Source organism: Molossus molossus, unplaced genomic scaffold, assembly GCF_014108415.1.
Source record: "Molossus molossus isolate mMolMol1 unplaced genomic scaffold, mMolMol1.p scaffold_m16_p_3, whole genome shotgun sequence".
Classification (NCBI taxonomy): Eukaryota; Metazoa; Chordata; class Mammalia; order Chiroptera; family Molossidae; genus Molossus; species Molossus molossus.
The window spans coordinates 38,404,117-38,548,295 of NW_023425366.1; the positions used below are offsets into that span (position 1 = coordinate 38,404,117).

The window sequence follows — 144,179 nt, forward strand, 5'->3', positions numbered from 1 at the left end:
AGCAGCCAGGGGCTCTTGCCACCTCCTGAGATGCCCAGCTGGAGGTGACTTTAAGGACAGATATCCTTGTCCCGTACAGGCAGGCTGGGCCACGGGGACCCCAATCCAGGGCCTCCCTGCTGTGGCCTCCTCCTGCCTGTTGTTGGTTTCCATAACCCAATGGGATGCTCTGGGGTCCCCCTGGAACTTTGCCATAAACTATCTCTGGGTGGGGGTTGGGGGTCACCTTCACTTTCTGATTTATGCTTTGTATCTAAATTTCCTACAACCAGAACATATTACCTTTTCAATTAAAAAAAATTACCTCCCTGGCTTTTCTTCCTGGGATGGTGATTGGAGTCCTCATTTGAAGAACTGCAGACAGTCAGCAAGACAGCAGAACAATGCAACCTGCTGTTTCTTTCCTCCACGTTTTCAACTTCTCTCTACCTGCAAACCCAGCCTCTGTGAACTCTGGGTCACATGCTGCACCGAGACAGATGAGTATAAGCCATCTCCAGAGGCCTATTCAAAACCCCAGAGAAACATCCGTGGATCTCCACTCTGGTTTGACCTCAAACTCTGCTGCAGGGTGCAGAGCACATGCTGCAGGACCCGGTGCTTCCAGTGCCTTCTGCTAGATTCCTTCCATGATGGAGCTCGGTCACCTGCAGCTCAGTGAGTTACAGCCCTAGGCTACTGTGTGGCAGTGGAACCCAGGGCTACGCTGCTCTCCGCATTGGACCTAGGGGCTGGGAGGCAGGTGTGGGCCCACAGGAAACTTCACCTCAACAGCTTTCATGCACTGTAGACATGATGGCTCGTTGGCCCAGAGCTCACTGCCACCTCTCGAGCCTGGAGGACACCCCACCAGGCCCACATGCCTCACTGTGGCCACTTCCTGAAAAGTTTTAATTCCTCAGAGAGAAATACTGTCATATTGAACAGACTTAAGACCACTTTGCATTTAAGAACTTCAGTGATAGTTCACAAACAAAGAAGACACTCTTGCATCTGCCACCATGTGTAACAGGACTGAAACCTGGGCAGCTCTGCAGAGGGCACTGAAGAAAGGCTCTGACCTGCACCTGCCATCCCAGCTGACAGGTAAGTGAGAGGGTGGACAGATGCCACTTTGAACAAACGCCCAGATTTATGGCAGAAAAGAGCACTCGGAGGCTTTGGGCGGCACCAGTGTCGCCAAGGCACTTTTGGGGAGCATCCTGGGTACCCCACCCTGGCTGTGAGTGGCCCATGGGGGTGAGTCCAAGGGCTCAAGCTTGATCATGGGTGTGGTCCCAGGAGCTCTGCAGTCACAGCCCAAAGTAGGGGGCCGGTGGCCCCGCATACAGATGCAGGGGGGAGGCTCCGGCTCAGGAGGGCCATGCCCACGCTCCAGGCAGACGAAGTGTGTAGGGTGGAACGGGGTCAGCTCTCTGCCAGGCCTGGGGGGAGCCCCCAGCATGCCATGCCCCAGGTGTTGGGGGTACAGGTGGTGCTTGGAGTCTGGCTCTGTTTTCAGGTGCATCCTGGTAGGGAAAGTGACCAGTTGTCTCTTAGCCATGTCACTGGCTCCCAGCCACACCTGGCTTGGGGACACAGAGTAGCCATCTGCTGTGTCCTCGGATCCAGAGTCACTTTCCATCTTGATGGGCACATTAAGTGACAACATGGGGTTGCATGGGGCATCTGGGGGCATGGGCACACCTGGAAACTTGATGTCCTCAGTGGAATACCCCCCCAATGTGAGACACTGCACTCCAGGCTGAGGGAGCTGGCTCTCCAGGCTGCCTTGGGGGAAGGGGCCACCGGTGGGAGGGTGTACCTGGCCCTGATCACCATCCTGCAAGGCTCTGTTCGGCCGGCTGGCATAGGCACTGGGGGACTGGAGAGAGCCAGGTGAATTCCTGAAGGTAGGGACGGTGCCCGGAGCGCCAGGGTAGGGCATACAGGAGCTACGGGTCATGGCATGCACCGAGAACGGATCAGTCCTGCTAGGCTCCAGCTTCAGCTTGGTGCCATCCTGACCGTGTTTCCCTGTCGTCCAGTTTGGCTGCCTCGCGGGTCTCAGTGTCTCAAAGCGGCAGTCATAAGCATGTATGTCCCTTCTCCTCCTCATCCCCGAGGAGCTGCTTGGCACCTTCCCGTGCTCCTCTCCTCCCCAGTCCCTGTGGAGAGATGGCCCATCAGACAGAGCAGGGTGGTGACAAGGGAGGGCTCTCAATCAGGGCGACACTGACTGAATCTGTGTGCCCACACTATCCTGCCACTCTCAACACCAGTGGCCTGCCTGCAGCCCTCCGACACCAGTGCCACCATCCTTTCTTCCTGGGCTTGACCCTCCCGCCACCTCCTGGGAGCAGGTGGACTCTGAGGGCTAGGTTGGGGTGGGGGTTCAGGGAGCAGCATCTCCACGAGGCACATGCCATGTGTGACAGGTCGCCACACCAGTGGCTACTAACACTGGGGGAGGGGGTTCTGGGTGGTTTCTGAATGCCAGGTCCCATCACAGACCGTGCTGCTGCCACCCATGATGTGGTATGGCATCGCCTGTGGAGACGGGAGGCGGTGACTGGGAGGGCACAGCGGAGCTGCAACCACACAGCCAGGCCAGTCCCCGGGGGCCCCCGCTGGTCAGGGGAGGGTGGGGGCGGGGGAGTGCTGAGGGCTTTCAAGCAAAGGGGAGAGGGCGGGGGCAGTCACCCAGGGTGCAGACTACAGGCAGAGAGGGAGCTGTTGCGGTCAAGGCCACCAGTCGCTCTTTTCTTTCTCAATACCGGCTGGGACTTAGCTAGGAGCCTCACTGGGCAAAGGAACCACTTACCCTGCAGCCCCCTCAGGGCAAAGGACGAGGTCAGGGCCACCCCTGAGGCACAGGCATGTGGCCCTGGCTGGAACCCGGGCCCAGCGGCAGGCATCCATTTGTGCCCTGAACACTGAAATGCCATTTTCTCCATTGTTTCTTCCTGTCAGGTCAGAGAAGGGAAAAGCCGTCACTGCGTGAACTGAACAACCCTGGCCTGAGGAGCGGCTCTGCTCTCCATGGACGTGACTCATGGAGTTCCTCAGAAAGGCCAAGACCAGCGTCCACAGGAACTGGCCGGCATCCCAGCCCCGCTCACCCGCTCCAAATGGCATTTCCAAGGACTAGGCCGAGGTTTCCAGGAGCAGGGAGAGCCCTCGAGGGACACACGCACATTTACCCATTTCAAAGGGATGACATAGTGAACTTTTAAAGGTACCTGCTAAGTAATTGGGTTTCCCGTGCAGTTCTGACACACACAGACTCCTGGTGGCTTTTGCTCTGCAAAGAACAGATAATAGCAAAATAACATGCAGATGACATGTGTTGATGGTGGAAGTTTACAATAGGACAGGCTAGAGATTTGCTGAAAATTCCAATTCACGTCACTTTTTGGGCCAATAAAGGGCTAATGAATTTGCTTCAGAAAGTAGATGTGTACACAGAATGATTTCTCAACGCTTTTTTTTTTTTTTTGTACAGATAGAATGGGAGGGAGAGAGAGGAAGGGAGAGAGAGTGAGAAACATCGACGTGAAGGGACACATCAAGTGGCTGCCACCCGCACGACCAACCAGGGCCGGGGACAAACTGCAACCAAAGTAGGTGCCCTTAGCGGGAACCGAACCCGGGTCTCTCTGGACCGCAGGCCGACGCTCTAACCGCTGAGCCAAACTGGCCAGGGCTCTCAATGCTTTTGTTTTATTCTGGTTGGCCAGAATGAAAATACAGTCAATTATTATTTACACTGATTATACTCTACACAGTCACTGTGGACACAAAATTAGTGAATGCTAAGCCATTGCCCCTGTTGCTGTGCGTGTGCTCAGACACACACACACACACACACACACACACACACACACACACCCTCACAGAGTTTAGGTGGAATCTTAAGCCCAAGGCAACTGCTTTTGCTAGATTCTATTTTAAAATTATTTTTCAAGAGAAAATACAGGCTCGGACGTGTTAAGTGACTTGCCTGGGGCCACCCCTCCAGCAGGGGCAGAAGTGGGATTCAAATCCAGTCCACCCGGCTGGCCCCAGAGCCAGAGCTTCCCGCCCTGCTGTACCCTGCCCCACCTCTCCATCCTCTGGTCATCTCTGTAGGAGAACAGAGACAGGAGAGCAGAGCTGAGAGGCAGAGAGTGAGAACAAAGACAGGAGACGGAGACGAGAGAAGAGAGAGCAGAGAAAGAGGGTGAAGTGTCTCCCTCAGTTGGAATGTATTCATCGGGGGACTCAACTATCCATTATTCTGTGACCACGAATGACTGCGAAAGCCCCGTAGGCATTGATTTTGGAGCACAAATAAGTGTTAGCAAGTAGCTGGATTCACACATACAGAATCCAGGGACAACTGGGCGTGAAGGTGTGTCACAAACACGTCAGGAAAGCTGTGAAGGACCTGAACAGCCTTCTATAGGGACAACGATACATATCCAAAGCAGTCGCCAAGGCCTCGATTCTCTCGGTGTTCCCTTCCGTGACCTCTGAGCTCAGAGCAAAGCACACATGACATGTGAACCAAAGCTTGGTTTAGGAATTCCATTCAGAGCAGCTGGAAATTCCAAAACCAGGAAAGCCAAGGAAGTTGTTCTCTCTTTTCTTACAATGTTGAGCAAAATCAACTTTCTCTTAAGGCCTTTGTCTTTCCCTATTATGAGTTCTAATGATATTCTGTGCACTGGGATGTCTAGTATTGACTCGACTGTCATTATATGTGCCACCTCCACGTCCCTTACTGCCACACCACACCTCCCACCCATGCAAATGCAGCTCCTGTGCAGCCAGCCTGCACTCCCCCGCGGGGGCACCAGGGGGCAGCAGAAGCCCGCCTTGCACTCAGAGCTCTAGGAGGTGATGGGAAGGGTAGAATTTTCCTCTCTGGTCTGTAGGGTTGGAAAAACATATACAGAAAAGAGAAAAGTCATTGGGTGAGTTTCAATTATAATCATCAAGCTACAACAGCTTAAAAACAGAAAACGTGAAGACAGTAAATGAAGATGGAGAATAATTCACAGTGTGAGTGTGTTAGCCCAGGCGGTAAGAAAGCAGGCGTGAATGGACTCATCGCCCGCCAGGCACAGAAGACCTTGGCAGTGGGCTCTGCACAAGTGGGTTGGTCTCTGGGCAACAGCCTTTGTGCTTTGGCACACCTCCCTGATCTAGCTTGTTTGTCACTTACATTTATAGTAGTTTTCATTGGCTATCATGTTTTTCCTCTTTCCTATTTCATGACATATTATATCTTTAAAAGTAAAAAAGCATATATATTTCAGTTAAAACTGTTCCACAAAACTGCTGTCATAGCATGCTGGCATGTGTCCAGGACCCGGAGGACGGCCCCAGGCTCACGGTCAGCTGTGTCCCTGGAGGCCACCTTCCGTGCAGACATGTGAGCCCAGCAGCAAGGAGGGGGATTGTGCCATGAAGGCGGTGGCTCCAACTGCAGACCTGAGGCAGACCACATCACAAAGAGTGGAAACGAGAAAGATGATCGCAAGAAACCAGACACACGGGAGCGTTCCAGTCACCACGGCTGCTGTCAGATGCTCTAATCGTCTAAATGGTTGTTGAGGACAACAGAGGTGAATCGTGGGTGCTGATGAGGCGTGGACACTCACACCCACCGAAGGGGGGAGTTCTGAAGGCGGCCTTTGGGGCTCGACTGCAGTTGGAGGATTTAGGGACAAAGCGCTACAGGCAAGTGTTTGCTGCCACCGTTCACAGAAGCATTTCTTTTTTCCGATAGTTGCTTCCATAATGTGCTAGCTTAAAATAATCCACCAAATTTCTCATTTTATTGCTTCCTGGAAATGAAGAAAACGTAGACAGGAAGTGCTACGAGTCAGGCGCTGTGCTTTAAGCACCAGTGACAGTGAGCGTGGCTGCAGAGGCTCGTACTCACTTCGTGTCCGTGGGGGTCGGGATGTCTGCCCTGTGCTTCGCCCTCAAAAACGCACCCTTCACCTTCATCTCTGACACAGAAGGCAGGAGGACGGGCACCACGATGCAGAACAGCGAGAGCCGAGGGGACAAGACGGTTCCTGATGGCGCCTTCCTCTTCTGTCCCAACAGGAATTTTAGTTTCCCTTGAAACTGCATTGTCTGATGTTTTAAAAGCCAGAAACACATTCACAGCAGTTAGCAACATGGTCAAAGGACATGAAAACGACATTCTCAGGGACAGAAACACAGACAAGAATCTTATCCTTAGTCCCCGAGGAGATACGAACCAACATTTCTCCATGCTTGGCCTTCTTGGGACAGGGACTATCCCAAGGCCTTTGGAGTGACTCATAGTTTCTCTGGAGTCTCTATAATATCCTTTAACTGGCCAGCGTGTTCTCATGGGTGCACTCACGGGTGTGTGGGTGTGCAAGCTGGCCTCTTGCGTGAGCATGGCTGTGCACCAACTTGGGCTGTGGCTGTCCCAGGGCAGTCACCAGCCAGCCACCGGTAGGGTTTGCTAGAGTGAACAATCTCTGAGGGCTGTTCCAGCTTTAACCTCCCATTTCCAAATTATCATTCCTTCACACATGCTGGTAAGATTTAGGGACAGCTTGATTTTGTTTATCTACAGTACATAGTGTAAGTTTAAAAGCCAGCAATTAACTTCATACTTTGTGATAAAGAACAGATCTCTCTATAATGAACATGCTGATCTATAATTAATTACCAAGTCCCTTCAGGGTGCTTGTGTCCTGCTTTTGATGGAAGAATACCCCAAGAGCATAGCCCTACTCTCTCCCTATCCATCCATCCATCCCTCCATCCCTCCATCCCTCCATCCATCCAATCAACCTTCCTTCCTTCCTTCCTCCCTTCCATCTGCCCATTCATTTATCCACTCACACATCCATCTCTCCATCTCTCCATTTGTCTATGGATTGTTTGAATTAACAAATCCTTGCAAAGCACCTGCTATCTGCCAGTCACTTGGTGTGGAGGCTTCAAGGAAATACTGGGACATGTTTTTTTTTTTAATCCTTACCTGAGGGTATTTTTATCTTCAGATAGAGTGGGGGGCGGGGAGTGAGAGAGAGAGAGAGAGAGAAAAACATTGACTTGAGAGAGACACATCGATTGGCTGCCTCCTGCACGACCCCGACCGGGGCTGGGGACTGAACTGCAAATGAGGTACGTACCCTTGACAGAAACCCAACCCAAGACTCTTCGGTCCATGGGCTGATGCTCCAACTGCTGAGCCAAACCGGCCAGGGCAGGGACATGTTTAACATCAAGCTCTCCAGAGAAAAAGAAACTGATTTGTATTGTTTGCCAATTTTTTGGGCGTAAATATTTCCACCACAGTTGATTACAAGCTGCTAACCTAATGTCAGCTGGATCTCTAAATTCCTGAAACTGTAACAAGCCAGCTCTGTGCACCACCACCTTGCCGGCCTGTAGAAATGAGGCGGCTCACAGTCACAGGAGAGCTGGGAGGAGCCGTGGGGCCTCACACACTGTTGCCCATGCTTCTCAGCGCATTCCTCGTGGGTGCCTGGCCACTTCCCATCGTGCCGTCATGAACACAAGGGTGAAACATAACCAGGCGCTTCTCAAACTAACTTATTTTGCTTGTTTTCTCTACTCGGTGCTTTTACAGTTTTGTGTTTAACCTATATTTCAATCTCTGCTTGAGTGCATAGTAAAATGTATCTATATCTAGCTATAGAAAAATGATCTTTGTTTCCCCCCAAAATTTAAAACAAATATCAAAATAAAAACTTTATGAGCAACCAATCGCCTGACATGTATGTCAGGATCATGGTGCAAATGAACGGTTGCTTCTCTTATGAAGGGTCCTGGTGGGGTTTGGGGAGACCTGGAGAAGCAAGCAGGGCATCCACGTGGGGGAGACGAACCCCTTAGGGGCACACAGTCCAGGTGGGGCTGGAAGGGGTGCGCAGCGGTCAGGGGCTAGAGGTAGCAGTGCACACACCCAGACAGGGCTGGAGGCTGAACCCAAGGGGCCTGTCCTGCAGCACTGATGGCGAAAGGCCCTGGGGTCAGAGGGTCTCCGGACTGAATTGCTGCCCAAAGAGCGGAGCACTGGGGCTCTTGGGAGGCTGTGAACCAGAGGAGAATGTGAGGACCGGCTGGGGAGTAGGTAGCGTCAGAGGCTCTGGAACGCCACACAGTCTGGGAGGCGGACAGAGGTCTGGCATGGGCTGGGGGCTCTGCTCTGTTGTGCCCCCAGGAGGACATGTCCTCCCTTCCTCTCATCCCTGCAGTGAGGAGCTGGAAGAGGAGATGGTCACATATGAGAAGTGGAAGTACCTATTTGCAAGAGAAGAGGTTAAACCAAACAGCCTGGAAGGAAGGTGGTCTCGGTGCTTGTGGGGTATTCTGGGAACATATTTTTTCTTTATTGATTCTAGAGAGAGAGAAAGGGAGAGGGAGAGAGAGATAGAAACATCGACGAGAGAGAACATCGATTGGCTGCCTCCTGCATGCCCCCGATTGGGGATCGGGCCCACAACCTGGGCATGTGTCCTGACCGGGAATCGAACCAGCGACCTCTTGGTGCATGGGTTGACGCTCAACCACTGAGCCACACCAGCTGGGCCATACTGGAAACATTTTGAAAATGAATTTGAAATAAAGGGACAACTAAAATATTAACACCCAGTACAGTGTAAGACCTACTGCAGATTCTTAACATTTCAGCTGCGTCTTGTCATCTCTTTGTAGCAGGCGTCACACTTCCACTCTTGTTCACCTACCTGTTGTCACAGGATCCTGCTGAGAACAGCCCCTCACTCCCCCTCCCCCTGCTCCTTCCCTCCTGCAAGCAGAGGCAATGACGCAATGACGCAATGACGCAATGACGCAATGACGCAATCACTGGGGCCTCCTCCGCTCACTCACCAGGAAGCCTGAGGTGCTGTCCAGCAGGCAGCGCACGCGGCAGACGAAGCAGCGTGTCAGGAAGGCCGAGTACTCGGTGGGGCCCGTGCCCCCTTCCTGGGCCCGGAGCAGCCTCCCCAGCATGGCATCCTCTCCTGCCCAGGTGGGCGCAGGCGGTGGTGAGAGCCAGGAAGGCAGTGCCCGAGAGAAACCGAGAGAACATGCTGATGAGCACGGTTGTACACGTGACATCAGCTGTCACCACATCACGCACCGCCCGGTGGGGCACAGTTCGAATGTCCGCCTGTGCTCCCGTCCATCCCATCCTCAGGACCCCACAGAGAGAGAGCTGCTCCGACAAATGTGCTCACAGTCCTTCGCCCTTAAAAAGCCACTTCAGCCCTGGGTGGCTTAGTGGGTTGGAGCACCATCCCGTACACCAAAAGGCAGTGGGTCCAATTCCCGGTCAGGGAACATACCTAGGTTGCGGGTTCAATCCCTGGTCAGAGCACCTATAGGAGGCTACCGAATAGATATTCTTCTCTCACATGAATGTGTGTGTGTGTCTCTCCTCCTTCCCCTCTCTCTAAAATCAGTAAAAACATATTCTCAGGTGAAGATTTAAATAAAAACAAAAACCCCACGTCACTGCAGTCTGACTGCAAGTGTGCTGCCACGGGTTGTCCTGTCTGTCCATTTTAAGCTTTATAAAATGGGTTTGCTCTCTTCACTCAGCTTCATGAGGAAGTCATGCTGTTGCGTGAGGTTGTATTGGAAACTTTTCTTGAATTATTTACAGCTTCTGGGGAGACATGCGAAAGAACTGGACTCTGTCCCCTGCTGGACCAGGTGGACGGCGCCCTGTCTCCTAGCGCCGGGTGCATGGCCCTGAGCGCGTCTGCTCTGCAGGAGCTGGACGCCTGCCAAGCGCATCCCAAGTGGGCAGGGGCCTCGGTGGGGCTTTGCATGGGGTCCGGCCCACAAGGGGCAACATCTGTGAGCAGACAACAATCTTTGGGGGCCTTTTAAAAAGGTAAATCTAATGTGGGCCAAAGGAATTTCCTGGAAGACCGCACCTCGAGGGGAGACAAGAACTGCAGCTTCTTGGCGAGGCTTCCTGGGCCCTGGCAGAGCACAGAGAAGGGGCCGGGCACGCCATGGAGCTTAGGAGCCCAGGAGCCCATGGGAGGAAGGCTCTGAAAGAGGGGGCGCTGTTCGGTGTGAAGGAAAGGAGGTGGAAGCGGGGTGGGCCGTTTCGGGGCAGTCCCTGTGTTTACATGAAGGCCTCCCAGCCTTGGAGAGACCCACCTGTCTCTGAGCGCAGGGGCTGCCCACACACCACCTGGGGCGGGTCCATGGCCCAGTGGAGCTGCCGGCAGAAGTCCTGGCGGTCATCCACGTGGATGTAGTCATAAATGTTCTGGTGCATCACGTCCGTCTGAAACATTGAAAGAGTTATTTCAGCCTTAGCAGAGGGAGTTTTCACACGGTACCCAGTGGTACTACCTGAACAAATGCCTCATCCACCTGTCAGGAGCAAGTCACGCCACGAAGAAAACGTCCGCGAGGAAGACCAGAGCTTGGCCTTGAGGCCATCCCCTCCCTGGGAGGGTAGGCCATGCAGCCTAGAACACAGAGCCCACCGGCCCACCCACCTGCCAGGCGGTGACTTCAGGGGCAGAGCGGCTCGAAGACCAAATGTCCTCTGGGCCAAGATACGCACTTTTCTAAATAGATTCTGACCCTCAGTGACCCAGGGAGCTCATTGAGCTGTATAATTTGGGCACTTGCAACCTGTATGTTATACTCGAACCACAAGTTTATTAGGAAATCACCCCTGGGAGGTGAGGTAGGAGCCACCAGTGCCTCCTGGCCAGTGACTTACTTCCTCCCAGCACCTCCAGGCCACACCCACCCTTCCCAGGATGCCACATGGACCCACCAGTCCACAGCCCTCTCTCTGGTTTTCTGTCCTCCCATTTGCACAGATGTCGACCCTCATGTGTCCACTGGGAAGCCACCATCTGGGGCACAGAGGCCACAACCACAGGCCACAAAGACTGTTGCTATTGTTGGTAAAGCTGTTCTCAGAGTGTGTTGATTCATGACGAGGGCCTGTACACATCTCCCACTACCTTCTCTCAGCTGGAACTCCGTGGCAAGGTTGGCTGGGATGCCCTGAATGTCAAACAAGACATAGAACAGGAATGTGATCATAACTCGAAGGTTGGATTCCAATCACCTGTGCACCCCACAGTCCAAAGAGACTATGTTTTCACAGAAGGGAGTGGACACAGAGGTCAGAAGTGATGCTGTCCTTGGTCCGTGTTGCCCAGGATCGGGGGCTCTGGACATGAACGTAGGACCAACAGGCAGAGACCAACTCATGGTGGAAAGGGATGCACCAGGCTTTCCCTAGCTCTAGACCTGTTGCTCTCACCTCACCTGAAGGTTCTGGTCTCACCGTGTGGCTTCCAGTTAACCCGATGGCTTGATGATCGCAAGTTCGTTTCCCACAGGGATATTTTCCTAAAAACTTTTGTGAAAGTTTATTACCTAAGGCTCTATGACCGCAAGTTCACTTTCCACAGGGACATTTTCTCAATAAACTTTTGTGATTCAAACATAACATATAGGCTGAAAAGTGGCCACATCATAAATCTACAGCTTGATAAACTTTTGTGATTCAAACATAACATATAGGCTGAAAAGTGGCCACATCATAAATCTACAGCTTGATGAACTCCCGGGTAACCACCACCCAATCAGGAAACAGGACACCAGAAGCACCTTCGAGGGCTCTTCTCTCCATCCTCCCCAGAGGCGGCCACAGCGCTGACTCCGCTGGTTCTGTACATAAATGGAGGGCTGTGTGCCCTGGGGTGCCTGTCCATTTACCCACGTGTGTGTGTGGCAGTTCTCACCCCCATCGTTGTATGAGTTCTGCTGTATGGATACCCCACCTCTGGCTACTTCCTCTCCGGCTGACGGACACTTGGGTTATTTGCTGTCTGGGCCCGTTGTGCGTGACACTGCCGCGTCTCTGAGTGCACGCCCAGGAGTGGAATTACTCGGTCATGGTAGCCAAAGTTCAGCTTCAGTAGATAATGCCAAACAGCTTTCCAAAGCGAGTGTACAAATCACACTCTCGTTGTGACAAGTACGGAAAGTCCAGTTGCTTTACATTCTGGCCAATATTCGGCACATCAGCCTTTTTAGTTTGAGCCACGGTGGCAAATGTGTCATGGTTTCTCAGTGTGGTTTTAATTTGCATGGCACGAAATCGAAGGAAACTGAACATCTCACATATTTATTGGTCTTTAGATGTGCGTGTGTGTACATGTCGTGTGTGTGTGCGCGTGTTGCCCATTTACGTCGTTTTCTCCGTTTTCCATGAGCCTTCGTGCTGACTTGTCAGTGTTCTTTGTCTGTTCTGGACGGGAGGACTCTGTTGGGCATGTTCCACTGCAAACATCCCCGCTCCCTGGCCTGCCTTCCTGCTCTCTTAATGGATCTAACACAATTTAATCCATCATCTTTCCTCAAGGAGGGGTTTTGTCCCAAGGAATCTTTCCTCGTACATCTCCTAACTCTGCCCTGTTATCTGCTAGAAACGTCTACAAGGCACCTAATATTGATTGTGTACAGTGTGAGCCAAGAATCAAAGTTCCTTTTTCTGCCAGTCGATCTGGTTCGCCCAGATTCATTTACTGACCATTTCCCCACCATCGGCAGTGCCGTCTTCGTCATAAATCCCATCGGAGCACAGGTCTGCTCTGACTTCCAGTTCTCCTGTGGTCTGTCTGTCTGTCCCTGCACTAAGCTCACACGTCTTATCTGCTGAGTTCTGCAGGAAGTCTTGTGTCCGGGATCATAATCTCCCCCGCTCCCTTAACCTGCTCCGACCCCCTTAGCTTTAAAAACTCCCAATTAGTTTGTCAATTTCCAGAAAAGCTGCTCAGGTTTTGTGATAACGTCATTAATTCCACAATCTGATCTGACATCTTTATAATAATATTGGGTCCTCCAATTCATGAATATGGCATATCCCTTAATTTATCTGGAACTTCTTTCATTTCTTTAAAGAATGTTTTATATTTTCTGTGTGGTTGAGTCATTACTGAGAATTTGGTGTTTTCCATCCTGTTGGAGATAGATGGTATTTTTCCCTCTATGGTTTTGATTAAGGAAAAGAGTATGCTGACCTCTGAGCACTGGGTAGTCATGTTCTCACTGGAGTTCATATTATTCTCTCATGAGTTTTAGTCAGTGACCCCGAGCCTTACAGAACCCAGAGGATGGTGAGCTGCCCACAGGTCTCCCTGGTGCCCCACTCACACCTCAGTTATTAACGAAAGGGATGTGTGGAATTAACATGCAAAGTGTGAGTCTGTGGCTCAAGCAAAACGGGACAGATTAACTCGGAGGAGGGTATAATAAAACTAGAAAAGGCATTTCTGACTAAAGAACATTTGAAGACATTAAATGTGAATTTTTTCAGTTTGAGGAAACAAGATCTGCATTGTGATCATTAGGGTGACATCTCTGACCACCCTTCATCTTTCCTAAGCTCCTAGAGTTTGAGTCCCAGAAAGTGAGGTCAAGAGAGAGAAATGGTGGGGAAAATGCGAGGAGGGGAGAGAATAATATAACAATTATTCAAATGGACAAAACCACGGCTTTGATCAAGTAAAAGCAGTCATTACTTTTGCTCTAAACCATCATTATGGAGTTAAGAATAAAAGCATGACTTGAACAAAGTCCAGCAGTTATCATCTTTACTTTTTGGGCAAAGCGTGTGCATCTCTGTGATCCACACCTGTGCTCTGACCAACAAGCTCCAGCAGGCACCCTGGCTGACGCGGGGACAAGTCCCCAGCTGCTGACCTTTGAGAGAGCAGACAACTTCTTCCATCAATAAATGTCAACGACAACTGAAATATACATCTACACCTACGTGCGTCTTCATCACAAGAAGTGCTGGACTTGAAGACAGACAAAGGGTGCAAGGCTGTGATAGGAAGGACCTGGCTCCTGACTTTGTAAAGCATTTTGCCCAAGGAGCTCACAATAGCACGAAGCTGTTCTAATCTTTTTATGAAATGTTTTGCATAAATTAGAGTCAATGCCCGATTTAATGGCATTTGGAAACAATTTCCTTATAACAAAAGGCAAAACTTTTTTTTTTTTTACTTCTAACCCTTGGAGGGACATAACCAAGCTCCAAGAAAATGAAGGTCCAATGACAAGTTCAGACCTGGGGTCAAGGGTCCTCTACGGGACTCCTGCCTTAGTCACTGATCCAAAGGGTGTGCTAAAACCTTCAAATTACGGTTAAAGAATTCTCGGGGCAACTCCGGTGACAGCACAAAAAGGCAAACCAAACAACGTCTCTCTAGTGTCAGGCCCTGTGCCAGCGATCGCGGGAAGCCAGTTGAAAGCTTTGCCACCTGGGGCTGGAATCGCGTCGTGTCCACATCCTGTGCTGTCCACCAGCAGTCCTGTGAGCTCTGCACTGTGAGTGGACCCCCGCACAGGAGCCGTTAGCACCAGCCACGCCCACCAATCTGCTGGTCACTTAGGGGTGAAGAGCACCGTGTAAACGAGGCACCCCAGAGGGACTGTGACATACAGGGGGGCGGTACAGTGGACAGAGAGGACATCAGGGCTAAGCTGGCCATGTCTGGTGCTTGCATTGTCCTAGGAACGAGAGACTCATTACCTATTACTTTCATCTCTTTCAGACGGGTCTTCAGGAGATGGACCTGGTGACGGAGCTCTTGTCACACACTGTTGGGTGCAGCCAAGGGGAGAAACACCTCCCTGTAGTGGGGCTGGTGTGCGGACGCCTCTCACGAGTGTCATAGGCGCCAGTGCCCTGCATGTTCAGGGAGCCCTGGGGTCCCAGCAGCTGCCTCAGTGGTGGACACTGCTCTGCCTCGCCACGTGGAGGCGCAAAACGAGGCTCCGAGCCGTCACCTAACCACCCACAGGCAGAGCCCTGTGGTCTGACCCGCGGCCCGGGAACGCACTTGAGGTCTTTCCACAGCACTTCACTCACTCACTGACCATCCCATGGGGTCCCTCAGGGGCCACACCTCCACGTGCTGTAGGGTCTCACCTGGGCCACACGATGGGCTGCACTAGAAGCCGGGGCTGGGGGAGGAGGAGGGGGAAGAGGACCGTGTCCTACCGTGGATGGTCAAAGGACTGCCCTGGGGCCTGTGACAAGAAGGAAGCCTGGCCAGGGCAGGGAGTGGTGGTCATGCGGTCCTTGGGTCCAGGTGGTGGGAAAGCAACTTAGAGGCAGGTGTAAGAGGAACTGCTCCTAGGAGCCATGGTGGAGTGACAGCTACTTTAGTTTTGCAAATATTCAAAATGATGGTTTCCATGGAAATCAGATTCAATGCTTCCTCAGCCTGAAGGGCCTCAGGCATACTTGAACTTGTAAGGTGTGTCAGAAACCCATTCTCAGATCTGGGCTCCCATGATCCCTTGCTTCCAGGCATCCCCCCATGGTGTTTTGTCCGTCTAGTGAGATGTTTGTTACTAACTTCACAGCCTGCCTCCTGGCTCCAAAGCCCCCTTTCATAGCTCGGCTCTGATCCTGGATCTCACAACTGTTTCCCCTTGGCCAGCAAAGGTACTCTGGGCTCTGCACGAGGAGGCCCATCCCCTCAGGTGTCAGACACTCCCATCAACCTCCTGAGGAACGCCCCACCATGGGCAGTCTTACTGAGAGTACCACTAGCATCCCAGTGGGCAGTTCTTGCTGGCAGCCCTGGCCTGGGGCACCCCAGGGACGTCTCTACCCAGGCACCAAGGCCTCACCTCGCCAGTGAGGAGAGTCTCCAGAATGCGCTCCCCCGGGGCCTGGCCTCAGCACTGTGCGTGCCTATGTCTGTTCTCCCTTATTGCTAATCTGTGTTGCTAGTTGATAAATCTTTATATAAACTTACAGTAATTCTTTACATGAAACTGTTCTAATTATTACATGGTTTGTGCCTCCGGACAGAACCCTGACTGGATGACACACTGTCTTCTTCGTTTTTCAAAGTTCTATTTTGTTCTTTCTCAAATCCACCTGTTTGTCATCATGAGTCCTCGGGGACTGTGCCAGCCCCTTGCAGGCCGCGGCTTCCCGTGTGTTTGTAATTTCGTACTGGGGACTCCTCTTCCCAGACTCAGGAGGCTGCACTCTGTGGAGTGGGAACTGCATTTGGGTTTGGGATTTCTCACGAGATTCTTTCCTTTCCCAGAGCCACGCAGAGAAGTTTCCCTTCCCCTCCCTGGGCTTTGGACGGGACTTCTCATGGTAACTTTTCTTGGAGGAGCTGTCCTTCTGGGTCCCGAATGTCAGGACCCACCCCTAACTGGATTACCTGCGTGTCCATGGGGGCGTTTCCGAACTCACTTTGTCCTGGGTTTAAAGCATCGATGCTGCTGGCAAGGACCCGCCAGGGTGTGGCAGTCATGGGGCCTGTGCCACAGTCAGCATTTCAACTGCTCTTTAGACTTGGGACTCCCTGGACACTGCCACGTCTCTTGCATGACTGAGCCCCAGACAAAGGTGGAGTGTGAAATCTTTATCTGATAAAGCCTCTGCAAGAAGGAAAGCTTGACTTTGGAGATGTTTAAACCTTGAAGACAGCGAGCATCCCCAGGTAACAGAACCTATCCTGTAGCAGGGGGTGGGTTGCTTACCTGGTGGAAGCCCAGGTAGTCGGCGATCGTTGCTGATGCATAAAATATCACCCCTTCCGCGCTCACAACCAGAGCAAAGCCGTCCAGAGACTGGAAGAAACAAACATCAAATTGGCTTCGAGACCCATTCATGCAATCACTCAAAATGAACAAGTATCATTTTGCTTGAGATGTCAACCTTTTCTCCTCTGTGTAGTGTGTATCCATAATCCCCATAAATACCCACTTTTCGTTGATAATCCTCACCAGAGGATATTTTTTCCATTGCTTTTTAGAGACAGTGGGAGGGAGAGAAGGGAGAGAGAGAGAGAGAGAGAGAGAGAAATATTGATGTGAGGAGACACATTTATTGGTTGCCTCCTCCACATGCCCCAACCAGGACCAGAATTATACCTGCAACCCAGATACGTGTCCTTGACTGGGAACTGAACCCATGACACTTTGTGTCGGGGCTGATGCTCTGACCACTGAGCAACACCAGCCAGGGTGAGAAATACCTAATTTTAATTTATGTATGACTATTTTGCAACAGATCCCAAGTTAGCAGAGGACGTGGGAACTTGGCCATGGTTTATAAGGCTCAAGACTTGGGTTCTTGTTTCTGGGATGAATACAAATTTGTTTTATAAAATGTAAACATCGTCATGACAAGAGGACACACCATCAGTACCTGAAACAGAACAGAAGACTTTCATTTCACCTGTGAGACTTCCTCAACATTCACCTTCTTTACTGTGTTTCAGATTTTCTAAGAGTTTTTATATTGAAAAAGTGTTGAACTTTATCAAGTGCTGTTTCTATATCTACTGAAATAACCACATAGCTTTTTTTTGGTTTATTAGTGTGGTGCATTACAGGGATAGACTTCCTGAGGAAGAAGCATTCTGGCACACAGTGGGTAAATTTATCTGATCATAACTTTAAATGCTACAAATTGATTCGTTTCACTTGGGAGTTATTCATAAATATATTCTATATTTAAGGAAAAGCCAGACTGCAAGCTTCTCCCACTCTGGTGTCAAGTATACATAATCATCAGATATGAGTCTGGCCCCTTCCCCCTTGTTTTGTTTTTCTGGACCCACTTATTTAAGACAAAGTTCACGTGTTTCTTGAGAGTTTGATTCACCTCACCTCTTACATCATCCAGTTTGGGGCATATTCTGGGGAGATGGCAAGTGAAAATAGGTAGATTTTAGTACTATATCATTTATATAATGGTTGTTAACATATTTAGGTTAAATTTTTTTAAAATATGTTTTTATTGATTTTATAGAGAGAGGAAGGGAGAGAGAGAGAGAGAAACATCAATGAGAGAGAATCACCGATTGGCCACCTGCTGCTTGTCCCCTACTGGGGATCAAGCCCACAACCTGGGCATGTGCCCTGACCAGGAATCGAAATGGTGACCTCTTGGTGCATGGGACAACACTCAACCAACTAAATCAAACCGGCCTGGCAGGTTTAAATGTTTTAATATAAATTCTGGCATCCTAAAGTATCTTGTAACAATGCATTCATTTCATTTGATTTTAAATTTGTTAGTGTATGTTATTTACAATGTTTTTATGATTATTAAATCTGTTATATTTATAATTATTTGGACTTCGTGTGTGTAGAGAAAAGTACAGCATGTGGTTCTTGTGCTTGACTGAAAGTCTCCCCTCATTTGTTTGTTTGTTTGTTTGTTTGTTTCTCCCTTCATTTGTAAAGCAAGCCCTCTGGACCATCCTGCGTTGGCTTCCCAGATTCATCACTAGTGAAGAAGATGCACAAGAGACCACAGCACCTAACTGCATGACCAGTGAGCATGATATGAATCATCTATCTATCTATATCTATCTATCTATCTATCTATCTATCTATCTATCTATCTATCTATCTATCATCTATCTATTAATCATCTAGCTACCATCTATCGCCTATCTATCAGCTATCTATCTACCATCTATCATCTATCTATCTGCCATCTATTATCTATCCACCATCTATCTGTCACCTTCCCCTTCATCTTCGACATCACCATGATAAAGTAAGGACAGCACACATGGATGCCTCATGCGTGTCAGGCAACCTATGTGCAATATCTCATTCGATTTCACATCACCCCCATGAGGCAGGGACAATTGTGACTCCACTCTGCCAGCATAGAAGCTGGACATGAGGGAGGCTGAGACATCCAGACAGTAGAGTTTATAAATATTTCCATTTGTATATTTAAAATGCAGAAATTTAGAGACTTTAAATTTTATAAAGTCTGTGGACATCTGCAGTATATCATAATACTCAACGTCTCTTAATTCTTGACCATCTGGGTACTTTCTTTTTTACACTTTTGCCAATTTGATAAGCGATAAATTATTTTACCATTATTAGGACTTCCATCATCAATGAGATTGAAAACATTTCATACAGACACCTGTAAGTTGGATTTCTTCTTTGGTAAACTGTCCATGCAGGTTGCATGCTAATTTTTTCCATTAGGGTTTATAAACACCAGCTTCTAAAAGCTTTTACATGATTGCAAATGAAGATTTCTACACACCTAGGATAATGGCAGCCACCTAGATCCAGGCCCCACATGTCTAAAAAATGATGGCAAGCAATGAGAACAAGCAAAACTACGCAACCCATTCCCTCAGCTTGATGAGGACACAGGAAACTGGTAAACTTCAGGTTGCTTATAAGTAGGAAATGAGTCCCAGTGAGCCTCAAATGACTGTTTAAAGGGAAAAGTGTAGAATTCCCCCCTCAAGGAACTAGGGAAAGAAGCCAATGAAATCCATAGTAAATAGAGGAAAAGTAAGAAAAAGAGTAAAAATTAAGGAAAATTGTGTAAAGCAGTCAAATAATAAAGGCAATCAATAAAGTCAAAATTTGGTTCTTTGAAAAGATTAATAAAATTAATAAACCCCTAGCAAGATTGATAAAGAAAAATACCAGTTCCTGACACCAGAAATTTTAAAGACTACATCATTACAGATCCTACAGACATGAAAAGGATAGTAAGAGCCTGGCCAGTATGGCTCAGTAGTTGAGCATTGACCCATGCACCAAAAGGTTGCTGGTTCGATTCCCAGTCAGGGCACATGCCCAGGTTGTGGGCCTGATCCCCAGTGTGGGGCATGCAGGAGGCGGCCAGTCAATGTTCTCTCGCTCTAATATCAATAAAGAAAAAAAAGGATAGTAAAGAAATAGTAAGACTGCTATTCAATAAAGTAAACAATTTAAATGAAACAGACACATTCCTTGAAAAACATTAAGAAAATTTATATAAAAAGAACTAGAAAATCTAAAAAGTCCAATTGAAGTTGTAATAAAAACTATCCTACAAAGAAAACTCCAGGCCCAGATGAAAACAAGATTTAAAAAATACTAGGACTAAATCTAATAAAACATGTGGAAAACCTATATGCTGGAAACAATGATAGTGCGAAGACCTACATACAGAGAGATACCCAAGTTCCTGACTGACTCAGTGGAGTCAGAAAGTCCAGTCCGCTAAATGAATCTATAGCTATAAAGCAATCCCAATCCTATTACAGTAAGAGTATTTCTTTTTGTATAAGTTGACAACCTAATTCTAAAATCCATGTGGAAATGCAAAGGGCCCAGACTTGCCAAAGCCATCTTGCTAAAGAACAAAATCGTAGACCATACGCACACTGCCTTCACGACGGGTCTAAGGCCGCGGAGAGTAAGGCCACGTGGTGTAGGGACAAGCAGCAGGCTTCAGGAGAGGGGCTGGCTCAACCCAACGGAGAAAGGAGAGTCCTTTACACAAATGTATCTGGGACGGTTGGTTATCTGGAGAGAGTGAAACCTGACTGCTATCTCACTCCAACACGTTCAGCCATTAAGGTGTAATTCAGAAAGGAAAAGCCACGGTGCTCATGAAAATATAAAATGAGCTCATATCAAAGTTCTACTCGAGGGGGAAGCAGTGATATGTTAAAACCAGGCTGAAAACTACTGGGGAGTGAGGTGACTCTAGGCAGTCAGGACCCAGTCGCTGTTAGATGCATAAGTCAGGAAACTTTTTTTTTTTTTAGTGGAAAAGGATATGCCACCCAAGTTGAGGCCATCTTTCTCCCCCCATCCCCAAATCCTCACCTGAAGACATTCTTAGAGAGAGAGGAAGGGGTGGGGGGAGAGCAAGACACTGATGCAAACCCACAACCCAGGTATGTGCCCTGACTGGGAGACGAACCAGCAATGGTTCGGTGCATGGGCTGAAGCTCAACCAACTGGGCCACTCGGGCCAGGCTTGTTGCCTTGTGTCAACGTTTCAGATAACGTTCCTGACAGAGAGGTACAAACACCAGGGCAGGGACTTCACAATGCGATTTAGACTTTGTGCTGAGTTTTCTGAACAAGAAATCCCAGCTCACATGGCAGTGCAGCTGTGGTAGCTGCTTTAAATGGTCCACCAGGGATGATGACCACAAATCATCACAAAGCCATTATCAACAACCCCTGCATGGACTCCGATGTACTTCTAAGGCATGGGAACCTGACCCGCGCAGCATCTGCGTCCGCCACAGCATCTCCGGGAACTAAAGAGACGGTGTCATTTGTCATTTCAATTTCTGTATGGCTCCTCGGAGAAGAGCCTGGTCCCACTGTCCTAACATCTCTGAGTAAAGTGGGACGTGCAGCGTCTGCCTGGGCCTCCCCCCACTGGGTTATTCTGGAGTTTGGGAATGTGCCCCAGTCTCCCCAGTGCCTCTGTTCTCAGACACACAGTATTTCTTGGGGAAAAACTTGTGAATCATTTGAGATTTACTTGTTTACATCATTTAATAAAAGATCCAATTTACATACAGTTGGTGTGACTCAGTGGTTGAGCGTCGATCCATGCACCAAAAGGTCACCGGTTTGATTCCCAGTCAGGGCACATGCCCAGGTTGTGGGTGCCATCCCCAGTGGGGGGCATGCAGGAGGCGGCCAATCGATGTTCTCTCTCATCGATGTTTCTCTCTCTCTCTCCCTCTTCCTTCCTCTCTCTCTCAAATCAATAAAGAAAAAAAATTTTTTAAAGACCCAATTTGCTTGGTCTGATGAGTGCAGACAGGACACAGTTCTTGCCCTAGCACTTGGATAAGACCCTAGGACATGAAACAGGAGAGTAGAGGGTGTGCAAGCTGCATCACACGGGTGTTTCCCAAGCAGGGGAGTCCTGTGCTCGAGGGCTCGTCTCCCCTGCGAGGCAGTCGGCAAGTGTAGATATCACCCCCGCCCTACCATGTCCTGTGCCACTTTAGAGACATTTTACTTAAAAATCCAAGACCATCTTATCCACTTCCACCAGCTCGGAGGTTTTCTCAAAGCACCTTTACTGTCAGCACCTGTGACCAGGCTGGGACCCACTGTGGCCAGATTTCGGTGTCCCTCAGACCACTGACCCAGCCAAGGTGGTGCATTTTTTATGACAGTTTTTTTTGTGGTACATGCTCCTAGCAGGAACCGAACCCAGGACTCTCTGGTCCGCAGGCCAACGTTCAACCGCTAAGCCAAACTGGCCAGGGCTTATGACAGTTTTTAAGTAAAAATTTTAAGTTGTTATACATATACATAACATAAAACTCACCGTGTTAAACATGTTTAAGTGTACAGTTTGTTGGCATTAAGCACATTCACATTGTTGTGTATCCATACCCACCATCATCTCCAGAACTTTTCTATCTTCCCAACCGAAATTTCTGTCCCCATTAAACACTAACTCCCCATCCCCCTTTCCCAGCCCTGGCACCTTCCCTCCTGTTTTCTGTCTCTGTGAATTTGACAACCCTAGGGACCTCACATTAGTGGAATCATACAGAATGTGTCCTTTTCAGACCAGCTTGTCTCACTCAGCATAACGTCTTCAAGGTTCATCCACGTGGTAGTCGGAATTTCTTTGCTTTTTTTAGGGCTCAGTGGTATTCTAGTATATGGATGGACCACATTGTGCGTATCCATTCATCCACTGATGGACACTTGGGTTGCTTCCACTTCTGGCTACTAGGAAAGATGCTGCTGTGACCTTGGGGGTACCAGTAAGACAGTGAGAGCATTTTCAAGAAGGAAGGCATCTGAGATAAGAAAGAAACTCATCTCAGCAACATTCTGCTCTTTCCTGCCACCCTGCCTGGGATAAAAGGTTCCTAAGAAGGTTTAAACGCTGCCACCCTGCAGAGCTGAACATCTTTTTAAAAGGACAGATGGTGCCCTGGCACCCAGCCTGCGTCTCTCACCCGTTCTGTGACGGCGTCAACGTGCTTCGTCTCAGAAGCCCTGGAGCTCCTGCTCCCCTGGACCTGATCAGAATGCACAGATTGTCCCTACTCTGTGCTCAGCAGGACCTGGGCACAGCTGAGGCCTTGGAGCTGGTGCTGATGCAGGATGTGGGTTTCAGGGCCTCAGCAAGCAGAACAGGGATGGTTCCATCCACTTCCCAGGTGGTGAGAGGGGCACACTCAGACAAACCAGGACAGCTCAATGCCTGGCTCCCACAGGTGCTCAATGGATGGAGTGCTGTCACCACAACAGCTCATGCCTTGTTAGGCGCCAGCAACAGCATCCCAGGATGGGGGACCCTGCAGGATGCCCACCTACCACCCAGTTCATCAAGCCCCTGCAGCCCTATCCCCAGCACCTGGGCAGAGTAGGGAGGGGCGATGCTGGGGTCCACCGAGGGATTGTTAGAAGATAAGACATCAATTTTAATAGACTATTAGACTATCAGAGCAATTATTTGCTATCACAGCAAATCACTAAAAAGTGAAAACCTGATATAACAAGCGGGCCATATGCTAAAAGGGCAGTGGTCAGAGTCCAATCACCCACGAGTGCTGGCCGTAATGACCTCACGGGTCCTCAAGTCCATCACCTGTAAGCTGAATGGGTGCAGCCACCTGCAGGCTCGAGGCAGCCCCATCCTCCATGCCCAGCAACTCTGCGAGCAGCCCGGGCGGAGGAGGTGGGCACCCAGGCTGGGCACCCGCTCCCCCACAGCTTCTCCCAATGCCGAGGTTGTTGCGTACTGATGTCCTACTAATAATAGTTCAAAGACCAAAGAAATGCTCAAGGCTTGAGCATATAAAATGCCTTCTTAAAAAAGATTTTATGAGATTAGTCACAACCAAAACAACCTTAATTTTAACTCACAAAGCAGAAATTTAAAAAAAGAAGAAAGACCATAAAATGTTGTTTGCCGAGTCATATGGATTCAATATCAGACTGACTTTCTGGTCCAGAGTCATCGCGCCAAATACTTTTACACATGTGGGACCATCCTTCAAATATGCATTGCAAGGATTTGTTTGTTTTCTCTCCCTCTCTCTTTTTAATCCTACAAGAGTTTTGTGTTGTTTTTTTTTTAAACATGGTACATGGAAAATGAGATCACTTTTCCAAGTGGAAAAAAGGATTTGGCCCCAAGCTTAAGGCTGCACTTTCTTAAAAGGGGAAAATAATCACATCTACATTCAATTACCGAAAGTCACGAAACGTGCACCTGCCACTTCAGGGGGAGAGTCCGAGGTGCCAGTGCCTCCGGCCAGCTTGGCCACAGACACTGTTGCCACCCGCAAACCTTTTTTGGGAAAAGGGATGTCTGAGAAAGCCAGGACTTCCTTTGGCCAATCGCTTGACTATCCTGATGTCTTCCAGTCCTATGGCAAAAAAAAGCCAGCGAGTACTTCAGAGATGCTTTTGTCAAGGTCATGGCAGAGGAAAAAGGGGGGAAAGGAACAATTCTCACAGCCCCTTGTTGCTCCTCCCAGAATAAAGGGCAGCGGGGAGCAGAGAACTCCCCTGAGAGCTGTTGCCAAGGTCACCAAGCAACAACACAAGGCAAGCCCCGCTAGTCACGCGAGCTGAGCTAGCAAGCAAGCAAGCGGGCACCAACCCGCGGGTGTCAGGCAGCTGGCTCGGCCTCCTGGAGCCAGATCACTCGCTGGGCCTCTCCTCGGCCAGCCAGTGTGCGTGCGAGCGGCGTTCCTGCTTGGGGAGCGGAATAACTGGCTGTTTATAGATCCCACAAACAGTACACTCAGGCTTGACTCTCTGCCATGAAGCAGCTAGAGCACTTGAGAGCAGTTCTTGAACGATGCAATTGTCTGAGGGCGGGAGGGTTGCAAAGATGGGCAGGTGGGCCCCTGGGCTCCTCCCACTATCCTAGGACTGTCTGGGTTGGGGTGAGGAGGAGACCGGAGGTTGTAGCCTGCAGAGGTTTGAGAGAAGCAAAGAACAGGTGGAAGAAACCGTTTTTGTTATGTTGTGGCCCCTCCCAGTTGTCTGGGGACAGTCTCTGCCTTGTGGGACAACAGGGGCAGGACTGGAGGTACAGGACCAGCTGGAGTGAGAACCTGACTAGCTGAGCTGCCCTCCAGGTACTCACCTCTCCTCTTCTTGTGCAAACCCCAGGCCAGGGGCTCCTCCCGCTGTGCCCCTTTCTAAAGGGGAGGCAAACCCCCACCCAGCTCCTTCCCTCCCCTCCTCTCTGACCCTCTGACTCTCGACCCTTGGCTGGCACAGAGTAATCAGAGGAGCTGGTGGGACAGAGCACACAAGAGCCTGGGAGATGCCCAGCACATGGGCAGCACAGAGCAGACGTCAAAGAGCTAAGACTAGCATGATTTTAATTACGTATATTTAAGGAGATATGAAAAGCTATTAGCCAAATGAAACAAGAACAAAAAATGGTACAAACAAATCAACTGGAAATACTAGGAATGAAAATGGCACAAAAGGAAGAAAACTTGAGGGGTTTGGGGTGATGGGTCCACCGCCTGCTGAGGCACCTGGGAGGAAACCAGACAGAATACCAGAGAAGCCAGTCTGGGGGATGATGCAGAAGGGCCAGACCTGGACAACTGCAGCTTCAGTAGATGAAATAATGACTCAGAGGGGACAGTGTTGAATGAATGATGGAAGCAAGATGTCCAGACTGAAGACGGAAGAGCTCCGATGGACAGAGCGCAGAGCACCATGCAGGTGGCACTGGCAAATAACACCACAAAATTTAAGAACTTCAAAGCCAAAGAAAGAATCCCAAAGTTACAAGAGATGGCGAGAAACAATGGGAATCAAACCCCTCAGACTTGTCCAGCAGCCACAAGGATGCTGCAAGCAATGTGACACTATTTTTGAAGGTTGAAGGATAAAAACTTTGAACCTAAACTTGTCTATTGAGCCCAATTACTATCCAGATGTGGAGGCATAACAACACCCCATCATGCGGGGACCAAGACTTCACACCCAGACCCACAAGGAAAACACTCAGGGGGAAGCACTCTAAGAGAAACACATCTGGGCTGCAAGATGACAGGGATGATGACCAAATCCCAGTGAACTTTACAGAGGAGTCTTTTTAAAAGTTAGTTAGGAACAAAGACAAGAATTTGTGCCGTCCAGGATTCAATGTCTAGACCAAATCAATGCACTAGTGTGTGTTGGGGGGGGGGGGGGGCGGCGGGACCAGAAGATCCAAGCATATGCTGCGTGCAAGTCTTATTGGGGAAATGCCAACACTGATAAGTCTAATAAATCAGATCAAACCAACATGAAAAGGGCTTATGCTAAAGGCAGCCCCACAAGAACAAAAGCTCCATCTATAAATGGAGAACCAGAGAGGAAAAAGGAAACCAATGAAAGTATAGTAAGTAGAAAACAGAAAATATGATGACAGAAATTCGCTCCCAAATAAGAGTGATTACAAGAAGTACAAATAGGTTAAAATAATGACCCGAAGAACGCTGGGAGGAAGGATTCCCTCACGTACATTTGCAAGAGGCAGACTTAACAGGAGAAGAAAAGCTGAAAATAAAAGAATGCAGAAGATGTATCAAGCGGCAAAGAACTCAGAGAAAGCTGGAAACAATTTTATATCTGATAAAATGTGATTTACTGTGACAAAAGGGTTAACGTCAAATGTGCACGACTTAGGGGAATGGGACACCCGAAGGCTATTAAGTGGGCTGTCCGTGCCTGACCCGCCACGCCGCTTCCGCTCCTAGAGCCCTGGCTTCCAGCCCTTGCTGTGCCCGCGGGAAGGGTGGGACTGACCTCAGCTGCCGAGTTGCTGGCTCACATGACACCTTGCTCTCTCTTTCCCGGGTTCAAATGTCACTGCTGGTTTGCTGCCAAGAGTACCTACCCACCACACACGCTCACATGCTCACTTCTGCTCCAACATCCCGATTTAGCTGTGTCATAATTTTGCATAAATCAATGCACAGTGTTTGTGTTATTACAGACTCCTCTCAGCTGAGCCAGGTGGGTGCACTTTGAAGACTTCCCTGTCCTTCAACAATAGGTGGGCCTGGAGTTAACAAATGCCTGTTTGTTGTCTTACTTACACTGTCCCTGACTTATCCCCAAATCTCCTGAGTGGAGTAAAGCCTTCTCTCTGTAGGCATCCTGTCCACCCATCTCCTGGAAGCTTGCCTCCTTCCCCTCTGCATCACCCTGGTTCTGGTGGAGAGATCCTCCTCCTGAGAAACCACGGGGAGGAAGTGAAGCCTTTGAGATCCAGAACGTCTGAAGCTGTCCTTCTGTACCTCCTCTCCAGTGATGGAGCAGGTGCGTGTGAGCAGGTGGGAAATCACCTTCCTTCAGCGCTTTGCAGGCATTTCCTCCCGGTGGTCCAGCCTCCGCATCCCACGGACACGCCATGAAACCTGCTCCTTCTCTCTGGGAGCACAGAGGATTTTCTCATTGTCCCTGAGTGTAGAATTTCACAAAGGTGAACACCCTAGTCCTTTTATGCATTGTGCTAGTCACCCAGGGGGACCTTCTGGGCCGGAAACTCAGTCCTCAGTTCTGGGAAACCTCCTGGGTTGCTTCCTTGCCCGTTTCCTTCCCTCTGATCTTTCTGAAACCCTGATTACTCAGGTCTTTGGAGTCTGGCAGTCTGCCTGACTACCCTCTCCTTTCCTCCCCTAGTTTTCGTTTACTCTTAGAAAGATCCTTTCAACTTTAATTTCTGAACTTCTTATGGATTTCTAAGTTTTTCTCTCATGCTTTTAATTGTTGATCTTTTAAAAAAAATAAAAACTAAATACGTTTATATTGATTTTAGAGAGAGAAGAGGAAGAGAGAGGGAGAGAGAAACATCAATGAGAGAGAAACATCGATCAGCTGCCTCCTGCATGCCCCCTCCGGGGATCAAGCCTACAACCCATGTGCCCTGACCGGGAACCGAACTGCCGACCGCTTGGTGCATGGCACAGTGCTCAACCACTGAGCCACGCGGTCTGGGCTGTTGATCTTTTCTTTTAAATCTCTGATTATTCCCTTTTACAGCAACTCATTTTCATTTTGTTGACCTTCGGTTCTCTCCGCGGAGCCTGCTGACATCGTGGTTTGTTTTCTCTTCATTTCTTCCCTCTGCACATGTGCTTCGTCCATTTTGCCCTGACCTCTGGCCCTGTGTTTTGCACCTGCCTCTCACAGCAGCCTCTTTCCTGAAGGGTCCGGCAATCCTGGTGTGCACAGGTTAGGAACAGGCAAGGACACGACAGGAAGCCCTGCATGTCGGAGCCTGTGCGCCCGCTGGCTCTGGGCAGCGTGCTCTGAAGGGAAGACCTGGGGTTGGCATCCTTGGGTCCTTTCTCTGAGCTGTCAGGCTCCTTGGAGGTGCCTTGCCCTTCCTTGCACCCCAAGGTGGAAGTGGGCAGTGCTCTGGGGGCTTTGTTAGGGTTTGGGCTAAGCACAGGTGTGCAACACCCACCATCCCACTGGGTCAGGGCCCAGAGACCCCAACCCTCTTCCGCAGGAACTGAGGGCCTCCTGGTGGCTAACTGCTTCCTAGTTATGTTTTTCTTTTTTCTTTTATTCTTCATCAAAGGATATTTTTCTATTTATTTTCAGATAGAGTGGGAGGGAGGAACAGACAGAGAGAAACATCGATGTAATAGAGACACATCGATTGGTTGCTTCCCACATGACCCGACCAGAACAGGGGATGAACCGCAACCGAGGTACATGCCCTTGACTGAAATCAGACCCACAACTCATTGGTCCGTGGGCTGACCCTCTACCACTGAGCCAAACCAGCCAGGGCCCTAGTTATGTTTTTAAAAGTTATTCTGACCAGAGGCCTTAGTGTCCACACGCTGAGATGGTCTCTAAGTCCCCCTGTGTTGGTTGTATTTTGACTATAATATCGTCAATTCTCTTTGAAAACATGAGTCCAGGATCTAGGGTCCAGCACCTCGTCACCACTGCTCCCAGTGACCTCCATGGCTATTTCTCTTTGGTTTTCAAGGACTTTATGTAGAATTATGAACCTATTATAAACACTGTATAAATTCACAGCTGTTGCCCTTTAAAATCCGTCCCTTCAGCCTGATCTGCTAACAAGTCCCACTCATATCCAAGCACCGACTCACCCCCTCATCCCCACATTTCACCTCTCACCGCCCCGATATGGGCTCCCCAGGACCCTCATCAGCATTATCACCAACTTACGTGATGGCTGGTTTCCCCGCGGAGCCAGCACTGCAGCACCCAGACCCAGCCACTGCCTGAACCTTGATTCCTGGGGAGCACTGGCCCAGTGGTGCTCCCTGGAGGACCCTGGCCCAGGAGTGGCCCAGCCAGTCTTCCGTTTTGAGGGTCATCACACTGGCTCTTCACCCCAGGGTTTCCAGCTGGGTTCTGTTTGATCCTGTGTGTGAAATGCTTGGAGAAAATCCTCTACAATATGGGTTTAGTCCTGAAAACTGGCACCCAGGCACCCAGGCACCCAGCCCTGGCTGTCACAGCACCTTTCTGCCATCTTCCTGTTTCAGTCTGGCAGGAACGGAAGGCCTCAGGGACTGTATCACAAGCCCGACAGAAGCTCCCCAGTCCAGGCTTCCCAGGCACTTTGAGGTTTGAAGCAAGCTCTGAGAGCACTCTGCAGGGCTGGGAGGGGTCACTCCCTTGAGATCCTTGTCTCTGCTAACAGAGGATGACCCCTGGTCCTGACACCAGCCCCTCACGCTGCCAGACCCCAGTGGGCCACCTGGGGCAGGGCATACTCAGCCCAGGGTCCTGCAGAGTCCCACAGAGAGGGGCTCAATAGCAGAATAGAGGTGACAGAGGAAAGAGTCAGTAAAGTTAAAGATAAACCAGTAAAAATTATCCAACCTCAGAGAGAAAATATTGGGAAAAATGAACACAGCCTCAAGGACCTATAGGACAATATAAAAAGATCTAACATTTGTGTCAATGGAGTTTCTGAAATAGAAGGGAAAGCGATTGGTGTGATAAAAAGTATTTGAAAATTACAGCAATATCCCTGATGAACATAGATGACAAAATCCTCAACAAAATCTTAGCAAATCAAATTCAGTAATATATTTTAAAAGTTATACGCCATGATCAAAAGAGATTTATCCCAGGGATGCAAGGCTGATACAATATTCTTAAGTCAATAAATGAACAAAATGAAAGATAAAAATCATGTGATCATATCAATAGATGCTGAAAAAGCATTTGACAAAATCCAGCATCCATTTTTTTTTATAAAAACTCTCAGCAAAGTGGGAATAGAAAGATCATATCTCAACATAATAAAGGCCATTTATGACAAACCTACAGCCAACATCATACTCAATGGGCAAAAACTAAAAGCATTTCCCTTAAGAACAGGGACAAGACAGGGATGTCCACTTTTGCCACTCTTATTTAACATAGTACTGGAAGTCTTAGCCACAGCATTCAGACAAAAAAATAAATAAATAAAAGGGATCCAAATTGGAAAGTAAGAAGTGAAATTGTCATTATCCACAGATGACATGATACTGTACATACAAAACCCTAAAGACTCCATCAAAAATCAACTAGATTTAATAAATGAATTTGGCAAAGTAGCAGGATACAAAATCAACATCCAGAAATCACTGGCATTTTTATACACCAATAATGAACACACAGAAAGAGAAACTAAAAAAAAAAATCCCATTTACCATTGCAACAACAAAAAAGTTAAGATACCTAGGAATAAACTTAACCAAAGAAATAAAGGACCTATTTGCAGAAAACTACAAGACATTGAAAAAAGAAATAGAGGGAGATATAAAAAAGTAGAAGTATATACTTTGTTCATGAATTGGAAAAATTAACATAATCAAAATGTTCATACTACTCAAAGCAATCTCTAGAGCCAATGTAATCCCCATTAAAATACCAATGACATATTTCACGGAACTAGAATAAATACTTCAAAAGTTCATATGGAACCAAAAAAGACCCCGAATAGCCACAGCAATCTTGAAAAAGAAGAATAAATTAGAAGGAATCACAATATCAGATATCAGGTTATACTACAAAGCCACTGTAATCAAAACAGCCTGGTACTGGCACAAGAACAGGCATATAGATCAAGGGAACAAAACAGAGAACCCAGAAATTGACCCAAGACATTATGCTCAATTAATATTTGACAAAGGAAGCAAGAGCATACAGTGGAGTCAAGACATCCTCTTTAATAAATGATGCTGGAAAAACTAGACAGGTATATGCAAAAAACTGAAACTAGACCACCAACTTACACCATATGCAAGAATAAACTCAAAATGGATAAAAGACTTAAATGTGACTTGTGAATCCATAAAAATCCTAGAAGAAAATGTAGGCAACAAAATTTCAGACATCACACGCAGATTTTTCACTGATACAACACCTAAGGCAAGAGAAACAAAGGAAAAATTAATACATGGGACTACATAAAACTAAAAAGTTTCTGCACAGCAAAAGAAACAACCACCAAAATGGAAAGGGAACCCACTCTATGGGAGAACATAATTGCCAATGATACATCAGATAAGGGGTTAATTTCCAAAATATATAGAGTACTCATACAACTGAACAAAAGGAAGACAAAGAACCCAATTAAAAAATGGGCAGAGGAACTAAATAGACACCTCTCCAAACAGGACATAAAAATGGCCAAGAGACATGTGAAAAAATGCTCAACATCACTAATCATCAGAGAGATGCAAATTAAAAAGACTATGAGGTATCACCTCACACCTGCCAGAATGGCTGCAATCAACAAATCATCAAACAACAAGTGTTGGCGAGGGTGTGGAGAAAAGGGGACTCCAGTACACTGATGGTGGGAATGCAGACTGGTACAGCCACTATGGAAAACAATATGGTGTTTCCTCAAAAAACTAAAAATTGAATTGCTATTTGACCCAGTGATCCCACTTCTAGGAATATATCCTAAGAAGCCTGAAACACCAATCAGAAAGAATATAGTATGCCCATTTTCATAGCAGCACTATTTACAATTGCTAAGATCTGGAAACAGCCCAAGTGTCCATCCATAGATGAGTGAATAAAAAAGCTGTAGTACATGTACACAGTGGAGTACTATGCAGCTGTAAGAAAGAAAGATCTCTTATCCTTTGAGATGACATGGAGGGACCTGAAGAGTATTATGCTAAGTGAAATAAGCCAGTCAGAGAAAGAGAAGTATCACATGATCTCACTTATTTGTGGAATATAATGAACAAAATAAGCTGATAAACAAAATAGAACCAGAGACTTAAGTAGGGTTCAAACTGACAAACTTCAGAGGAGGGGGAGGGGGTAGGGAAGAGATAAACCAAAGAACTTATGTATATAAGCATAAGCAATGGACACAGACATCAATGCTGGGGGTGTGGGGTTGGGAATGGGAGGAGGGTGTCAATGTGCAAAAAAAAAAGAAACATCTGTAACAAAAATAAATTAAATTTTTTTAAAAAGTATTTGAAGACTATGGCTGAAAACTTCCCAAATTTGGTAAAAGACATAAATATTCAGGCTCAAGAAGCTCAGTGAACACTAAGCAGGATGAGCTAATTAAACCAAGTTTAGACACATCATAATTAAGCATAAAAATAAAAACCAATGATAAGGAAATAATCCTGAATATAGTCAAAGAAAAATGACACTATATATATAGTGGGACAATAATTCCAATGACTAGATTTCTTATCAGAAAATATGGAGGCCAGGAGAGAGAAGAGAACATCTTTCAAGTGCTACAAGAAAAGAACTGTCTGCCCAGAATTCTATTTTTAGCAAAAATATCAATTAAAAATGGAAGCAAATAAAGAAATGTTCTGGTAAGAAGATAACTAAAATAATACATCACCAGTAGACCCACACTATAAGAAAAGCTGAAGGGAGTTCTTTAGGATGAAGAGAAATGGCACGAGACGGAAACTCAGAACCTCAGGAACCAACAGGCAGCATTAGAAATGGTAAATATCTGGCAAAATGTAATAGACTGTTTTCACCTCTTGGGCTCTTTAAAATATGTATGACTACTAAAAGCAAAAATTATATTGTTTAGAGGGTTTAATGACATAATACATATTATAAATACAAGAGAAGCAGGTAAAAGGATTTAATGGTTTAAGGCTTCTGTGTTTTACTTGAAGTAATAAAATTTTAATTCTGACTGTTGAAAGTAGGGTTTGAATTGTATTCTTTAGAGCAACTACTAAAGAAAAATAATAAAAAGAAATATATACCTAAAATCCAATAGCTATACTAAAATGGAATACTAATAAATATCCTTATAATTAAAAATAAGCAGAAAAGATGAAAGGAACAAAAATAGAAAAATTGTTAAATGCTAGACTTAAATCCAATACTATCAATGATTACCTCAATATAAATGACCTGAACACACTAATTAACAGAAAGATGCTGTCAAATTGGATTTTAAAAGAAAACAAAAACAAGACCCAACTATACACTGCCAACAAGAAATACACTTTAGAGACTGCTGTCCCCAACCACTATCTGCAGGGCTGCCGCTGCCCCACCACAACCACCATGGCTCCTGCTCTGTCACCTCCGCGGCTGCTGCCCTCGGTGTCGCAACCACCTCTGGACCGGCTGTATGATAAGGCCACAGTCTTCAATGAGTAAACATATTCCTCAGTTCTGTGCTGTTCTTGGTCACACACTTACAGAATTTTTGAAGGGCAGTGGAGATTCCTGCCGGGCACAGCACAACCTCTATGCAAACAAGCAAACTGCAGAAATTCATTACTATTCCACTAAGAAGCCCCCACACGAGTGGTTAACCTGGACACAGTGTTGAATTGAACTCTGCAGAGCATTTTACAAGAGTTCTGACCTGGCTGGGGTACACCTCAGGGCACATCCTTTCTATTGCCTCCCATTGCTGGACTGAAGAATTGCTGCTTCTTGTTCGGAGGTTCATTTCATTTCCCATTACTCCCAACTTCACTCAAAGCACTGAGAATTTCAAGAGGAGTATGTTGAAGTAGACTCCATTTCTTTGCATCATTTCTGTATTCAACTTTTAAATTGTTTCATAACCCTATTGAGCGTTTTAAACTAAATTAACATAGCTTGAATGAACTGCCCAGCTCCTGTGGAAGTCACAGTCAAGATCGTGAAATTTCTCACCTGGCTAGTTAAGCTCAGCAGTTAGAGCATCGGCCTGCAGACCAATGAGTCACGAGTTTGATTCTAGTCGAGGGCGTGTACCTCTGTTGCATTTCGTCCCGGCCCTGGTCAGGGTTGTGCAAGAGGCAACCAGTCAGTGTGTCTCTCTCACATTAATGTTTCTCTCTCTCTCTCCCCCCCCTCCCCCTCTATCTGATGATAAATAAAAAAATATCCTTGGGAGAGGATTAAAAAAGAATGTGAAAGTTTTCATTACATACAATCCAACCAATGTAACCCTAAACAAATTTATAAGAGTTCACAATAGTAAGAGTATGTGAAGCAACTTATGACACTACTCTTGTGGAGAAAGAAGGCATCCGTGTTCTTGATTGGCCTTTTGGTGATGATACATGACCATTCAACCAGATTGTTGATGATTGGTAAGTCTGGTAAACATTAGTTTCATGAAGAACCTGGTTGTTATAATGCTGTTCATTGTCTTGCAGTCCTTGAGCTCCGGTGCTTGTGGCTCTGGCATCAATCGAAGTTGGAATAAAATATGAAGATGCAGTACAATTCATGGGACAAAAGCAGCATGGAGCTTTTAACAGCAAGTAACATTTGTATTTGGAGAAGTTGGTCCTAAAATGTGGCTGTGCTTCAAAGACTCCAGTGGTCACAGAAACAACTGCTGCATTCAATAAAATGGGTGCCTGATGCCATTGCCTTGGAAGTGGAACTTGAGACAGGCCCTAATTTGCCATACATAATAGCCAACATGTTGGCTTGGTGAGCAAGTCTAATGAAGCTTCCACAGGAGTATTGAAAATCAGTTTTACCAGGCCACAAGCTTGACCGAATTGCAACCTCTATATCTGAAATGTGATCAACCTATTTTGACACTTAGCAAAACATTCTTACTGTTCAGCATTTAAAATGTGTTTGTCAGAATCATAAAAGCAGCAAGAGAAAAACAGTTTGTAACCTACAAAGGAGCTCCCATAAGACTGTCAGCTGATTTCTCAAAAGAAACTTTGCAGGCCAGAAAGGAGTGGCAAGAAATATTCAGAGTGATGAAAAGCAATGACCTACAACCAGGATTACTCTATCCTGCAAAACTATCATTTAGAATTGATAGACATATTAGGAGTTTCCCAGACAAGAAAAAGCTAAAGGAGTTCACCACCACCAAACCAGTATTATATGACATACTGAAGGGTATGTTTGTTCTTGAAGGAGAAGAACAAAAATATGAACAATAAAATGGCAATTAATACATATCTATCAACAATTGATTCTACACACAAAATGAGCAAGCAGAACAGAAACAGACTCATAGATACAGAGAACTTTTTGTTGCTTGCCAGATGGGTGGGGGCTGGGGGATTGGTGAAAAAGATAAAGGAATTAAGAAGTACAAATTGGTTGTTAGACTGATGAACCTTAAAGGGAACGGGAAAGGGAGGGTGAGATGAGATAAACCAAAGAACTTCTATGCATATATGCACAACCAATGGACACCGACAATAGTGTGGGGAAGGCAGAGGGAAGTGGAATTGGGGAGGAGGGGGTCAATGGGGGAAAGGGGGGGCATCTGTAATGCATTCAACAATAGAGGTGAGTTTAAAAAAAAAAACCTGAAAAAAATAATAAAATAAATGTGTTTGTCACTTGTATCAATTAACTTTTCCTGAAATCATGCAGTATTGAGTTATGTCTTTACATTTATTCCTATGCCAGAACTTTATCAATATATCAGAGCTTTAGAAAGATTAAGTACCTAAAAACACAGCACAATACTTGTATATTTTTAGTATCATGCAGAACTTAAATCCCAGGAACTCTGAACACTCTGGATCTTATATGGTTTATCCTTTCAGTCATCTGAAGCACATGAAGTGGGGCCTGTATTTGTCTGGTCACTTTATGTTCACACCTCCCACATTCATACAAGTATACATCAGGGCCCTGGCCGGTGGGGGCTCAGTTGGTTGGAGTGTTGGCTCATGCACTGAAGGGTCATGGACTCAATTTCAGGTAGGGTACATACCCAGGTTGCAGGTTTGATCCCTGACTGGGGAGGCAGCTGATTGATTTTTCTCTCCCTCTCTCTCCATCTCCCTTCCTTTCTCTCTAAAAATCAATAAAAACCTATCCTTGGGGGAAGATTTTTCTTTTTTTTTTTTTTTTTATCCTCACCCGAGGACATTTTTCGATATTTTGTTCAGATAGAGTGAGTGGGAGAGAGAGAGAGAGAAACATCGACGTGAAAGCGACACATCAAGTGGTTGCCACCCACACGACCCAACCAGGGTTGGGGACAAACTGCAACCAAGGTACGTGCCCTTAGCGGGAACCGAACCCGGGTCTCTCCGGACCACAGGCCGACGCTCTAACCGCTGAGCCAAACCGGCCAGGGCGGAAGATTTTTCTTTAAAGTATACATCAGGTTTGCTCAACTTAAAAAAAAAAAAAATTTATATCAAGTCTTAGTGATTATTTAATGTCTTTCTACAAATCTCATTTTGTGCCATGATAGACAGCCTTCATTTTGAAAAGAAGCAGATGTCTTTAATGCCTCTAGATAAAAAGCTTTACAGTTAATGTTGATGTTTGCATTTGGGGCGCAACTTATAGGGAGGGCCTGAGAAAAGAATGGGAGGGAGCTGGTAAGTATTTTTAGTAAAATGTTACCTTTGTCTTGTGTGGAACATGTAGAATATGCTCTTTAATTTAATAAATTTGTTTTAAAGGTAGAGATGCTTTGTTACTGTAGCTAAAACTATTCTTAATCACAAATTCTTGTATTTTTTCATTGTTCCTGAAGTTGTTTACCAACCTATTTTTGTTTGAAGTATGATTTTTTTTTCCTTCCCATTCTCTCTTGCAATAAAAAAGAAGTGGGTTTCTGCTAATGAATTGAGCAGACATCTAATATTTTATATGCCTTTTGAGCTGTGTAACTTAATATTTGGATACTTGATCATTTGTTTTATTATGTAATTGATAAAATGGTGATGTGTATTAATGTTAGTTCAACCATATATTTATACTGTCTAGGAATGTGTGGTTACAGTTCTGTGGGAGAAATAATTTGTCAGTGTTTACCAATTTGTAAAAATCTACTGTGAGAGCTTACACGTATGAATAAATAATGAGATGCATTTCTTTATAAAAGAAAAAGAAATATACTTTATATCACAAATGGATTAAAAGTAAAAAGATGGAGTAAAATATGCCAAGCAAACATTAGTAAAAAGAAAGCCAGAGTAGCTATATTAGTATCAGGCAAAGTAGACTTCAGAACAAGGAAAATTACCAAGAATAAAGAAACATTTTACATAATGATAATAACAGAAGAGTCAATTCATGAAGAAAACATAATCCTAAATAAGTATGCACCCTCCAACATAACTTCAAACTATATAAACTAAAAACTTATAAAACTGAAAGAAGAAATTTAAAAATCCACAGTTACACTGAAAAATGTCAACATTTGTCTTTAAAGTTGACACTAGAAAGAAAATCAACAAGGATATAAAAGACTTGAACATTGTCAACCCACTAGATATAATCAATGTTTATAGTATACCTCCCCCACTGACAGTGTCTAGTGAGGGCCCACTTCCTGGTTCATCAATGACTGTCTCTTTTTGTAACATCACATGGCAGAAGGGCAAGGGGTGTCTCTGGGGCCTCTTTTATAAAGGTACTAATCCCATTGATGAGAGCACCACCCTCATTACCCAATCACCTTCTAAAGGCCTCATGTCCAAACACCATCACATTGGGGATTAGCCCTCCAACTCTGAATTTGGGGGGAGGGCATGGATACAAATATTCAGTCCATAGCAACCATCAATGAAACCAGTAACTTTGTCTTTGAAAAAAATCAATAAAACTGGTAAACCTCTAATCTAACTGACTAAGAAAAAATTAAAGAAGACACAAATTACCAATGGAATAAAAGAGGAGGCATCACCATAGAAACCATAGTCATTACAAGGATAACATGGGAAAACCATGAACAACTCTGTATCTACAAATTCAATAAAGTAGGTGAAATGGACCAATTCTCTGAAAAGACCCAAACTACTAAAATTCACACTGGAATAGATAACCAAAACAGTTCTATATCTATTTTAAAAAATGAATTCATAGTTACAAATCTTTTAACAAATAAAACTCCCAGGCCAGTTGTTTTCACTGATGAATTCTACCAAACATTTCAGAAGGCAATAATACCAATTCTATACAGTCTCTTCTAGAAAATAGAAGAGAAGGGAATACTCTCAACTAATTTTATGAAACCTACATTAACATATCAAAACCAGACAAAGACATTGCAAGAAAGAAAAGTACAAAAATATTTCTCATGAACAAACATAAGTATCCCCACAAAATATCAGCAAATTTAGCCCAGCTGGTGTGGCCCAGGGGTTGAGCATTGATCCATGCACCAAGAGGTCACAAGTCCAATTCCCAGTCAGGGCATATGCCTGGGTTGCAGACTCAATCCCCAGTAAGGGGCGTGCAGAAGGCAGCTGACTGATGTTTCTCTTTCATTGACATTTCTCTCTCTCTCTCCCTCTCTCTCCAAAAATCAATAAAAACATATTTTTAAATATATATGTATATATGTATATGTGTGTGTGTGTGTGTGTGTGTGTGTGTGTGTGTGTGTGTATATATATATATATATATATATATATATATATATATATAGTGATACCTCGGTTCTCGAACGCCTCAGATTTCGACCAAATCGGTATTCGACCAGGAGATTCGAGAAACTTTTGTCTTGGAATCCGAACAAATATTTGGAACTCGAACTTCCGAGATGCGCCGAGTTGAGCCGAATGGCGTTCATTCGGCCCAGCGCGCCTTGCTTGCGTCATCAGTGTGAGTGCAGAGAGAGAGTCACGCTTTGTGGAGAGAGTCACGCTTTACACTGAATTTAACCCTTAGACATACTGTACACTTTTATTTCTTGTTGAGACTTATGTTTTTCTACATATTATATACAAATTAGGCCAGTAAATAGGCATTTTCTGGGGCTTGGAACGAATTAATCCAGTTTCCATTATTTCCTATTGGGGGTTTCATTGCTTCGGTTCTCGAACAATTTGGTTCTCGACCGTCCTCCTGGAACGAATTATGTTCGAGAACCGAGGTATCACTGTATATGCAAATGTAATCCAGCAATATATAACTAAGATTTATCCTGAGCACTCAAGGTGAGCTCAACATGTGAAAATCAGTCAATGGAATTTACAATATTAACAGAAGAAATACCATGATCATCTCAATAGATACTGAAAACACATTTGACAGAAGTTAACATCCAGTCATAATAAGGACTCTCAGAAAACAAGAAATAGAGGGAACTTTCTTAATCTGATATAAGGTATCTACAAAAAACAAAACAACACAAAGAACAAACCTAAGCTAATATACTCAAGGTTGAAAGACTAAAAATTCTTCCCTAAGACCTGGAACAAGGCAAAGGTGTCCTCTCTCCTACTCTACATTGTACTGAAGGTCCTAGAGGTGCAACAACGCAAAAATAAATAAATAAATAAACCATGTCAATGAAAAAAGTAGATATAAAACTGTCTCTATTCTCAGACAACATGATGATCTATGTAAAAATTCCCATAGACTCTGCAAAAAACCTCCAAGAACTACTAATGAATTCAGCAAACTCACAGATACAAAGTCAACCTAGAAAAATAAATTGCCTTTTTATATACTAGTAGAGAACATTGAAATTAAATAACAGTTCTACTTATAATAGCAATCAAAATATAAAATACATAGGTATAACTCTAACACTATGCACAGTGTCCGTACACTGAAAACTACAGAACACTGATGACAGCAGAAACAGAAGACCTGAATGAGTGTAGATCACCATGTTCATGCACTGGGAGAGTCAGTACTATTAGGGCATCAATACTCCCCAAACGCACCTACAGATTCAATACAGTCCCAGTCACAATCCCAGCAAGATATTTTTGTAGATATCAACAAGCTAATTCTAAAATTTATAAGGAAAGACAGAGGAACTAGCATAGCCAAAATAACTTTGAAAAAGAACTATAAAAAAAAAAAAGGAAGATTCACACTGATTTTAGGACTTATTATAAAGCAACAGTAATTAAGATAACATGGTAATTACTCGTGAACGGCCCAACCCACAATCAATGGAACAGAATATAGAGTCCAGAAATAGACACAAAAATATGGCCAAATGATTTTTTTATTAAATGTGAAGGCAATTGCCCTGGCCAGTTTGGCTTCTCAACCTTCCTAATGCCACGACCCTTTAATACAGTTCCTCATGTTGTGGTGACCCCCCAACCATAAAATTATTTTTGTTGCTACTTCATAACTGTAATTTTGCTACTGTTATATCTTAGGTGACCCCTGGAAAAGGGTCGTTCGACCCCCAAAGGGGTCGCGACCCACAGGTTGAGAACTGCTGACAGAGTGTCAGCCTGTGGACCAAAGAGTCACAGGTTTGATTCCTGCCAAGGGCATGTACCTCAGTTGTGGTTGGTCCCTGACCCTGGTCAGGGTTGTATGGGAGGCAACCAATCGATGTGTCTCTCTCACATGGATGTTTCTCCCTCTCTCTCTTCCTCCCTCTCTCCTTCCCTCCCTCCCACTCTATCTGAAGATAAATATAAAAATATCCTCTGCTGAGGATTAAAAAACTAACTAACTAAATAAATAAAATAAAAATGCAAAGGCAATTCAACAGAGAAAGGTTAGTCTGTCAAGTAAATTATTCTGAAGTGAATGGACATTCCTACACAAAAACAGTAGATCTTGACTGCTACCTCATACTTTGTACCAAAGTTAACTAAAAATAAACCATAGACCTAAATATAAAACAAAAAACTATAAAAGTTTGGAAAAAAACATTTTTTAAAATCTTTATAATCTTAGGTTAGGAAAAGAGTTTTTAGTTGTGACACAAAAATCATCCTCTATTAAAAAATAAATTGATAAATTGGACTTCATCAAAACCAAGTAGTTTTGCTCTTTGCAAGAACTTGTCAAGAGAATGAAAATATAAGCCACAGAATGGGAGAAAATACAAACCATACATACGACAAGGATATGCGTCCAGAATATATAAAGAACTCTCTTACCTCAATAGTAAGAAAGCAAACAACCTGATATTTTAAAATGGGCAAACAGTTTACAAAGAGGACGTATGGATGGCAAATAAACACAAGAAAAGATGCCCAGTATCATTAGTCCTAAAGGAAATGCAATTTAAAACCTCAACAATACTCCAGTATACACCTATTCAGGTGGCTTTGAGAACAAACAATGCCTTGCAACAGCCCTGAGGTGGAGCAACTGGAACACCCACCACTACCAGTGGGGACTCAACATGGCACAGCCACTTTGGAAAACAGTGTAGCAGTTTCTCATAAAGTTAAAAACACACTTACTTTATGACCTGGCAATCAGACACATAGGTGTCACCCAAACAAACAAACAAACAAACCTGTGTGTGAATGTTTACTGCAGTGTTAGTTATAAACACCAAATCCTAGAAACAACCCAAATGTCCCTCCACTGTTCGATGGGCCAGCACATTGAAATAAACCTGCACCACAGATGCCAGACAGGGCCTGTGAGGCACGCAGCAACACGGCAGGTCAGAACTGAATCTTGCTGACTACAAGCAGCCTAACCCCAAGGGCTGTGTGCTATTGGAATTTATTAAGGGGCACTCTGAGAAAGGCTGTTAGAGAAGACCATAAGGATGGGGAGCACAGTACTGGTGGGGGCAGGGCAAGGGCTCTGACTGCATGAGGGAGATTGGGGGTGATAGAATTGTTGTGTATCTTGATTACGGTGGTGGTTCCACCCACTGCCAAAAAGAACAAATTTTAGTGTGCATAAATTTAAAAATTTTAGAAAATAATTATGAACAATTATATGTCGACAAACTGGACAAATTAGATGAAATGGATAAATTCTTAGAAACATACAATCTTCCAAAATTAAATAAAGAAGAATCAGAAAATCTGAACAGACTGATTACAACTAATAAAACTGAAGCAGTAATGAAAAAAAAAAACTTCCAGCAAACAAAAGTCCTGGACCAGATGGTTTCACAGGCAAATTTTACCAAACATTCAAAGAAGAACTAACACATATCCTTCTCAAACTATTCCAAAAAATTAAAGAGGAGGGAAGACTCATTTTACAAGGCCAGCATTACCCTAATTCCAAAACCAGATGACACTACAAAGAAAGAAAATTATAGGCCAATATCCCTGATGAACATAGATACTAAAATCCTCAAAAAAATATTAGCAAACTGGACATAGTTATACATTAAAAAGATCATACTGCCATTTGACCCAGTGATCCCACTTCTAGGAATATATCCTAAGAAGCCTGAAACACCAATCAGAAAGAATATATGTACCCCCATGTTCATAGCAGTGCTATTTATAATAGCTAACATCTGGAAACAGCCCAAGTGCCCATCAGTAGATGAGTGGATAAAAACACTATGGTACAGTTACACAATGGAATTCTATGCAGCTGTAAGAAAGAAAGATCTCTTACCCTTTGAGATGACATGGAGGGACCTGGAGAGTTTATGCTAAGTGCAATAAGCCAGTCAGAAAAAGACAAGTACCACACGATTTCACTTATTTATGGAATATAATGTACAAAATAAGCTGATGATCAAAATAGATCCAGAGACACAAAGTAGGGATCAGACTGACAAGGGAATAGACTGACAAACCTCAGAGGGGAGTGGGGTGGGGGGTGAGAAGAGATAAACCAAAGAACTTATATGCATAGATGCACAACCAATGGACACCGACAAATGTGTGGGGAAAGCAGGAGGGGGGTGGGAGTGGGGAGAAGGAGGTCAATAGCGGAAAGGGGGGGCATCTGTAATACTTTCAACAATAAAGATTTTTTTAAAAATAAAAAGATCAGCCCTGGCCCATTTGGCTCAGCAGTAGAGCCTTGGCCCATGGACCAATGAGTCACAGGTTCAATTCCAGCCAAAGGCATGTACCTCAGTTGCTGTTCATCCCCAGCCCTGGTCGGGGTCATGCAGGAGGCAACCAGTTGATGTGTCCCTCTCACATCGATGTTTCTCTCTCTCTCTTTCTCTCCCTCTCTCTCCCTCCCACTCTATCTGAAGATAAATAGAAAAAATATATATACCCTCGGATGAGAATTAATACAAAATAAATAAAAAGATCATACACTATGATCAAGTGGGATTTATTCCGGGGATGCAAGGTTTGTACAATACCCACAAGTCAATAAATGTGATACACCACGTAAAGAAAATGAAGGATAAAAACCACATGAACATATCAATAGATACAGAAAAAGCATTTCATAAAATCCAGCACCCATTTATGATAAAAACTCTCGGCAAAGTGAGAAGAGAGGGAACAAACCTCAATGTAATAAAGGCCATATATGACAAACCCACAGCCAACATCATACTCAATGGGGGGAAAAAAGAAAAGTATTTCCCTTAAGATCAGGAACAAGACAGGAAAATCTGCTTTGACCACTCTTGTTCAACACAGTACTAGAAATTCATAATACTAGAAAATCAGGCAAGAAAAAGAAATAAAAGTAATCTGAATTGGAAATAAATAAATACAAGTGTCATTATTTGCAGATGACATGATACTGTATATAGAAAACCCTAAAGAATCCATCAACAAAACCAAAAAAAAAACTGCTAGAACTAATAAATGAATTCCATAAGTAGTAGAATACAGAATTAATATTCAGAAATCAGTGACATTTTTAAGAAATATGTTTTGATTGATATCTGAGAGAGAGAGGAAGGGAGAGAGAGAGAGAGAAACATCGATGTGAGAGAGAAACATGGATCGGCTGCCTCCTGCATGCCCTCTACTTGGGATTGACCCCACACCCGTGCATGTGCCCTGACTAGGAATCGAACCCAGACCTCTCAGTCCATTGGATGATGCTCAGTCCACTGAGCCACACCGGCCTAGCAAAATCGGTGGCATTTTTTACACCAATAATGAACTATCAGAAAGGGAAACCAAGAAAACAATCCCATTGAAAATTGCATCAAAAAAATATAAGGTACATAAGAATGAATTTAACCAAAAAGGTAAAAGACCTGTACTTGGAAAACTATAAGATACTGAAGAAAGAAATTGAGGAAGATACAAATAAGTGGAAGCATATACTGTGTTCATGGATAGGAAGAATTAATATCATTAAAATGCCTGTACTACCCAAAGTAATCTATATATTCAACACAATTGCTACCACAATACCAATGGCATATTTCACAGAACTAGAACAAATATTCCAAAAATTTAAATGAAATCACAAAAGACCCTGAATAGCCTCAAGCAATGTTGAGTAAGAAGAACAAAGTTGGAGGAATTATGCTACCTGATCTCCAACTATACTACAAGGCCATAGCAATCAAAACAACATGGTATAGGCATAAAAACAGACACATAAATCTTTGGAATAAAATAGGGAGCACAGAAATAAGTGCACAACTTTGGTCAATTAATATTTGACCAAGGAGGCAATGGTGTTGGGAAAATTGGGCAGATACATGCAAAAAAATAGACTAGATGACCTCCTTACACCATACACAAGAATAAAGTCAAAACGGACTAAAGACTTAATGTAAAACACAAAACCATAAAAACCAAAGAAGAAAACAGGCAGTGAAATCTCAGACATTTCTCATAGCAATATTTTTTCTGCTATATCTCCTTGGGCAAGGGAAACAAAAGAAGAAAAAAAATTAACAAATGGGACTACATTAAACTAAAAAATTTTTGCACAGCAAAGAAAATAATCAACAAAATGAAAAGACAACCCACTGAGTGGGAGAACATATTGGCCAATGATACTTCTGATAAGGGGTTAACATCCAAATTTCATAAAGAATTCAAACAACTAAACATAAAAAAAAAAACCCAATCCAATTAAAAAATGAGCAAAGGACTTGAATAGACACTTCTCTAAAGAAGACATACAGATGGCCAACAGACATAAGAAAAGATGTTTAGTATCACTAATGATCAGAGAAATGCAAATTAAAACCATAATGGATATCACCTCTCACCCGTCAAAATGACTGTCATCAATAAATCCACAAATGACAAGTGTCGGTGAGGAAATGGAGAAAAGGGAACCCTCATGCACTGTTGGTGGAAATACAGATTGGTGCAGCCACTGTGGAAAACACTATGGAGTTTCTAAAAAAAATTAAAAATAGACAAGTACCCATCAGTAGATTAGTGGATAAAAAAAGCTGTGGTACTGCCCTGGCTGGTATAACTCAGTTGGTTGGGCATCCTCCCAGGCACTAAAGGTTGCTGGTTCGATTCCTGGTGAGAGTACATGTCCGGATTGCAGGCTCAATCCCAACTAGGGGGTGTGCAGGAGGCAGCTGATCAATTGTGCTCTTGCACAACCATTTCTCTCTTCTCTTTCTAAAAATCAATAAATTATTAAAAAATAAAATAAAAACACTGTGGTACATTTACACAATGGAATACTACTTGGCCATAAAAAAGGAAACCTTACCTTTTACAACAGCATGAATGGACCTAGAGGACATTATGCTAAGTGCAATATGCCAGTAAGAGAAAGACAAGTACCACATGATTCCACTTATATGTGGAACCTAGTGAACAAAATAAACAAACAAAGTAGAAGCAGCTGTCGGGGGAGGGGTGAAACAGGTAAAGAGATTAAGCAAAAAAAAAAGCAAACCCAAACAAACCCAAACTCACAGACACAGAGAACAGTGCAGTGATTACCAGAGGGAAAGGGGGGTAGAGGCAGGTAGAAGAGTGGAAAGAAGGAATAAGTAGTGAAGGAAGGAAACTAGACTTTGGATTGTGAACACACAATAAAACACACAGAGGATTTATTATAGAATTGTATACTTGAAACCTACATTATTTTATTAACCAATATAACCCCAATACATTCCATTAAAAATAAATGAATAAAAATGTTAGAAAATGTACCATGCAGCCACAATGCACTTGAACTCTAGCCAGGGTCAAGTGGTCATAACATCATCCTGTTCCCTCCTACCCCAACCTGCCTGGCCCAAGTTCACAGTTCCTGTGAATGTGTTGCCATGTCCGCACTAAACACAATGGCTTTGCAGCTCACCTTATAAGTAGAAATAAAAACCCAGGCACTCTGAACCATGCTCAAAGCTCACAACGTGGCTAGAGCTATATACCTACTGTGTGTGTGTGTGTGTGTCTCCAGGACCTCCACTACATCCCCTCTCCCACCATGTCCCCCTCTGGTTTCTTCTTCCTACCAACCTCCCCTGCCCCAGGCCTCCGATGTCACCCATACCCAGTGCCTGTGCCAAGGTGCTCCCTAGGTGGCAACTCCGTCTGTCTGACCTGGTTTCCCAGGGGAGCTGAGGGCTTGGAGCCTCTGGGCCCATGAGCCTCCAAACTCAGATAAAGAAACACAGGTCCAGCCCCAGCCCCAACCCCAACAGGGACCCTGGGCCAGCGCCTAACAGCTGCAAATCTTGGTTTCTTCATCTAAAAATAACAGACATTAGACCACAGGCACTCTACACTCTGCGCCAGCTCTAAATTTTTTATGAATTAATAATGCCCTGCCATAAACCTCTTCTTTTTTCTAGTTTATCTTCAAGAGATTGAAGTTTAGAAATAAAAGCTGGGATTTTCTTGTTGTTGTTGTTTAATCTGCTTCTTTTGCTCTGTTTAGGAATACTTTCAAACTTCATAAAGCGTCTCTAACCCCAAAGTTTGAGAATCACCAGGTGAAGGAGGACACTAACCACATAATCTCCCTGACTACAACCAAAGGAAGCTTCCAGAAACTTCCTGTGTGCCACAGAGAACAATAAACAAAAGGCAGCAGATTGAGGCTTCAAGAATTTTTAGAGACCTCATTCTCTAAACCGCAGAAGGGGGACACTATTCCAACCTGTTAGAGATCTCATTCTCTGAGATGCAGAGAGAGGACGCTCTTCCAAACTGGCTGGGGGCTGGTGGGCAGGGTGGGCACCAGGACAGCCCACAGTGCTCAGAGCAGATGGGCAAAGACCCCAACCCCTCAGCCCCAGAGAGTAGCTCCAAAAACATCCACACACACTAGGCAGCAGGACTTGGAAAATCAGGTCATGGGGCTGGGTCCGCTTTCCCCTCCTTCCCAGGCCCTGAGGGAGCCTGTAGGGACCCAAGAGTCGGTCCTGGTCATTAGTTCCTGGGCTTCAGCCTCAGCCAGGATGCCATTCACATCCTGAGGCCCCCAGGAAAAACTCAGTCCTCCCCCTCCCCCAGGAGAGCCAGGAGTGTGGTGCAGGATAGTGTGGGGGGTGCTGCTCTCTGTAAACCCAGCAGAGAAGCAGGAAGAGGGTTAGAGGTGAGGACATGTGTGAACATGTGTGAAATTGTCCCCTGAGCTCCAACTGGGAGACTGGGCGCTTTGTGTGTAAGCTCCTGTATTTATAGCTCGGAACAAGAGTTTTAAAAAGATTTTATGATTAAGATTTTATTATCTTAACTTTGAACATGAATAGTAAAAAAGTAATGCCAATTATCTTTGCCAAGAATAAAATTCAAACTGCCACATCTCCTGCTCCAATTTTACTAGCACTGACAAAAAAATTTTTTAAGGAAAAATAATATTTAAGAGTTTGCTTCCTAAAAACTTGATAAATCATAAAGTAAGAAGGTATTTCCGCCCCTGGAAGCACGACATTTCCCCCTGCACTCCCGCTGGACCCACGCTCTGCTCCAGACAGAACTGAAATGAAACTCGCTCTAAGACGGGAGTTCCCCAAACACCCACAAACCCAGCAAACTACACGGCAAGAATGTACTTCCTCATATAATTTTATTTTTTAAAAAGGAAGTGATTTATAAGCTTATTGATCCTCATGCGAGCACACCTAAACCCTTCAGCAGGGCAGAGACCTTGGGGGGCCGTGGGGTCATGTGGGACCATGGGGGTCATAGGGGTTCACAGAGGCTATGGGAGCTGGGTGAGGTCATGGGGGATACAAAGAACCACCAAGCTCCATCTGGCACCAGTACCCCCAAATCCTATGCTGCAAACTTCTTCTGCTCTCCCAGTCTCCTCAAATCACCCTAGATGTTATCTGTCTGTCTGTCAGTCTGTTCATCATCACGCTTACTGGGCCCCCTGCACTCAGCTACCCACCCAAGTTCTCAGAAATGGGGGAGCTCACAGCCGGGCAGATGGAAGGCAGAGGGTTGGACACAGTGAACACACAATGAAAAGGTGCGGCACAAAGGGGGGATAGCAGGGGACCAGAAAGTTTCGGGGTGAGGGAGGGGTCTGAGAAGATAAAGCAGAGCGAGGACCTATGGGGAGAGATGAGGAGGGCTGGGATGAGGAGGAGCAAGTTGGCCAAAGCCAGCCACCACTGAAGCCTGGTCACAGGTCCCTGGCCATCCATCGTTCTGTCTTCTTGTCATTTCTAATTAAAAAGTTGAAAGGGAATAAGGGGAGAGGGTGCCAATCTCTGTGGGGCTTGGCTGAGTAGGATAAGAAAGGGCGTCAGGCAGGTTCCCCTTCCTCACCAGAGGGCTACAGACCGAGACTGATGCCAAGGCCTGGGATGACCAGAGGTCATGCCTCCCCCACCACAGCCCACGCCAATTAAACAGCTGAACATCTAAGAACTTATGAGACTGATCAGAGAAGCGGCCAAGAGGACCCAGAAAAGCATCCAGGGAAGCTGGACTGAAGAGCTGGAGTCAGAGAAGGGCCGGGGGCTGAGTGAGACGAGGGCAGGACCTCACCTAGTGTCTCCACTTCACACATGCAGCCTCACCAGGCCCCCAGGTGGCCCAGTCCCACTCTGGTCAGTGAGGCCACTCCAGGCCAGCCAAGGTCAGCCACATGTCTCTGCGGGAGGGCTGAGCCCAGGGGACAATCTGTCCTGCAAAGGGTGGCACCCCACTGGGGAGAAGACCCTGAAGGCCTGTGAACCACATGGAGGTAATTCCAGTAGCATGAGCGTCAGGTGGGGAAGAACCGGGGTTTCCTTTCAGGCCTGCCTGCCACTCTGGTTGCTGCTGAGCAGGTTAGGGTGCATAATCACCACCTGGGGTGAAGCTGCTGGCAGTGTTCAGAGAAGTGGGGACTTGACCCAGCTTAAATGGCACCAACAGCCCACCATTTCTGCCCTTCAACCCATCAGCCTAGCAGATGAACCAAATGTGGGGAGGAGAGGAGTCGAGGAGGCTTCACCTGGGGGCATGGAACCGCCCACCAAATAGGGCTGGGGGGTAAGAACCGGTTCTGCTCTGGACATCGGGGTCCAGTGGACGCTCGGGGGAACACGTGAACCCAGCTTCTCCCGGGAAAGCACCTTGGGCTTCAGGGGCCACCTACCATGGGCTTCTCTCCCTGTGTCCCCCACACCCTCTCGTGGAGGGACAGCTGCATCCTCCCAGCTCCTTCTGAGAAAGGAGAAGCCAGAGTCTGGGCGCTCAGAGCCTCTGACCCCTGGTGAGGCACGACATGCTCACTCTGAAACAGTGACTTGATACAACCCAGAGAACTCCTCACCATTACATCTCCTTAAGAAACTGACCACAGCTCCCCATCCTGCATGTAAAGGCCCACATGACAGGGTCAGGGAATCACCCCAGAATCACGAAGAGGGTGTCCATCTCAGGTGAAAAGGCCAACCCAGCCTTGACATCCAGAGAGTAATCCCAATAAGTGGACCAGCCAGCCACGCCTGCCAGACCCAAGAAGCTTGGTGTGCAATTTTCTAGCCTTAATTTGAAAGGGAAAAAAAAAATCCTGCTTAATATTTTATTAGGTTCTCCCATGGACAAGTAAAATCAGAGAATGCAGAATGAAAATGGTTTTCATATTTAAAGCCTGGCCATGGCTGTTTCTCTCATCCAGCACCTCGCCCGGAGCACCTGAGACCACGACTTCTCGCTGCTCCCAGGAGGTCCTGGGACTCCATCCACAGATACTTCTCAGAGCCTGAACTTCTAGTTAACTGTCAACGGACACACCCTCAGGGTCCGGGCGAGATGGCCTCTGCACACTGACCATGCGAGTGACCCGAGGGCGAAGGAGCTCACCTCCAGCAGCAGCCTTCCCTCCAGCACGGCTGACCCTCCTCTCGGGCCACTGTCTCCTGGTGAGGGGGCACTGAGCACCGGCTGCCGCGGGCACTTCTCCTGCACGGCTGTCGGAGAGAAACAGCACGTTAGCACCCTTCCCGGGCTCCAGGCCTGGCTGCCAGCCGTTGTTCAGTTACATTTCTCCACCCTTCACCCCACCATTCTCCACTGCCATCCTCTTGAAGCAAAGTCGCAATCCCACGCTGACCTGCGGCCACCAGGACACGCTGGGGCAACTCGGCCTCCCCAGGAAGAGGGCAGGGCAGAAGCCAGGACATCCAACCAGGGCAGCCAGGTGGGAGCAACTTGCTAACATCTGGGAGGTCAGGACATCACGGGCCGGCCGCTGGCCCTAGCCTGAGGGCCCACCCTACTCTGCTCCCCAGAAACTGCTCTCTGCCCCCTCCTACAAACCCCTCGGAGCCCCACTGACTTCAGGGACCCATGGTGTAGAGCAGCCCACACCCCACAGGCATCCATTACTGCACTGATCCCCCAGTCCAGGAAGTCCCCCCTTGCATTGCCACCTTTCTCCATGCTGCTGGGGCACCCTTATCCCCCTCCCATCCCCACGTTCCCACCCCCTCCCCAGGCTTGCCTCATCTCCACTTTGGAACTCACACAGACCTGCAGACAGACACATCTCAGCTCCCTGGAGCTGGTTAGGCACCTTCAACTCCATGCTCAACATCCTCATTGGCACCCAGGAGTTCTGGGAGGCCGAGGGGCAAGGAGGACAGGCAGTGGGGGATCCAGTCAGCAGAGGGCGGTGGGGAGTGCCTCCAGCTTCCCTCACTTCTGGGATTTGCAAACCGAAGCTACAGGTGAGTCAGTGCAGCTGAGGGCCAGGGGCCCTTCTGGAGGTGGAGCCCAAGCACCTGCTCTGGTCTTGGGATAAAACATAAGCGTGGACACTTAAATCTCCAGCATTTTCTCTTTCAAACCCAGCAGGTTGTGCTGAACTTTCACTCCAGGATGTGCTGGTGGGTGATGCTTGTCTTACGCGGGCAGCTTCCCCCATGGATGGTGGGAGAAACCACAGGCTCTGCCTTCGCCTCCCCACTGAGCCCCACTCAGCCGCGCCTGCTCCCCACAGACACGCCCTCGCTCCTGTTAGTGAGAGGTGGGCAGCATGTGCTCTCAAGATTTCCAGGCCTCCAGACCCACAGCACAGCAAGGCCTGAATGTGAGCTCCGGCTTGAGACACCGAGTCTGACCCTCCTCCCCACAGAGGACACGCACCAGGTGACACCCAGCAGACCCCCACCCAACACACACAGAGGCCGTGCTGGGCCCCTCCTTTAAGCCCTCTGGTGCTGACCAGCAGAGTATGCTTAGGGCAGGGAGCTCAGCTCGGGAGGCGGCCCCTGGGAGAGCCCACAGACGCTGTGGTCTCCCCTGGCCTCTCCATCCGCCCCTCAGAAGCCTTTGTGCCATCACCCTCCTCTCCCAGCTAACGCACACTTAACCCCTGCTCATTGCACTGAACACTACAAGAAGGACCCTTTCCTCCCAGAAGGCAGGTGTATTCCTGAAGACACAAACAGCTGCAACAGGGGGATGGGGGATGGGGGGTGGGAGGGGCAGTCCCTAAGGGTCCCTGACAAATACCCAGAGGCTGTCTGAGCTGCCAGCCACCCTCTCTAAGTGGAAACCTCAGCAACCAAGCCCCCAACAAGTACCGGTTTTCCCGGCAGACATGCTGAGCTCTGAGACCTCATTTGTAACCCCCTTTTGTGCTGCTCTCTGCTTCCTCAACCCTGAGTTCGGAAGTCTGAGAGCTCTGAATACACTGAACTCCTACAGCTCCCCTCCCGGAAGACCGATCTGATAGCAGCCCCCTCCCTGGAAGGGACCTCCTGGTCTCAGAACTCTCTGAAAGGCTGAGGTGAGCTTCTGACAGGGGGTCTCACAGTCGCTGTGTTCTCAGACGCTGAGAAAGATGAAGGAGAAGCCGGTGTGGAAATAGGACAAGGAGGTCTACCCCGCCCCCTTCCCTTCCCACCCATGCCCCTCCCCCTCCCACCCATGCCCCTCCCCCTCCCACCCATGCCCCTCCCTCTACCTTACCCCCCTCTCCTCCAGGCAGCCCCTAAGGCCAGACCCGGCTTCCCAGCCCACCCAGGCAGTCCTACCACTTTAGCTCTTGGGGTGGGGTGGGGGAAGAGCCCATAGCGCCTGGGAGGATTTGGGGCTCAGTAAAGGCCAGAAGTGATGCTGGAGGGCAGGGGGCAGGACCCTCACCTAGTGCACCCAGGTCGCCTGCTATAGACCCAGACACCAAGACCTCCCGTTTAGCAAACTCCATTGCAGGGGTCGCCCCCACCCCCACCCCAGCTCCAGTCAGCTCCCTGCCCCCAGCCCTCCCCAACTCGACTCTTGAATTGAGGGGAAGTGGAGGTTGGTGCTGGACTGTCCCTGCCTTCCTACTCTCTTGCCCCTGCAGATGCCTTGGATGGGGGATGCTGAACCCTACAGTTGTGAGGCTAGGGGTGACCCCGTCAGTGACATCACTTCGGATGCGGATGCGGACCCCTTTACCCCTGCTGGGACCCTACTCCCACACTGCAGGGCGCACCGTTCCCTCCCAATGCACAGGGCTGCAGCCCACACAGGAGGCCAAAGAGAGGGGTGCTCCACCTCCTAACTTCTCCCCCCCACCCTCGCAACTCTCTGCACCTGGATGCGGCCCCCACAGCATCTCGTCCCTCCCTTCTCTGCAGTCGGATACCACCCCTTCAGCATTGTGTGCCCCCTCCCCCACTCCCCCCGCAGCTCCGGAGCACGCCCCCAACACACTTCCCTCCTCCACACTTCTCTGCACCCGGACATCCCCCCCAGCATCGCAGGTCCCCCTCCCCTACGCCGCGGGCACCCCCACTTCCCTCCTCCGCAGCCACATTCCGGGCCACACCCAGCAGCCTCCTCGAGTCCTGTCACGCGATGGGGCCTCAGCGCGCAGTGACAGCCGCCTGGACCCCAGCCAGGGCCTCGCGTGCGAGCAGGGCCGCCACCCCCACCCCACCTCCAGGCCTCCTGCCGCAAGACAGAAAGGAACCGAATGCGATTCCGATTGGAGGGGCGGCAGGGCAGCTTTCCCAAAATCCCTGCGCCCCTGAGCTGACAGGCCTGCCCCCCACTTCCCGGGTTTTCCAGTTCAGGGGTGCTCGGGATGTTGAAACACGGCAGCAAACTCTAATGGGGGGGTCATCACAGCGGGGCCCAAGGGCTCTGGATCAGTTCATTCCCGTGGTGGGTGACGGTAGTAACACAGCAAGGAGGTGACGGGAAGCAGCCCTCACCCCACCACCCCCTGCAGGCACCCCCACGTCCCGTCCCTGCAGCTCCTGGACTTAGCACTGCCTGGTCCCTCTGGGTCTGCTATTCCATCTCAGGTTTCTCCTGAGCCCCTCTTCTCCCTGGGACTCAGACCTGAGGGTCGACCTCGAAGGGAACCCGCCCCCTGAGAGGGGAGCTGGGTGGAGGTGGGGCTGTGGGCAGGAGTGCCAGCAGCCCACACTGGGCACACCCTGGGGGTCCCGCCCTCTCTACACCCAGTCTCCTACTGTAGGAGGAGGCAAGCCCACACCTCGGTTCCAGGTCCCCTTCCATCCGTGCCTGCCTGGCTGTGGTAATCCGTCAAGGAGAAGGGCTGGTGGGGGGCACGCGCGGGGTGTCTTTTCAGGGAGTTGGTGAAAGTGTGGAGAGCGTCGCTGTGCATCCCCCTTCCCAAGGCCCAGCTTGTGGGGGAGGTGGGAAGGAGGTTTCGTTCCAGGGACGAGAAGTGCCCAAGACCCAGGGTGCAAGGACTTCCCTGTGGGATAAACCGGTGACCCACAGGCCCATCCACATCCAAGTGTCCAGTGCTTGGCCTCTGAAGGGCAGTGGGGGTGGGGGGGTCCCACAGAAGCCCACAGAATGCCTGGGGCATTCGGCTTCCTGTCTGTCAGACAGAGCTCAGGCTGGGCAGCAGGGGCCAGGGCTGCCCACTCCCAGAAAAGAAGGGGGCGCAGTCTCACACAGCTGCCTGAACCCTGACAGTCTGGCCCTGCTGTGTCCTCCCCCACTGAGTCTCCACTCCAGCCACACTTAAGATTCTTACTGCTCCGTCCACTCTGTCCCCCAACTGGCTGCAGAATTAACTGGAACCAGCCTTTTTCTCATTTCATTGATTTCTTGCATCCCTGAAAAGTTTCATTTGGAACAGAGAGAATGTGAAGAATTATCATGGAGATAGTGGGTGTCTGTGTGTACCCATGCAGGGTGGGGTATGCTCAGACTGGGGCTGACTGCACCCTGCCTGCCAGCCCCCACCCAGTACTCCCCACCCTGCTTGCTAAGAGACCTCTAATTCCTTTGCATGGAGGAGACTCAGGGCAAGGTGTGACCCTAAGCTGAACCATGTATCATGGGTGCCCAGACCCCCACCAGTGGCTGCTTAGGGGTTATATGCCTTTGTCCAGCCAGTGGGAGGTGCCAAGTGCTCCTGACAGAAGTCAGGACACTCCAATCTCTGCCTCGGGACAGTGCTGTGATGCCCCAAAGGTGGCAGCCACTTTGCTCCCAGCTCAGGTGAAGCCGACTCTTTGGTGGACAGACAGGTGGGTCCAGGACAAGTGAGTTCACTATAGGTAAGTTCAGGACAGGTGGGTCCAGGACAGATGAGCCCAGGATGTGGGAGGCACTGAATGTGAATTCATGGGCTGTCTATGGGTTGGGGTACAGGACTCCAGTCACTCAGACTGATAGAGAGCCAGGGCTCCCAAAGGAGGCTGGACTGCAAACCTGATTCTGACCAGCTGTACTTCCTACACAGGACTGGTCAATGACCACAGACCGACCCTTGCCTTGAAAGGAACATATGTCTAGTAAAACCTGGCACTATTTTGTCATCAAGTCAAGAGCCCCAAGGGCTCTGCTCTGTGATTCGACATCCATGCTTGGGGTGGCACCCACAGCAAGTGTCATCTGGGGGTTTCTTCCTCTGCCCTGGTCCAGCAGCTTGCTGCCCCAGGCAGATGCAGCCCCAGGCCCTCACAGGTGGTGAAGGTCAGAGCCCACTTCACCACCTTGTGTCCCTCTTCAGGCAGCTGGCGGGATCACAGCCCACATTTCAGCCCATTCTCATTGGACGCTAACTTCCAGCCCAGCCCCGGGGAGTGCTCAGCACAGGGATGTGCATGGCTTAGAGCAGCTTCCCAGGACCCCCAGTAAGATGGGATCTAACGAGGCCATACACCTGACATGCCTTACGCGGCCTGGGCAGCCAGTGCTCCATCAACACCTTCCTGTTCTGCTTCCAAATCTCATTGCTGCTAACTTATCACCAGCCACAGCTATTTACTGAACGTGTGCCCCCCACCCCCGCCAATTCATGTGTTGCAACCTAACCCCCAAGTAGTATTTGGAGGTAGGGCTTTGGGAGATTATTGAGTCATGAGGGTGAGCCCCACGAATAGGGTTAGTGCCCATACAAGAGGAGACCAGAGAGCTCCCTGCCTCTCCTGCCTTGCGGGGAAAGAGCGAAGGCAGCATGTGCTACCGGAATAGGTTTTCACCAGAACCTGACTAACCGTGTGGGCACCCTGGGCTCAGACATCCAGCCTCCAGAATGTGAGACACAGTAGCTGTTGTTTAGAAGCCACCTTGTCTGTGGCAGCCCGAGTTGAGTAAAATGGGTAGTTACCGAAGTATCCAAATTGTGACCACATGGCCGCGCATCTTTTGGGACAGGGTCCCTGGCAGCCCATGCACAAGGGCCACTCAGCAGGTGCACTGCAGGTGGCCTGTCCAGCTTGACAGCTAAGAAACTGGGACCTGGGGGGGGGGGGCCGGGCCAGTACCACAGGAGTGTGCTGCCCCTTCTTGGTGACTGTGGCGATGCCTCTGCTGGGGCGTGCTTGTGAGTCCAATGCAGTGTGGTGTAACCAGACCAAAGGGAGCAAATGACCAGGGCCTGGCGGGGAGAGCAGAAGGGTGGGTGGCCCAGGGAAGGAAGAGAGGAAAGTGCAGGGAGATAGGTGAGGAGCTCCGGCGAAGGGAGAGAAGGCAGGTGCTCTGTAGGAGAGCGGAAGCGGGTGTGTGTGAAGTTGCCGGGAGGGGGGTCCACCTCTGACCTCTGCTCCTAGTCTTTACTGTGTCTACACACCCACCTTCATTGACATCCCTTTAGTGGGCTCCCCACTTGGAAGTTTTCCGACATTCAGTCTCCTTCCCCTTACTTTTCCAGAACTAAAAGATAAACTCCTTGGCCCTGGCTGGTTTGGCTCAGTGATTAGAGCATCAGCCAGTAGACCCATGAGTCACAGGTTCAATTCCAGTCAAGGGCACGTACCTCAGTTGCAGTTCGTCCCTGGCCCTGGTCGGGGTCCTGCGGGAGGCAACCAGTCAATGTGTCTCTCTCACATCCATGTTTCTCTCTCCCCTCCTCCATCCTTCCCACTCTATCTGAAGATAAATAGAAAAATATCCTCAGGTGAGGATTAAAAAAAAAGAGATAAACTCCTTGCTTTGCCTTAGAAGAGGAACATGAAGGGTGTTTGTAGAGGAAGCTCCTGGCCTCAGTTACCTTCTGCACAGACCTGCAGCTGGGGTGCAGACAGCTGACCCTTCAGTCTTTCTAAGCAGCCGGCAGGCCCGAGGCGCTTCGTGTGGAGCCCTTGCCCAGCTCTGCACGCGGAGGGTGAGCGGAAGCACTGGATACCACCCAAAGGTTCTCTGTGCAGGAGACTCGGACAAACCAACTCTCACCTAATCACCCCAAGGAGGTGGAGTCCCCACAAATAAGTCAGGAAGCCCAGATGCCTGACAGGAAACATGCAAAAGAAGCTTTAAACTCAAAGTACCTGAGAAGAGAAGGTGCCAGGCAGTCCTGGAAGGACCACGGTGGCTCTGGGTAGCCTGCTGTGTGCACACATCTGCAAGTAACCGAGGAACACACACAGCAGGCTATCCAGCACGTGGGACACTGGCCAGGGCAAGTGTCTGGGGAGGGGCCAGGATGATGAGGGTCCCAGAGAGCCACCAGCCCTCCCAAAAAACACATGGCACCAGGTGAGAGGGAGCAGAGTGCTGTCCAGGCTGCCACCTGTGGGTCTGCAGGAGCTCCTGAGCATCACGGGGGTGCATCTGTCCTTTCCTGCAGAGAGGACTTGAGGATTTGCTGGCCCTTCCTTGGGAGGATGGGCTTCTCTGGGAGGATGGGTTTCTCACTGGCTCTCCTCTACCCAAGAGCTCCCTCTGTGGATCTGTGGAGATGTCACCCGCCTTGATCAAAGGGCATTGCCCGCAGCGCACTTTGCCTGCAGGCTCTACAACCTGCCCCAGGCTTGCAGGTGAATGGGGAGTTTCCTGAGGGAAAAAACAGGGCCCCTCTCCTCCATGCCCCACTTCACCTGGCTGCAGCCTGGCCTGGAGGAGACCCCCAGGGGGCAGCGCAGGGGGACAAGGTGAGGGGCAAGCCTGCTGGCCTCCTCCTCCCTGGTCACATCCCCACTGCCCCCACTGTCCCGCACCCCCGCCCTCCCCAGGCAGTGTCCCTCCCGTAAGGACTAGCCACACCCAGCCAGCCAGGTGGCCCAACAGGTGAAAACACAGGCAATAGCTGGGGAAGGACTGCAGGAGGGGAGTAACCAGCAGGGTGTCTGTGAATGCTCTGTGTGTGTGTGAGTGTGTGCATGCTCTGTGTTTGTGTGCATGCTGTGTGTGTGTGTGTGAATGTGTGGATGCTCTGTATGTGTGTGCATGCTCTGTGTGTGTGTGCATGCTCTCTGTGTGTGCACGCTCTGTGTGTGTGAATGTGTGGATACTGTGTATGTGTGTGCATGCTCTGTGTGTGTGAGTGTGCATGCTCTGTGTGTGAGTGTGTGCATGCTCTGTGTGTGTGAATGCTGTGTGTGTGAGTGTGTAGATGCTCTGTGTGTGTGAGTGTGTGAAAGCTGTGTGTGTATGAATGCTGTTGTGTCTAAATGCTGTGTGTTTTTAGTGAACACTGTGTGTGAGTGCTGTGTGTGAGCATTGTGTGTGAGAATGCTTTGTGTGTGTGTGAACACTATATGTGTGAACACTGTGTTTGTATGAATGCTGTGTGTGTGTCTGTGTATGAACGTTGTGTGTGTGGTGTGTATATGAATGCTGTGTGTGTGTGGTGTGTGTATGAATGCTGTGTGTGTGTGGTGTGTGTATGAATGCTGTGTGTGTGTGGTGTGTGCATGAATGCTGTGTGTGGTGTGTGTATGAATGCTGTGTGTGTGTGGTGTGTGCATGAATGCTGTGTGTGTGTGGTGTGTGCATGAATGCTGTGTGTGTGGTGTGTGCATGAATGCTGTGCGTGTGTGGTGTGTGTATGAATGCTGTGTGTGTGTGGTGTGTGTATGAATGCTGTGTGTGTGTGTGGTGTGTGTATGAATGCTGTGAGTGTGTATGAATGCTGTGAATGTGTGTGGTGTGTGTATGAATGCTGTGAGTGTGTGTGGTGTGTGTATGAATGCTGTGTGTGTATGAATGCTGTGTGTGTGTGTATGAATGCTGTGAGTGTGTGTGGTGTGTGTATGAATGCTGTGAGTGTGTGTGGTGTGTGTATGAATGCTGTGAGTGTGTGTGGTGTGTGTATGAATGCTGTGTGTGTGTGTGTGTGTATGAATGCTGTGTGCGGTGTGTGTATGAATACTGTGAGTGTGTGAATGTCCTGTTTGGGGTTAAGACAATGAGTGGGAGAAAATGATTCCTTTGTGAGGAAGCTTTCCACACATGGTGTGGACATGTTTTAACTGAGCATGACACACACGTGCACACGTGGGGAGAGGGGCTGTAGCATGTGGGATTTGGCATGTGTGTATGCTTGTCCACCATCCTTGCTGGTACAGCTTGAGGGGAGAAGGGATTAAAACTGCCATTCAAAGCCCCCAGTCCCCTCAGACGAGAAAACTCCTCAGGAGTATAAATAAACATGTGCATTTCACGTATTTAGAGAATAAAGGCTCGTTCCAAGATGTCCATGCATCGAGTTGTTAATTTTATATAGAAAGAACTTCCATATTTTCTTTTTATTCCTCTTTTTTTACTTTATTTTTTATTGTTGACATTATTACGATGTCCCAATTCCCCTGCCCCCTTTGCCCACCTCCTCCCAGCCCCTGCGTTCTTCTCTCTCCATCACCACACTGTTGTCTGTGTCTATATAGAACTTGCACACTTTCTAAAATGCACCAGGCAAGCTTTAGACATTTCACACTGCGATATGGCTCAAAAAACCACCAAAATGCATTTCCTCAAAGCAAGGGATGATACAGAGGCAGTGGCCGGCCAGTCTGATTTCTCTGGTCAAGAGGACACATTTCTAATCTCTTTCTGAGGTCACCTCCCTGGAGTCCACAGGGGACTCTGTGGAAACTTGGTCACAGGTCCTACAGCACACACATCCTTCCTATAATCCCCATGCCACTGTGCAAAGTGCAACCAAGAATAGCTCTTTGGAAAGAAAAAGAAAAAGGAATATTATTTATACACATTGCAGGTCCATATTTGTTCATGGTGTAAAACACCTGGAAGAAACCAACCATTTGGGTGTTTTTGTAAAGTTTCAATGCACTGGAAGGAAAGTGCACCAGTGTCAAGCTGAGGGTTCAAGAAATGTTTTGCAAAAACATTTTGCAAAAAAAGGTGCCCTGGTGCTTTTTAAAATGCAAATGTTTATTCAATTAATAACTGTGCAATGTGCAGGTGTGAAGTCAAGGCGCATGAGCCACTACGCGGACCCAGTGCCTCACACAGCGACAGTTGGGGAACCCTGGTCAGGGTTCAGACAGAACAGAGCCCCAGAGGGACAGCCCACACAGTCCTCATTAACAGTTCCAGCCAACAACAGTCCCAGACCCGTCCACCTACGGGCTGGCGTCCGGACATCAGAGGAGTGCCCAGCTCAGCTGTCAGAGAGCATCTGATATCCGCATGTGTCATGAATTTACAGTGCATTTACAGTAAGTTTATATAGTAAAATCTGGAGGCCTGGCTGTCAGTTACCCATATTTGCAAATAACTCTGACTTGAAGTTGGCCTGTCAGTCATCATTACCTTCAATTTCCTCACAAATCAATCACATGTCACTATAGGCTCTTGGTTTCTATCAGTCACGCATAATTCGCCGTCAATAGATACAGACCGAACTGATGAAAAAACCAGGAAGGGCTGAGGGACTGGTGGGGGTGTGACTGTAAGAACAACTGGGTTGTCAGGAGAGCACCCCCATCTGTGGTGGGGGACCCATCCTCACGCTCCATGGCACCCTGTCCTGCCAGGGCTACACCCAGGCCTCATAGCCACAGCCACCCAGCCCTGCTCAGACCGCATGGGTGAAATGGCTGGTGGTAATGGTGGCTGTGAGGAAGGCACTGGCTACTCTCATATCTCTCGTTACAAAAAGATTGGGTGCCCGAAAATGCCACGTGCTCCTAAAGGTCCAAGTGGGACTTCCTCACAAACACAAGCACACCATGCTCCCCAACACAGCTGTCCCTTGTCTTGAGATAGCTCCGGTTCTGCCCCGCACATCCCCATCACCAACCTCCCCACTCCCTTCCTGGAGGGGCTCGCTCTCCCCACCACCCCTCCAGGAGCACCACCATTCACACCTCAGAGCAAATTTTCCCTCGTGCAGTTTCCTTTGTTCCTTCTTCTGCTTGTTTATGTTTTGAGACAATGTCAGATTTAGAGGCAAGTTCTAAGAATAGTACAAAGCACCCCAAATATCCTTTGCCCAGAGACTTCACTCAAGTTTTGCCTACTGTCCCACTAACATCCTTTTAGGCTGGAGTCTGGTCCGCTGTCCCGTCACTCTGTTCCCATCCATCTAGGGTACTCTTTGGTCTATCCTTGACAATCATGACCTTGACTAGCAAGTTATTTTGCAGACTGTGCCCTCAGTTTGGGTTTGTTGGGTGTCTCCTCATGATTATTCATCCTCAGCCGGAATATGACAGAAGTGACCCTGTGCTCTTCTCCTGCATGATGTCAGCTGTTCCATTACTGATGGGGTCAAATCTGATCACTTAGGACAGGGTATGCTGGGTTTCTCCACTCTAAGTTTTTCACCTTTGTAATTCATTTGAATGTTGTTGGGAGATAGTTCAAGACTACAAAAATCCCACTTCTCATCCCACTTTGACGCACTAATTTTAGCATCATTGATGTTTCTTGCCTGAATTGTTACTACAATGATTACAGCTGGTGAGTTATAATTCACCTCTTTACCAATAGTCATCTGTCTAGAACTCTGTCTCCTGAGTTAGCAGTTTACTGTAAGGAAGAACTTCTCTTATTATTCATTTATTCATACCAGAGTGGCCTTTGAATCCTATTTTAGTCACTGGCTTACAGTCCACTATTATCCTTACTCTTGTTAATGTTGAAATTGTCCCAGACATGGACAGTGCAGCCCCTTCTGATGGTTCTGTGTCCCACAATGTGCCCCATCACTGTCTGAGCACATAATTGCTTTCTGGCCCAAATGTTCTGGCTCTTGTTCTTTCCCTGCTCCAGCTCCAGAAGGAGACAAAAAAAAAAAAAAAGCCCTCATTCCTTTTAATAGTAAATGGTGTCTAGACACCAAGATCTGAATGTGAGCTGTGCTCACTGAAACTGTGGCATCACTGCTCCCAGACCCCATTAGAGCTAGAATGCACACACACACACACACACACACACATCAAAAATCCATGATTTCATACCAATACCTCTAGTTCCAGTACAGGATTCAGTATAGAGTAAAATTCTTTTCCCTTTAGTATTTGGTAGAAATTGCTTTAAAACTATTTGGGCCTAGATTTTCTCTGTGGGAAGATTTAAAACTGATTCAGCTTCTTTAAGGATCATATGACTACTCAAGTTTTCCATTTCTTCTTGAGTCAGTTTTAATAAGCTATATTTCTAGTTTACTCATTTATATTTTCAAATTTATTGGCATACATTTGTTCATAGTAGCCTCAAAGTATCTTTGAAATATCTATATCATCTATCAATGTCCCTTTAAAATTTCTGACATTGTTTATCTTTTCTCCTTCATCAGTCTCCCCAGATCTTTACAAAAGAACTCTATTATATGTTTCTTTCCTGTTTCTTGAATATCTTCCTTCATTATTTGCTTTCTCTGACTCTCTTTTTGTTTATTATATTTTTCTTGATCAAAACTACTAAACTGAAAGCTTAAGCCATAAATTTTCAGTCTTCTTTTATATAAACACTTAAGGTTATTTATTTCTAAGTATTTTGTTAGCTGTATCCCACATATTTTGATTTGTAAATATTTTCTAAATCCCATCACATTTTCTTCTTTGAACTGTGATTTATTTACAAGAGTGTTTATTTCCAAATATGAGGGTTTTACAAGTCATCTTTTCTTTACTGATTTCCAGCTTAATTGCACTGAGGCCTCACCATGCATTTGCCATGACTTTGTCTTTTAAAATTTATTGAGACTTGCTTCATTGACCAATCTGTTTTCAATGTTTATAAGTTTCATGTGGGCTTAAAAAGATGTAAATTCTGGCCTGGCCAGTGTGACTCAGGGGATTGAGCATCATCCCATGGACTAAGAGGTCCCAGTTCGATTCCTGGTCAGGGCACATGCCTGGGTTTTGGGCTTGATCCCCAGTACGGAGCATGCAGGAGGCAGCTGATTTATGTGTCTTTCTTACCTGGAGTGATGTTTCTATCTCTCTCTCCCCCTTCCTTTCTCTCTAAAAAAAAAAAAAACAATAAGACATATTTTTAAAAAAGACGTAAATTTTGTAATTTCGGATTATAGTGTTTTATGTATGTCCATTAGAGTAAGCCTTTTTTGCATCGTTCAAATAGTCTATAATTTTTACTGATTCTTATTTATTTGATCTATTAAATACTGAGAGAATTATTTAACATCTTTCTCTCTGGATGAATTAATGTATTTTTTTCCTTATAGTTTTGCCAATATTTTGTTTTTAAGGATGTTATTAGAAGCACACAAATTTATAATTATTTTATCTGCTTGATGGATGTTCTAATCATTATGTAAAGACACTGTCTTATAATTTCCAGTAATAGTTGTTACCCCAAAATTGATTTTTTGGAATTAATATGATTTCATCAGATTTCTTCCAGTTAACATCTCTCCGTCCGCTCACTCCCGTCCCGTGCCCTCTGTGAACAGATGCAGCTGTCTACTCTCATAGCCCCAGGCCACTAGTTGGCATGCTTGGTCCGGTTACATTTTTCTGTATTTAGTAACCTGTTTGGAATTCTGTGCTTTCTATTTGTTCCACCCTTGCCATGTTTCTTTTTCCTCCTTTCTTGTCTTTTTTTCTTTTGGTTGATCACATTTTTCATTCCACTTTTTTCTCTCCACTAGTTTGAAAGTTAAATCCCATTTCTCTTGTCTTGCTGATTATCATGGAAATTTTATAATAAATTAGCTAATCAACTTCCAAAGGTAATTAATACAAGAACCCTTGATCTATTTCACACAAATCTCCTGCTCCAAATTTATATGCTCTTATGGCTGAAATTTATTTCTCTTTGTTCTTGCAATGTATCAGTGCTCAGTGCTATTGCTTCATGTAATTGGGGCCTGATGCACCCACAGTCACCACCTCCTCGTCTTCCTTCCTCCTTGCATCTCAGATCCGCCACCTGGAATTCCCTTCCTCCACAATTTCCTTTAATGAAGTTCTTGGGTTCTCAGCTTCAGTTTGTTTTGGTCTCTGAGTATTCCTTAATTTTCTGCTGGCTCATCAACATATTTCAAAAGAATACAGATATATTCTTTTTTTTTTTTTTATCCTCACCCGAGGATGTTTTTGCATTATTCTTCAGATAGAGCAGGAGGGAGAGAGGGAGGAAGACAGAGACAGAGAGAAACATTGACGTGATAGAACCACATCGACTGGTTGCCACCCACACAACCCCAACCGGGGCCAGGGACAAACTGCAACCGAGGTACGTGCCCTTAGCGGGAACCGAACCTGGGTCTCTCTGGTCCGCAGGCCGATGCTCTAACTCCTGAGCCAAACCGGCCAGGGCCAGATATATTCTTGTATTTTGGGCTATTATGTGCAGGAGGACTGACTAGTTACTTCCCTGCTTGCTCCTGGAAATGGAAGCGACTGCATTTGAGCACCTCTTCCCCACTGAAGGCCAGGAGGGCGGGGATTGCGGCTCTTCCCTTTACTTGCATTATAACAGGTTGTTAACGTGGAACTCTTTCAGTGTGGAGTTTGGATGAGGCCCCAAGACAGCAGGTGCCAACTACACCCAAGCTCCACAGTGAAACTCCAGGTGACCTAGGCAGGGCTGCAAAGCGGTGTTGGGGATGAGAGACATTCAGGCTGGGAGGAGGGTTTCCTTGGAGGGCTGTGCTGTGAGTCCCATGTTCCCACCTTGTGCCCAGTGAGAGGGGCTTCATGAGGACCCCCGTGGGGGCTTGCCATCTGCCTCCTGAGCTGGTGGGGCACAGAAGGCTGGTGTATCTCTACACTCAGGAGATCCAAGGAGCAAAGGCTGCGCCTGGAGCTCCTGGCAGGCAGTAGGGCTGAGTGTGGGAAGTACCACGTGCCAACCCACAGGGCGGGTCAAAGGTGCACGTTTCCTGAAGAGCAGGTAGAGTCACATCCCCAAACTTTGGCCTGGGATGTCTCAAATCCACCCAGGAGGTGCCTGTAGGCCTGAGAAGAGGCTAGAGGCACCACTGACACCTGGGACTAAGGAAGGAAGTGCACGAGACCAGCCAGAGAGGAGGGATCATCTGCGCTGGCCAACAGCAGCAGACAGGCCCCCGGTAAGTGGTCTCTCAAGAAACCATAAAAGCCCCCAAGAGCCCTGGATCCGGGCCGAGCTGCTGTGCCCGCCACGGCAGTGCCAGCTGCATGGGCCCCCTCCCACTGCGGCTGCTCAGCCTGCTTGGTGGGCAGTGACTGGAAGACACCGAATGAACTGAAAAGGGCCAGAGAAGTCCTGGGGCTGTCCCCGTTCTTCCGGACGCGAGGGGAAGCCAGCCCACAGAGGAGATCTGTTGGGGCAGCAAGAGAAAGTCAAAGCTGTTTTCTATTGACCTGTGTTCTGGCTCCTTCCTGTGTCCTGGTGGGTGGACAAAACAACGAACGAACCGAGGGCCTGCTCCTCCTCTTGGTCAGGTTTATCTTTTGGAAGTTATTAAGAGGAAAAAGAAAACCAGCACATAAAACAATCAAAAGAGATCTTTCTACACAACTGTGTGGGGACCTCCTGAGGCCCAGCTGGCCACACAAGGGTCACCATGACTTCGGCGCAGGGCTGGCTCGCTGCCCTGAATGGTTCAAAACCAGTGTGTCCTTGCTGGAAACGCCCCAGGAGAAGCTGTCTTCTGGACGTGGCTCTGGCAGGAACGACCCACTGAATGTTCAGAAGAGAAAAGGCTGGTCCCAAACCTCCTGCCACACCACAGGGTCATCTCAGTCTGCTCAGCTGCTTTAATGATGCCACACACGGGCGGCTTAACCACAGTCTGCAGGCTGGACGTCCAAGCCCAGGTGCCACACATTGTTCCCAGGGACTGCTCCTTCCCTGGCTGGCAGACACCGCCTTCTCGCCATGTCCTTCCATGGCCTTCCCTGGGCCCCGCAGGAGCCAGAGCAGGAGGGAGCTCTGGTGTCTCTTCTTGCAAGGACACCAGTCCTATCAGATCAGGACCCCACCTTGTGATTTCAGTTAACCCTAACTACCTCCTTAGAGACCCCATCTCCAAAGATAGCCATTCTGGGGGTCAGAGCCTCAATATACTCATTTGTGGGGACTCAATCCACAAATATCCATAACAAGGTTCACAAGGGAAGATGAGGTGTTTTTTTTTTCAATTTTTATTAATTTATTTTTGTTACAGATGTTTCTCCTTTTTCCCCCTCTAGACCCCCTCACCCTCACCCTCCTAGCATTGTTGTCTATGTCCATTGGTTATGTATACATGCATATAAGTTCTTTGGTTCATCTCATCCTCCTCCACCCCCCTGCTCTGAGGTTTGTCAGTCTGAAACATATTCCTTTCTATGCTTCTGGGTCTATTTCATTCATCAGTCCACCTTGTTCATTATTCCACAAATAAGTGAGATATGTGGTATTTGTCTTTCTCTGACTGGCTTATTTCGCTTAGCATAATACTCTCAAGGTCCCTCCATGTTATCTCAAAGGATAAGAGATCTTTCTTTCTTAAGGCTGCATAGTACTCCATTGTGTATATGTACCAAAGTTTTTTATCCACTCATCTAGTGATGGACACTTGGGCTGTGTCCAGATCTTAGCTATTGTAAATAGTGCTGCTATGAACATAGAGGTGCATATATTCTTTCTAATTGGTGTTTCAGGTTTCTTAGGATATATTCCTAGAAGTGGGATCACTGGGTCAAATGGAAGTTCAATTTTTAATTTTTTGAGGTAACACCATATTGTTTTCCATAGTGGCTGCACCAGTCTGCATTCCCACCAGCAGTGTACTAGAGTCCCCTTTTCTTCACACCCTCGCCAACACTTGTTGTTTGATGATGTGTTGATGGCGGCCATTCTGACAGGTGTGAGGTGATACCTCACCATTGTTTTGGAAGATGAGTCTTTAGTGAAGGCTGCAAACTGGTACAATTTAGCTTAATAATCGTATATTCTTCACCCAGGTTATAAGATCATCAATGGTCTCAAGGAGCACTTCACTTCTGACACCTAATGAACATGGCACCTAGAAGCCCCAGGGCACATGCTCGTGGTTCGGGGGTTCTGGACCTGCTCGCCCAGAGGGGCAGTGAAGCAGGCCCGTCCAGCCCAGGTGCCTAGGGGACCAGGGCCAGCGGGCAGGGCTCCGGGATAAGCATTTGTGGAATGGGGTACCAGGCTGAGCACAAAGAATCAAAAGGACAGGAAGCCAGTTTCAACCACAGGGTGCGTGAAGAATGTCCAGGTTTTGTGATCTTTGCTCTCGCGGTTGTGTTTGCTGAGGTGCTCTCCTCTCCCTGGCACGTCTCTCCAGGGCATCAGGAGCGCACATCTGTTACCCACACCACACTTCCATTGGTGTGACTCGCTGGGATGCTGTCCGTGCGCCAGGTCTGCAGGGACATCGGGCCCTGTCGCCTGTGTGTTCGGCTTCTCCTCCCTGGGCACTTGTCCTTGGACCCAATGAGTCTCCTGAATGAGTGGGCGCTCGGAGAGGGTGACCTAATTGACCGCTCGGCCTAAGTGAGGGGCTGAGGGGTTTCTTGGACCCCACATGTAAAGGCCACACATTCTGGAAGGAACCAGCTCTGCTCCAGCCCCACCTACAGGGTCCTTCATGCTTCTCCTCTGCCCACCTTCCCCCACAACACCCCTCTTGTGAATGCTGAGATTTACGAGTGGAAAACTCTGCTCTTGGGTACAAGCAGAGGTTTATAACTTAGAAGCACCAGCCCTTTGCTCTATGCAAAAACCTAATAAATAAAATAAAACAATCCCACTCCCTTTTACAAATCCCTGAAAGTCAACACTAAAGTAAACATTACTGGAAATTTTCAGGTCATTGTTACCCTTTGAGGATGAAACTTTCCAGTTCATGTCCTTCCCAAAGATGACTTTTTATAGAAGCTGTAATGAGATTAATACATCCATTTCTGAGTCAGGGAGCACAGATTAAGATCCAATTTTTATAGCTTGACTTTTTTCTAATTACACAGTGGAAATGAATTCAGGAAAGTGTTCAGAATTTTCCCTAAAATGTACAACTTCGGAACCCTTGATAGAAAAGGCGTGATGGAGAGGTCGGGTTTGTCATTTCACTCAATGGGGACAGTCTCGACGCTCACATGGCGTCTCTGGGCTTTGTGGCCTGGCCGGCCTGCAGCAGAGCATGGAGTCAGCCTCACAGGCTCAGGCCATGGGGTCCCGCACCAGTGGGGGCCGTGGGGTCAGCAGTGAGGTGGCACTGTCACTCTGCTTCTGGGTAAAAACTAGGCAGTCAGGTGGGCACCTGGACAGTTATCTGAACTCCTGGGAGCAGCAGTCTTTCCCAGACTATCAACCCTGGCCCGGCTGGGCACAGCTGGACCGGTCCAGAGTGGAAGTGACTGGTCCCCTCCCAATCTCCCGGCCAGGAAGTCTGGTCTTCGTGGCTGTGTCAGTGGAGGAGGGTGAACCAACAGGCCCCTTCGGGCAGCCCCAAACCTGGCCTGAGCTGTCGGAACAGCCCAGTAGCTCCAGCCATAGAACAGGTGCTTTCCAGAGGCAAGTCTGGCCCCACGCAACGGTGCTCTGTCATTTTGTGACCTTCTCAACTTCATCCCATAGCAGCCCCCCTGGAAGACCACAGTCATCCCGCACAACATCATAATGCTCAGGTCACCGCAGTAAACTGACTTCAACTCCAGGCTGGGGACGGAGCCCCAGTGAGGGGGACCCAGCGCCGGGACCTGGGTATGTGGCCCCCACTGCCGCAGGCCTGGCAGAGGGCTCTGAGGGACGACTGGGTGCCCACAGCACACGCCCTGAGTCTCACGGGCTTCCTTGGTCATCCCTCCGGGAACTCTCTCAGCTTCACGACACAGCCCTCCTGGCCCAGCAACACCCTGCACAGTCGCTTCTACTTTCTCGGTCTCAGAGTCATTCTCTTTCCTGATGACAGAGAATCCTTTCTGCTCCATCAGCATTTCCACAGCCGGCTTCCTTCTCCGCCGGGGGATGCCCACCCTACACGGCTGCCCTTCGTCCAAGTGCTGGGGCGACGCCTGCTCATCCTCACCTGTGTGAATTACTGAGTTACGTGCGGTTATAGCTTTTATACACGAGGAACTAAGTGATGACTCAACAGTTATTTGACTGACTGGAGCTATCTGCCCAGCAGCCCCAGCACAGCCGGGTCCCCGGGGCAAGGGGCCTGGAGCTGACGGCAGTGCGCTAAGACTTCCCTGGCTGTTTCACACAACTGAGTTTTTCCAATTTGCGAAATTAATATATATCAGTATGAAATTGAAATCCCTGTAAAGTAAAACAAGACCCCTGGAACGTCTCCACTCGAGATACCTGCCGCTAACACATTTATGTGTTCAATTCCGGGGGCTCTGGGGCTGGCCAGGACCTGGGGAGGGCCAGCGGGGCCCCACTGCAGGGTCACAGAATGATGCTGAGTATTAATGCCATTCAGGTGCTCTCCAGCGTCCCCACAGCCAACACCCTTCACAAGGGGCATCTGAGGTGCGGGAGACCAGCAGGACCCCTGTGGGGAGCTGTCACGCATGCCCCGAACAGACCCTCTTCCCTGAAGGGACAAAGGAGGGCCCGTGAGAGGCCTGTGCAGATCCCCACTCCAAGTCAGAAAGCTGGCCACCCCTGGTCTCCTGGAAGCCCCCCCACCCTACCCGCCCCAGGACCTGGTGGCAAATGCTGAGCCCACAGAGGACCGAGAACAACACTCCCTCAACTCTCCTTGGAGGCTCCCCTGGTCGGGTGACGATTTTTCATTTTGAAAGGAGTGCGATTCAAACCCTCTGGAGGGGATTCCCTTTCAGCTTTACACACAGAACTCTGAAGCCCCTCACCGTACCTCACAACGAAGCACGGAGCAGTTTGCAAGTCTGCAAGTTTGGTGGGCTCATCAGAGACCTGCGGTCCCAGGGCAACCAATAACCTGAAATCTAAGGAAATGAAGGTGCCCCAGGGACAGTCAGGACACAAACCCGATACTGTGGACACTGGGGAGGAGAATTCAGCCACGGCTCAGGCAAACTTCTGAACGTGGGCTTCGAATCAGTGAGAGAACCCAGAACCCTGACAGTTATAAAGGTTCAAGACAGGGGCCTGCACCCATTGCAGCTGCTTCTCCATGGACCTCGGGGTGCTCACAGAAAAGGGGGCTTGGCGAGAGTTCTCGTACAGGCCAGGGGAGGGGGTGGCAGCAAGCCCGTTGCCCTAGGGCCTTGTGAAACTCCAGTGCAGCTGGAGAAGGACCAGAAGGGGCCCAGACTACAGCGGGCAGGGCGGGAGCACCGAGGAGGGCCCACCGAGATGCAGGAACACCTCAGCGCAGCCTGCAGAGGACACCTGCCTCCTCACCTCCTCCAGGGAGCCCTCCAGACCACAGGACCCTCCTGGTGACCCCCACTGAACCCCCACCCCTACCCCATGGCACCCATTGTTCTCTGCCATTTTCTAAACCTACTTTTCAGGAAGTGTTTTGTGAGCTTGCACCTCTAGCTGGGTGATGGGCACCTGTACAGTAGCCTTTTAACCCAAAGGAAAAGAATATGGTTTTCTAAGGAAAACTGACCTGGGCTGGGTGGTGGGTGAGGTTCAGGCCCAGGCTGCAATATCTCGGCCCACCATCCTGCCTGAAGTGCCCACAGGCACGAGTGTGGGGTGGACATGGGCAGGTGGCCTTAGGAGACACAGGGAACCCCAGGCATGGCCGGCATCTCAGCCACCAGCACACAGGACCAAGCCCAGCTCAGCACACCCCATGGCCACACAGCCTTGTGTGCTCGGCCTTCTCTGGGGACAGATGGCCTTTCCACGATGGGACATTTCAGTGTGGCTCAGGACCAGTCCCACACTCCCAACAAGGGGTCCACGTCCCAGAGCAGAATGGGAACAAAGGGCTTCATACAGAGGCTGGGAGGGAGCCAAGACCCCCCGTACAGAGATCTGATACACAGAACAGGGCTTCTCAGAGGCCAGCAGTGGCCAGAGGACTTGGGGCTCCTGCTCCATGAGAGAAGATGAAGGCCCAGGGGGTCCTGTGGAGGAGGGCTGGGTGTGGCGTCCAGCTGGAGAACATGGCAGGCAGAGCGGATCCTCAGGAAAGCTGCCCTCCCTCTCCCGGAGGGACAGAGAAAGCTAGCAGCGGGCAGAGGCCGAGTCTCACCCCAGACATGTCTCAGGGCAAACTGCTCCCGCTGGTGTGGGAAGCACACTGACCTGGTCACATCGTCCCACGCCTCAGCCTCACCTGCGTCCGTCCTCACGGCAGCCCAAGGCGCTGCGCTCGGCAGCAGGGGGGGGTACAAGCGCTGACCGGAGCACAGCAGGAACTCTGCCGCTGCCGCAGTCCCCGCCCCGCCCTGCTGTCCGCGCGTGCCCACTTGCGACATGTACCTTCCCTGCTCCCTAAGACATATCAGAAGTTCATAATTTTGTAAGAAGTTCACACGTAATTCACTGATAGTGGAAGTCACAGGTTTTAACGAGGTGACAACCACATTTCTTTCTCTGGACCGCAGCCAGGCCACATGAAGAACAAGCATGACCTGGAGCACAGGTGAGGGAGAGCTCCCAGACAGGCAAAGCCACCACACAAGGCCGGCCACCCAGCCTCACACCAGTCAACTGCAGCTCCTCCCGGTCCCCTGGAGCCCTGGGGTCGTGAGGAAGCCCCAGGGCCCTGCAGTGAGTGAGGCAAGAGAGGGTGAAGCGACTGTGCCCCTTCCCCCAGAGCTGCTCTGATGCATCGGCATTCAGTGACTCCTCCTCTAAATGGTTACACAGGACAGGAGGCACAAGCAGCCCATCCCAGCAAAGAGGGTGGAACCCAGGTGAGAGTCCTACCTTGGAAGAAGCTCTTCACCCTGAGGTAACTGACGCTGAGACGCAGGACCGAGAGCTTGTCCAGCTTGGACACGACGTCTGGCGGGAATGGCAGCAGGCTGGCCAGGTGGTCCAGCTCGGCGTTCAGACGGTCTCGGTGCCGCTTGGAAGGGTTCGACTTCTCGGCCCCCACGGTGGGCTTCCTGTGCAGACACGACCACAGTCAGACTCAGGTGACCCCACCAGAGGCCATCAGCCACGCAGGTGGAAATCTGTCCCTGCTTCAAACTGGAGCTGCCGCCAGGAAGAAAGTGCTGAAATGAACTAAACTCACCCATTCCTGAAAAGGTGCACGCTGAGGATCTGCAACCGCACCTCAGTGACTACATGTCATTACTGCAAAGGGATGAACAGAGAGAGGAGGAACAGGTGGCCTGAGAACGTGGCTCAGCGCAAGCTGTGTGACTCCGGCATGGCTCTTGACCTCTCTGTGCTAACTTTCCCAGAAGTGGGAGGACAGCTGGCCTTCGGCTGCACCTGCTCACCTCTCTCAGTCATGCTTCGGTGTCCAAACACATGGCCTCCTTAGGACCCGGACTCCTAACTGTGCAGTCCAGGAGCAAGTGGCCTCTCTGGGCCTCAGTTTGTCCTCTACACAGCAGGGCTGAAATGGAGTGAAGCAAGGGTAACTGAGGATCCTGGGCATCATGGGCGCTGTTCCGACTGCCCCTCCCAAGCCGGAAGTCAAGGGCTGTGCTGCTGTGTAGGTGGGCAGGGCCCTGGCTGCTTTCTCCCTTTGCCCCACAACAGACCTGCTCTGTCCACCCTCCCTGACCCCAGACCTCCACCTGCCTCGCAATGACCACCCTCATCTGCCCCTCTTGCATCCAGGATGACATTTCCCTTTATCTGACCCTATTTCCCACCTCACAGAACAGCTCCCTCCTCGTGTCCTTCCTAGATCTCATCACAGGAAGCCTGGCCCTAAACGGCAGCCAGAGCACTGGAGCTGCTGGAGCGAGGCGCTGGCCTCAGCGCCGACCCCCTGGGCCCCGCTGCCTTGAGGGGCTTGGGTCTCTTGTCCAGAAGTTCCTGTTCTTCTACTGTATGTTCACTTCTAAGTACGAGGAGAGCAAGCCTTAGATAGCCCGTCCTCTCTGTTTTGTCTACAAAACTGTCCTCTGTGCCGAGGGCCTCAGCCACAAGGACCACAGCGGAACCTGTGGCCCAACCCCAGGGTCACTCCCTTTTTGGTTGAGATATAATTCACATAACATTAAACTGACCGATGTAAAGTGTACAGTTTGGTGGCATCTTGTACATTCACAGTGTTGGGTAACTACCACCTCTATCAGGGTCCAAGCCATTTTCATCACCCCCAAATAAAACCCATACCCACCCACACCCAGTTTCTCTCCATTTCCCTCCTCGCAGCCCAGAAACCCAGCTGCTCCCCGTCTCTGTGGATCTGCCTGTTTGGGACATTTCACACAAATGGAACCATACCATTCGAGACTTTCGTGTCTGGCTTCCTTCACTGAACATCACTTTTTGTTTGTTTGTTTTTTGTTTTTGTTTTTTATCCTCACCTGAGGACATTTTTCCATTTTTTGTTCAGATAGAGTGGGAGGGAGAGAGAGAGAGAGACATCGACATGAAAGGGACACATCGAGTGGCTGCCTCCCACACAACCCAACCAGGGCTGGGGACAAAATACAACTGAGGTACGTGCCCTTAGCAGGAACCGAACCTGGGTCTCTCTGGACCGCAGGACGACACTCTGAGCCAAACCAGCCAGGACAAACATCATGTTTTTAAGGGTCATCCACGGTGTAGCATTTATCAGAACTTCATTCTCTTTAAGGCCGAATACTGTTCCTCTGCATGGATTAACCATGTTTAGTTTATCCCCTCGCCGGCCCACGCATACTTGAGTGGCTTCCATCTGGTGGGCCGTGTGCACACACTGCCCAGACAGCCTTGTCCCAGTGTTCACCGGAGCACATGCGCTCAGTTCCACGGGACATGAGCCTTGCAGTGGAGTAGCTGGGCTGATATGTAGTTCTGTGTTTAGCTTTTGAAAAACTGCCCAACTGTTCCCATGAAGGCCACACCATTTCATATTCCCAGCAGGAGGTTCTCGGTCGCTCCGCATCCTGTCCACACTTGTGATTTTCCTTATTGTTCTAATAGACATTCCCGCTGGTGCGAAGTGGTATCTCAATGTGCTTTGATTTGTGTTTGTGGGTCACTTGTGTATCTTCTTTGGAGAAATGGCTATTCAATTCCTTTGCTCGCTTTTAATTGAGTTGTCATTTTATTGCTGAGTTTCAGGAGCTCTTTATATATTCTAGATACAAGCCCCTTAGCAGATACATAATTTTCACATATTTTCTCCCATATCTTCAATTATCTTTTTATTTTCTGCTTTTTTGTTTGTCTGTCTGTCTGTTTGTTTGTTTTAACGAGGCCCCCACCCCAAATTTACTCACACCACTAGCCAACACATAAGTAGGCAAGAGACTTGAGAATAAGCTGAGCAGACTCCAGTGTGGACTGGCACTTGACGGCCAGAGAGGAGGCCCACCCTGTCAGTGAAAGACACCCTCCCGCCCCAGTGACCCCAGAAACAAGTCAGCACCAAGGGCAGGTGTGTGGTCAGAGAAGAGGAGAGATGCCAGGAAATGGGGAGAAAGCCCTGGCTCGAATGTCACCTCTGTGTAGACGTGGGGCAACAGTCACCCACCTGCCTCCCCAGACAGCACGTGTCTGAGAAGGAGCTGAACCTGACTCTTCTCCCACTGCGACCCGCCTTGGGGCACCTGGGAGACAGGCACTCACCTGCTGAAGAAACAGGAGTCCGGAGAGCTTGACACTCATCACTCTGTCCCTTCACACTTTCTTAGAGCACCTGGCTGCCCTCTGACGCAGCCCTCCACCCTACTCCCAGCTGCAGGGGCCAGAGCAGCAACCACCCAACCCTTACTCAGGTGGGTGAGGGGATGGGGTACGGGACACATGGAGGAAGCTCCAATCCCCCAGGGCAGAGCCTCAGCAACAGGCAATGGGGACCAGGGACCATCAGCACAGGAGGAGCCACAGCAGCTCAGATAGAAGGACACTTACAAAGGAAGCCTTGTGACACCAAATGTATGAATTTCTTAGAATAAATCTAACAAAAGACATCCCAGACACTTAAACTGAAACCATACAATATTGCTGAGAAAAAAATTTAGAAGACCTAAATAACTGAAAAGAAATGACATGTTCATGGATTGGAAGACCCGATGTTGTTGCGGTGGCGATGCTCCCATAAGCTGAGCTGTGGCTGCAGTGTGATCCCATTAAATCCCAACAGGCATTTCCACAGAAGTTGACAAGCTGATTCTAAATTTGCACGGAAATGCAAAGGATCTAGAACAGCCCATTAAAAAAGAAGAATGAAGTTGGAGGATTTACACTATTGATTTTAAGCCTTCTCTAAAGCTGCAATATTCAAGATGATTTGATATTAGAGACAAGATAAAAATATAGATCAATGGAACAAAATAGTCTTGAAATAGACCAACATCTATGTTTAAGGCAATTCAATAGGGAAAGGAAAGTCTTTTCAATAAATGGTGCTTATCAACTGGACAGCCATGGAAACAAGTGAACATCAATGCTTACCTCTCATTGCACCTCAAAATTAACTCAAAATGGACCATAGACCTGAATCTATAACCTACAGTATAACTTCACAAGAAAATATGTGAACCCAGCCAGTGTGGCTCAGTGGATTGAGCATCGTCCCATGGACTGAGAGGTCCCGGTTTGATCCCTGGTCAGGGCTCATGCCCGGGTTGCGGGCTCCATCCTTAGTAGGGGGCATGCAGGGGGCAGCCAATCAATGTTTCTCCCTCACATCGATGTTTCTATCTCTCTCTCCCTCCCTCTCTCCCTAAAAAATAAAGTCAGTAAAAATATATTTTAAAAAATAAAGGTAAAAAGTACTCAAAATGTATCACTTTCTATCTCACTCTATCTGTGCCCCCGAGGCTGTCTGCAGAGGAGGAAAGCGAGGGACCACGTGCACCGCTCCCCAGCTCCCTGCTCAGCGCTGTCCCACTGACGGCCGGTGGACTGTTTACACCACAGACATTAGCCGGCGCTATAGGTCAGGGCTGGATTCACTGTGCTGAGTGTGCAGATCAGGGCTCAGCAGACTACAGCACACAGGCCAGATCTGGCTCCACCAGTGTGCAAGAGGCAGCCGGTCAATGTTTCTCTTTCACATCAGTGTTTCTCTCTCCAAAAAAAAAAAAATTAACTAACTAATTAATTTTTTTTTATTGATTAATTTTTGTTACAGATGATTCTCCTTTTTCCCCCCACTGATTCCCCCCTCCCCCTTCCCTCCCTGCCCCTTCCCCAGATTGTTGTCCATGTCCACTGTTCATGCATACATGCGTATAAGTTCTGTGGTTCATCCCTCCCCCACCTCCCCACTCCTTAGGGGACTGTCAGTCTGTACCCCGCTTCCGCGTCTCTGGGACTACCCCATTCCTCAAACTGTTATGTTCATTATATTCCACAAATCAGTGAGATCATATAAAATTTGTCTTTCTCTGTTTGGCTTGTTTCACTTAGGATGATACTTTCCAGGTCCCTCCATGTAGTCTCAAAGGATAAGAGATCTTTCTTTCTTACCACTGCGTAGTACTGGCTGGTTTGGCTCAGCGGTTAGAGCATTGGCCTGCGGTCCAGAAAGACCTGGGTTTGGTTCCCGCTAGGGGCACGTGCCTCAGTTGCAGTTTGTCCCTGGCCCTGGTTGGGTCGTGCGGGAGGCAGCCACTCGTGTTCCTAACTAATTAATTTTTAAAATAAAGATAAAAGAAGATATGTGAGAAAATCTTAGTAACCTTGGGGTGGTCCCAGAATCTTAGAACACGCCCAGAAAATCATAAAAGAAAAAAATTGATAAACTGATCTTCATCAAAAATTTTTAAATGTCTTTTGAAAGTCACCCTTACAAAGATCAAAAGGGAAGCCATAGATAGGAAAAACAATATTCACAAGAACTTGCAATCAGAACATGTAAAGAAGTGTTACGACTCAGTGACAAATTACCCAATAACATAGACGAATTATTCAAGCAGACACTTCATCAGAGAAGATGTGTAGTTGGCAGATAAGCACCAGGAAGGAGCTCAGCACCAGCAATCTCCAGGGAAACGCCAGTGGGGAACCACAGAACCGGAAGAATGGCTGATGCTAAGGGGACCTGTGTTTCGGGTCCTGGGCGAGTGCACAGGAGCCAGGATGCTCACGCACTGCCACCGACATGTAAACAGTGCAACTGCTTCGGAAACAGTTTGTGGTTTCTTAAGAAGTTAAACACACACCCACTACGTGACTCAGCAATTCCACTCCTTGGTATTCATTCAAGAGAAGTGAAAACATCCACACAAAGACCCGCACATGTTCTATGTTCACAGGAGCCTCAGCCGCAAAGGCCCCAAATTGGGACCAGCCCAAGTGTCCGTCTGCATGTGAATAAATGGACGTGCAGCTTCCCTTCTGGGGCTCGACTCTGAGGCACAAACCATGCAGGAATCTCTAAGTCGCTCTGCCCGGTGAGGGGAGCCCAACACAATGGCGTGTGATTCCATCTACAGAAACTTCCAGGAAATGCAAACCAGTCTGCAGGACACAGCACATCAGACGTTGCCAAGACAAGGTACAGGAAGGAATGACGGAGACTCTGGGAGTGACAGGCATGTCTGTGACCTTGGTTTCAGCGACGCTTTCACAGGTGTTAACATAGGTCAAAACCGATTGGACTATGCACTTCAAATCTGTGAAGTCCAGGGTACTTCAGTTATAGCCCAATAACTATGGAAAATGCAGGCAACAGAAGGGAAAGCCCACCACTCACTTAGCCCCATGAGCTCAAAGTGCCATTCTGGGAGCTCTGTCTGCGACCACTCTCTGCGTCCAGCCCCAGGGAAGCCTCTCAGGGGGGGTTCTGCCCAGAAGCTGGGCACCCGTGAGTCCAGCTGAATTCTATCTCCTCTGTTCATCCAGTGCTCCATGACTTCCATCACTCACACCTTCTAGGAGAAAGATGGGCATGCACAGACCCACCACCCATCGCCCACCACCCACTCCAGAGGGCAGGGCAAGACCAAAGCCCCACAGCCCTCTGGCGTTGTAAGGAGGCTGGGACCACAGCTGGAATGGAGGGATGTAGCTCACACCTGAAGAGGGGCTGCGGCCTCGGGTGCCCTGCACTCAAACATAAAATATTGAAGTTGTCTAGCCCCCCGGGATCCTGGAACATGTCCCTGTGGAGATGCTCAGCCTGCAGGCACACCTAGTTGCTCCCCCATAAGCTGCTCAAATCCCAAGCCTAAAATACCCAATACCACTTGAATCAGTGAGGAAGAGAATGATTAGTCAATAAAAGTGTTAAGAATAATTGGTGTCCATAGGAGAAAAGAATGAGACAGATTTAGACCCCACCCCTTGCACCAGGAAAAATTCCAAGGGCTGAAAAGTCTTAAATTTTTTAAAAAAAATCCATAAAAGTTGAGAAGAAATAGTTACAAAATTCTCTTATAAATGTAAAGCAGAGATCTTTCTGATCATGGTGTAAAATTAACCACAAAGGAAAATATTAATACATTCAACTTCATAAAAATTAAATTTTTCTGCATGGCAAAGAACACCATAAAGAAATTAAAACTGGGGGAAAGTATTTGAAACACACTCAAGAATTAGTCTCCCTAGTATACAAGTTCCCAAGGATCAAGAAGCACAAAAACATTAACAACTTAATAGAAAAATGAGCAAAAGTTATCAACACAGTTCACAGAGAAGGCAATACAAGGGCTCTTACACGTCACTTCTGACAAAAGCATGCAAATGACCAAGTCCAAACTACACCGTGCGCCCAGGCTGGGGAAAAGGCACATCTCAGATGCTGGGCAGTTTGGTAACCTGTCAATGTCACAAACGTCCACACTGTTGACTGAGCAACCCCACTTTAGGCATGTGTGTGCATGTTGGGCCTGAGCCTTGATTTACCTTCTTGCAAGCTAATAACCTGCTACTGGTCCAGGGATGCTGGCAGGAGGCACAAGTCTGTGCCCCTCTGCCATGCCCTCGTCCAGGTGCGCGTGGCTCCATTCTGTGGCCGCCTTCCTCTGCAGACCACGCTGTGCCTGTGCTCCTGGCACCCGCCCCACCTGAGGCCTGTGGTGCCCCGGGGCCACAGTAACCAGATGACAGACTCAGGTGACAAATCCACTGGCCAAAGTCCAGCCTCACAAGCCTTTGCTGCCAGAGGCCAGGGGGCAGCCCAGGTTACAGAAACAGACCTAGACACAGACCGTGCTGCAGGTGTGCACCCAGACACACAGTCCATGCACACACACAGCCACTCAGAGCTGTATTACACACACATACACGGCTGTATTAACACACAGCTGTACTACACACACTCTCATACACAACAGTATTAGACACACTCACACACAGCTGTATCACACACACACAGAGCCCCAGCTGCCGGTGGATAAAAAATAGAAAAATGAGCAAAAGTTATCAACACAGACAGTTCACAGAGAAGCCAATACAAGTGCTCTTACACGTCACTTGTGACAAAAGCATGCAAATGACCAAGTCCAAACTACACCGTGCACCCAGGCTGGGGAAGAGGCACATCTCAGATGCTGGGCAGTTTGGTAACCTGTCAATGTCACAAACGTCCACACTGTTGACCCCTCCAACTGCAGAACCCCTGCTGGAGGAGCCAGGGGTAGCCTGCGGGCCTCTGGGATGCTCTCTGCTGACCTCCCGGCAGGGCACCCCTCAAGCCCCATTATTCCTACAGCTACCACAGACCTCACACCCCTGGGCCCAGGACTCCTCTGGGCCAGCCACTGGCAGGTAGCGGGGCCATGAGCAGTAGTGATCAGTTCTGGGGGTGGCAGGGGAACCTAGAGCCACCTGGGAGTGATGAGGGTTCCGGAAGCCCTCAAGCTGGAAGGATGAACCCCCCATGGTCTCCTGTAATCTGTGAGCAATGAGTGAGTGTATCCTCACTGCGGATGGGGTGTCACCAGGGCAGAGAGGGAGTTGGGTGCTCACCACAAATAGGAGTGACATCGCAGCCCTCAATGTGGGGCCTGTGGCCAAATAAGTGTCACCCCACCTTCCATCAAAGTCAGAAGAGCAGCCGCAGCGGGTTCTACGTCAGTCACCACCTGGAGGAGCAGCGCAGCCTCCTGCCAGGGGAGCTGGTGTGAACACCCCCAGCCAGGTTTCTGCAAGGCCTTCCATCCCTCAAGGAGGTGTGGCCCTCCCTCACTCTGTTCCTAAAATTCACTTTCACCAATGAAAACACAAACACCTTCGTCCTTCGTCAGTAACAATCAGCAGAAAAAGAAGGTGATACTTTACTGCTTCTGGATGGGCTTCCTTCTTTTCCTCCCTGCGTACATGCACTCCCCCGGCGGGATCATCGTCTTGGCCCTGAAAGAGAAGGGAGCATCAAGTTGGTCATGGCGAAGGGGTCCCACTGCTCCCTTGACTCCCCAACCCACCCTAGGCAGCAGTGTCAGCCAAGGTCCCTGTGCTGGGATTGAGGTGTCCTGACCCCCACTGGGGTCCCCATCCTCCATCGCCACCCAAGCAGGATGACCCCAGCACTTCCAGCACCGGCCTGCACTTCTCATGCCTGCTCTCACTCAGTGCGCCCCTGGCCGGCACCTTGCCTAGATGGGCAGCATCACGGTCCCCCAGCCTGGCCCGAGGACCCGTGTCACCACACCCCTACAGAGAGCGGCCCTGTGCTCTTGTGCCTGGCTGGGAAAGCCTTACATGGACAAGTGTACTGGCCCTGCTGTCACAGCACAGAAGCCGATCCCCAGGCGCCCGGGAGCAGGACTCACAGCCAAGGCACAGCGTCAGGGCTCTGTGCAAGCCCGGGGCTGCGTGATCTCTCTGTGTGGCCTTTGTGGTGGGTCTTCTTCTTCCTCTTCCCATCCCCCTCTATGGCTCTGAACTTCTGAGCCAATGGGCTTCCTCTTTTCTGTGTAAAATCTCTCACTCGAGGCCACAGTGTGCGGCTTCCATTTTGGCTACTGACTCACAGCTGCACCAAGCCCCGCTGACCAAACCCTAACCCTCCACCAGCACTGCTGGACACAGGTGCCTGAGTCCGAGCCGTGGGCCCTGGGGCCGTCCACGCTATCAGTGCCCTGAGGCTCGCCAGCTCGCCCGTCACCTCAGGTTTCTGGGCAGTGAGGACGCTGAGACCTCACACACCCTGCAGATGAGTGTGCAGTGACCACTCAAGGCCAGGTTCTGGGCCAACAGATGTGGAGAGGTCAGGAGCCCTCACCTGGCCTCACGCGTGTGCAACCTGGAAGAGGAGGCAGACTCAAACACAGAGGTTCACCCTGTGCAGAAAGTGCCGTGAGAATACTGGAGATGTGTCATGGACCCACTTTAAACACAAGAAACACACATAAGCAGGTAAAGTAAACAGAGGGGGAAAGACACATCGTGCAAGCACTAATCAAAAGAGGCTGCAATAGCTGTATGAGTATCAAAGCAGACTTCAAAAAAGGGATATTCCCAGGGACAATGAGGGATATCGCATGCCGATAGACAGTTCAGATTTCCAAGAAAACATAGCAATCCCAAATGTGTACACATCAACAACATGTATGCTTCCAAATACATGAAGCCAAGCTGATGAAACTGAAAAGATAATTCATCAGAGACTTCAACATTGCTCTCTCAGTAATCGACAGAACAGGTAAACAAGATCAAAAAGATATAGAGCATCCAAACAACAGACAAGAACACGTTGAAACTTAAAGACCACTCCACCCAACGACGGCAGAATACGCATCCTTTATACACAGAACATCCACCAAGATGGACTATATTTTGGGAATTAAAACAAATTTAAAAGAATAAAATTATATAAAATATATGCACTGACAATTAGGGAATTAAACTAGAAAGATATATCAAAATTCCCAAATATTTGGAAAGCAACCTATTTCTAAATAACCATGAGTCAAAGAGAAAGTCACAGAGAAATGTAAAAGCCTTTTGGTCTGAGTGAAAATTAAAATACAACGTATCACACTTTGTGGGATACCTCTGAGCAGTACTTTGATGAAAACTGATAGCATTAAACATTTATATTGGAAAAAAGTGTGAAATAGTAATGATCTATGTTTCTACTTTGAATAACTAGAGAAAAGAAAAGAAATCCAAATCAAGCAAACAGATGTGTATAATAAAAAGGAAAAAATAAATGACATTGAAACAGAAAAATAGAGAAAAATCAATCAAACCAAAAGTTGGTTCTTTGAAAAGATCAATGAAATTGATAAACCTCTAGCCAGACTGATCAATAAACAGAGAGACACAAATTACCAATAATGGGAATGAAAAAAGGGACATCACTATAGACCCCGCCACACACACTAGAAGGAAAATAAGAGAATACTCTATGAACTTAGTTGTATCCCCCCAAAACCCATATGTTGAAGCCCTATTCCTCCATTTGACTGCATTGGAGACAGTGCCTTTCCGGAGGTAATTAAAGTTAAATGGGGTCATAAAGGTGGAGCTCTGGCCCAATAGAAATGTTACCCTGGTAAGAAGAAAAAGAGCTCTCTCTTTACCACGCGAAGGTGGCCCCCTGCAAGCCAAGAAGAGGCTCTCACTGGAAACCAACTCAGCTGGCACCCTGATCTTGGACTCCCAGCTTCCAGAAACGTGAGAAATAAATGTCCATTGTTTAAGCTGCCCGGCTACCGTTTTTTGTTATGGCAGCCCAAGTTGACTAAGACAAATACTAGCCCCAGAAATCCAACAATTTACATAAAATGGACAAATTCCTTGAAAGAGAGAAACTACCAAAATTCACTCAAAAAAAAAAAAAAGAAAATAGATAACCTGTTTAGTCTTATACCTATTCCAACAACAACAACAACGGTTTCACTGATAAATTCTACCAATTTAAGTAATAAATAATATCAATTCTCTGCAACCTCTGGCAGAAAGTTGAAAATAAAAAATTGCCAACTCATTTGTAAGTTCAGCATTTCCCTGATACAAAAAGCAAAGACATTCCGAGAAAATGACAGACCAATATCTCTCATGAACATAGACACACAAATCCTCGATTAGATATTAGCAAATGGAATCCAGCAATATATAAAGAGGACAATACATCACAAGTGAGGTTTATCAAAGGAATTCAAAGCTGTTTCAACATCCAAAAATTCATCAATGCATTAAAAAATAAAGAGAAAATACATATGATTATCTCAATATATGCAAAAAGCTCTTAACAAAATTCAAATAATTCATAATAATGAATAATTCTCATCAAACTAGTAATAGGTAATTAACTTAATTAACCTGAGAAAGGGCTTCTACAAAAAAGTCTGCAGCCAACATCGCACCCAATCGTGAACGACTATGTACTTCCCCTGACACAGAGCGAGGCCAGGACGTCCTCCATCCCATCATCCCATTGTCATCAAACATCTCATTTGTGCACCATCAGGACAACGAAGTGACAAAGAGAAATGTCATGAAATCAGGAAAGGAAGAAACATGCTCTGTGTTTTCAGACACATGGTTGCACGTTCCAACAATTTTACTAAGACACATCACTTATAACCAATACTTGAGTTCAGCAATGTCACAGGGTAAGAAAAATACACGAAAGTCCACTGTGTTTCAACAGACTAGCAATAAACAATCTGAATACAGATTTTTAAAAAACAGTACCATTTACAATAGCACCAAAATGAAAATGATATACTTGGGTATTTCAGGAGGTGTAACTGGGGCCCTAAAGAATAGGAGGGTCAAGGGTGATGGGGAAAATAATAGTAATAATAATAATAATAGAAAATGTTCCAAATGTAATGAAAACTATAAACCTACAAATTCCAGAAGGTCAATGACCCCCAAGCACAATAAACATGTATAAAATGACACCCAGGCACATCATAATCAAATGTTCATAACCAGCAGTAAGTAGAATAATCTTAACAGCCGAGAAAAGCAGTCACTGGGCGCAGAAGCAAAGGCGAGAATGTCAGCAGGCGCCTTGTCGGCGACATGCGCAGAGACGGTGGCGCCGAAGAGCAGGGAGAGAAAGACCACTGAGACCTGGAATTGCACCCCTGTGAAAATACCTTTCCATAATGAAGGTGAAATAAAGGCTTTTTTCAGACATATAAAAGCTGAAAGAATTCTCTGCCAGCTGACCCACACTAGAAGAAATGTGAAAGGGTGTCTTCAGGCCAAAGGAAACCGATACCAGATGCTAACACGGAACACAAAACGGAACACAAAGCACGGATTTGTTCTTGCTATTACATATCTTTAAAAGATAACCGACTGTTTAAAAACAATGATAACAATGTATCGTGGGGTTTACAACGTATGTAGATGTCAAGCGTAAGGCAAGATAGCACAAAGTCGGGAGGGGGAGCGTGCGGGGCGAGGTCCCCCACTGCTCACGAAGTGGCGGAAGGCATTGCCTCAGGCTCCACGGCCACCTCCTTGCCTGCTCTGCACCGACGGGCTGGACCGCTCAAGCTCAAGCATTTCTTCTCGGAAGTTAGCACAATGCGCCACTGCCAGCAGAGGCAAGGAGGGACGTGCAAAAGTGAGGGGCTTCGGATTCCTGCACTTCGGATCGTTCTGCTGGTTTCTGCTCACCACTGCCAGGGGCTGGGACCAAGTGAACTGCACTAACCAGGGGGCTGAACAATACCTCTCCAAGGAGGCCTGAACAGAAGTTTGGGGAGGGCCCTCCCCGTCCAAGTGTGCTCCTTGACTTGCTCAGCCCCGGAGAACCCTTCGGGGTCCTCTTTTCACCGTTGCAGTTACTGCACTGTTGTAGCTAGTACTTCTTTATGTTTAAGTCTCTCAAATCACACAACAAACCAAGTTAAACATATCAAAAGCTAATTTTTTAAAGTACACATATTTCAGATATATGTATTAAAACACATACGAAAGAAATTATGTATCAGGGATTTACTTCTACAGTGGGGGAGCAGAGTGGGGTTTAAATGGAACTGGATCAGCCCTGGTCAGTTTGTTCAGTGGTTAGAGCATCAGCCATCAGACCAGAGGGTCGCAGGTTCGATTTCGGTCAAGGGCACATATCTGGGTTGCAGGTTTGATCCACAGCCCTGGTTGGGGTCGTGCAGGGTGTGACCAATTGATGTGTCTCTCTCATATCTATGTCTCTCCCCTGCCCCTCCCTCCCACTCTATGTAAAAACAAACAAACAAACAAAATAAAAGGAAAAATATCCTCAGGTGAGGATTAACCAAAAGAAATTTTAAATAAAAATAAATAAATGGAACTGGATCAGCCAATATGGATAGTGACCATCTATGCTGGCTGAGTTGGGCTCATTATAAAATTGTGTCCACTTTTGTATAAGATTTTAAAATATTCATAATAACGTTTTAAAGCACTAAAAAGAGAGAAAATGTACATAAGAACAGGCATACTGTGGTCACTTGATTTTCAACAAGGGTGCTGAGGCCACTCAACGGGCATAGGACTGTTTCTCTGACAGATGTCACTGGGACAGCTGCCTATCCGCGGGCCAGAGAACGAAGTTGGACTTCACAGTGTATGAAAGAGTTAACCAAAATTAGTCAAAAGACTGAAGTGTAAGAGTTAAACTATAAAACTCTCTCAGGAAAATATAGGACTATATTTCCACGGCCTTGAATTTGGCAATGGATTCTTAGAAATGTTACCAAAAGTACAAGTAAGAAAAGAAAAAAAAATAGACAACTTGGACTTGATCAAAATGAAAACTTGTGCTTTAAGAACACTATAAAAAAAGTGAAAAGACAACCCACAGAATGGGAGAAAATATTTAACAATCATATAACTGATCAGGGTCTAGTATTCACACTATACAAAGAACTCCTACAACTCAACAACAAAAAGACAAGCAACCCAATTTAAAAGAGGGCAAACAACTTGAATAGTTTTCCAAAAAAAAAAATATAGAAACAGTCAACAAACACATGAAAAGATGCTAAACACCTTTAGTCGCCGGGGAAATGTCAATCAAGCCTACTATGAGGTATCACGTCGTACCCATTGGGAGGGCTGCAATCAAATAAGTGGAAAATAACGAGTCTTGGTGAGGCTGTAGAGGAATCAGGAACCTTGTGTACTGCTAGTGGGAATGTAAAATGGTGCAGCTGGTGTGCAAAACAGTGTGGCATTTCCTCATAAAGCCAAATGCAGAATCACCATCTGACCCAGCAACCCCACTCCTAGGTGGATGGCCGAGAGAACTGAGAGTGTGTTCAAATAAAACCTGGCACACAACTGCTCACAGCTGCATATTCACAGGAGCCGAAAAGGGGAAGCAACCCAAATCTCCATCATCCGATGGATATGGATAAATAAGATGCGCTCTCTCCACAGAGTGGAATATTATTTGGCCATGAAAGGAATGAAGTTCTGTTGCTATAACATGAATGAATCTTGACAACTTGACACTACATGTACGGAGGCAGATACAAAAGGGCGCCCACTGATTCCATTGATGTGAAATGTCCAGAACAGACAAATCCATAGAAACAGAAAATAGATTCGTGGTTGCCGGCGGCTGGAGGGAGGAATGGGGAGGGACCACTAATAGGTACAGAGTTTCCCTCTGGGGAGAAGAAAATATTTTAGAATTAGACTGAGGTAATTGCACAACTCTGGCAATATACTAAATAAATGCCACTGACCTGTATACATTTTTAAATGGTTAATTTTATGTTATGTGAACTTTACCTCGATAAAAAAAATGTACAACACAAATTTATATTCAAATATAAATATAATTTCTGGAACGGTAAGATAGAAAGGGTATGGCAAGAAGAAATCCATGCCAGAGACAGAAACGCTGCGGGGAGCTCTTCCCGGAGAGAGCGGAGCATGGTGGTACAGCAGGGGCTTGGAGGTCAAAAGTGTGTTTCAAGCTGCTGGAGATAGTGCTGTGGAGGGAACAGGGAGCTCTGAGCCATGGGTTGTGGTGGGTGAGTGGCGACGGGGTCCAGGTGGGCCCAGGCTGGAGCAGGAACAGGTGGACGGATGTTTCCGAAGGCCTGGCCTTCTCAGCCCCACCCTGTGCCAGGGCCTCCACTCCTGCCCTCCTTGAGAAGCCAGGTCAGCCCTCGGTGGCAGGATGCCAGCGTGCAAGGCCCTCTCATCTGAACTGCAAGGCCTTTCAACTCAAACAGCAGAGTCCTGAGCCGCACCAGGGCCCAGCCCCAGCCTGGGGGAGAATAGGCCAGGGAGGTTTTCCTGTACCCAGAGAGGGGCTGGGCACTCAGTAACCCACTCAGCCACCCCCCAAGGTCAGAGGTAAAGGGAACAGCTGACCTGACCAGCCCCAGGAGACCTTGTTCCCCAAATGAGCCTTGGAGCAGGGATGATGTGGGGTGTGGGGACAACGGGAAAGATGAGGAGGGGACCAGGGAACACTCTCCATCCAAAACCCTCCTCCTCATGGCAGGAGCTAACAGGATCCAGGCTCCTCTGTGTGACTCCTCCCCAGCCTCTCATGCTACCTGCCCCCCACCCCAAGCCACATTCTCCCTCAGTGTCTCCAGTTCAGTGCTCAAAGGGCCCTAAAAACACAGGTTGTAGCAAAAAGCACCATGAACAGATAAGCATCTCCAGGTACCTCTCCTTTGGGGGGTGTGGAAGCTGCCCATTGCACCCCGCTTCCCCAGCCACAATCTCAGTTGAGTAACACAGTTTGGAATCTGATCTGTGCCGAGTATCTAGTCTTGAAATCATAAATGCAGTAGACAGATACTATGTACTAGGTCCTTCGTTTTACTAAATATCTGTGCACTCTCCTCAACAGGATGAAGCCTCCTAGGATTGAACCAACCTTCCCACAGAAATGCCCCTTTGCGGAGAGACTCAGCTCCCAACCCAGAATCAGCTTCCTTCTCTGCCTAAGGGGGGCAGGAGACCCTCCCTACTGGGCTCCTTGTAGCCTGCGGCTGCCCAGGGCCAGGGTTCTCCTGCAGCAGCGGACAGTGCCCGAGTGGGAACATGCAGGGGGCTGGGCACCACACAGATGAACAACGTGTGCACTGAGCCCGACCAGGCGGCTTGTGGGCCTTCCACACCCCCCAAGCTCTGAACTGACTGTGTGCTCAGAGAAATCGGAACTTTTGCACGAACCTTTCTCTTATAAGAGGTAAAAGAAATAGCTGCCCTTTTTAGAAAATACAGGTAAAAAACAACAACCCCCAATCCTCCCCACCCAGCAGCGCCCCCACTCTCTTTCCACAGGGCACAAGTCACTCTGGGACCAAGCCCGGATAGAAACCACACACGGTCTGGTCCAAACTCCGCCAGTTAGCACCTGGAACTCCTCCTCCGAAAAATAGGGTGACTTCCAGCCACCTCAGGAGGGCCACAGGAGAGGGCAGAGCCCCCAACATCAGGGCCGCACCGGCCCACCAGTGGGGACAGTCTCCTCCTCCATGATTAACAGGCTTCAATCAGGAGCCAGCAGAAGCCAGGCCTGACGTGGGGCAGAGGCCAGCCAGGTTTCGGAGACCGCCTCTGCCAGAAATCCCCTGGAGAGTGCTCTCTGTAGAGAAGTCCAAGTCACAGCTGTCAAGTTCCCAGAGCCTGGGGACAGATGCCCAGGGCATACACTTCGGACCAGAGCCTGTGGCTGGTCCCACAGAAGCCATCTCGCCCCCTCCCACAAAGATGCTAACAGCTGGAGGCCTGCTGGATGCTTCCAGGGGACAAGTACCTCCAGCCCTAGGCCCTGGAACCAACCTGGAAACAGAAACCCCAAGGGCTGAGCAGACTAAGGCCTCTGACCTCTGACCTCCAGGAGCGTCTGCCCCTCCAGTGGGGGTGGGGGGTCACGGGGGGCAAGAGCAGGGTGGGCAAGTCCCTGAGGGTCTGTGCTACTCACGAAGTATCCACAATCTGGGATTTTCAGCCACTCAAAACAAGACTTAAGGGGGAAAAACTTTCTTGGTGCCACTAACTGAAACCGAGCGAATTCCTGGAACTTGGGCCCTTCCGCTTTCCCAAGTGTGAGAAGCAAGCCTGGTGCTCCATGCCCGGAAGCAGCGGCCGAGCGGTGCCAGTGGCCGAGCTGTGCCACCCTGACTCTGGGTGCCCTCAGCCCAGACTTCCCCACCCCCCAGCTGCCCTGGTGAGGGCTCAGGGCATGGGTTCACAGACCCCTGCCAGCATCTGCGCAAAGCATTTCTCAGAGAAACGGGGCTAAAACTGAAGGGCAATTCAACCAACTCCCCCAGAGCGGGTGGGTCGCAAACAGGAGCTTCAATTCACTGCATGGGGGGAAGGGGAGGATGGCGACTGAGGCTATTGGTGGGGGGTAAATTGAGGGACCATGATCAGTGGAAGTGGACCAGCTTTCCTCAAAAGTCTCCTTTTTATTTTTAATTGAGAAGCTGCCAGGGCCTGGAGACGAGGAGATGGGGTGGAAGGAGGGTGAGCCAAGGGAGGATGGGGCAGGAGGACCCGTGGGAGGAGGGCTCCCCACCAGCGTCTCCATCGCGCAGCGGGGCGAGGAGCCCACCCCGAGCACTTACCAGGGCCGCTCGGCGCGGAGGCTCAGGCGCACCCGAGGGGGAAGCCCGCCGGGGCAGGGAGCTGTGGCGGCGCGGCTGAGGGCTCTTGCATCTCGGGGACCAGTCGGCGGCGGCGGCCGCGGAAGGACGGCCCCACCCCGGCACGCGAGCCCGCCCCGCCCCGGAGCCGACCGACCCGGAGGCGGCAGGGGGCGCGCGCGCGCATGCATCCCCTCGCATCCCCTCGCATCCCCGGGTCCTCCGGGCTGTCCCTGGTCCCCCCGGGCTGTGTGCTCCTTGGCAGGGTCGAGCCCTACGCCCCTTTGTCCCCGTGGCTTCCCTAGGGAACTGTCCTTCCCGTGGTGGGTGGTGCCCTGTGCCTCTCGAGCCCCCCATGCTCCCCTCACTGCCTGTCCCTTGCCTTCTGTCACGCGCCCCTTCCACCTGCGCCCGCACAGCTCGAGCGCACACCTGCGCGCGGTGCAGAGGTGCACGGCTCAGGCTCCCCGAGCCGCGGGACATGAGGATAACGTGTCCGGCCCCGTCTGCTCCAAGGCGTTGTGGTGAGAATCAAAAGGTTTTACAAACTATAAAATAGTAACATATACGATACTTTGACCCTAAACTTCCCAGGAACAGCAGCGTGGTTCGTGCGACGTCCCAATCCGGGATATTTGGGGTCCCACCAGGCGGGTGCGCGCGGCGTGGTCGCCCCGCTCTGCCAACCGGTGCGTGGTGGGCAACTCGACTCTGCGCCGCCAAGCGCACGGTATTCTCCTCGCCCTTCCTCCCTGGACCTCCAGCAGGCAGCACCTGCCAACCCTTGGGCATGCTCCCTCCTCCCCCTCTCTTCCTCTCCTCCAGTCCTGGTGGAGACATCTGGACTTTCACACACACACACACACACACACACACACACACACACACACACACACACCATGAGGCTCCGACCCCGTGTTCTGCCCTAGAGCTCCCAGCACACCCCCTGAGCCTGGCCTCACATCTTGAGGTCTCTACCCAACGTCTGAGAGGGCCCAGAGACCAGAGACCCCAGCCCATTCTGAGGCCACCGTCCTCACCCAGCCGCCATGGGGTCCTCAGGCCTCTGCTCTCTCCCCACGCCCAGTATCTGGGTGGTTCCTGGCGGCACCTCAGCACCTGCCGAAGTCCTCATCCAAGCCCCATTGAGGGACCTCGCATCCCTGCAGCCAGCCCTGTAGGGGTTTCCGTGCCTGCCCCACAGTTACAGACAAAGATGTCACTTCAGGCGCTCCCCCCTCCCCAGGCTCTGAGCAATATGCTGTCTCTACAGAAGCCCCCACTCCTTCCCCCTGGCCTCACTGATACGCTCTGAATGAGCAATGTTCCCCAGGACCTTTGCACTTACTGTCCCCTCAGGAAAATGCTCTTCTCCAGGTACTCACAGGGCTAGCCTCCTGTTCTCATCACCTCAAACAGAACACCACCCCCCAAATGGAAGGCCACCACTATCCATCTCCTCTCCCTTACGTTTTTCATAGTTTATGCACCCATGAAATCACAGCAGGTATTTTTTACCCCTTGGGTCTAACACGTAAACTCACCAGAGTTGTTCTGTTCGCCTCTATCCAAGGAAGAGCATGGCGCCTGCTGCAGAGCAGGGGCTGAAAATGTTGGCTGAGTAAATTATTTTATATTATTTTTTGACATGGAACAATGTGCAGCTATATAGCTACATGTTTTAAGTAGTTAAAATCAGTAGCTGTGACTTGATACAATTTTTGTAAAGTGCATTATGGTACTGGTGTGATGATGAGACCTCGGTTCTTGTGTTCTTGAAGGAAAGATTTCAGTGCAGCAAAGCAAGCAAGAATTTATTGGCCAAAGCAAAAACACACTCAGGTGGGACATTTACTAAAGCGAGGACAGTGAAACATGGAAGGGCTTAGCATAGAAGAAGTAACAGGATAGCCTAAGCTAGGTCGGCCTGCTTTGGCTCACTGGGAAGTTAGAGAAAAGGGGACGTTGGAGAGAGACAGGTTCAGGATGTTAACCCAGGACTCACACCGGGTCCTTTTCATTGAGGGTATTTGTCTCTTTCTTACAGGTGGAAATTTTAGGGGAAGTCTCTGGGGGAGGATCTCAATATACAGCAGCTCTGCCCACTGGTGTGGCTCAGTGACTGAGCATTGACCCATGCACCAAGAGGTCGCTGGTTTGATCCTGGTCAGAGCATAAGTCCAGGTTGTGGGCCCGATCGCCAGTGGGGTTTGTCAGGAGGCGACCGATCCATGTTCTCTCTCATCGGTGTTTCTCTCTCTTTCTCTCCCTCTCCCTTCCTCTCTCTCTAAAACAATAATAAAGAATAATACTTTTTAGAAAAGAATATCCATCAGCTTTCCAGGTGTGCTCTTTCAGACTGGTGGTCTCCAGTGATTGGTTGGTGCCAGGCAGGGTCATTAGTTAATGCAGCTGGTCCCGAGGGAGCCATGGTGTTCCTTGTCTGGTTTTGCTGGAGCTGAAATACAACTGAGGCCTAGATATTATCTTTAGGGAGGAAAAGTCGGGGTTCTAAACCATATGACCAGCAACATGAAAGGGGTCCAAACTGTATGACCAGTGATAAGCTAGGGGAGGAAAGGTTACCCTGGGGGCGAGGTCCTTAGTTTCCCAGTTTGGCCCCCTGCTAGGCATCCACCTGGGGCTTTCTACCCGTGACCTTCTGGACCTGGCCCATTGTCCTTGCTCTGCTCAGGTCTGTCTAGCTGCCTATTATAATTATACACAGGAAAGTTGATTGGATAACTTTGAGGTTACAAGTGAACTTTAATTTATTCTTTTAACTTAAAATTTTTTTACAATTCCGAAATATTTTGGCAAGCAGTATGTAGTCCTTTTGTACCTTTTTGGTAGTTTTTTCTTTTTGTTAAAATAAATGAGCACATGTCTGATGTTGGGGTGGGACCTCTTGGAGGGCAGTGGTGATATGGATCTGCCGTGGAAAGTCCAGGCTTGTAGGGGGACCCTTGGATCTAGGAATGTGGCCAGAGACGCCTGGGTGGGCACCCTGAGAAATTTTAGCTTTAGTCGTAAGAGCTAACACTTCCCCTGCATGGGAAGTGAGCACCCCCACATCTCAGGGAACCCCCTGCTGCCTTGTTGCCCAGACACCAGTCACACTCACCCACCCCATCCCATTGGGGAATCGGCTGCAGTCAGACAGGTGAAGCTGCACAGCCCAAGATGCAGAAGAAAACCCATGTACACCTCCCCTTTACTTCCCTCAAACTGCCCTGGATGGGCATAGGCCCCCCCACCTCATCCACCCCCTGAGCTGGTCCCCAAAGCAGAGCCTCGGGCAGTCAATGGAACTGAGCAGAAATAGGAGGATCCTCCCCAGGTAGGCTGCCTCCCCTGAAGCCCCAGGGTTCCCAGAAGAGCGCCCACAAGGACAAGTGGCTCCCGTCCCCCTCCGTCCCCCAAGGCAGTGTTCCCAGGCGCTCAGTGGGCACAGTTTCCCTCTGGTAGCTTCTTGTTCACACAGGTCCTGCGTGCACACAACAGTTTGCAGTGTACATCCAGCATCCCCTATACCTTCACCATGGGACCACCCTGCCACCACGAGGGGCCAAATGCAGCAGGACATGCCCCTGATCATGGCGCAGGAGCCCAGGCCCTGCAGGCCTTCTCCTCAGAACCTCCTAGTAGATGCCTCCTCTCTCCCTCCCACTCAGGACTCCCCACTGCAAACAGGCAGTGGGGCCGAGTCCTCCCACTCCCACCAGCTGGGCGTGAGTTTCCCTCCTGGGTCAGTTGTCTCCCCAGAGTGACAGGAATGAGCGCTGGGGAAAGAGGAAACCCCAAGGTGCCACCCTCTCCCCGAAGCGTCTGTGTCCAGATGTGGTCCTTCCCAGTGAGAGCTCAGCGATGTGACAGCTGTGTGAGCTGGGACCACTCAAAGGATGGCCCTGAGGCACCTGCGGCTCCAGGTGCCCCCAGACTCTGCCCTCAGAAGGCCCCAGGACAGCGGTGGCAGGAAGGGGACGAGGATGGACCGCTCAGTAGATGCCCATCCGAGAGGCCAGGAGCTCCACTGGCCTAGGGACATTTGAGCCAATTAAATGCAATTCAGGGGTTGCTCTTGAACACCTATGACATTGGTTGTGGCCGGCTGGCAATCGGTACAGAGGATGAGGAGGCGAAATACTCTCAGGAAGAGGCTGGTCCGACCCTGCCACTCACCTCCACCTCCCAGTGCCCCCACCCTGGTGTCAATAGCCCAGCCTCTGGTGGCCCGGAAGCCCACAGAGCCCAACCTCTACTAGCTGATGCGTCTCAAAGGTGCCTTGGGCCCCCACTAGGTAACCATCCTTTGCAGGTTCCCCTGCTAGCAGGGAACCAGGACAGATTCTTCACTTGAAACAGACCCTCGGGGTCTCACCCGACACAGAATGTTGAGCAGGGAAGCTGCTCCTGGGGTGCAGGACAGCACCCTCCTTCCAAGGAAGTGGGGGGTGGGGAACCCACACTTGTGAAGAGGGCATACAAAGACCCTTCAGGGTTTGCAGGTACTGTTCCCTCTGGCTGGAATGCTCTTTCTCGCACATTCTGGCCTGTCCTGCTCTTCAGCATAAAGGTCCCTTCTGGAAGAGACCACCTTGTGCCCTTCACCACCTGACATTCGGGTTTCTGGTGGGGCAGTGTAGGAACTTCCATTCACCTTGTAGTCCTCGATAGCTCCATAGCCCGTGGGGAGGAGGAGGGGGACAGGAAGGGAAGGGGGAGAGAGAGGAAAGGGGGAGGAGGGAGGGAGGAAGGGGAGGAAAAGAGATGGGGGAGGGGGCAGGAAGAGAGGGCCAACTTACTATACTTTATTTCCTGACATATTTGCTATATTTTATTTCCTCTCTTGCACAAGCCCAGCCCCGACTGAATGAAGACTCCTTTGCCTGGTTTTCTTTGAACCTGCTGTTCTCCTCCATGTCCTTTGGCAGCTCTGTGAATTCTGTCCTTGAACCTTCCACAGGCTCCCATGAGTTGGACCATCTCAGCCCCACACATGGACACAGCTCCCGCCAGGCCGCTGCCCATTCCCCCAGCTGCCCTCGGCCTGTCCCATGTTGGTCCTGTTTCCTGAACCCCAGGCCTTCCTGCTGGTTTGCTCACTTTTGCTGGAGCACACCCCCCAGGAGCCACGCGGAGCAGGAGATCTTCTTGAAGACTCCGCCCACGTGCACAGCTGGTGGGCAGCTGGACAAGGACAGAACTGAAGGTGAAAACAACTTTCCCTCCACGCGCCTGACTTTTGCTGCCATCCTGTCCCTGAGCTCCACATGGGCCTGTGCCAGTCCTCTTGAGAGAATTAGGGTCTCCTTGTCCCCTGTGGCCCCCAGCCTTGCCCATCCACAGTGCCAGGTGCCAGTGTGCCCTTCCTTCCAAACCAGCCTCACCTGTTCTGGAAAATGCCCCCACTTTGTTTTGAAATTTTCTTCCCTATAGTTTTCTCTGTCCTTTCATTTTCCCCTACCAGATAGTCTATTTTTAATTTCTACAAGTGAATTCTCATTCTGTATTCTTTTTTTCTTAAAGGACTGGTTTGTTTTTAATGGATGAAGTGTCCAGTCATCTCTGAGATGCTGGCCATAGAGTGTAGGATTCTAAATGCTTCAACTGTCTTTTACAAATGGCAGGCAAATCTTCTGGGCTTCATACAAGAGGGCAGCATTGCCCTGAACAGGCACTCTGAGTGGTGGGCTCGTTGGGTGGTGGGCAGCACAGGCATGTTCTCAGTATGGTGGTTTCTCTGGCCTCCTGGGGGTGGGGAGCTTGTCCCGCAGGAAGTCCCCAGGAGTCCCTCATCCCCGTGTACAGCTCCGCCCCACCCCACCCCTTTGCTGCCACTACCCTCCTGAGCCTTCCCAGGCTCTGCAGGGACTGGCACCTTCTCCCCTGAATCTTCCTGGGATTTAGAAGCAGGTAGGTGTCCCCTGTGGTCATCAGAAGCTGAAGCTTTGCTTCCTGTTCTGGTTCTTTGCATTGTTGAAGGCAATTTCAAGAGGACCTTTTTCCGTTTTCAAACCTTCCTGAATTATTGGCAGCTAGTGTGACCTATTTAAAACACCTCTGCTGGCCTGCGTGTCATCTGGTGGGAAGAGCTGAAAGGTCAGATGTGCCCTCTGCACTCCCCATCACTGTGTGACTGTCAAAACCCACTGCTGATTGCGTGACCTCTGCCAAACCATGGGCCCCTCGGGGTCTCCATTTTCATCTATAGAACAGGTAAGTGTAGACCAATGGAACAAAATCGACAAACCAGAAACAAACCCTCACATGTGTGGTCTGTGATGTTTGACAAGGGTGCCAAGATGATTCGATGGGAAAAGAACAGTCTTTCCAACAAATGGTGGTGGGACGACAGGGTCTCCACATGCAAAAGAATAAAGTTGGACCCTTACCTCACACCATATGCAAAAATTAACTCAAAATGGATCAAAGACCTAAAGATAAAAGATAAAACTCAGAAGAAAACATAGGGGGAAGCTTCATGACATTGGATTTGGCATTAATATTCTATATAATGACACCAGAAGCACAAGCAACAAAAGGAAGAAAAATACATCAAAATTTAAAACTTTTGTGCACCAAGGACACTAACAATAAATGAAAAGGCAAACTTTCATAGAATGGGAGAAAGTAACCACAAATCATGTATCTGATAAGGGATTAATATCTAGTATATATACAAAGCTCCCATAACTCAAAAATAAAAAGACAAACAACCAATTACAATGGAAAAAGGACTTGAATAGACATTTCTCCAAAGAATATATACAAATAGCCAATAAACACATGGGAAGATGCTCAACATCACTAATCATTAGGGGAATGCAAGTCAAACCACAATGAGATACCACCTCACACCATTAAAATGGCTACTATATATACATACAAAAGTGGAAAAGTTGGAACTTCGTTCACTGTTGGTAGGAATGTAAGATGCAGCTGCTGTATGGGAAATAGTATGGAGGGTCCTCAAAAAATTAAACATAGAATTACCATATAACCCACCACTTCTGGGTATAGAACCAAAAAAATTGAAAGCAGGGACTTGAGGGTATTTGTGCACCAACGTTCATAGCAGCATTGCTCACATTGGCCAAAAGATGGAAACAAACCAAGTATCTATCAACAAATGAATGGATGAGCAAAATGTGGTAGCTACATACAATGGAGTATTACTCAGTCTTAAAAAGGAAGCAAATTCTGACACATGCTGCAACATGGGCTAACCTTGAAGCTATGCTGAGTGAAATAAGCGAGGACAAATACTGTGATATTACGTACATGAGGTCCCTAGCATCATCAAATTCAGAGACAGAAAGTAGACGGTAGGTGCCAAGGCTGGGGCACGAGGATGGCGAGTTAGTGTTTCCTGTGGACAGAGGTTCACTTTGGGAAGATGGAAAAGTTCTGGAGATGATGGAGGTGACGGCTGCACAACAATGTGAATGTGTTAATGCCAGCGAACACTTAAAAATAGTTAAAGTGGTAAATTTCATGTTCTGCATACTTAACCACACACACACAGAATAGGTAAGAATTCCCACCTTGACCTATTTATCCACCAGGTACGTATGTTCCCACTCTTAGAGGCAGACATGGGCCGCTTTGTGGAACCTCGAGTCTATGAGGTCAGACATTGATCAAATAGTCACATGCACACATACACTCACACACTCACACACACGTGCACTCATACACTCATGCATACACACACTCACATGTGCATGCGTAAGTCCACACTGCACTTACGTGCGAGAGAAGCAGTGAACTGCAAGCTGGCTCCAGGCTCATCTCTGCCAGGCGGTGTGAGGGAGAGGGGCTGGGTATGAGGAGGGCACACACTGGCCAGCTCCTCAGGTCCTCTCCTTCCAGGGCAACAGAGAAGCCCCTCTTCTTGGGTGCCTTGGTCAGAGGGACAAGAGGAGGACCCAGCAGGGACTCCCGGGAACTGACTCAGCCACAGGGCAGGAAGAACAGATCTGACCTCTGCTCACCTACAACCCTCACCCTCCCCAGGTGAGGGGTAACAGCCATCTCTGCCAGCTTGGTCCCTGGTGGTGATGCCCCCTCTCTGTCCCCAGACTCCCACCTACTCTCGTCCTTGGTCAGACTCATCTGGACTGGGACAGGTGACTCTCCCAGCTGGCAAAGGTGAGTTTAGTGGTGACCTGGGTGGTGGCCAATGTCAGGTGTCCTGACTGTTCTGGGATTATTTTCCTCTTCATGAAGAACTGGGCAAGAGCTCCAGGGGTCTTCAGCAGGTTCTTCATTTCTCCAAAAGTCAAATTAGGAGCTGGGTCAACACACGTTCAAATGGCGAAGAGCCGTGAGAGCAGGTGACAGGGGCCAGTGACCAGGGGATGGGGAACGGCGGACTGGAGATGGAGGTAGGGGGTTTGGGACTAAGATTGGGGTGGGGGTTGGGGATGAGGAAGGAGTTATGGGACAGGAAAGATGGGGGACAGAGCATGGGGGAGGTGGAGAACAAGGATGGGGGACTGGGTACAGTGGTGCCTTGGCAGCTGGCCTGGCTCAGCCTCTCTGCGACCTGGCCCGGCCTGGCCGGCAGCTGGCAGCTTCCTCTGCTCGCCCCAAACACCTGCTCCAAGTGGACCAGTGCAGCTCAAGCAAAGCAACGTGATAAATGAAAAGTTGCAAGTCAGTGTTTCCACAACTTTCTAGGGTGTTGTTGCCTCCCCACCACTTTAAGCCCCACTGTTCCAGGTTTCTCGGTGGCCTCTATGAATTCCATGCCTGCAGGTCAGAATGAGGTGGCTGGAGTCCTTCTGAGGTGTGACTGCACTGCCCCCGTGTGGCCAACAGACTGCTTGGGGGCTGTACTGGGCCTCCTTTGTCTTCCTGCCCTCTGCCAGAGCAGCCTGGTAGCTCAGGAGGGCTTGCTCACCATCCTTCAGGTAACCCTGCCCCCAACAGGACTCCCCCCCGCCCAAAGCTCACCTGCCTCTCTGGCCTTCCAGAGAGCAGGGTTGTGTCTTCCCCAACCCCAGCCCTCAGCGGCTGCCCATCCCGCCATTCACCATCCCCCACATGCTCCATGTCCCCCACTCTTCACTGTGACTCCACTGGCCAAAACCTTTGACTCCCACTGACAGGGTCTGTGCCACACACCTGAGTGTACCACAAACCTGAGCACATGTGTGCCTTACCTCACAGTATCTATACCACACACCTGTAGCATACCTGAGAGTATCTGCACCACACACCCGGCTACACCTGTACCTTATCTGAGAGTATCTGTACCATGCCTGAGCACATGTGTGCCTTACCTGAATCTGCACCACACACCTGAGCATATCTGTCCCTTACATATCTGCGCCACACACCTGAGCATATCTGTCCCTTACATATCTGCACCACACACCTGAGCATATCTGTCCCTTACATATCTGCCACACACCTGAGCATATCTGTCCCTTACATATCTGTGCCACACACCTGGGAGCTGCTGAGAAGCCCACACTGTTTTCATACAGGAACAGCTCTCCCTGCTGATGCGGGGAGACCTAAACCCATCTGCACTCTGACCTTTTCCTTATAAGTGTCCATCTCCCCTAAGTCAGGAATGCAGAGCTAATCCCATTCACATGTCATCCAGTCTCCTCATTGTGGCTGATCTAGTGAGAGAGGACAGGTCTCTCAGCATCTACTCTGTCTGGCGTTGAGTGACCCACGGAGATTAAACACCATGTACCTGGGGGCAGGCGCCTCGCCAAGGCCTTGAAGTGCCATTGCTCCAAGACCAGCTCGAGGGGCCTCCAGCTTCCCGGGGCTTCAGGCTGAATCCAGGGCCCAAGTGGCTGCAGGTGCAGGGCAGGGTGGTGAGGAGGGTAGACTAGGACAGCCAGCATTTGGAGGATGGGGCACAAAGCAGGGTGAGGCTGAATGGGTGGCCACGCCTGCTGCCCTCACTAGATTTAAGCTTGGGGTCCTTACAGACCTGAGATCAAGGGGAATGGCATCCTCCACAGGCATCTCTGGTAGCCATGGTGTGTCCCCGGCATGGGAACGGGTACAAGGAAGCAATGCAGATTACTGGGTGCAGGAGGTGTGGGTATGGGATTAAATGAAGATGTTGAATCCAATGTTCATAACTCAAGAGAAACCATCTGGGCACCTGGATGTGTGGGACTCACAGTTTGAGTTTGAAGGCCCCACAGTCTGGAGCGTGGGACCTGGGGGTCTGAAGGCCACTTGTAGTTGTAAATTTAGGGTTTGGGGTCAGGGAATTGACATCAACAAGTAGAACTTGGGGTCATGTGTTGGTGCTGTCATGACTGTGTAGACATCCAGAGGCATCCAACATGAAAAGAAGTGGAAATCCTCAGAGACCTGTGGACCCTCCCCTACTGAGCTCACAAGGCCAGTCTCTGAGCCCCACAGACTGTGATCCCTCTAATCAAAGACACCACAGATAAGAAACCCACACCTCCCCAGGTCCTCATATCTCCAACCGGCAAGGTGCCCAATCACGGACCCTCAGGGCCACTCAATTTCTCACGACAACCATCCAGAACCCAAATGCCCTCACAGTGCCTCCCCAATTCTGATTTGAGGAAGCACACTTAAAAGGGGGGAGGGGCAGCCTAAAGTGATTCCATGAGTGGCAGGGCCAAGGGTCACGGGCTGACAGACCACTCACTTCACTTTCGTGTCTGAAAACTCGAACAGACCATCACAGGACAGAGAATGAATCACTAGTAAATGCCAAAAACACACCTCTACACTAATTGGAATGTTTATGTTCAAAGAAGTTCTGTGAAATTGAAACAAACTCCTGTAACAGGACGAATGGGATCTATGCATTTCTACACGTGAGTCGTGTGGACACCTGAAAGTGACCTGAAGGTGTCCCGAACCCCTCATGAACACATCAGAGATGAACTGGGACAAGGGGTACACTGTTTTATTGCTTACATTGCATATTCAAATGAATACAATAAACTTTATTAAAAAGTAAGGCACATGAAAAGCCTTCTGTGCAAGTTCCCTATTATTTTCAAATTCCTATGGCTAATAATAGTATTTCCACTATAGAGCTGGAGCTATATAGAAAAGCACATGATCAATGTTTTACATGCAGAATACCTGAAACATTATTATATCTTACCTCATGGCACAATTAAACAGTCCCAAATCAAATGCCTGTATCTGAATAACAATATGACTATTGCTATGACTGCAAAAATGTTAATCAGCTTATCCACATATGTACAGTTGGGTCCCCGAATATTAATTATATAAAGTCTAAAGGAGGAACAGTGACTACTGCATCTGCACTCCGTTTCATTAATGGTAAGAGATTTGGCATTTCCAGTCTTTTTTCCGTAAGTCACGTTGCTGTTTGTACAAGGCCAGTATTATACGATGCTGAAGACCATGGAGAGATACTGTTCATATGACACCTGAATCCAGCCGTCCTGATCCGTATCATAGCGTCTGAATATATCTGTCAACCTCTGGGGAAAAAAACACAGGCATTTAGATCTTGATATTAAACAGAAGGAACAAAATGAATCTGGCAAAAAGACATTAGGAACCCAGTTTCAGAAGCATTCATGTTTCCACACTCCCTGACAGAGGCCAGCGCAGGGAAGCACTTGTGGGGGATTGATTCTTGCCCATCTGCCAAGCCAGGTCTGACCCCAGGCTCCTCCCTCAAACCTGTCCCCAGCAGGTGAGGCCCCACATGTATGTTGGAAGGGCAGGTCTCCCTTCACCAGCTCAGGGCCCATCCTGCCCCCGGCATGTCCTGTCTGCCAATCCCCCACCCCAGGGCTCCATCTTAGTCTGTCATAAGTCTGACCACCCAGGCCAGGTCAGGAGAGAGGGAAACCTCCAGTACTGATCAGCAGGCACAGTGCTGTAAGGGCTGCCCCAGGGGACAGGGCTGGCGACCACAATGGATTCTGAAGAAGTATAATGACAAGAGAAGAAAACAACGCCCGGGTTCATGATGGCCTTGGTGGCCAGCCAGCTGCCCAAGGAGAGGCCTGGAGAAAGGCTGGAGCCTGGCCACACGGGCTGTGCATGCCCCAGTCTTCTCAGGCTCCACCTTTTGCCCCAGTACCGGGCAGGTGAAATGACTACAAGAAATGGGGCCTTACACAGGTGACCATCCCCTCGGTGTCAGCCAGGAGCTTCCCAGCTTGTGTGCAAAACAAGGACAGAAAGCAAAAGCAGCACTAACTCTGGCTTAAAGAACAATGGGCAATCTTTCTTTCTTCTTTTTTTAAATCCTCCCCGAGGATAGTTTTCCATTTATCTTCAGATAGAGGAGGAAGGAAGAAGGGGGAAGGGGGAGAGAAAGAAAGAAACATCACTGTGAGAGACACACATAGACTGGGTGCCCCCCGCACGACCCGACCAGGGCCAGGGACGAACTGCCACCAAGGTACGTTGTGGAATTAAACCCATGACTCATTCTTAAGCTGAAGCTTAAGTGTTAACAGACCTGGATCTGAAGAGAGACTGACCCACAAGATTCACTGGTAAAGAAATCAGAAAAACTTCACTTTTACTGATCTATCATTTTAATGGGAAAAATAAAACTGAGAATATTTTTTAAAATTCCAAATTATAGTTAAAAACCTCATGCTGTTCACATCCTCAGTGCATTCTAAAGCTGACAAAATGGAACTTCAACTTGGATTCAAGTTGCAAGGACTTATCTTCTAGAGATGGATTCTACTGAAATATTGATGGAAAAAACACTCTCTTTCCACTAAGTGGAATTTGCTTCAGAATAATTGGGGGGGGGGGGGTGAAGGGTTATAGATAGTTATTATAATTCACTGGCCATGAGTGATAACTGTTGAATTTGAGTGATGGGCACATTGGGTTCCTTTCACTGTTGTCTCTGCTGTGGTTATTTGTTGTTGTTGTTGTTGTTGTTGTTAATCCTCATCCAAGGATTCTTTTCCATTTATAATTTTTTTTTTTTTTTTTATCCTCACCCGAGGACATTTTTTTGTTGTTCAGATAGAGTGGGAGGGAGAGAGAGGAAGAGAGAGAGAGAAACATCAACATGAAAGGTACACATCGAGTGGCTGCCACCCACACGACCCAACCAGGGCCGGGGACAAATTACAACTGAGATACGTGCCCTTAGCGGAAACCGAACCCGGGTCTCTCTGAACCACAGGCCAACGCTCTAACCACTGAGCCAAACCGGCCAGGGCCACTTATAATTTTATTTTAATTCTCACCAGAGGGTATTTTTCTATTGCTTTCTAGATAAAGTGGAAAGGGGGGGGGGGGGGGGAGAAAGAGAGAGAGGGAAACATTGATGTGAGAGAGACACATCGATTGGTTGCCTCCTGCACAACCCCGGGGCCAGGTATCAAACCTGCAACCCAGGTACATACCCTTGACCGGGAATCAAACCCGAGACCCTTCAGTCCACAGGCTGACGCTCTAACCACTGAGCAAAACTGGCCAGGGCTATTTTTCCATTTTTAGATAGAATGGGGGGGGGGATAAATATCGATGTGGGAGAAACACATCGATTGGTTGACTCCCAAATGACCCCGACCAGGGCTGGGATCGAACCCGCAACCCAGGTAGGTGACTTTGGGGATCGTACCCCTTTGGTCTGCGGGCCGACGCTCTACACTGAGCCAAATTGGCCAGGGCTACTGTTTTGTTTTAAGTATGTCATAATAAAAAATTTGAAAGATATGTGTTTATTTAATTCAATGCATTTCTAAGGCTTAAAATATATGGAACTCAGATCCCTACCTAGAAACAGGAGGGAATAGCCATCGCAGGATCGACTGCTCTTCTGTCTTAAGAGGGCGTCTCTGGGCAGGCTCCTTAAGCTCTGCACTTAGTTCTCCAGGGGGTAAAATGTGTGGCACCTCAGAAACGTGTGGGGAAGTGGGGGTCAGTACAACTCCAGATGCTGGTCGAAAGGGCACCAACACCTGCACAGGCCGTGAGCTTGGGGGCCAGGTCGGGGATTCAGAGCTCCCCTCACACAGCACACAAGGAAGAGGAAAGACCACACGGAAAATTTACCTGTTTCCTCAGAATAAAAATACAATAAAAATAGCAGAGTAAACATGTAAATAACTTGCTAAATATGGGGAAAACCACCTCTTCCGAATGGACTGCTCTATAATATTCCCAGGGGGAGAAAGAGCACTATTGTCTACACCTCTGTATAACGGGGAAAAAGTTACTTCTCTAAAGGCAAGACTAACTTTTTTTTTTATTCTCACCTGAGGAAATTCTTCCATTTTTTGTTCAGATAGAGTGGGAGGGAGAGAGAGGAAGAGAGAGAAACATCGATGTGAAAGGGACACACCGAGTGGCTGCCACCTGCACAACCCAACCAGGGCCGGGGACAAACTGCAACCGATGTACGTGCCCTTAGCAGGAACTGAATCCAGGTCTCTCTGGACCGCAGGCTGATGCTCTAACTGCTGAGGCAAACTGGCCAGGGCAAGACTAACTTTTAAAGGATTCAGGAACTAATTTTATATTTGACTCCATTAAATCAAAAATTCCAGAATGGCACCTCCCTTTCCCTCCGAAGAGCCCAATTACCTGCAAGACAATGCAGCCCTGGATGAAGTCATCAAAGGCAATCTGTCCCCGTCCTTGTCTGTCAAACTTTCGAATGAGGATGTCATGAAACTGGTCAGACAGCCGGTAGCCTTGAAAGGGAATCAGAGTAAATAGACTGCCAGGAGAGCGGGTGCTTCCTTCTGTACCACACTCGCCCACCCACCCCCAAGAGACACGTGCCCCTTGTCACAGCTAATATACGATCTGGGCTGGGTGGGAAACACACAGTGCACATTCATTCAAATGCACTCGAAGCTACAGGAGTCACTCAGCAGTGACCACTGCGGACAGGCCAGAGCATCTTCCTGGAGGGGGAGTAGCTGGAGGCAGGACTGCACTGCAAGTTGAAGGATCCCGTGAACTCATTAGTTCATATCACATCGGAACTCTGCAGGGTGGCCCCACTACAGACCACCCCACAGGGCAGCAAGGCCGAGTTTCTTGAATGAAGTGAAGTGATAATTTTAAAAGGCCCTTTTAGCCCTGACCAGATGGCTCAGTTAGTTGGAGTGTCACCCTGTACACCAAAAGGTTGTGGGTCCAATTCCCAGTCAAGGTGAGCATGGAAGGCAACCAACTGATGTTTCCCTCTCACATCCTTGGACGAGAATACATTTATTAACCTAGACTTTTACATTTATTAACCTAGATGTGAAAGTCTGAATATTTAGCTGTCCTGGGTTAACTCATTACTAGAGAATTTGAAAGATAAAAGTATCACTGACGAATCCTAATTAAAAATGTAAACCCAAGGAAACAGATTGATAGATATTCCTCACATGGAGATTAACTAATTAGGCATTGAACGTTACAACCAGTAAGGTAGCCTCACAAAGTTCAAAACCACTACAGGTTCATCAAATGTTATGCAAAGGGTCACTGATTCCATGTTCAATTTACTGGATGTGTCTTGAAAAGATCTCCAGCAGGAAGATGGCTCTGAAGATGTGGGGACAAACAGCCCCTCGTGTGTGGGACACCCTTGGGGGCCAACTAAACAAGGACCTACTTCCTTCCCCTTCCTCCCCTCTTAATCCCACTACCTGTGTGACCATGGTATCCTTACTTATTCAGGAGACAAGATCCAGGTGCCAAAATATTTTTACTGATTTTCAGTCTTGCTGCAGTCTTTGCAAGGAAATGTACACCCACTGTCTGAGTGAATTTCACAGTTAATTACCTATATGAACATTTAGCACTTTACTGAAAAAGATTCAAACATGCAAACATGTGATGGTACCTTCCTGAGTGGCCAGCGTGCTTTGCACGTCTATGACTTAAATTCAGGGTCCCCTTCCCTGCAAGCTGAGTATAAGGCAGGATGCCCAACTTAGTCAGAGACAGCAGGTTCTGGATGGTTGCCACTCCTCCTGGCCCATATGATTCTCATCTCCTCACATCAGCACCTGTGCCTGTGGTCAGGTAAGGCAGAAGCCCAGGCTGATGTGGGCTGAGCTTGGGACACAGTGACAAGGCTGTGCCCATTCAGGGTCAATGGCCTCTTGCACAGACTGGGAAAGGACAAACAAGATAGCAACAACACAGTAACTCCACAATCTACAGACAATGGAAGCAAGTTGTATTGCCCATGGCATTAACTTCCAATGTCCCTGGTCCTCAATACTACCACAGGGAAAATAAAAGTAAAGGAAGTCAGACTAGAAAAATAAATGACAGACAAACCATGGAAAAAAGAATATTTATCTAAGAGGCCAAAATCTTGGAGCAGTCAGTTCTCTATGAGGTCCTTCCAGTGAAAATCCATGTAACGATAATTAAACGAAAGTGCCCTTTGCTTGTGGCCCCCACAGCCTGGGGCCCTATTCAGGACTGGCTGCCCTTCAGACCTGGCATGCTGGCCGCAGGGCTACACCCGGATCTGCTGCTGAGTACCTTTCTGCTTCAGCATAAAATGGGGACAAAAAAAATGCAGCAAAAAGATAGAAAACATCTGAAAATGAGTGATAAGTAAATGGAGGTTCATTACACATTTACAAAGTTTTCATAATAAACACCACCCTGGCGTAGTGGTCAGCAGGGCCAGGATGGAGGAAAGGGGAATGGGGTGTGGAGCTGCCCCGAGCCTGCCTGTCAGACGTGAGCTGTGCCTCATGCACCTTCTCATTTCCAGGTCTCTGTACATGGCGTATAGCACATATTAATAAAAAATTTAAATGACTGCACTATCAAATCCAGAATGTGTACCAGTCAGTCACACGGTGCTGTCAGGGTTGGCCTGAGACACCGTCATGGAAGTGACAAAGGTCAGAGGGCACCTTAGTGCTCAATTCTCTGGGCTCCCTCATGCATCTGCTGAGCTAAAATTTATCCCCCTGCTTACCCGAGGCAAAATACTTGTTCTTAGGGGTCAAAACTGAATGGAACTTTTTGCTTCTGTGGCACATTTCCTAACAGTTACTACAGAAAATCTTCCAACATAATCAATATGAGAAAAGGATGCCAAGGTTCCTTTCACAGAAAACAAGGCTTCGGAAAAGCCCTGGAAAAATCAAAAAACAATCACAGGAAGAATAATGAAAGAAATGCTACAAAAGAGTATTTACTTTCTCCAGAAAAAACTCAGAAGTCAGGAAGGATCTCAGCACTGACTGTGTGACAGGCCTGCCAGCTTCTGAGCTTCAGGAACACAGCGGTCACAGCACTAAGTGAAAAGAAGGCTTTGGGCCTGATAAGGTTAGAAAATGCCATGTTCCATGACCTGTGGTATACCTGAGGTCACTTGACTGGAAATCATTCATAGGACCTGGGCTCCTCCCAAGTTCTCCCCAGCCTGGGCAGACCGCTGGCTCCTTCCCTCCCAGACTTCCCTCGGGCCTCCGCGAGTGCCCCCACCACAGGGCAGAGCAAGGTCAGCTGCATTCCGAGTTCCAACTCCAAGAACCTGAGGTCTCCATCCTACCCAAACTCTGAGCACATCTGGTGAGCTCCAAACAGACTTCCTGATATTATGTTTGAGTTCATAAAGCAAGAAAAGAAAGCAATGGTACAAGAAAAGAGCCATAAAATACATGAACAGAGAAAAATGGAGAGGGCAGGACCATGCTAACCACCACAGGAATCAAACTTTTCTTATTTTTTTCTAGAAGGCATTTATACCAGAAGGAGTTTTGTAATAGCCCAGTAAACAGAAGGCCAAGTAAAACTGTCCCAACTCAGAACCTCAGTGTAACTTCAAACCTTGAACAAGTCCCTCAACATTTCAGTTTCTCCTCTATTAAAAAAAATCCCAACTTCTTCTCAGATCCATGCATTGGTATCAGAAGGCCCACTGACTCACTCTGGAAAGGTACCTTGTATACACTCCTGACGGCACTGCACACACACACACACACTGACCCACACTTGAGAATGGGAGCTCATGCTGACTCTAATGCCCTTCCCGAGGCCTGTGATGTGCACCACAGCTTAGATAATCGGCTCTTATGGGTATTTTATCACCTTTCTGTGTATTTTGATATATCATAAAATATAAGCTGCCCTACATTACTTATTTTCACTTATTCACTTTAAATTGTTTCAAAACCACATTCTCAATGTGCTTGTGATGTCATTCCAATTCACAAAATATAAATGATTGCATAGCCCTTATCTCATTTTGGATGAAAAACTGCATTAAAAAAACTGCATAAAAGTCTCCAATACTATCAAAATATAAGTCTGTATATTGTATACAAAATTCCACATAGATTGGGTTAAAAAATCAGTACACTGCCTAGCTAATGTGGCTTAGTGGATTGAGCACTGTCCCATGGACCGAGAGGTCCTGGTTCGATTCCCAGTCAGGGCACATGCCTGGGTTGCAGGCTCCATCCCCAGTAGGGGGCGTGCAGGAGGCAACCGATGCATGTTCCTCTCTCACATCAACGTTTCTATCTCTCTCTTCCTTTCTCTCTAAAAAAAAATCAATAAAAAAAATATTTAAAACAAAACATCAGTATATTGAACAAAGTAAAAAAAGATCTTTAATGGTACCTAGGTTCCAAAATGAAACATGCTACACAATCAAGGTAAATGAATTACCAAAACCTGAGAGTGCTTGCTTGAGCTCGTTCTTGTCAATCATCCCCGAGTTGTCCCTGTCGTAGGTGCGGAAGACATTCTGCCAGTCCGTGATGTACTTCCAGACGCCTGTGAACTCGCTGAAGTTCACGCCAGCCTTGTTCTCGCGGTCAAACATTGCTGAGACAGAAAGGAGTGTGAGTGGTGCACAGTGAATGAAATCTCGATGTTAATTAGCAGGAAATGGAGCCATGGCAGTTACCTCCCCAGCATGGTGCTCAGCCAGCAAATCCCTAAGTGTTGCTAATCATGCTCAATGGCTGAGTCGGGGGGACTGTCACCCAACCTCAGCCCCCTGTGAAAAGGAAAGTGCAAGCAAAACCCACTATTAGAGTCACAATAAAAAGACTACTTCACACTGAAGTAGGCTCTACAGGAGCACGACCACTGGTGGGTGCTCTTGCTTTGCCAGGAAGATTTCAGAGCTAAGTACCCCTTACCCCCAGCTTCTAGTTCTAGGCCTAGAACAAGGAGTCCCCTACATTCCCCAGGACCCACATCCTCCAGCAGAGGCCACTCTATTGAGAAAGAGAGTCTACTGGCTTTAGTGTTTTCTTACCTGCTTTTCTTTTTTTAAAAAATCAGTCCAATTCAAGGTCCCATACAAAAGAACCTACAACTACATTTACATAAAACTACAAAATGGCTAACATAATTACTGTCATAAAGAAAATGATCAATCATTTGGTGTGTCTTCAGGTAAGGAGATTAATGGAAGCCTGTAGTATGAGTGCTCTTGGTTTGTTCAGAAGTACATTACATTCAGTGAAGTTTCACGTAATAAAAAATCAGGGGAGTCCTCCAGTCAGTGGTTACACAGGATAAGGACTGAGTGGGGAGCGTAAAGTCCAGTGTGTGCATAGAATCTTCAGGCTTAGCAACTGCAAGGGCCAGGTAGGTATAAACTGACAGTGAAGAATCAGAGAGGGGACAGAAGGGCGGGATGATGGCCCACGTCATACTGAAGCTCTGGGAGAATAGGGCAAGAAGCACGTACTGCACCAAGCAGCCCACACCTGTCTGCCTGCACAGGCAGGACCCCAGCGCCCTTACTTACATATGATTGACCTGACAGTCACGGGATTAAATGGAGTCCAGGTGCCTGAAAACAAACAGGAACTAAAGTAAGAGAGTGATTTGTACCTTTATTGATTTTTACACTTGGTAAAAACAATGTTAAAAAAAAATGTTTTTAATGTGGAGAAAAAGCAATATCTCTGCCCATCCCCCACTTGTATTTTTTTAAAAGCCCATTTTTTCCCTTTTATGTACACAACTGTTTCAGTTCTGGGTAGCACACAGAGATCCACTCCTGACCTCTGAGCTGTGGTGGGCTGGAGAGTCTGCAGGGACTCTTACTCAGGGACACTGGGCCCTAGAGCACCTCCAAAGTGCCACTCCCACCCAACTCGGGCTTGTCCAGATTTCTCTCACCCTCACATGTGCCCCTCTAACACACGCACACTCTCCACCCAACTCCTACCTCCCCTCCCTTTAAGCCTCAGGTGAAATGCTTCCTCAGGGAGCATTTCCCGAGTGCCCCACACTCCAGGTCCATAAGTCAAATCCATCTGCTCTGCCCGTACCTTCTGACTGCCCCTTCAGAACACCTGCAATGGTCATTATTCCAGGAAGGCTGGTCCTCCCAAAAAAGCTAGGACCCAGGCCTAGCACACATCATATCTGGACAGCACCTTTGTGCAGGTTTCACAGGCCTTTGGTGGGAAGGTGGGCAGGAGTACGTATAGAAAGGTATGAGGAAAAATCAGTATTATTGGAAACCAGTATAAAAAGAAAACTATGTTGCAGAAAACTCCCACATACAGGGGACTATCGCTGCTTCACCCATGCCTGCTCTCCCCTCCCTTCCTCTTAGTGGCTCCATGCACTGAACTGGATTTCACAGGAGATAACCCACAACTGACCAGAAGCCAGAAACCACAGGCACCCACTGGAACCTCTTCCTTCCTTCGTGTTCCTTCCATCTGATACAGATTAGTGACCACAGGAGAAGAGTCCTGAGTGTGGGCTCAACTGAGCTGACTATGCAGAGCTGGAGCAGTTTCAGACATGATGCTGCACCCACAGTCCAACAACGCAACTGCGCATATCAACCCTGAGCTGTCAGCAACTGAATTGGCGAAACAAGTTTTAAAACAAAAGCAGTACAAGTAAACACGTTAAATAAGGCTGCACATAGGCATTCTCATGGTGAGGGCCAAGGGCCTCGACAGGCACACGTCATCGAGTGCATAGACGGTGCACCTCAGACAGGCAGGCTAGGGGACCCAACTGTGTTGGGGGAGTCTGAGTCAATGATGGAGAGACCTGAAAGGTGGAGAAAGGCTATGGACATCCACTAGTCCTTCTTGTTACCCATATGGGACCTGACTCTGCACAGAAACCGGGGGCAATAACAGCCAACAGGTAATTGACTCTGTTATGTGCTAGTCCTGTGGCCTGGTTCCCAGGCCTAACATCAAAGCTTACCAACCCACAACAAAGCCAAATGTTGTGGCTGAAACATGCAGACATTTCACATTTTGGTTATATTAAGTGTTAAATGCACCTGAATGTCAGCCTGAACACCTAAATAGTTTATAAAAGTTTTCTGTAAGAAATCACACTGCAGTGCCAATATGGCATTTTCAACAGCACTTGCTGAAGGCAGAGGACACATCCTACAGGTAGGTTTTTTTCACAAGCCTTTCACCCCCCAGCGAGCCTCTGTCCCAGGCTTCCTGGGCCACCTGCAACTTCAAACATTCCCATCAACTCTTCCCAGTAACCATGAGTCCAGAAACATCAGAAGCAAAAGATTTCCTGTCAGACTTTTACATAGAAATATATGTTCACTGTACATATAAGTCTCAAGTTCACCTTAAAGAACCAAAGAAAACAGAAGCATACTATTATTTCCCCTGTAAGTTGAATACTCAACTTTTCACCCATAATTTAGGAACAGTGCTAAAACCTGAAGGAGCTGCCCGAATGGTGTGCTTGCGGAAGAAGCTGCCACTGCAGGGTGATCAGTCACCACCGGGGGCTTCAGCATTTTCCCACTTAAATCCAAGGGCACAAATGATTTTAGGAATTTTTACTCACCCCCCCATCTCAACAAGGGAAATCCCACTCTGCTCTGCGATAATATATTCTGTCTTTTTACTCTCCAAAGAGTTTTCTTTCTTGAAATTGATGAAGACTTTGGTGATGGTGAAGGGTTAAGTCTTCACAACATCTTGCATAGGTACACCTGAAACACCTAAGTACCTGGAATCTTTGGGGAGGGAAGAACAGACTTTCCCCACCATCACTGGTGGTCTCTGTGTGCTCCCCTGCAGCAGACCCAGAACCCAGCCTTCCTGGCTTTTCTGCTGGAGCAGCTTGTGAGGAGGGGGTGGAAGTGCCGCAAGGCCTGGGCACTGTTCAACACATGGGTTCAGCAAAGTCCCACATTTCACCAGTCATTAGTTACGGCTTTAAACAGCCACGAATATGGAAATATGGCCTTTCTGAAAAACCATCTGAATACTGACCTAACACAGTGCCTATACCCTTTGGTCTGATAAATGCCCCTTCTAGAAACTGGTTCTATGAAAATTTGGGTCTAATCACTGCAGGATTTACATTAATGAAAATTAAAACAATCAAAGTGTCTAAGGTGAACACTGTAAACTCCATTCTGGAAGATCCAACACTGTCTTGCAGTAATGGACTAGGCAGGCTGGGTTCTGGTGGAGATGGGGTTGGCTGGAGGGAAAAGGGATCTCAACTTCCAGATGTCCTGTTTTTTACACCCAAAGACAGAGACCAGGAATGCTGGAACCTGCCCAGGCTCATGCAGTTCCCTGGCAGCAAAGCCAGGTCACCCCGTTCCAACCTTCCTTGTTTCTATCTGAAACTCTGGTGCGCAAGTTTCTAAGAAGAACAGATGTGACGGTGTAATAAGGGTCCCCAGAACTCTCTCAGGCTTAATAGCTAGCCAGGTCGACAACACTCACGGTCAGTTTGTTACAGTGAAAGGACAGAGAGTAAAACCAGCAGAGGGAAAGGCATTGGAACAAGTCTGGGGGAGACCAGGCACTGCTTCCAGAGCCCCACGCGGAGTCACACCGGACAAGCTTAATTCTCTAGCGACAGGATGATGACACACACAAAGTACTGTCCACCAGGGAAGCTCCCCTGAGCCTGGGAGTCCCGGGTTTCTCGTGGGGATCAGTTACAGAAGTTCCAGATGCCCAGAGGGAAGACATGGCCATCACCAAACTCTCAGTGTGAATAAAGTTCCAGATGCCCAGAGGGAAGATATGGCCATTACCAAACTCTCAGTGTGAATTATCCAGGCAAACGGGTGCACTGTGCTCAAGGCCCTCAATGGGCAAAGCACTCTTATCAGTCAGAACATTCCAGAGGCAGCCCGTCATCCAATGTCATCCAACCGGCCCTTCTTGGAAACGTGTAGGCTGAGTAACCCAGCCTGCTGAGTCAGCCCTCACCTGCATACAGGCAGATGGGGGCTGTAGGCGAATTTCACTCCCATGACACTGGGTTAGGGGCAGGACAGGGATGCAAGTACAGGGACTGTCTGCTTGGCTGGGCTCATTTCTCTCATTTCTTCAAATATGGGATCCAAAAAAAGCTAAAATTCTATTTTGATAAAAATACTTTAAAAAATATATGAATTATTATTTTTTTAAAGCATAGCTAAAAATGCCTCCTTAAAATGTATCAATATCTTATGTTAAGGCAAACCTGAAAGCACAAAAAAGAGGCTTAAGGAAATTTTTTTAAAAAGTACCTAAAAGTCAAGATAGTTTGTGACAGGTTATTTTAAAATGAAGGCACAAAAACAATCCTCTCTCTCTTCAGACCCACTGACCACACACAACCTGACAGCAGTCATGTCTGGAGGCTTTCCTACAAAGGACTCAGTGTGTGGGTCCTACAAAAGCCCTTTTTCAAGATGGTTTCAGCTCAACCTGAACAGAGAGCACTCCAAACCACAGGTCTAACTAAAGTGAGAGACTATGTTGTTCTGTAACTTCAGTTTCCACCAGCAATAAACTAATAAAAATGTCCTGAAATAGCCCAATAGTCTAGTTCTAATATGAAAACCAAAGCCCATTCCTGGGAGAAAAATCAGAACTGAAAATAACTTCAATCATACCAGCTATAGGAATTGGAGGAGTGAAGAGAACCAATGTTGTCTATCCAGTAACCAGCTTGGCACTCACTTAGAAGGGGACAGCTACAAAAATGGTTACAGGAAAAAGAAGAGAAAGTAACACATCAAAGAAAAGAAGTGCTGTTCAAAGGGAGGGGCAGGACACACCAATGTGGGAGGATAGAGGTTTGGAGACATGGCAGGATGGGTGGAGTACACCCCACAGCAAGGAGAGGCAGGCACTCTAGGCAGAAGGAGCAGACTCCAGGCCGGGGTGGACGCCACAGGGCACTAGAAGCATTAGGTGGCTTCACCAACATGAAGAGACAGGTGGGAAAGCACCAGGGTCAGCAAGGGCCTGACTGAGGAGTAAACCCAACCTGGAACATGAGTAGCGGCCCTGCTGTGCATTGGCAGCACACTTCAGGATTCAAATCCTGGCTCTGCAATGTGAGAGTTACTAGGGGGCAAGCAAGTGGTGGTAGTACTGTTATCTACTCTGTGTCATTGTGAAAAGGACTAAAAATCTGTACCCGTTAATAACCTGCCCTGCTGCAGAAAAAACTTAAAGTTTATGAAGCCCCGGCTGGGTAGCTCAGCTGGTTAGAGTGTCATCCCAATTCACCAAGGTTGAGGGTTCCATCTCTGGTCAGGGCACATATAAGAGGCAACCAATGAATGCACAGATGAGTAAAACACCACATTGATCTTTCTTTCTTTTTCTCTCCCCTTACCCTCCCAACCCTCTAAAAAATAAAATTAATCAATTAATTAATTAATTAAATGTAAAAAGTTTATGAAGACAGTCACGAAAGTAAAATTTAATTATGTTGGACAGGAGGAGAAAAGTAGGAGGATAAGAAAGTGAAGAGTCTGAGGCTGTATCTGTGAAGTTTGCCTCTTAAAACTCTAAACTCTTGTTACTGGTGAACCACAAATTTAACTTTACATTTTTAGCAGCTAATTTGAAGAGGAAAACATAATTGGTTAAAAGATTCAGTGTTCATAAGATACAAATAAGACAGCCCAACCCCCCAGTGGCTTAGTACACAAGAAACACCATACTCCCAGGGAGAGGTGAAACAGCCATTTCTCTGGGACTGCCCCAGAGGGCACTTCTCTCAGGGTTAAGGGACTGCTTCACTGGGCCAGTTCTTACATGCCCCCAACAAAAACTGGGGGCACCCCACGGGGCAATTCAAGAAAAGTGACTCCAGAAGGGCCACTAGAGATGCTCCCAATACATACTTGTTAGTTGGTTTAAACCAGGTATTGATTTCAAAGTTATCTTAGGAATGGGGGAATGATCACACTTGCAACAATCCTTTAAAATTCTCTCTGCCAAGCAGGCTCCTGGTTCAGATTCAGTAGCAACGGAGTTCAAGACTATGTTCTGACAGAACAAAGAGTCATCTGTTCCAATAACCAGCAAAATCAGGGGGCAGTGCTGACACCTCCAGTGAAGAGACAGGAGCCTAACCCACAAGTCAGAACAGAGGATCCCCCACTCACAGCTGTGGGGCTCAAACAATAATGCTGACTGTGGGACAAGGTTTGTTAAGTGCCCAGCACAGTGCCCACGTGTAGTGGATGCTCAGTATGTGGTAACCATCATCACCACTGTCATTAGAAAAAGAAAAGCCATCAAAGGCTCGAGCTGGCTCTTTGGCCAGTAACGGTGGCAGTAACACCACTATTCCTCATCCCAGCAACAGTACCGACCCCTTGCTTTGTGCCAGGCATCACACCAGTGCTCTGCATGCACCTCCTCTATTTACCAGCCCAGCAACTGTGGGGCACAGATCCAGAAAGGCCAAGTCCTTGCTCAAGGCCACATTCCTAGAACTGGTAGAGCCGGGATTTGAATCCAGGCAGGCTGACCCCACTGAGCCCCCTCCCCTGGGTAGACAGATTTAGAGTATTTGACCATCACTCCCAACTGAACATGTTTCACACAAACCCTAAATCTGGGCAGCACTTTCAAAACTTACAGCAAATGAACAAAAGGAGATGTCCGAATAAATGTTGAATCAGTCTTCACTCACTGGAAAAGAGCTCAAAAGAAAAGCCTTACCCTACAGGGCACTCTCATTGTCATGGCCAATATCTTTAACCTCTGGCCACAATTAACATATGATGTGAAGAAATCACCCACTCTGGTCAACACTTAGAAAGTTTTAACCCAGGATCTGCGTTTGTAGCCTGCTGGATTCCAGGGCTCTGGATATCTTTCTAGTAATCCTGTCTTCTGTGTGCCCTAGTGTAACTCTAATAGTAGTTCACAGATTGATCAAGTTGAAACCAGCAATAACTCAACTCTGTGGAGAGCCCGAAACACACCACCCACAAAAGCTGTAACCCTCATGCCTGTCTGAATGCCTATAATTCTGCCACGGACAAGACCACCTCCCCACAATTTGGTGGCCCCTGGGGCCTTCTGTGATCCTCTTCAGAACGGTCACAAAGATTACCTAAGAAATACAATGATCTTCAAGATACCTGAAGGATGGCTGCTGTACAAAGCTAAACTTCCTATCCCTCCCTAAAACCTATGCCCCCAACCTGCACTTCTCAAACAGCATTTCCCTATGCTCACCCACAGTTGTTCCTCAAGGCACTCGGAGTGGCAGTGACAACCAGGAAACCACTTGGCAAAATAAATAAGAAGCACTGCCACCACAGCCCTGGCCAGTGTTGTTGTTCAGTGGTTAGAGCATTGGCCTGCACACCAAAAGGTCATGAATTTGATTCTTGGTCAAGGGAACGTACTTGGGTTGCAGATTTGGCCCCAGCCCTGGTGGTTGGGCAACCAATCCATGTATCTCTCTCTCTCTCTCTCTGTCCCACCCTGGCTCCTTCCCTTCCACTCTCTCTAAATATCAATGGAAAAACTTCCTTGGGTGAGGATTAACAAAAATAACAATAATAATAATCAGGTCTACAGGTGGGTCAGGTTTGCAGTTTAGAGGTCCTGACGGCCAGGCCCCACTCACCATTGGACAGTGCTTGCTGAAGCTCGTTGTCGGATATCACGCCGCTCCTGTCTTTATCAACCCTACAAAATCAAGACCAGTGCAACTGGTGATTAAGAGTGCACGAAAAGCAAACCATGGCAAGCACAAACGTTTAACCCCACTGACCATCCTAGATTAATTCTGGTATGTTCCTTCTCTCGGGCCTTTCACTTTGTTCTGATGGGGAATACGGAGACACTGGCACTCCTGCCCTCATCCTAAGCACTCCACCTGCCAAAGTCCAAGCTGGTTCTCCTCGAAGAGACCAAGTCCTTTTTTTCACTCTCGTTTCCCTTTCCTAGGACTTTCTCTTTAATTACCCCTTGGCCTGAGTTCCATCTGCACCAGTTTCTCTCTTGTTCACAAACAGGAAAAGGTTGTATCCATCAAGTCATTCCCTGACCATGAGTCACTCGAGTTTCCGTCATTTATTCACGGACGGAGGAGCTCAGGTAAAGATCACCTGTCCCGGCAGCCATCACGCCCGGCTTCTTTCCTGGCTGCTGGCATTTTAACAGCGCTGGAGCAGAGTCTCGTTTCCGTTTATCTAACACGAGCATTGCCGGGAGACTCCAGGGGCAAGACCCCGCTCCTCAACTGCGGGCGATCTGCTGTCAGGGAGAGCGGGGTGGAGGCAGAGCTACAGGGTGCCTTCGGAAAGCGCCACACTTCAGGAGGGGCCCGTTGCGAGGGAGAGGCCCGGAGACGCAGGGGACAGGGCAGGGGACAGGAGAGTGAGCAGGGCGGAGGCCTCGGGAAAGGAAGGAGTAGGATGGGACGGGGGCAGGCGGCCAGGGAAAGGCTGGGGGAGGCGGAGCGGAGATCGGGGGGAGACCGGGGAGAGACCGAGGGCAGGCCGGAGTGCAGGCTGGGGAGAGGCGAAGGGAAAAACTGGAGCAGAGGCTGTGAAGAGGCCGGGGGAATGGGGCAGGAGGCCGGGGGAAGAAGCGAAGGCCGGCGGACTCCCGTTAGCGCCCGCGCGCCGGACCTCACCTCTGGAAGACGTTCCACAGGAAGCTCTGGTCCGGCAGCGCCGCGCCCACGGCGGGGCCGGGGCCGGGGCCGGCCGCAGGGCCCGGGCGGTAGGGGTAGGCAGCCATGGGCCCAGGGTGCGGCTAGACTGGAGTCGGAGGCGACACGAGACGCCTCCGGGCAGCTGCACTTCCGCCTCTGCCGGGGGCGTAGCCCGTAGCTTACGTCACTTCTGGGGGCAACGGGAAGTGCGAGTCTCCGGGACGGTCACGGGGCCTGGTGCTGCCAATCCCTTCGCGGCCCGTTGCCAGGCGACGCCCGAGTCCTGCCGCTCCAGTGCGGTCGGCGGCCTCCAAGTTCGGGCACCTTTGCGTCAGCGCCCCAGAGCGCATCTGAGGGGCGGAAGGGGTTCCACTCCGGCACCTTTAATTCTTGCACCCAAAGAAAGTCGTGAAAGCGAATGAGATCGAGGGGAGAGCGTCCTCACTTCGGGTCACCGGCGCGCCTTTGCCGGGCCTCCGCAGCGCTCTCCGTGCCTGCGTACCCGGGAATCCTCCCGCGCCCGGCCGTCTGTCCCTGTGTCCCGGGAACAGACACCGCCCTCATCTGGACGGCGGTGCGATTCCGAGCGTTTTCAGCGAGCTCGCCGCTTAAGGGCACTCGCGTCCCCCTCCTGTCCGCCAGCCTCGCCCCTCTGGCGGAGGTCCCGGCGCTGCATTAGTTACTGTGCGTTCAGAGACTTCCAGCTTCGCAAGTGTTTACATTTCTGATTCAGTGATCACTGACTTGTTTCATTCTCAGAGCTGGGAAGCATTTCTTACCAGAACGTGAAGGATCGGGAGCCATGACCTTTTATCGGGGCACCTGAGACTTTGCTCCCTGTGGACACGAATCCATTATTCAGCGCTCTGGGCACAGCTCAGGATCTCATTCTCCAACGGTTACCCGCTGTCCCACTTAGCACGAGGCTACACGCTGGAGAGTTTTTTCAAATTCTACAAATACATTAAGATGTTCTGTGACTTTGGCATTCACCTAAGGTATTAATCCTCAAACCTCTTCAACAATGTGGATTTTTCCTCCTGGCGCATTAAGTGGTTTCCAGTTTTCTCCTATAAAATATTCACATCATTTGTTGAATAGTCCTTTCCAGATTTTCTACAGCTCTTTAATCTGTAGTTTCTGAAATTCTCCTTTATTCTATCTCCCATCTCTAGCTCCTTTTTTATTCTCTAGAACTCTACAAAACCAATAACTATGATTTTCCAACCCAATTGGTAAGTTTTCTGGTACAGTCTGTATAGGGAAACTTTAGTAAGAAATGTCTAGGTGGCTGCAGAGGACTCCTGCCTCCCTTCTCTCCAGTGTCACTGGCTCCACCAACCAACCCACCGCCAAGTCTCCAGCCTGGATTGGCACAGTCAACACCATCTGTGGGGCCTAGAAGGGCCCCATTCTATTTTGTTTAGTTCTGGAGGTGGGAAATGATTCATTCAAGATAAGAATCACTTATTGGACACTTATAATGAGCTAGAATCTACCTTCGTGTTCAAGTGTTACTTGATGTAATCCTCCTACCAGCACCGGGTAGCGAAGTACCAAATCCACATTGTGCTGATGAGCAAAACATGGCTGCCCTGAGGTCACAAGGGCCGTTGAGTCTGCTCTTCCTACATTTCCTTAGTGGTTGCAAGGCTGACTTACAAGGGAGATTAGTTACTAGGAAATAATGGTTTATAGAGAAATCACCCCTGCCCCATGTCTACTCACCAGACTGACCTGTCCACTCGCAAACTAGGCAGCCTCAGTCCCTTCCTTCAATGCAGTCCTGACCTCTAAGGAACCTCTGGCTCTGAGAGGCTAAGTCTGAGCACTCACGTGGGTCACACAACCTGTGCTGCACTGCTTGGGCACAACCAGGAACCATTGCCATTGATGGGGGGCATTGCCGGGGGTCCTGTCACCACATTACAAAGATGAACAGCAACAATGGATACCACCTTCTGCCAATAGAAGAACCATATCATCTGCCACTGGTCCTGCTGACTCAATCATTTAAAGTATTGATGTGCTTGCCACTATCTCCTTGCCTATCTTGGGATTCAGTTCCCTCCTAACCAGGTCTGTTCTAAGCTTTCCATTGAGATGGTGCTCCTGGGTGGAGGAGGAAATAAACTGAAAGAGGACACTGCTTTCTTCCCTACATTAACATTATCACACAATGTATCAAATCTCAGGCCAGTCTTTCCTTTTGGTCTAATTTCTCTGAGCTAATTGGGAAATGACTCTTTTATTATCCTTAGAATTTTTCTTTGGTTCTATCTGGATTCTGGAATTCCTAACTTACCAGAGTCCACCCTCTTGTTCATTCTGTCTTTGGCATACAGTAAGTTCTTTACAAATGTTAAACAAATGAATGTCAGAATTTTGTGTGTCTCCTACCTGAACAGATCATCTGTCTTTTCTCATCAGCTGCACTGTGACATTTGCACAATGGATAACTTTTTTCAGGCTCTTTCCCACTTACAGCCTCTGGTGTAGAATTCTAGGGGACAGAACCCACCACACCCAACCTCCCCCTTCCTTCCCAACCAATATTGTCAGAATTCAGTATGAAAGGAATGCCTTACCACTTGTTAAGCTTCTCAGTAGTGGTCAATTTATCAAATATATGTTGTTTTCTTAGTAGCAAATGTCTACATTAGCAGTGGCCGACAACTTTCTGCAATGAAGGGATTGTTTTGTATATGCTGTCCAATCTGATAGCTACTTGGCACATATGGCTACTGAGCACTTGAAATGGATCAAGGTGTGTTGGGAACAGAACTTTAAATTTTATTTTCATTTTAATGAACTTAAATGTAAATAGCCATGTAGCCTATTGCTAACCTAACAGGGCTATTGCTATGGACAGTGCAAGTCTGAATATTTTACTATATGCCTTACCTTTTTGCTTCTTTTAAGCCATATTAGGAATTGTCCACATCATCTATTTGAGCAGTATTCTTTTTTTCTTGACTCATTTTTAACTTCTCTAGTTCATCAATTCCCCTAGCACAGGTGGGTTCATTTAGAAACTGAACACATTTTACAAACATTTCCAGTGTGAAATATTGTCCCATGGCTCCTTAACTAGTGGAGTCCCATAGAAACTTACATTTCCAGACTACCTACTTGCCGGTGGGTTTCTAGGTCTCAGAATACTCATGAAAGTAGTTTGAAGTGGGAGACAGACATAAGGAAACCACCTGTTATTTCTTTGAAACCTAATTGGACCTTGTTATTATCCTATCCTGCTTCAGTGGTTATCAGTGCTAGCTTTTTTTTTTTTTTCCAAATCTTTATTGTTGGATGTAAAATGTATTACAGATGTTCCACATTTTTCCCTCATTGACCCCCTCCTCCCCACTCCCGCCCCCCTCCCGCCCCCCTCCCACCTTTTCCCACACTATTGTCTGTGTCCATTGGTTATGCATATAAGTTCTTTGGTTTATTTCTTCCCACCTCCCCAACCCCTTTCCCTTTGAGGTTTGTCAGTCTAGCAATGAATTTGTGCTTCTTAATCCCTTCACCTTTTTCACCCATTCCCCCAACCCCCTTCCCAACTGGCAACCAACAAAATGTTCTCTGTATCTATGAGAATGTTTCTGTTCTACCTGTTCATTTTGTTTGTAGATTCCATTGTTGAGAGATATGTATTCATTGCCATTTTGTTTGTTCATACATTTTATCTTTTTCTTCAAAAAAACCCTTCATCATTTCATATAATAACGGTTTGGTGGTGATGAACTCCTTTAACTTTTTCTTGTCTGGGAAAGTCCTTATATGGCTATCGATTCTAAATGACAGCTTTGCAGGATAGAGTAATTTTGGTTGTAGGTTCTTGGTTTTCATCACTCTGAATATTTCTTGCCACTCCCTTCTGGCCTGCAAAGTTTCTTTTGAGAAACCAGCTGACAGCCTAATGGGAACTCCCTTGTAGGTAACTAGCTGCCTTTCTCTTGCTGCTTTTAAGATTCTCTCTTTGTCTTGAACCTTTTGCATTTTGATGAGGATGTGTCTTGGTGTGGGCCTCTTGGGGTTCATCTTGTTTGGGACTCTCTGTGCTTCCTGGACTTGTATGTCTGTTTCCTTCACCAAGTTAGGAAAGTTTTCTGCCATTATTGTTTTAAACAGGTTTTCGATTTCTTGTTCTCTCTCTTCTCCTTCTGGCACCCCCAAGATGCGAATGTTGGCACGCTTGAAGTTGTCCCAGAGGCTCCTTACACTATCCTCATTTTTTTGGATTCTTTTTTCTTTTTGCTGTTCTGATTGGGGATTTTTTGCTTCCTTATATTCCAAATCGATGGTTTGCTCCTTGGATTTACATACTCTATTATTGAAGCTGTGTAAATTATTCTTTATTTCAGTTAATGCTTCCTTCAATTCTAACTGTGTATCTATGATTTCTAACTGGTCCTTTTTTATGCTCTTGAGGCCCTCCCTAAGTTCACTGAGGTTCTCACTAAGTTCATTGAGCATCCTTATAAGCAGTATTTTGAACTCAGTATCTGTTAGGTTGCTTATCTCCCTTTCACTTACTTCTTTTATTGGGGTTTTGTTCTGTTCTTTCATTTGGGACCTGTTTCTTTGTCTCCTCATTTTGGCTGCCTCCCTGTTGTTTGTTTCTGTGTATTACTTAATGAGAGGTATGGGGCTCGCTGAGACCCGATGTTGCTCGTTTGAAAGAATTTAGGAAAAACCTGAAGCAGGATCCAAGACCGGCCAATCCTATGGTTAAGCAAGTGGCAACAGCTTGGGTGGGCTTGAAAGTTGGGCGGGGTGGGGCGGGTCCTCAGGGAGTCACCAGGGCGGGGCTACCAGTGTGAGCCAGGTTGCTGGAGTCCCAGATATGGCTTCTGTCTGCCGCCCCGGGGAAGGGCTCACCAAAGGAACAAAGGCCTCTGACAGCACGTTTGTCCCCGAGGAAGCCCCCTCTCCAGCCCTCGCTCCAGTGCCAAACAGCTCAGTTCTTCCCTGTATGTCTCTGGTGCCCCTCGAGCTGCCTCCCCTCCAAGCTTAGAGGGAGAGAGTTCGACAAGTCCGTGCGCGGGCCCTTTAAGGAGCTGCCTGGGGCTCCAGCCGCCTCAGCCTCCCTGAGCCTCAGTTCCCGCTGGTTTTTCCAGCCAGAAGTTATGGGGACTTCTCTTCCTGGCACTGGAACCCTGAGCAGGGCACCTGGCATGGGATGGGGACCCTCAGTCCTCAGGAAGGACCTTCCCAGCCGCGGGAGCCTCCTGATTTTTATCCGCCACACGTGGGTGTGGGACCAGCCTGTCTTGCCGCCGCCGCCACCCCTCGCGCCGCCCCTCCTACCAGTCTGGATGTAGCTGCTTTTTTTAATCCCGTAGTTGTAGGACTTCCATTCAGCTTGATTTCAGGCGGTTTTGAATGATGGTTGTTCTGTAGTTTGATTGTAACTTTGATGTGGTTGTGGGAGGACGCGATACCGCGTTTACCTACGCCACCATCTTGACCGGAAGTCTAGTGCTAGCTTTTAATTAATTGTCCTAACATTTAAATGTTGCTCGAAAGCCTGTATTAACCCTTTTACTTAGTTTACAAAATGCTCTGGCATATACTTTCTCATTGTATCAACTGGTTAGGATGTATCTTGCTAAGGTGGTCAGTTGTCTTTCTACCTGTTTTCAATGACCTCCTTCATGTTTGTTGGACCACATCATTCCATGCAGGTGGTTTTCAAAGTGTGGTCCTTAGAGTCTCCTTTCCCAGGCAGCTGCTGAAGATGGCGGTGGGGCAGGTTTGGGCTCCACGCGGGCCGGGGTGGTGAGGGAGTTGGAGGGATTCAGGCTGGAACAGGGTTGGACTCTTTGTCCCTTCCTACGTGTGTAGGGAAACTTTAGCTTGAAAATTGAGCGAAACGAAGAGCAAAAGGGTATATGAAGTTCTGTAATGGGGAACTAGAAATATTGTCACTGCCTTTGTGCCCTGGGACAGGTAAATACGGTATTGTTCCTCCCCGAGGGGTGACGATGCAAACTTCTGTCCCAGAAAGAGCCATTTTTGTTGTTGTTGTTCACATAGAGTGGGAGGGAGAGAGAGGAAGAGAGAGAGAGAGAGAGAGAAAAACATCGATGCGAAAGGTACACATTGAGTGGCTGCCACCCACACAACCCAACCAGGGCCGGGGACAAACTGCAACCAAGGTACATGCCCTTAGCGGGAACCGAACCCGGGTCTCTCGGGACCTCAGGCCGACGCTCTAACCGCTAAGCCAAAATGGCCAGGGCAAGAGCCATTTTTAAAACAAGATCTTGTTTACCTTAATATGGGCTGGTACTTGGCTGAATTGGACCCGTTTATGTCTAGTGATGGGGAAGCACGAGGAAGGCAGGCAGCTGAGAAGCCAAGGACTGGCCTAAACGGAGGGTCCTTTTCAGTCTTCCCAAATGGCCCTGCTTTGCCCTCGTGGGAGTGCTGATCAGGCCTCCCCTGCATCTCTGGGTGTTTGGGCACAAATCTTCTCCGTGGGTGCAAGGAGCTCTTGCCTATGGGGCTTTCGGGAACAAATTGTTTTTCCCTTTGCTCTGGGTTTGATGGATGCTTTGAAGTATTGTTGCTGCTAGAAGCAGAGGACAAGGATTCAATGCTCCACAGCCCTGGGCCATCTTTTGTCCTTAAGCAATTGGCCTTCAATGAAGGCAGCAGCAGCTTACCTCTGAATGCCCTGGCTCCTTTGTGTAACCTATTGTGTGAAGGGGGAGACACTGGAATTTGGGGGGCTCCTTATGGATTTAATGGAATGATTCTGTAGTCAAGAAAGGAAAACCAAGTTGGGAGGCATGTGGTAGAGTTCTCTGAACATGTCCCTGCATTTACTGTGTTCCTGGCCTGGTTTGCATTGTATTTTTTGTGATTGAGAGAATGATCACAATGTTTCTGAGGCAGATAAAATAATAAAAAAAATTTTTTTTAATTAAAAAAACAAAGTGTGGTCCTCAGACATGTTAGAAATGCAGGACCTACTGAATCACAAGTTCTAGGGTGGAGGTAGGAATTCCTTAACTACTCCTCAGGGTGATTCTGATGGGCACTCAAGTTTCAGAACCACTGTATTAGGGATTGCAAAGTGGTGATCTTCAAGTCCTATCATTCCGTATTTATTTATTGAAAAACTTCTGTAAAGAACTTGCCCTAATCAACTGGGTTATCCTGAATTGTAGTTTGTAGAGAAGAGGCAGGATAATTGTTTATTTTCCTTTAATTGTCCATTTTCAGTGTTAGGAGTTAGTATCCTACTTACTTCCAAAGGTGACCAATATTTTTGTTTGGTTGGTTTGAGGATGCTTTTCTTTTTCTTGACTATCATTATACATTCAGTTTTAATATATTCAGTGTTTCAGTCGGATGTGACCGTTGTTTGCTGGCTCCCATGCCTCTGCCATGGGTCCAGCTCTTTGATGGCTTCCTGGCTCTGAATCAGAAAACCATTTCAGGCTCATCTTGCACATTTCCTCCCCAGCCCAGTCAGCAATTCTTCAAGGAGCCCTGGTTTCCTTCAGTGGGATATAGTGTGCAGGCCACAATTCAGGTAATTGGGGTGTCCACTGCTACTGGGAAAGAGTTAGGAAATGTATATTTTTTAGAACAAAGGAAAGAATGAGTTTACACTTATATTTCTGTATCAAATTGGGCATTACAAGGTTTTCACCTCTCTGATTTTGAATGTTACCCCTTTCTTGAAAAAAATCTTAGTTTTAACATTAACATAATTATTAGCATTAACTCATACTACACATTTTTGAATGACAAATACCAACATTACTACCAATAATGAAATTACTGATTGAGATTTAGGATTTCTTAGTGGCTCTATTTGTAGTTAGACTCTAGTTTATGAAAGTTGCAGACTGCCACTTGAAATATATTCTCCTGTGTGCCTGTCACAGCTCTATTTGTAGTTGGGTTTCAGACACCTGATGCTGTCCCTTGGTACTCACCAGATCTGTGTAGCCCCCACCTAGCTTCTTGCCCCAAGAACCTGCAACTCTGCCTGGGCTTTCTCTGGTGACAGAGTGTGGCACAGAGCAGGGCCCCAGGAGTTCTGGCACCCTCGATGCAGCTCTCAAGCCACAAAACTCACCAGTTCTCACGAACTACTGGTTCAGCAGAATGGACAAATCTCAATTACCAAGAGAAGCCAGATAAAATATTATATGCTGTATGTTTCCACTTTTATAAAATGTAGAGAATGCAAACTCATCTGTAAGAATGGAGAGTAGATCAGTGGTTCCCTGTGAACTGGTGGGGAAAAAAGGGGCAGTGGGTATTTGGGAGTGGTGAATACATTTATCATCTGCCAATTATACCTCAAAAAAAGATGTTAATGCCCTGAGCCGTTTTGCTCAGTGGTTAGAGCATCAGCCCTTGGACCAAAGGGACAAGGGTTCAAGTCCGGTCAAGGGCACGTACCTGGGTTGCAAATTCAATCCCCAGCCCTGGTCCGGGTCGTGGGGAGGCAACCAATCGATGTGTTTCTCTCTCATTGATGTTTCTATCTCTCTCTCCCTCTCCCTTCTCCTCTCCCTAAAGTCAATTTTAAAAAATGTTAACAATGCTGCCCCGGCCGGTTTGGCTAAGTGGTTATAGCGTCAGCCTGTGGTCCCGAGAGACCCGGGTTCGGTTCCCGCTAAGGGCATGTAGCTCAGTTGCACCCAGCCCTGGCTGGGTCGTGAGGGTGACAGCCACTCAATGTGTCCCTTTTAGGTCAGTGTTTCTCTCTCTCTCTCTCTTCCTCTCTCTCCTTCCCACTCTATCTGAACAAGAAAACAGAAAAATGTCATCGGGAGAGGATTAAAAAAAAAAAATGTTAACAATGCTAACAACAACAAAAAAAAAAATGGAAAAGCTATACTAAGATAACACTTCTCATTATGTGAGTGGTAAACATCCAGAAGCTTGCCATTACACCTTCTTTGCAGGACTCTCATATATTGCTGGTGGGAATGCAGAATGCCACAGTCCCTAAGAAAGAGAATTTGGCAACATTTGACAAAAGGTGACCCAGCAATTCTACACCTAGGCCTCCACCTCAAAGAAAATGTCAATGAAAACAACTTCACACACAGAGTTATTCATTGTGGCATCTGTGATATTGGAAACAGCGCAAATGTTCACACTAGGGGATAAGGTCCATTCAGCAGTGGAGTACTATGAAGCCGAATAAGGAATGAGGACAACTCTACTGATGATAAGGAATAACTAACCTCAGGATATATAGTCTATATAATATAATGCAAATATCTATTTGCTTTCTTTTAAAACACTCACTAGAAAAATAAAGTGGTGCTCTGGGGGGGTGGAGAAAGGGTGGCAGGGACAATTAAGGAGGTAAGCTCTGAATACAATGGACTAAAATCATGTAAATGTTTAACATAAACTTTAAAATTTTAAAGACAATCTATAAAACTGAAAAATAGAATCTGTAATGAATGAACAGAATTGCCTTGACTGGGTTCTATGAAAGCCAACACTGAGAAAGAACTAGAGGTGCCCCTAGCAGCACCTGATAGGAAGTGGGGAAAGAAGAAATCTATATTACATCTATATCAGTTTCACTTAGTATTTGGTTATTTAAAGGATTTAGGACACATGTTCACCTATGAAACCATTTGTTTACTAAAAAACAAGGAGGAAATGTTTGTTTTCTTCATTTGCTGCCAAGCACTAAAATTCATTTTCACTTAAATATGTAACAAAATTTTGGGCTTTCAATGTACCAGAATAAAAAGATAATCACATTTAATATTTCAAGTCAATAAATATGCCTAAAGCAAGTTTGTAATTTATGTTTTATTTAAGAGTACTGCCAAGTTTTATCATTTCACAAGAATGAAGCAAGGGATAAAGGTAAGCTTAACACTTTTGAGTGATTACTGGCAAGCTGCTGGCCACTGATCTCTATTGAGATGGCACTCCTTATTCACTAGAGTACTGAATTTTAAACATACACTTAAGCTTTGAACACGTCTGTGAGCTATTATACATAATTACAAAAGCGGGTTAGCTCCGGTCTGTCTCATCAGTAGGAGCGGATGGCTGGGGGGACTGTGGCGCAGTCAGACTCGTTTAAAGTTTTGTCGATTACAGGTCTGTATTCCAGCGAAACCTTAAACAGAAGAGTCAGTGGTAAGTTGGGGCACAAAAAGGTACTAACAACACTGTCACATGCTCTTTTGAAAAATTAATTATAAAAGTAGACTTTCAGATAAATATGCAGTCACTTAAAAACAAAGGTACTCAAAACAGTTAAGGGAGGTGGGAGCAGGGAAGAGGGTGTCAAAGGGGGAAAAAGGAGAGACATCTGTAACAAAAAATAAATTTAATAAAAAAACAGTAACATGTACTCAGTGGAGTATTTTTCAACAAACTTGAAAATGATCTAAATGCACAGCAGGGGACTAGCCATGCAATTACAATAAACCCGTACAGCAGAACTAAATGACTACAAAATTCTTGATGCTTTACAAAAGTGCTCAAAAAGTAGGCAAAACCTTGTATATACTGTCATTTCTAAAGCATCATTATACTATGTATTTGCTTCCATTTTATTCTACTTGTAAGTGAATATTTATATATACATAAGGAAAAGAACATACACATACACAAAATGAAGGAAATATTTCAAAATAATAAAGAATACTTCTGTTAAGCTTATAAATGTTTTCTTTATTCTTTTTGTACTTTCTAAAACATGAACATATTATTTCTTTTATAATCATCCCAAAACACTAAATAATCTTGGCTGGTGTGGTTCAGCTGGCTAAGCGTCATCCTGTGCACCGGAAGGTCACCAGTTCGATTCCCAGTAAGGGCACATGCCCAGGTTGCAGGTTCGGTCCCCAGGTTGGGGTTTGTATGGGAGGCAGGCAACTGATAGATGTTTCTTTCTAGCATTGATGTTTGTCTTTGCCTGTCTGTCTGTATCTCTCTTCCCCTCCACTCTCTAAAATCAATAAAAACATGTTTTAAAAAATAGAAAAAAATAAAACACAAACATAGGGTTGTATCAAGAGAGGGAAGTCTGACTTCTTCCTATATAGTCAGAAAATAGCCTTCATGAAAAACTATGAAAATGACTTACCGCCCAAATTAAAGGATCAGTGTGCCCTCTCTCATATATATATATATTTAATCCTCACTTGAGGATACACTTATTGATTTTAGAGAGAGAAAAAGGGGGAGGGGAAGAGATAAACATAGTTGTGAGAAAGAAACATGGATCAGCTGTCTCCCCTGAACATGCCCTGACGGAGGATCAAACCCGAAAGCTAGGTATGTGCCCTGACCGGAATCAAATCTGTAACCTTCTGGAGAACAGGATGACACTCCAAGCGACAGAGCCACCTGGCCAGGGCGTAGGCACTCTATATTAAGTGCTGACCACAGAGCACAACTTAATCTCTACAGACCCAGATAAAGGATCAAGACTATCCTTACAAGCTATGAAAAGTTTAAGGGTAAATATTTTGTTACCTCAATTATTTTTATCTTAATGCCTGGCAAAAATACCCAATGGGTAAGACCAGAAGCCTCTATTGCAATTGCAGCTGGCTGTTCATAGGACCTGCCCACCCCACCCCCTCTCTGCTTGCTCCCTGAAAGGCCTAGACAATGAGAGAGAAGGGGAGAGGGGTGTTTTCGTATCTCACCCCTAACTCTCCAAGGGCTCTAGAATCACCATTTCAGACCCTGCGACCAGGCCTTGGGCACTCACTCCCTGCCTGGTGTCAATGCTGCTGTGGAAGGCCAACCCTTCTGAACCATTTACCCATGCTAAATTCTGTTTCCAGGCAAAAGCCTGACTGATAGCGTCTTTTTCAGTGGTGTCTCAAACCTATCAGCAGTTGATTTAGATCCATGGTGCTTCTCCCAGTTCATTAAATACATGTGTCAGTGCACACATGAGCAACCACAGTCCCCACCTACCTTCCCAGTCCTGACATCAACATAGGAAAGTGTGTGCTTCCTCCAGTGCTGCTCAAATGGCTTCTTCTGCTGCCCCTGGATGGGCTTGGAATAATCATACTCATCAATCCGCTCCTGAGGCACAGAAAACAAGTAAGTAATAAGTATATTTCAGAAAACATCAATAATTAATTCCAAATTTCTTATTACTCTAACAGAGCAACATAACCACAAAATATGGCGAACTCATTAAACTGATATATTGAGACTGGTCTGATATGAATCTCCACATCCCACTCAACGAGGTCCCACTGTCCAAAGCAGACCTTGTTCAGAGAGCCAGAAACTTCCTAGTCCATTTTCCAACCCATGTCAGCCCCTCTACAATGAAAACCACTTGTGTACATCTATCTCATCAAAAAGAACACAGAGCATGTAACACAGTGCAAATGAGTACCAGATGCAGGGGAATGGAGAAACAAGACGTGCCCTCCATCTGCCAGCTGTCAGCCTCTAGAGTTATTGGAGAGCCATTCACTCTATACCAGCCCATCCCAGAACCCTACACCTTTACTTATTCCATTTCCACTAGAGCCCAGCTCCTGACAAGGCGAGGACCCTTGAGGTTAGGCCACACAGCTGGGCAGTGGGCCTGCAGTGGCAGGGAGGGTCCAGGGTTCAGTTTATGTGCTTTTATGCACTCAAGAGTTTATCATATACTTTGTCTTTTTGTTCTGTACTCTGGGAGATTTCAACTTCTTTCAGCCTTTTTTATTTAAATGTCTTAATCTTAGCAAAGTATATTAAAATTTTCGAAATCTCTTAAAGAGAAGCTGAATGCTTTTAAGGAATAACTTGCACGTGGTATTGGATAAGCCATACAAGAGCCCTTCAAATAAAACCCGTAAGATCCAAACACCTGTTATTTCTTCAAAGTGAGACAAGTGTGGAGGGGGGCAGAGGCGAGACCTCTTACCGAGGGGAAAGCAAGCCACAGCACATTCTGCTACTTCTAAACTTGTGAGGACGGGACATGCTCTCCTGGGGCGAGGGGGTTCTATGTGCTATAAGACTGAATGAAATGAAAACTTCATTGCAGCCCCAAGAACTGCCAACTCACAGCCTGGAGAAGCTTCCTGTCCTTAAGTACACATGACGAATGTGCTTACCAATCTCTTCCTTCACACTAGTAAACAGAAAATCTAATCCAGCCCCAATCAGTGGAGAACCAATTAATAAAATTGCTTCACAGTAAATCAAGATCCTCTTTCTTAGCCAATCCCCACTCACCCTGTCTGGTGGACTAGTAAGGCTGTCAGCAACCTAAACACTGCCCTGGACCAGTCTGTGTGCCTGTCTGGGGGGGAAGTTGCTCAGGGTTTGCTGATGTTGTTTACCCTTAACTGGCATTTGCCCCAAGTATCTCTGTCCATGATTTTTTGCTCTCGTAAGTTGAGTACTATTTTCTGGCAGAATCTGACAAGTGTCCTCTGCATAAAAATCACCTCTTTTAAAAGCACTGTGGCTCCAAGCCAGGAATCCATAATTGCAGGCTCAAAACGATGATTTATTCATCATTTAAAATCACTAAAGTAGCATTTTCTGGCAACAGTACAAGCTGCAGGCTAACCCTCGCCCTAGTGAAGAACCATGCACTCTGCTTAGAGGTGCCACCGCTGGCAGCAACAGATACTGACTCAAAGCCAGAAAAGTCCTGTGGTACGAATCCAGTGAGAACACAAGTGTAAAAGTTACCAAGAGGGGAAAAAAGCATTTCTCAATTTACTTCTCTCATTATACTCAAAATGGAGTAAAATATTGAAAAATGACAGGGTCAGTTAGGGATGCCCACGGAAAGATCACATAGTGCTCACGAGTGTGTCACAAAAGCGCACCTTGTAATCTTCCCGGGCATGAGCACCACGTGACTCCTTGCGGGCCTCTGCTCCATAAATAGTCTGAAGCGCACAGAGCATCAGGTTCTGCAGCTCCAAGGTCTCCACCAGGTCTGTGTTCCAGACCATTCCTAGGAACACACAAGGCATCCATGAGAGACAGACAAGATGGGGCTAAGTCATAGATAAATGGGACATCCTGCACCCCAACTGTGTGCAGGGGCCTGGGAACTGCTCACCTCTGTCAAACGTCTTCAGCTGCTTTAGGTCTCCATAGAGCTGGCTGATTTTCTCACAGCCCTCCTGTAACACGCTGCCCACACGAAACACTGCAGCATGAGTTTGCATGGACTGTAACACAAAATATCATTGGGAATCTTTAATCCATATGAAGCCAATATCAAAAAAACTGCTAAGCCTTCAGATTTTCCTCTTGTGCAATATACTTTCTGTAAAATATTTATGTAAATTAAATAGAAAAACTAGGAAATTCAGACTGTGTTTATTACTTTGAATTTGTGAGATGCTCTCTTAGCAACTTTCAAATATGCAATACAATATTATTCACTATAGTCACCATGCTACACATTACATCCCCAGGACTTCTTTTTAACTGGAAGTTTATACCTTTTGACCCCTTTCACTCATTTTGCTCACTCCCTATCTCTGGCAACCACCAATCTGTTCTCTGTACCCATGAGCTCAATTTTGTGTGTTTTTTAATACGAGCTCTGGCTGGTTTGGCTCAGCGGTAGACCAATGAGTCATGGGTTCGATTCTGGCCAAGGGCACATACTTAGGTTGTGGTTCTTCCCTGACCCTTGTCGGGGTCATGCGGAAGGCAACCAATCGATGTGTCCCTCTCACGTGGATGTTTCTCTCTTTCTCTCCCTTTCTCTCTCTCTAAAGATATGTAAAAAAATATCCTCAGGTGAGGATTAAAAAAAATAAATAGGTTTCCATATATGAGAGTATAAGGTAATTGTCTTTCTCTGATTTACTTCACCTAGCATAATACCCTCCATGTTCATGTTGTTACACATGGCAGGACCTTTTTTATGGCTGAATACTATTTCACTGTATATATGTGCCACATCTTTAAACATCTGTTAATGTTTTCATGACTTTGCAATTGTAAATGTTGTTGCAATTATAACACAAAGGAGCATTTATCTTTTTCAGTTAGTGTTTTTGTTTGAATACCTAGAAGTGAAATTGCTGAATCAATAGTAGTTGCATTTTAATTTTTTGAGGAACCTCCATACTATTTTTTATAGTGGTTGCACCAATTTACATTCCCATTAACAGTGCACGAGGGTTCCCTTTTTTCCACATCTTCGCCAACCTTATTATCTTTTAGATAATCGTCCTTTTCACAGGTGAGGTGATATCATATTGTGCTTTTTACTTGCATTTCCCTGATGATTGATGTAGAGCATCTTTTCATGTACCTGTTGGCCATTTGTATGTCTTCTGTGGAAAACTGTCTATTAAGATCCTCTGCCCATTTTTAAATCAATTTTTTTTTTAGCTATTAAGTTATATGAGTTCTTTATATATTTCGTATATTAGTCCCTTATTAGATACAATTTGCAAATAATTTCTTCCATTCCACAGGTTCTTTTCATTTGGTTGATGGTTTCCTTTGCTGTGCAGCTTTTTAGTTTGACACAGCCCCACTTCTTTATTTATGCATTAGCTGCCTTTGCTTCTGCTGTCAGAGCCCAAAAAGTATCGTCAAGTTCGATGTCAAGGAGCTCACTCCCATTTTCTTCTAGGAGCTTTATGGTGTCAAGTCTTACATTCAAGTCTTTAATTCATTTTGAGTTAATTTTTGTGTATGGTGTAAGACAGTGATCCAGTTTCATTCTTCTGCTTCGGGCTGTCCAATTTTCCCAATACCATTTATTGAACAGACTGTCCTTTCTCCATTGTATATTCTTAGCTCCTTTGCAATATATTCACTGACCACATATGCATGGGTTTCTGATCTCTCTATTCTATTCCACTGATCTATATGTCTGTTTCTATGTCAATATCATATGCTTTGATTACTATAGCTTTGTAATATAATTTGAAATCAGAGAATGTGATGCCTCCAGCTGTTCTTCCTTTTCAATATTACTGTGGTTATTCAGGATCTTTTGTGGCTCCATACAGATTTTAGGATTATTTGTTTTATTTAAGTGAAAGAACACTATTGGCATTTTGATAGGAATTGCACTGAATCTGTAGATTGCTTTGGGTAGTATGGACATCTGAACAATATTAATTCTTACTATTCATGAGCATAGAATCTCTTTCCGTTTGTGTCTTCTTCGATTTCTTTCATGAATGTGTTATAGTTTTCAGTATACAGATTTTTCACCTCCTTGGTTAGACTTATTCCTACATATTTTGATGCATATGTAAATAGGATCATTTTCTTTATTTCTCTTTCTGATAGCTAGTTATCAGTATATATAGAAATACAACAGATTTTTGTATGTTGATTTTGTATCCTGTAACTTGAGTAAATCCACTAATTAGTTCTAGTAGTTTTTTGGTGGCATCTTTAGGGTTCTCTATATACAGTATCACATCATCGGCGAATAGTGAGTTTTAGTTCTTTTCTAATTTGAATGCATTTTAGTCCTTTTTCTTGCCTTACTGCCCTGGCTAGGACTTCCAATTCCATGCTGAGTAACAGTAGTGAGAGTGGGCATCCCCGTCTTGTTCGTGGTCTTAGAAGGAAGGTTTCTAGCCTTTCACTGTTGAGTATGATGTAAGCTATTTATGTCATTTATGGCCTTTGCTATGTTGAACATGTTCTTTCTATATCCACGTTGTTGAGAGCTTTTATCATAAATGGATGTTAAAATAAAATTTTAATTAAAGCTTTTAATACATTGTGGCAGAAAGGGCCTAAGCTCCCCATCCTCGAATACCTGAGGACACAGCAGCTACGTGAGGGCTATAAGATACCTTCTTGCCCCATTCACAAGGTTTTGTGTTAAATGTTACAAGAGCCAGCAGACACCCCCTTGGTGATGCACACTAAGAAGTGCTAAGATGATGAGGTGGTTGGCAGTGGGTGCTGAGTTGGTAGGTCGTGAAGAGGCCTAGGAACCCTGATTGCTTGCTCTGCTAGTTATTCTTTAAAAGCTCCTCATATACTAAGTAAGTACCTTTAGAGTTTTGCTGTTTATGCTCATAAAAAATGGGATATAAAATAAACTTGAAAATTATTTTAGGCATGAGAAGTAGAATCTATCTTCGTTTCCTATCATTTACTGAATGACTTTTCATCACTCTTGAAAAACCTCTTTATCATATGCTAAATCCCAGCATGTACTGAGAGGCCTATTTCTGGACTTGATTTTGTTCTACTGACCTGGACGTCTCTTCCTCTACCACTATCAAACCCCAATGTAGCATTATAATTTAATTCTATTTAATAGGCATCTCTCCTACTTCCTTAGAATGATGCATCACTAAAAGATTATAATGCACACCATCAATGTCACGTTTTTTAAGGAAGAGCAAATGGGACAAAATGTCTTAGAATCTAGTAAATATTAGTTAATACATTCTTTATGTTCTCAGTAGTCCTATTTTTTCACACCCTTTTTACATAGGGTAAAAAGGTTAGGTTTATTCAAGACATTTCAAACTTTTTTGGCTGCAACTGTGAATATTAACTTTTGAATGGATTACTGCTGACATATTGGAAAACTATTGATTTTTGTATATGAATCTTTTATCCAGACACCTTACTTCATTGATACATTGTTTTTTATACTAGTTTTTTAGTTTATTCCCTTGGAATTCTTAGGTAATCATATCTGTAACTACTGACAATTTTAACTGTTTCTTTTCAATACTCCAATACTTTTTTGTTTCTTACTGTATAAGTTGGAATCAGCAAAAAATTTAGCCGCCCCTCCCCCACCCCCCGGACCACTCAAATGTAAATTCCACCAGGGCAGGAATTTTTGTTTTATTCAGGGCTGACTCTGGCATCTAGAACACTGCCTAGTACACGTAGATACCAGTACATGTCTTCTTTGGGGGGAAGGCTCCAGTGCTTCCTATTTCAAAGTCTCTCATCAATTTCTCATTTCCATTACCTGCATAATACAATGGTCACATCTGTCCTAGCTGGCGCCCTACCCCTGATATCAGCACCCTAAAAAGTCCTGCGAAGTATCGCTTGACTGGTTTTCTGTAAACATAGTTCTGTTCCTTCACTTATGCTTTTTTCCCTTACCAGTCCATGAAGCCTCCCTGAATCCCAGTCTCACCTGAAGACAGAAGTAGCATGGCTGTGTACAACCTTTTTGCTTTTAGTAATATCTGTGTGTATGTGCCTCTGGACTCCTTTCAGAATATGACTAAAGCAAGGGGCTGCTTTTCAGAAAATGTCTCCACACAGAAATTCTTGCTAATAATTTCAAGTGGACAGAGATCTCATTCATGAACCAAGAATCTTCCTGTTTAGAAGAATTTGACTGATTCCTAGATGTTTTACATATAATTTTTACTAATCTAAACCTGTGTTATGCAATATAGTTGCCACTAACCAGGTGTACCTATTTACATTAAAACTGAAATCAAATAAATTTAAAATTCAGTTCCTTAGACTGGCTACATTTCATGTGTTCCATAGTCACATGTGGTCAAAGACACGAAACGTTTCCACCCTCACAGAATGTTCCACCAGACATGCTGATCTAGAAGAAGGTGATTACTCTGATAGTAACCAATGCACAGAATCTAGTTTCTACCCATGATCCATGCTCCACTCTTCCTGATTTTATTTATATGCATCAATGGCCCAGTATAAAGGCATTTCCCAGAGTTGCTGGAAGCTAGGTGTGATGATGGGATTAATTTCTCAGTAATTAATGTAGTGGGCTTCCAGGGAGCCTGTTAAAAGGAATCTTCCAGATGGGAACTGAACTCGGACCTTCCACTGTCCCTCGTCCTTCAGGCTGTGACATATACAGGATGGCCAGAGATGGTGTGAGGCAGGAAGCCCACAAGCAAACATCCTGGAGCATATGAGAGAAGACTGAGTCCCTGATGCTGTGAAGTTGCTATCACTGCCCTTGGCTGCTACCTCCAGCCTTCTATGTGGAAAGATGTGTAGTTTTATCTTATTTGATCTCTTTTGTATGCCTACTTGATACAGCAAGGAATATGTCCTTCCGCTGTTTACCCCAAACCCCAGTACAGGACTATCGATGTGGCCAGTCTGCTCACTGCAGAGTGTGTGCAGGTTCTTACCTTCTGCATGTTGAGTCGTAGCTCAGATGTTCTTATACTTCCTTCAGCAAACCTCAATTTGTCAAGATTCATGACAGATTCTTCCCCAGCATTTGCTTTAATAGGGGGAACCTTATCTCCTTTAAAAAAAAAAAAGACTAGAATTTAACTTCTGAAAAAAAACTGGACAAATTTAATGACATCAAATGTGTACTATAACCTTTCAGGGAGTTTGGAAAACATACCTGTAACTCTACCTGGACCACCCTATACCCAAGGAACCATCTGTTGACTTGGGGTCAAGGAGTAAATATAAAGACAAAGTGTCTGGCGAAGAGTATGTGTCCAATAAGTAATTTTTAAATGAACAAAAGAGAAACCATCTTTTAAGTTTAAAAATTCGATTACACAAGCAGACCTTGTACCATTACTCTCTATTAAGGGGGAAATGGCATCCTTCAGAATAGTGTTTCTCAGCAAATCTGCCAACCTTCCTTTCCCTCCACAGGCCTGGCCAGCTGTGTTTATGTCTCCCACTGATCCTGACCCTTGTCACGTAAAGGTTTACTGTTCTTGACTTTCTAAAAAGATAAATGTTTTGAGGATTTTTAAGGCTTTTTTGGGGATGACATTTTTAAATGTATTTTCTTTAGCATGTAATACATGCAGGATATATAAAATGCAGGAGACAAAGGTCTGCAGATAAAGCAGAGCACCAGCCTCTTTGTGATCTGCCTGAGCTCTTCTAAGCAGGCTGCTGTTCCCATTTGCTTTTGTTTATGTTTCAAAAAATTACCATTTAGTAACATTGATTTTTTTCTTTTCTTTTTTATCCTCACCTGAGGACATTTTTGCATTTATCTTCAGAGCAGGAAGGAGAGAGGGAGGAAGAGAGAGAGAGAGAGAGAAACATCGACATAAGAGAGACACATCGAGTGGCTGCCACCCAAATGACCCCAACCAGGGCCAGGGACAAATTTGCAACCAAGGTACATGCCCTTAGCAGGAACCGAACCTGGGACTCTCTGGTCCATAGGCCAACACTCTAACCACTGAGCCAAACTGGCCAGAGCAATAATTTTCTAATGATTTTTCTAAGCAAAACATAATAACTGCAAAAACATTTTGGCCAACATGTTACCCTCTTAACTGTTAGACCCCCACCCAGCCTGTGTCCAGTCTCAAGTCTGCCAACATGTAAACCTCTGAATTTGTTTCCTCACTTCCAGGGGGAAAACTAGACAACCACTATATGATCACTAAGCAAATCTCCAATTACAGACCTTGACTTTGTAACCTTTTGCCCACTGAAACACCCTCGCTAGCTACTTGAAGAAAACCTACCAGGTCTGCAGGACTCTGCAATACTCAGGGCACATGCCCGGCCAAAGACAACCAGGTCCAAGAGCGAATTTGCCCCAAGACGGTTGGCACCATGCACCGAGGCGCAGGCAGCCTCCCCACAGGCGTACAGGCCGGGCACAACCTGGTCCTGGCCGTTCACATGCCTCAGAACCTTTGGGAGAGAGGAACAGAGATGTAAGAGTACAGTCAGCATAGGCCCTTCCCCACAAGGAGCAGCATGCTGTAAGTCACACCAAGGACAGGGTCTTCTCTCGCCTGCAGGGAACCCTCTGGACCTATCTGCCAAGTCTTCTCCCTCTGCCTCCAGATCCTCAGTTACCCTGTGCCACGGTCAAAGGACCCCCAACGGCAGTACCTGTGATTTCAATCCCAAGGCTAATTCTCATCAGAAACCTCACCCACCACCTGACTTGACCCCCTTTATTCCCACTCTCCGATTTTGGATTTAGATGAAGGGAGCATGGCAGGGTACAGGAACATTAAACTATGAGGTAGAAGACTTGAGTTGTAATTCAGATTCTTCCAACTTACTACTCATCTATTAAATGAGAATATAATTCCTACCCACCTCACCTGAGGAGGGACTAAAAGTAACTGATCGAAAAGCTCTTTGTGAATTGCAAACCTCCCAAACATATTAATTGCAAACAACACAATTTACAAGATCACTGTAAAAATAACATGGGATCATATAGGAAAAAACGGCAAATGATGTCTATGACTATTTACTAAGAAGGGATTAATAAATAATTAAGAATTCATTGTTACTAAGGAGTGAATGCAAAAACTGGAATATAACTAAGGCCTTCCTCTGTCCTCCAGTAATAGCAATTTAAAATAAGTGCAGCCTATTAAGCAACTTTTTTGAGGAAAACATCTGCCTTTTCCTCCAAGATCTAAAGGGACAAATGCGAGGGGAGTCCACTGTCACCATCCTCTTTCCTGAAATGTAGTCACCTGTCCCTTGTAGTTAGTGGGAATACCACCCATGTTATAATGCACAGTGGGAAGGACTGGGATGGGCTCCTTGGTGACGTCCACACCCGCAAAGATCATGGCCGTCTCTGAAATGCCAGGCAGGCGGATGGCCAGCTGCTCCGGGGGCAGGTGGTGCAACTGTAGGTAGACGTGATCTTTCTCAGGGCCACAGCCTCTGGTAAAAAAAAAAAAAAGGACAATACAACATAAGGCAAAGAACAGTGATTACAGAAAATGTGAGATTACAAAATCATCAAAGCACATGAGACTCCCCATTTTTTGATACTGAATAAAACCTATTTATTTCAACTTTTCTAAGCACCTACTGTGCCAGGGTAAACTCCAGACACTGGACACAGTCATGAACAACATGGACAGACATCCTGACCTCACTGGGCTCACAGTTTGCTACACTTTCCTTGGTAAATGCATCAAAAAGTCCTTTTATGCCAAATATTCCAAAAAAATCATTTGACTTCTCTTTTGAAAAAAGGTAAAATCTCCAAAGGTCATTTTACCAGCAAATATTTGATGAGTCACCCAGTAAGGCATAGTGTCAGGCATTGAAGGGCCTAAAGCTGACTTTTGGAAGAACAAATAGCCCACACACCTTGAAGGTCACAAAACATGGACTGAAACACAACACAACACTAAAGGCTCCCATGCTACTTTCAGGTTGGGGGGTCATGTCTTGCTTTTCCAACAGTCTGTCTGTCTCATCTCACTCTCATACACACACAAATCATGTTCTAAGGAGTTACACCAGACTGGCTAAATTTCTTGCTTTGGCCAGGTGGCTCAGTTGAATGGAGCGTTTTGGTCCCTTACACCAAAATGGCTTTGGGTTCAAGTCCAGTCAGGACACATACCAAGGTTGCAGGTTTGATCCCCAGTAGGGGTACATATAGGAGACAACCGACAGCTCTCTCTCTCTCTTAAAAATATCAATAAAAAATCATCCTTGGGCTGGCTAGTGTGGCTCAGTTGGTTGAGCACTGTCCCATGCATCAAGAGGTCACTAGTTCGATTTCCGGTCGGCACATATGTCTGGGTTTCCGGCTTAATCCCCAGTAGGGGCCGTGCAGGAGGCAGCCGGTCAATGTTTCTCTCTCTCTCCCTCCCCCTCTCTCTAAAATCAATAAAAATACATATTTTTAAAAATCATCCTTGGGTGGGATTGAAAAAAAAAAAAAACTGGCTAAACTTCTCAAAAGGTAACTCTCTAGAGTAGGGGTGGGGAATGTCGGCCCTCAGGCCGTCTAAGGCCTGTGAAATCAATACCAGCCATCACAGTAGGGGTGAGTTCGTTAAATGTCTGACCAAATATGGAAGGCTAATTTTTAAGTTGATAATTTTGTATGGCCCTCAAATGATGTTATAAATGTCCAAATGGCCCTAGGCAGAAAAAAGGTTCCCCAACCCTGCTCTAGAGAGACAAACTAACAGACAACAGTCAGAAGCAGTAGAGGCAAAAGCCTGACTCCTACACAGAGGTGGGTGGGTGCTGCAACTCACACAGCAGTCACACCAGCTAATGTTAAAACGCAGACGTGAACAACAGCCGCCCGAGAGAGGAGGCTGTTCGCGCATGCATGTGCACTCAGGCACCTTTGGAGATGATCACACAGACCTTCCTTCACGGATTTCCAGTGTCATGGACCGAGACACGACATCTCTGGAGGCCAGGTCCTTTGCGACTGGGGCATATCGCTCCATGAACCTCTCGCCTTGACTGTTAATGAGAATGCCTCCCTCTCCACGGCACCCTTCTGTGATGAGACAGCCAGCACCATATATCCCTGCAAAGAACCCAATTAATTAAATATCTATAACCTGACAATGCTAGGTCTATGCAAGTATTTTCTAAAAGACATTGAGGGGTGGCAAAGGGTATGCAAAAAACATTAAAGTCAACACAGTAAGACAGAAAAAAAGATAAGAAATAGTAGGTAGGAAATTTAGATAACAAAAGGCACCGATAAAACTGCAGTGAGGAGGAAGGACAGCTGCAGTGGACAATGATGCAGCCCTGCCAAGCACTCTGGTTTTAACTGCACTTGAACCTTTCAATATAACTAAGTATATGTTAACTATGTCAGATTTTGTTTTAATTTTTAAACATCCCTTTGCACCCTGAAATTGTGGTGAGTAGTTTAGGTTAAAAAACAACAACAGCTTGGAAAGTCCTGTCTAAAGTAACCAAATACCAACAATGGTAATAACTACATAGTTAATACTTGTAGTTGTTATGCACAATTCTAAGTTTCCCAATGACTCCAGATAATATCATCCCCATTTTCAGAGAAGGGCAATTAAAGCTCAGTAAGTTGCCTGACGACCCACTGGGAAGGACAGAGCCCAAACTCATGCCTGGTAACACACGAGGTCTGTGCCCTTCACCTCAACTCGGCCCCTCAATGTAATGAAAATGAGGAATGCCAAGCCACGCTCCAGTTTTAAGGAGACAGATACCTAATGTAATTTGACAGCTAACACTTTTATCCATACATCAAAAATTATCTTACTTTTAAAACAAGAAGGCAATTCTTGCATTTCATTTGCTTTTCGGTGTTCTAGTTTAAACGGCATTTTTTCCAGAGGTTTATTACTCACACAATGAAAAGGAAGCATGAGAAATGGAGCTCTAAATAAATCACCGAGGGAATTCAGAAGTCTGGTTAAAATTAGCAGTTCTAAAACCACCTACCACATTTTTTATTTTTCATCCCTGCTAGGGATCAGAAGAACATACTGACAGAGCGAAGAGAAAGCACAGGTCTAGCTCTCAGCATGGTGGTCACTGCCACCATGTGTGAAGTTTCCTCTGTTGACAGGTCAGAAAAGCAACCCAGAAAGGACAAGATGAGAGTCATCTCTCAAGAGATGGGATTCTCAGATTTATTTATGGATAACATCCCCCAAACTCTCTCAAACCTAAAACCCCAGCCTAGACCACCCGCTTCCGAATCCCACTCTTGTACTGTCTGATGACCAAAGATCAGTTCATCTCCGCCATGACTGGCACCCTCACTCATTAACACCACATGGAGCCCTGCAAGTCAGAGCTGCATCCCGACATCACTGTGTTACTGTGGCAGCCTGATGTTCTCCCTACAGATCTGCTCATGCTACTCTTCTGGTCGCCTCCCAGGTGCCAGGCACTGAGAACACAGCAGTAAATGAGACAGACCTGTCCCCACCTCCTGGAACTGACAACCCAATGGGAAAAGGGACACTGAACAACTGTTGCTTTACAAGAGGGGTAAGTACACCTGGGCAATGTGTAGCTAAGACAAGACCTCCACTACCTTGGGGGAAGCAGGGAAAGTCTCCTGAGGAAATGACAAGTTAGGACCTGAGAGATGAGAAAATAGGTAAGTTGTACAGGAACTGCAGACGAGCATTCCACAGGTACTGAGTGCTTAAAAGACACAAAGAGCCCCAGTTCCACAAAGACAGCCCCATCCTACCTGTGGGGTGGAACTGAACAAACTCCAAGTCCTGGCAGGGAAGGCCTGCCCTGGTGATCATGGCAGTGCCATCTCCAGTGCTGGTGTGGGCAGACGTGCAGCTGAAGTAGGTGCGCCCGTAGCCTCTGGAAAACAGACAAGCTAGCAGAGACGGTGTTGACTACACAGTGCCCATCAGAACCTCCTTTCTAACGGCACTGCGTGGACAGCAGCCCATGAGGCACCACCACAGGTGCCCTCTGCCCACACTACCCTGGGCAACTGGGAGGGGAGCCTAGGACAGAGAAGGCACTCTCATTTGTACTTTAGTACTTTTGTGCTGTTGGAGCGATTTCTCTTAAGATAAGCATGTATCGTTTTTAACATCAAATTTTTAAAATGTTTATGAATTCACTTTTTTAAAGGGTTTAAATAACAGACTGATGGTATAAAATGAAATTTACTTATTTCCATCATGTGAACAAACAGCACTTATCTACCTGAGAAATCAGTATAAAACAGTATCCATTAAAGCAAAAGAGATGTTACTCCAGAAAGTGTCATGTGACTCTCTAGGCCTTAGTTTCCTCAAGGGTCCTCCCCACTGCACACTGAGAAGACTCTTTCTTGCCCACCTCAGAGTGGGTGCTATTGGTGCCCCCTTGAAAGGGGAGGAGCCGAGGCTGGCAAAGTGATGACCCTCACAGGCTAAGAGATGGCCGTGACCAAACCACATGTCCAAAATGCCTCGACTTTGATTAGGATAAGGGACCCCTGAAACTCAACTTCCACACAGGGAAATTAAATACAATGAACATTAGATTCCTACCCAGTAGCTATAACAGTGTTCTTCGCTCTGATGCGATGGATGGACCCATCTTCTATGCACAGTGCGATAACACCACGACATTCCCCATTTTCCATCAGGAGGTCCAAGGCAAAATACTCTACAAAATAGCTGGTATCGTATCGTAGAGACTAAAAAGAAAAAAGATCCCACATTTAGGGTGTTAAACCAACATTAAGGCAATGTTGTTCGTGTTAAAAACCTTGGATGTGTGTGTAACAAATGGATCAGGTAAACCCTGGGAGAGTACCAGGCTAGAAACAAGTCACAGACGCCAACTCTCACCAACACAGTGTTGATACTATCATGAAACAACACAAAAGGGGCTGTATAAACAAAACATAAAAAGGTGCACACACACCAGTGTACGCCAGAAGGAGACTTGACTCCAGAAGAGACTGGTAATGTGCTAACACACCTCTTATTTCTATACACCCTAATAGGCATTCCAGGCTCTCTGGTGCCACACACAGTTCAATACCAGAGCTGGGGCCAACAGACCACAGGGTCTCTACTTAGGCTGGGTTGTACTATACAGGATCTGCTGGCCACACATAGCCACTTAGTCTAAATAAAACAAAACATTCAGCCCCTCAGCACACCAACCACATTTGTGATGGTCACATGTGGTGAGATGCTGCTGGATTGGACAGCCCAGATAAGCATATTTCTATGGCAACAGAAGGTTCAATACTAGACAGTGGGGGCCAAAGACCTGGATCTGATGGTCCCCTCGGCTAACAGAAAGGTCTCTCATGAAACTGTCTTCTTCCTACGTGACACACAAATCATGCGATGAGCAGGTCCTGTTACATATTTGTCAACACACTCGGCCAGAGAAGCCACTGGTGTCCTAACTGTCTCATTTGTAAACAAGAATTCAGAATACTGATTATTCTGAATCAATATTATTCAGAATATTGATTATCTGGCCATGCCAAAGTTTGCCCTGATTGGCCAGTGACTGCTAGGCTCCAAGAATTAGTCCAGTTTTAACAGTTAAGTAAAACAAATCAATCAGTTCATAAAAGGACCTTAAAATGTGTGCTCTGCTCTTATATTTTCAGTGTGACAGATTACAAATTCAAACCTGGTATGTAATGATTACCAATTTAGTTTTCTAAAATAGATACTTTCTAATTAACAATTACAACACACAGTCTACCAGCTATTCTGTTGCTTTTTAAGACACTCCTTAGGCTGACGTTCTGACACTCTGACGAATCCCCAGGTGGCCTGTC

The 144,179-nt window shown here is 47.3% G+C and overlaps 3 protein-coding genes and 1 pseudogene across 7 annotated transcripts in view; 1 reads left to right on the forward strand and 3 right to left on the reverse strand.

The window, feature by feature from the left end:
- Positions 1-1,132: 1,132 nt before the first annotated feature.
- On the reverse strand, positions 1,133-80,194 carry AHRR (aryl-hydrocarbon receptor repressor). The gene is made up of 10 exons (XM_036280263.1): positions 80,133-80,194; positions 71,709-71,890; positions 50,112-50,218; positions 16,561-16,650; positions 10,165-10,294; positions 8,878-9,011; positions 5,912-6,111; positions 3,222-3,283; positions 2,804-2,945; positions 1,133-2,147 (listed from the first exon to the last, which is right to left on the reverse strand). The coding sequence occupies exons 1-10, from the start codon at positions 80,192-80,194 to the stop codon at positions 1,133-1,135; spliced, it is 2,124 nt and encodes a 707-aa protein (XP_036136156.1).
- Positions 33,920-34,658, forward strand: LOC118642473 (annotated as a pseudogene).
- Positions 80,195-100,288: 20,094 nt separating the features above from the next.
- PDCD6 (programmed cell death 6) lies at positions 100,289-117,394 on the reverse strand. Of its 2 annotated transcripts, none has more exons than XM_036280588.1 (6): positions 117,212-117,394; positions 116,198-116,259; positions 109,098-109,142; positions 108,002-108,160; positions 103,940-104,049; positions 100,289-100,848 (listed from the first exon to the last, which is right to left on the reverse strand). In XM_036280588.1, the coding sequence occupies exons 1-6, from the start codon at positions 117,316-117,318 to the stop codon at positions 100,750-100,752; spliced, it is 582 nt and encodes a 193-aa protein (XP_036136481.1). In that variant the 5' UTR covers positions 117,319-117,394; the 3' UTR covers positions 100,289-100,749. The 2 variants fall into 2 exon arrangements, with proteins under 2 accessions (XP_036136481.1, XP_036136482.1); XM_036280589.1 differs by having other exon boundaries at positions 108,008-108,160; positions 117,212-117,333.
- A 9,629-nt stretch (positions 117,395-127,023) lies between these two features.
- SDHA (succinate dehydrogenase complex flavoprotein subunit A) overlaps positions 127,024-144,179 on the reverse strand; it is a 26,341-nt gene continuing 9,185 nt past the window's right edge. For all 4 annotated transcript variants that reach the window (XM_036279304.1, XM_036279303.1, XM_036279307.1 and 1 more), the window contains 10 exons: positions 142,921-143,069; positions 142,113-142,237; positions 140,273-140,441; positions 138,622-138,817; positions 137,644-137,815; positions 136,321-136,439; positions 131,292-131,403; positions 131,053-131,183; positions 129,179-129,292; positions 127,024-127,358 (listed from right to left, as the gene is read on the reverse strand). In XM_036279304.1, the coding sequence (XP_036135197.1) occupies positions 127,272-127,358; positions 129,179-129,292; positions 131,053-131,183; positions 131,292-131,403; positions 136,321-136,439; positions 137,644-137,815; positions 138,622-138,817; positions 140,273-140,441; positions 142,113-142,237; positions 142,921-143,069 (1,374 nt within the window). In that variant the 3' untranslated portion in view covers positions 127,024-127,271. The remainder of the gene's footprint in view (positions 127,359-129,178; positions 129,293-131,052; positions 131,184-131,291; positions 131,404-136,320; positions 136,440-137,643; positions 137,816-138,621; positions 138,818-140,272; positions 140,442-142,112; positions 142,238-142,920; positions 143,070-144,179) is intronic.

Excerpts from the sequence above, each read along its gene's own strand:
- AHRR (XM_036280263.1), bottom strand. The coding sequence starts at position 80,194 with ATGATCCCGCCGGGGGAGTGCATGTACGCAGGGAGGAAAAGAAGGAAG. Across the intron at positions 9,012-10,164 it reads GCCCCTGCGCTCAGAGACAG|GAGAGGATGCCATGCTGGGG; the intron begins GTGGGTCTCTCC and ends CCACCTGGGCAG. Across the intron at positions 3,284-5,911 it reads CCGACCCCCACGGACACGAA|AGCAAAAGCCACCAGGAGTC; the intron begins GTGAGTACGAGC and ends TGTTCTTTGCAG.
- PDCD6 (XM_036280588.1), bottom strand. The coding sequence starts at position 117,318 with ATGGCTGCCTACCCCTACCGCCCGGGCCCTGCGGCCGGCCCCGGCCCC. Across the intron at positions 116,260-117,211 it reads CTGTGGAACGTCTTCCAGAG|GGTTGATAAAGACAGGAGCG; the intron begins GTGAGGTCCGGC and ends TTGATTTTGTAG. Across the intron at positions 108,161-109,097 it reads GACTGTCAGGTCAATCATAT|CAATGTTTGACCGCGAGAAC; the intron begins GTAAGTAAGGGC and ends TTTCTGTCTCAG.